Below are 144,179 nucleotides of genomic sequence, written 5' to 3'. Positions count from 1 at the left end.
AAACATGCGTCTCACTCAATGAACAAACGCAGACATAGTGCAAACGATTTTCATGTTAATTTTGAAGGCACATTACTAACAGCTTTGTCACATAGTACACTCTAATAAATATATTTTTTAGACACAAAACAAGAACATTCTTCATGGTAAATTTTACGTTTATCCTAGGACTAATTCCTGACGAAGGGTTTAAAAAAAAACGAAATGCATTGGATGGATTAATAGTCCGTACACTATGAAGTATAAAGCGATTTGAAAACGAAAATACAATTTATGAAGAATTAAATACCTGAATTGATATTTCACAAAAATGTAACTTGTTCTCTTTCATTCACAAACTGAAGAACCTATATATATAGGACCTTTGGAGTGCCCAAGGGGGACACATCCCAGAATGGAATTGAAATATTAACACTTGTTAAACCGACGTCACGAATGAAGACGCCACCCTGGGTGCACACACAAGTATTACAACCTCAACAACCCCAAGGACCCAGTAACAACCCCACTATTATACCGCGTTTCATCTGAATAATACGCAGCACACACCCCGAAGACATGGCTTATGATGAAATATCTAATATGATGTACCTACGAGCCGAAACCTTTGCCTTTAAGGAAGATGAAGTAACCAGGATTTACGCATTAATCCACGAGGAAACATCACAAGCAACAATGAACCGTAGCAAACAACAAAACATACGACAACTCTTGTACTTATCGAGATAAACCAGCGATTGCACGCCAGTACCCTTATCAAGTACCACCGGGCGCAACGTATACCACGAGGATTAAGAATACCACTAAAACCATCTCTCTGCAAAAACACACAAAATTTAAGGACCGCTGGTACGCGATCCTCAACACATGCTCTTTAGACTTAATCTTACTAATTATAGAAGCACTAGCCACTATTTTAGAAGAGCTATCCAAGGAAATAGTCACCGTCACCAACGAACTTACAAACTCAATGTCAACTGAAGAATGGTCTAAAATCCTAGAAGAAATCAATGAACAACTTACCAAGCACTCCCAGGAAATCAACTAGAGAAAAATACGCAAGTTCCGTCGTGATACGGTAGATTACAAACTAGGAGAAGTTTACAGTTGGGCTGAGATATATGCAAGACGAAGAAAAAATAAACCATATTCACAAAATACCGATACATCTTCTTCGGACAGTGACATTACACACAGACTACCTAGAACCAATACCTCACCAACCAATGAAACTACAGAAACTCCAATATCTACAACCACACAAGCTTCCACATCAGGACAACCTTTTTTTGAGGAAAGCCACCTACAAAAAGGCGACCCAGGAGGAGCCAAAGAAAAAGAAACACCAAACACAAGAAGTGTCACAACTGGCAAGAAAGACAAGGGCAAGAAACAGATCACGACATGAGCCTTGTCATCAATATATATGACCAACAGTTCAGTAAAGTTGAACTACAAACACTACAGAAAGGCACATCATACGTCCATACCACCAACACTAAACATTTAGAACTCGAAGTCTGTTTTTTTAAACTCATGAGAAAACTGAGATTACGTCACTATTTTGAAAACGTTCTTACACCACAAACTAATACTGGACCGGACCAACTAAAAGGATTATCACCTTCAAGTACTTACATGGCACCCATTAACCACAAGACATTGGATACCTTTGAAAACCTAGTCAAACAAGATCTATCAAAACTCAATCCAGCTTACGACAGAACTAAAGCTAACTTCACACAAAAAGAACTTGGTATTATCAAAAGCATTGCAAACAATCCTAACATCATATGCCAAAAAGCAGATAAGGGAGGAGCTCTAGTCATACTTAACAAAGACAAATACGAAACAGAAGTTATCAAACATCTTTCAGACGAAGCCACTTACATTAAATTGAACACTAATCCTACAGACAGCTTTCAGATCACGTTGAAAACACTTATGAATCATGCCTTTGACAACGGAGTAATTAACGACAGAACTAAGAGATTTCTCATCAAAGAACACCCCAGAAGCCCAACCATTTACATAGGCCCTAAGATACATAAGAATTTGACACATCCACCATTCAGACCAATAGTATCTACAAAAGGGAGTCTACACGATACTGTTGGACAATTCATTGATCTATACTTACAACCCTTGGTGTTCAAAATGCAAACATTTGTGAAGGACACTACGGACTTCCTAAACAAACTGTATGACACTAAGAGGGACAAAGGAGAAACAATACTCATGTGTACCATAGACGTCAAGTCATTGTACACCTCAATACCGCATGAACTAGGAATAGAGGCCGTCGAACAAGCCCTTTTGAATTCTGACATAAACCTAGAAATGCAAGTTTTCCTAATGGAACTATTACACTTCACCTTGTTTCAAAGTTATTTCACTTGGAATAATAAATGGTTCCTACAGACAACGGGTACATCCATGGGCAATTGCGCCGCACCGGCGTATGCGAATCAGCTATGTTATGTTGTGTCGGGTATTTGTAGAGCGCGCGGTTACTCCCAGGAGTGTCCCGGCGCTGAAAAAGAACATGAACCCGAGCAACAGAAGAAAAACACAGATACCAAGCGACACATGCTAGTTGAGCCAATTTAAAGTTGGAATAGCCATGTCTTGAGCATTTTTCTAAAGGAAAGCAGATCCTGGGCCTGACAGAGAGGCAGGGGGAGGTTGTTCCATAGGCCGGAGGCGACTGCCTGAAAAGAGCGGCCTCCGACGCGCGCAAGTGCAATTTTCGGCACAAAAGTCAGGAGTTGGGAGGAGGATCTCAAAGTACGTTGAGGGGCATAGCGGGGGAACCTATGTCTTAAGTAAGGAGCTCCAATCTGATTAAAAGCTTTAAACACAAGAATCAGGGCTTTAAAATAAATTCTCTTTTGGACCGGCAGCCAATGCAAGGAGGACAAGAGAGGGGAGTCCGAGTACTGGGGGCGACCAGGAATATGGCCCTAGCGGCCGCATTTTGAATCACCTGCAAACAGGAGATCAAATAACTGGGAAGACCCAAATACAAAGAATTTGCATAGTCCAAACGCGAGGTAACCAAAGCTTGGACTATGATTCTTCAGTGAGAGACAGAAAGCAGAGGTAAGATGTTCTTCATCATTCTTAAAATCCCGAAGCAGGTCCCTGCTACAGACTGGATCTGGGATTTCATAGAAAACGAGGAGTCCATCCTGACTCCGAGATTCTTAACCACGGTCACTGACGACTCGGGGGGGACAGATCCCGTGGCCACCAGTTATGCCAGGTCTCGCAGGGATGCTGGCCGAAGAAGATAATCTAGGATTTGTCAGGATTACATTTCATTTGATTATCCTTCAGCCACGAAAAGACTTCTGAAAGACAAGTATTTATTACATGGCCATCAAACTCGGCACCCTTCGCACAGGTGAACAGCAGCTGAGTATCGTCTGCATACGATACAATCTTTGGCCGAGTTGTTCAGCGAGGCGAGCAATGGGGGTCATGTAAATATTGAACACAGTAGGGCTCAGAATAGAGCCCTGCGGGTCCCCGACATTCAAGGGTGAAATAGCCGCGGCAAACGGAGGGGACCATAAGGTTTGAAGACGATTACTGAGAAAGGACCTAATCCAGCTCAGTGCCACGCTGCCTACGCCCCCCTCGGCAAATCTTTGCACCAGTCTGTTACGGGGCACAGTGTCAAAAGCCGCGGAGAGGTCCAAAAGGACCAACACCGCGTTGCCTTTCCTGTCAAGCGTGGCTTTAATGGTCTCGAATATTTCTAAAAGGGCTGTTTCAGTACTGAAAGTAGCCCTAAAACCAGACTGACTAGGGTGCAAGAGATGATTAGTCTCAATATATTCCGTGAGAATAGAGATAACAAATTTCTCCAAGACCTTTGCAAAAAAAGGAAGCAATGATATGGGACAGTAGTTACCGGCTTCCTCAGGATCCGACGTGTTTTTTTTTAGCAAGGGGAGAATTCTGGCATGTTTCTAGCAAAGAGGCATGTATCCTTCCAGCAAGGCGTTATTTAAAATCCGATTCACTATAGGATTAATAGCCTCGGCAATTACCGACAGAACCCTGGCAGGACAGGGGTCGGCCGGTGAGCCCGATTTCAAGGACTTCATAATAGTTAGTGATTGGACCATGGAGATAGCAGGAAACTGCAAAAGGGAGAATTCAGAGCTTACAGCAGCACTGGAAAAATCTAGGTCTGAAGTTAAGTCCGGCGTCTGTATTTCAAATGAATTCTGAATCTTTTTAATTTTATCATAAAAGAAAGAAGCCATCATGTTAGTCCATTTACTAGATGGCACAAACAGGCGTCTAATAACTGCGGGAGAGGAGAAATTTTTAACAATGTTATAAAGTTCTCTACTTTTATTGACGGCCTGGTCGATTTTTGTTGAAAAGAAAAGTCTCTTTCCCTCATGAACTTTCCGGTAGTGATCTCTTAAAGCTGTTTTATAAGTCAATTTGTCCAGGGCAGTGTAATTTGCTCGCCATATCCTTTCTAGGTGTTTACAGGCGGTTTTACTTTTCCTAAGCGCTTCAGTATACCAGGGAGCGGAATCATGAATCGTTTTTGTCGCTCTCGGGGTAGGGGGGGCGAATTCTAAGGCTCTAAGGGATAGACATTGTTCCAAGGAATGCACATCATTTTTGAGAGTCCCACAGAATGGAATGGGGTGGGATTGCAAAGCGCTTTGTATGGCCTCCGGAGTGATTTGGTTAAAAGGCCTGAAACTACTGGCGCGGACATTTACCTGTGGACGGGACCGATTGAGACTCTTAGGGAGTCTAAAATATACCAAACAGTGGTCCGACCAGGTAAGGGGAAGAGGGACTTCAACATCTATTGGAGTCGAAGAAAAAAATCTGATCTAGAATATGGCCCTTGTCATGAGTGGGTAGGTGTACAAAAGGGGTCAGATGTAATATATCGAGGGATTCTTACAGTTTGAGCACCTCCAGTGCTAACAAATTGTCCATGTGTAGGTTGAAATCACCAAGGACCAAGCAGTGACTATATTTAGCAGCTAAAGGGGAGATAAAGTGGCTAATCGCCTCCAGAAACTTCCCAGCCGGCCCAGGTGGACGATAAATAACCACCCCGGCGATAGACTGATGGGCCGAGATGGTTAGAAGAAAACCCATGGACTCAGCCCCCTCAATCTCGGAGAGAGCTAGCGGGACGCAACTGAAGGTGCTTTTGTAAATAAGGGCCAGCCCCCCACCCCTCCCTTTACCCAGATCTTTCCTCAGGATCTGATAGCCTGAGGGGATCGCCCTGGCAATGGTAGGGTTAGAAGCCTTGGTAAGCCATGTTTCAGTTAGAAACATCATGTCAGGACTAGAGTCCTCTAATAGTTCCTGAAGTTGGAGCACATGTTTTTTGACTGAGCGAATATTAAGCAGTGACGCTGAAAGATGCAGGCCACCCCCTTCCATGTGCATTTTGTTCATCGCTGGAGTCGGAGTTTCACCCTGTGACCCATAGGCATGAGATGCCAACCAATTGCAGTCTTTGCAAGGGACAGCCTCCACACTCAAAGCCGAGGAAGAGTGGGGCTTGCAGTTCATACGTCTGCCGATACTGAATAAAAATTCCCTTTCATATGTAATAAATGGTAATCGCCCCTTAGACGAACCGACGATATGTCCAAAGCCGGCCGCCTCTGGGACGCTGACGGGCGCAGACGGGCTTGCCTTAGGCGCACTCGCGCAACGTCCCGTTTTGAAGCAAGCGTGAAAAAACAGCTAGACCGCGTCTGTCCCAAAAGATGGCGGCGTCGGTCAGAATGGATAAATTTGAACAAGACCATATCCTAACCAAGAACCCATGGAATAGATACAGCAAACTCTTTTTAAGATACATTGACGACATATTCGTCATATGGAATGGTCCAGAATCCACACTAACTGAAGCATTAAACAACTTGAACCACATCAATGAAAGAATACAATTTACATATGATGTACAACACACACAAATCACATTTTTGGATGTTCAAATAACTTTAGTTAACAACACATTTACAACCGATATCTACAGGAAACCCACCGATCGAAACAACACATTACACTATGCCAGCTTCCATCAGGAGTTACAAAACAAAATCTACCCTACTCACAAATGTTACGTGCCAAACGAATCGTCTCAAACCCACAAATAACAACCATCAGACTAAAAGAAATTATGGAACGTTTTGAACAGAGGGGCTACCCCAAAAAAATACTAAAGGATGCTGAATCAAGATGTAAAAACAGACAAGACCTATTACAAAGATCAATGACAGTAAAACAGGATCGGATAGTAATGGTGTCTAAATATTCCACGGCTAGCCCAAAATTAAGACGGATCATCAAGCGCCATTGGCCAATACTAACTTTAGAACCAGACTTCAAGGACTTATTAAAAAATGTACCGACTTTCGCTTATACCAGAAACAAGAACCAGGGAGAAATGTTAAAGCAAAAAAGGACAGATGACACCCAAAGATTCAAAGGAACCTCCGCTTGCCACAACTGCAATAATTGTAATAGCATTATTCCTGGAGCGGACATAACACACCCAAGAAAAGGTCAAAGCATCAAACTTAGAGTCACAGCCACATGTGACACAATGAACGTAATCTACTTGTTAAAATGCCCATGTGGCATTGTTTACGTAGGTAAAACCTAGAGAAAGATTTAAATAAGAATCAATGAACACAAATCAAACATACACACCAAGAACCTCAAGTCAACCGTTTCAAACCATTTTCTCTCAAACAACCACAACATCAGCCAACTGAAATTCTTAATCCTGGAAGTAGTACAGAAACAAGAAGGTCGCGATAACAAAAAATACTTACTCCAACGTGAAAACTACTGGATAAAAAGACTGAATAGCACACATCCATTTGGGATGAACAAACAAATCGAGCTATCATGTTATTTATGAAATGTCCTGTGATTGCTATGTATTCACGATTTAATTTTATCTAAGAATGCTTAGTGTTTTTTCTAGCATACTTTCAGATTGGTATGTATCCATGATTTAACTATGTTTAAGAATGCCTAGTGCTTTTTTCCAGTACACTTTAAGATGGCCGCCCCAACACCTCCCTTATTCTTAGTCCTTTTTTGATTTACCCTACACTCCAAGAATGGTCCACAAACCCAGTCCTTTTTCTGTTACCACCATAGATTTAAATCACATTGAGCCCGCCACATAACCAGCACCGACTAAACAACACGAATGATGACCGCCACATAGTGAGGGTTGAAAGTTACGTTGTTATTAACAGCTCGCTGGCTTTTAGGAAAAAGTTAATCGCAAACATTACCCTACTGCTCTTTTATTTAGTCCCGTTGAATATTTACGAAGAATCGCTCACGGACCTTTTTCACTCGCCTTTATTTCTGCGTTCACAAACTGCTCACTAAACTTTTGGAACGAATGGTTCGAAGCTATTGCACTCGGCATATCAGTCTTTGTACTTATGGAAAACCTAACCGCGAACGTCTTTTTTCTTTCGCTTAAAAAACACTGGGGTTACAATTAGCTAACAACCACGTTACGTTTTCTTTTCTCACCCCAGAAATGCTTTCAAAACATACTAATCCACTGGTTAACTAGCACGCCTTATCATTCCCATTTTTTCGTGAGCATACCACTAACATTCAAAAACTTTATTAACAAAAACTATAAGTTAACCAACATGCGTCTCACTCAATGAATAAACGCAGACATAGTGCAAACGATTTTCACGTTAATTTTGAAGGCACATTACTAACAGCTTGGTCACACAGTACACTCTAATAAATATATTTTTTAGACACAAAACAAGAACATTCCTCATGGTAATTTTTACGTTTATCCTAGGACTAATCCCTGACGAAGGGTTTAAAAAAAAACTAAATGCATTGGATGGATTAATAGTCCATACACTATCAAGTATAAAGCGATTTGAAAACGAAAATACAATGTACGAAGAATTAAATACATGAATTCATTTTTCAAAAAAATTTAACTTGTTCTCTTTCATTCACAAGCTGAAGAACCAATATATATAGGACCTTTGGAGTGCCCAAGGCGGACACATCCCAGAACGGAAGTGCAATATTAACATTTACTCCTCTTCTTCTCACAGGATTACAAGAGTCCACAGACTGCGATGTCTAAGTTTGTTAAGTTGTTTTAATTCTAAATTCATACATGTCATTCTCCAATTCGAGACTACTTACCCTTGTATAAACTACATTTCTAACGGTCCTCGATTTCAAGGTTGTACTTTGCTAAAAATGGTCTATGTAGAAGTTGAAACATCTGTATTAACAAAAAAGAAATTATTTAGCATACAATCATGAATTTTCTTTAGAAATGCTGCATTTCAATATGTACGTTAATCCTTACCTTACTAACCCACAAAACCTTAATCGTGAGTGAACCGTGGTCTTTGTGCAAGCAGACACATTTTGCAGAATTCAGTGAAAACATTTATGCAACTATTTATTTTTTATGAAAACTATGTGCATGGAAAGTTCAGGAAATAAACAATTTATGCGAATTAAGCATTTCTAGCCAGTTCAGCTTGACAAGCAATGTTGCTTCAGCCATTTAAGGTCTAGTACGAGTAAATATGATTACCTACTACAATTTATGCTTTTAAATCCATTTTTCTTTTCATCAAATCGTGCACGTTAATTCTGCACTTTTATATTATAACTATAGTCTTTTTTAAATAAAAAAAATGCACCCACACTTCTTTAATTGTAATACAATTTATGATATTTCAACATTATTTTCCCAACTGTTCGCCTTAACATAGGCTCGTGATACAGGCTGCAACACTTCCATTTACACCAGCGCCAAGACACCTCGGCATCCGAGCGATTTACAAACATATATCCTATCCTATCCTATCCAACAACACAACTCTTGTGAGAGACATATTTAGACTGTTAGAAATGGAAAGGGCATCTGGTGGTACAACCACATCCTTTGAGTGTCTGAGTGCGAGATAATGATTTAAATTTGCACTTCCAACACGTGCTTCCTGCATACACCAAGTGGTATTATGGAGCAACAAGCACTAGCCCCAGTTCTGCAACAGTATCATGTTTTGAGTGCACCAATGCGGTCTACCATGGTTAATTATGTTAACAAACAGTTCCATTTTTTGAGTTTTTAAGAATAGGCTCACACTTAAACAGTTTTGTAAATGCAAAACATAGGTGATAAATAAAAGCATGAATATAAAGGTGATCGATTTTTTAATGGCATTAATGACCTCATTGTGAGTACGTCGTTTGTGAAAAAAGAGCCGAAAATAACACTGATAGCACACGCTGTTGGGTTGTTTTTGGCACTGGTCTCCAATGTGGTGCATTGGGGATTAACTTGGGAAAACAGTTATGATCAGTTTTGCTGCACAGGGTCTGCATTGTTTTTGCCTGTGCATTTTTCCTGCATGCACTAATCAGAGGAAAAAAGCACATACAAAGACCACAGCACTTAGCACAGTAATGTATTTTAAAGCAGAACACAAATATCATTCAATTCACATTCTACCATTATAACTAAGCCTCCCTGTTTTCCGTTTTATTGATTTTTACAGATAAATACAGAACCATTTATTTTGTCGTTATTTATTTTCAAATATGGATAAAAAATGGAAATTGGGTCCTTTTTGAATGATTCTATTACACTTTTCCATTTCTGCCAGGCCAATAATTGTGTGGATTGATAGGTATGGTGGTTAAAAAAGAAAGGAATAGATATGCACAATGCTGATACTGAAATGTGCATATTTTCATGTAAGTGCATTGATTTATATTCTGCGGGTGTTCATATCACTGAAACCAGGCAGGCATTCAATCATGACTGAATATATATTGGTTAAATAAATGTGGAAATATACCAGTTTCATCTTTATTTGTCCCACAAAACCCATAATAAATATGAATAAATACAGATAAAGTTTACAAAAAAAATATGGATAAATACAGACGGAAATGTCAAAAAAATAAATAACATAAAACCAGGAGCCCTAATTATAACCCACCCAGAAAGATCATCATTGTGTATTTTTTTTTCTTTTTCATGTTTTGTACTCCTTGGGGTCAAGTCACAAACTTTTCTGGGTATAGATCTCCACCTCAACTGCTGAGTCTCTCTCATAAAAGCCTATTAATCACTGGAATGGTCATATATATTTATGGGAATACTGTCACCATTTATCGAAAATATCAAGCTTTTATTTACAAAGCCAAGAGTGAGACACATAGTCCAAAGCCTCCTATCCCCACCCATAGATATTTACAGAGGCAACAGGCAGGTATGCTTATTATCCCCATTATCCCCTTATTTGAACTGCCACTGGAACCATTTGCTGCTTAATTGAAACAACACCATGCAAATTCCGCTCTTAGATTTGCATCATGTATGATTCTAGTTTCATTGTCTGCTGATGAGATGATATTGGGCCTGATTACAAGTTTGGCAGTCTGACCGCCTGAACACTGCATCCACAGCTGGCAGTAGCCCACAGCGCTGGCGACTACCATATTACGAGTTGACTGCGGCACCCGTGGTGTGGTTGTGGTGGTCTTGCGGAGGTCTTGCTGCAGTGGCCATTAGCTTTCCATATATATTTATGCCTGTGTGAGCATTTTGACTGCATATGTATCGAATGCACACTTACGCATGATATATGTGGAAAAATACCACCTACACATTGCCAGACTCTGGCTCTATATGTGTCGTCCAGGCAATAAGTATATGGTACATAAAAGACTTACCTTTAGGTCGTGGCAAACAGAGTTGCATTCCTCGGGATAAAGATGCTGCTGAAAATGGGGTACCTAGAGAAAAGGATCCATGTCGAACTCTGCCTGGAAGAACAAGGAAGGGGTGAGTATGCACCCCAAATCCTTTGATTCCACCAACCTGAAGACAGAAAGCCAACTAGTAATACGGACGGCGGTGAGACTCATTAATACCTCCCTATGACAGCTGCTTTTCCCTGACTGTGACCCTGATGCTGTGATGTCGGTGTTGGCAGTTCAGCCACGGTCTTGGCAAAGGCAATCTGACCATCTCATATAACAGCGCTTGGACCGCCGAGCTCACGCTGGTCAGACTGTGACTACAATGGTCCACGGACCGCTGAACTCGTAATGTCACCCATTATATGTTAGAGACCTACGAACCAGTTTAAACCATGTTCAGCACGTTCCACATCATTGCAGCTGCTATACAAAAAGATATCCCCTAGAACCGAGCCAGCTTCAATATCAGGACCACCAATTGGGAGGCATCAGTGGATCTTAAATTACAACCACAAACAAAGAAGCTACATTTCTTTTTTAAGATACTCAGGTCCAGACCCATCTAGTAGTCTGTGACCAAGACACAAAAATTGGAAACTACTCACAGGTAACTAATGAATGGTGTCTAAAGCAACAGAAGTGGAAGAAATCCAGGGCAGACCCTGAGCGAGTCTCGCCACAGCATTCGGAATTGTCTAAAGTCTATTCAGCAACCTACAGGCACACCCTGTAAAGAGCATTGCAACGATTCAGGCAACTAAGAATAGTCTCCTGAACCACTACTGGGTGCACCGCACAATGGAGAAGAGGGAGAAATGTTATCAGCACCCGCAGCAAAAGGAAACAGGTATAATAATGATAGTTAACCTTTATTCCAAGAGTCAGCTTTTCATCCAACAAAAAGGCAAGATTCTTAACTGCATCAGCAGGGAAGAGAGGATTAGCCCAAGTCAAAGGACAGAAATCTGGTGGAAAAGGACAGATGATAAAGTTGTCCCTGATCCACAGCACCTCTGTTTTATCAGCATTGCCTTTCAATGTGCTTTCTCAACAGCCAAGCGGTGACTGCAGGCATACACTGATGAAATATCTCAAAAGGTACAGTGATCAATTGACCTACAGTGATGAGCAGCTGAGTATCATCATCATAAAGCATGAATTTCACCCTAAGAGGTACAACAACTTTGGCAAGGAGATGGATGTAAAGATTTTAAAAGGTAGGGCTAAGTGCTGACCCCTGGGTATCACCCTGGTTAAATGTCTTGAACTCTGACTGGTAAGGTGGTAGATATACTGTGTGACACCTGTCTTTTAAGTAGGAGTTACACCATTGCAGCACAGACCCTCCTTTCCAGCTTCTGCCAGTCTGGTCAGCGATATCAGATGTGAGACCATATCAAATGTGGCAGATAGATCCAATAAAGCCAGGGCAACTAGGTGCCCTTTTTCTGCTGACATTTGAAGGTCATCAAGCACCAACACCAGAGATGTTTCAGTACTAAACCCCAGTCAAAACCTGGACTACAAGAGTTCATGGATCTGGTGTTGCTCCAAAAAGTCACTATTTAGATTATTTACATGTTTTTCCAGAAAAGTTATGAGAAATGGTCGAAGCAAACCTGCTCTAAAATTTTAAAGGTCCAAATGATCAGCATCAGGTTTCTTTTAGCAAAGAAATAATCAACGTTTCTTTCAGGAACACATGAATTAATTAAAGAGCTGTTGCCAACCGCCAAAAGCAGCGCAGCTACTTTTGAGAAAATCTCTGTCTAAATCCTGGGAAGAATTGGATCTAAGGGAGAGCCAGACTTAATAGCAATGGTAAATCTTTTGAATTATTCTATCAAGAACTGGTCCAATTGTCCCATGCTTGGGTATATGCCTATGAGGTGTTCAACTGTCTGAGGCAACCGGCAATCAGCTGGCGCCTTTTTGTTCTCAAAGATATTTTATAGTTTGTATACCAGTTTTTGTGAATGCTCACATGATTATGAAGAATTTTGTTTTTTAGATAGACTTGAAAATCAAAAATATTTCTTTGGAGGAGTTCTGAGCATCCACAATCTTATTTCCAAAAACGTCTCCTTTTTCAAATTTGCCAGTTTTCTACAGGATCTAAGAGTGGCTTTCAATTCTACTGTAGCTTCAAAGGAGTAGTCTAAGAACCACACCTTTTCAAACCTCTTACAGGCACACTTACCTTAATTTAAGGAAGTGAGGTACCAGGGGACAGAAGATATGATAAGCCTAGTAAAAAAAATGTTTCTATTGCAGAAGCACCTAATGGGCGAAGTTGACCCACTGCACATAGCCCTCACACTCCTCTATTATGAAACCAGTGTTATTGTCTTCTTTAATTGATCTAAAGAAGTTGACCAGTTTTAGGATAGAGAGATTTGCTCAAGGATGCATCAAGAGGGCTACTTTAGATCTATAGTGACGCCGTCCATCATTCCTACCGTGCAAAATGTTGAAATCGATGAAGAATTGATCAGACAGACCTGCAGTAAAATGTCCTGACACTCCACTCTACCTCCTGGTCTAAATATCAGGTCCAGCATGTGTCTGCTTCCATGAGTTGCCTATGTCCCTGATTGACACAACTCTAAAGCCTGCATAGATGTGAGACATTTTAAAGCCTGAGCATTGGAAAGCCATTCTGCCCAAATACTGACATTTCCCAATACTATAGACATTGTATTGGAAATTAGTGCAGCAAAAGGACAGTCAGAGCATCAGCAAAGTTTCTCAAAGGCCTAAGTGGATAACAGCGAATTATCCAATTTAGCAAAACAGACACTTGGGGAAGAGATGGAAAATCTCTGAATCTCTGCAGCAGAAAACTGTAATCTTAAGTTCATTAACCTAGAACTTGGTTCTGAGCATGACTGGAACACTTACCCCGCACTTCTGAAAGCGAGGGCCATACAAGATGTTATAACCTGCCAGACATATATGTGGATTATCAGGTGGGAATTCAGTTAGAAACAGGGCATCATATGTAAGAGCTCAGCAGGTCGAACATTTCCATTGCATGTTTCTCTTTCGAGCGGCAGTTATGAAGGAAAACTTCAACAGACTGAAAGTCTAAGTCAACCACCATCAGGTCTGAGAAATCTGAAGGCTTCAAAGGAGCTATATCACACTTAATATTTACTGGTCCCTTTCTCTGTTCAGTTTCTCTGGTCCCTGCTGACACTCCCAGGGATTCAGCGCATAGCAGTACACCATTGGTGGTAAAATGCATGTGTAAATGAATTAACACATGCAAGCGCCACTTTCTTTGACTTATTTTCCCTGATAAAACAAGCCATTTGTGCATACATGTTCAGCTTTTATGTGCGGTGAAAATTCATTTGTGATTCAGCCCAGAATTAATTTGTTTGTGCATAACATTTATAATGTTATCTTGGCAAGACAGAATCCTACATTCATACACATCTTACAATAAAAGGTGGAACGTTTTATATCGCCCATGCCAACTATGTTTTAAATTACGCCCTGGAGGTTTGTGTTGTGTTCTTACTGTGTTCACAATATGAGCTGCTGAAAATACCACTTTTTACCAAGCAGAATCAGAAAGAGATATTTAGAACCATACGCCAGTTAAATTTTCATTAAAAAGATTAGTCATTTGCAATGAGGAAGTACATTATGATTAAAGGTATCAGACATTAAGATATTTGTAAATATTTAAGTACTTGAAATGCTTGGGTTGTTTCTTTTTCCACCATCTTTAACATCCTCTGGTGTTAAAAGGTCCCTGTCCTCCAGTGGGTTTTAGTTTACCTTTGGGTCAGATTAGGGAACAATAACCCTTAGAAATCAAATACCAGGGAAAAGGGATAGACTGTTTTTAGTTGGGGATTGGATAATGTTGATTCCTGTGCTTAGACAAGTGGTGGCGAAAAATGTGAAGGGTTTGTGGTTGGGTTTCTTGGTCCTGCTCTGGTTTTCAAGTAAGAATCCTTTTGATAGGGCCACTGCTATCTTCCATCTAGTGGCTTCCCCTGCTTACATGTTCTTAAGGGTTGCTACGTGCCCCACCTTTCTGCCGCTGTGCCAGAGTTATTGCAATTTAGGTTCTCTTGTTTAGCTCAGAAAGACGGAAACAGCGCCCTACTGCATAGTGGACTCTACAGACCAAAGGGGTGAGATTGGAGGACATACTCCGTTTTGCCTTCTCAGGCACCGTGGAAAAACAGTTTATCACTCAGAGGCCATAGCACAATTGGGTCTTGTGCTCAGTGGTAGCTTTTGCCCTTCTCTGGTCTAGTGTGAAGTGTCTGTGCCTTGTTTGTGGTCCTGCAGTTATCCTTGAACATGAATATTTTCCACTGGGATCAGGGAACTTTAATGAGTTGATAGACCAAGTGACATAGGCCTTGGATTTCTCCAGAACAAAATAGTGTTTCCATGACCCATTAGTCATCCACAATGGTTGAGGGAAGCCAACTAGATAGAAGGGTATCTTTTTACCTTTCTGCACAAATGGGCCAACATTGAGACACCATGGTCACTGAGACAGATACAAAATACACCTTTTGAAAGGGGAGGTAGCCTTTTATGGGCACTGCTATATGACAGCAATCCTTGAACAAGAATACTGCTCAGTGGCAGTGGAGGAATGGCCCCTCTTTTAAAGGGCCTGACTCCTCTTAGCCCCTATCTTTCCCATACCCACACGGGACAGGTTAGGGCTCTTTCTTGACTTGCTCAACAAAAAAAAGGGAAAGCCACAAAAATAAATTGTTGCCATTCATTCCCAAGGAAAGGGGTGAAGAAGCACCCAGGCAGCAATGGTAATTGTAGTGATGCAACAGGAAAGGACAGACTCTCCCATTTACAATTCTGCCTCTCTCAAAAGCACTCCTAGAAACAGTGGAAGGCCTCTGATATGTGTGCTGTAGTGGGACTAGTGCCTGTCGAGACGATTTCTGAATGGTAGAAGAATGGAAAAGTATCATGAAAATGTTAGCTGCTACTGAGGAACTTCTTTATTACTGAAATATGGCTAGTGGAATGTCTGCCTATTTTAGCCCTGGATTTGACCTGAGCCCAGGGAAATAACCCAACTCCACTCATAACTTTAAAACTAAAGAAATTAAAGACGCTTCAAATGCAAAGAAAATGCACTATTTCCTCCATGAAAGTAATCCTGCAAATTTGAATTATTCGGAAAAACAATATTCCTCGCATTATGTAGCTGTCCAAACAGAATTAACGGCCACATTCAAATGTTCATCATTAGCGTGTGAACACTGATGAACATGTGTATTCCACATGTGTATGCAGGCATACTGAGCAGCAGAGTTATGTAGCAAATGCATTTGTATGTTACCCACGTACGGATGCTCTTTTTACAGACATTCTTCTAGTTGGATTTCTATAGAGTTTGGCCAATGGCTCTCCTATGGCCCAGAGAAAATCATTGAACGCACATTTTCTTGAAAATTAGAGACCAGGGGCGATCAAGCGTGAAGTGGCATCAGTGGTGCAGGGAAGAAAGAAATTTGGCTAAATATAACCTCCTCATAGATAACTGCTCATCCCGAGGTGAAAAAGTATTAGTTGGAGCAGTGTACAAACCGAGGGGCAGACTTACAAGCCCCTTGCGTCACTTTTAACATGGGGAAAGTGACGCAAATGTGGCGCAAGGGGCTTGTAAATCTGCCCCCAAGTTTCATTAGTCTGGAGAATGTTATGGTGTCACTTTGAATGTAAATGTGGGACCCATGGTTTCCCTCTTGCTGTGTGAACTGATGGCATGCTTTTGGAAAACCGTGCAGTATGGCTTCACACTATGGTTTTCACCCCTACTCGTTTCTTCAAATTCAGCTTCATACAGGGAAGGGGGGGGGGGTTGAAACTTCCAAATGTCTTTAGAAGGACCTTCCCACAACTTCCCGTTTAATTGCCTGGTTTGAGCCTGATTTAAAATCCCCAGCAGCAGTAATGTGTTGCACAGAGGATGCTTTTGTCTTGGTGTGACCTGTGGTAAAGATAATGGGCCCGATTCACAGAACTAACTTAACCCCTTGAGTGCCCCGCCCGTTCCCCGCCCTGTGCCGGCCCTTTCATTAGCGGGCAGGGTTCATGACGAGATAGTCTCGTCATGGGCACAGCGCAACCGCGGCCCATGACGAGACCATCTCGTCATGGGCACTCAAGAGGTTAAGATAAAATCCTAAACTTACTACCATTTTTGTATTCACAGAAGGCACTTACTCATTTTGGTATTCACAGAAGACACTTACTCACTTCGGCATTCACAGAAGTTAGGAGTCCTAACTTTGGGACTCCTAAATGCCTTCTGTGAATACCGAAAGTGTTAAAATTAGGATTTTTCTCAGTTTAGGAGTCCTAAAGTTAGGACTCCTAACTTTACTACTACTAAATTGAGAAAAATCCTAATTTTAAGACTTTCGGTATTCACAGGAGGCATTTAGGAGTCCTAAAGTTAGGAGTCCTAACTTCTGTGAATACCGAAATGAGTAAGTGCCTTCTGTGAATACCAAAATGAGTAAGTGCCTTCTGTGAATACCAAAATGGTAGTAAGTTTAGGATTTTGTCTTAAGTTAGTTCTGTGAATCGGGCCCACAGTTCTGTTGGACAGAATGGCTAATATATTTTTAATAAAGTGTATGTTAATGTAGAGCTTTAATATAAGTCTCTTCAAATATAATAGTTGTGTATGTTCGCATCAGTAAAAAGTTGTACAATATATACTCAATATTGTAAAACTGCTACGTTAATTGTATAGAAATACGGAAAAAACTGTCATTGTTTTGTTCTGGTTTCTTGGGCGTCATTTCACAACCTTTGAGGCACTTGTGCTTCTACTCAATATTTGCATATGCTTTTGCAAAGAACACATGGAAGGAACAATTCTCAAAGGCATTTCTGAGTATGTGAATTAGTACTAAAAATATACTGCCCCGCACACTCATAAATGCCAATCGCTCCAACAGTAAAGGTACAAAGAAAGCACATTAATTCCAGTCTGTACTAATTGTATCTGAATATTCCGTGAATATTGCAATTTTCTATGTGCTGGTGCCAATTCACAAAAGCGCGTAAGATTATGTGAAGTAGTAATATAGTAACTCATACATGGCTTTGTGACCTTGCACGGAAGAGAATATTGGTGCAATGCAAAACAAAACTAAGATACAGACTCCATGGTAATCAGGTAAGGCAAGAGCTGTTGGAAGTTTACAAGGTGCCCAGTGCAACATACACACAAGTACACACAAAACTGCTCAACATAAGAAAAAATGTGGGAAGCGGAATAATTACACCTTTTAGAGAAGGTGCACAATTAAGAGTTAAGGGCATCCCTTAACTCTGATGCAAGGCTCGTCACTGGATCGAAAAGGTACAACCACATCACTCCAGATCTAAAGGCACTAAACTGGATCCCTTATGAGGCAAGTATTCAGATGAAAATTGCTTTCATGACCCACAAAGCCCTACACTTCAACACACTAAAGTACCAAGCTGACAAACTGGAACTGTCCTGCAGTGGCAGATCATCCAGAAACACCATCACCTTACTGTTGAAACCTCAAAAATTTCGGAGAATAAAAACCTATAACCAAGCCTTCTCCGGATTGGCCCCTAGAATCTGGAACTCCCTGCCCCCTGCAATCAGACTGATCTCTTCAATCACTTCATTCAAAAAAGAAGTAAAACTGCTTTTAATGAACAAATCTCTGAACTAAACCCACTGACTCTTTCTCTGGATACTGATATGATGCAGTTCTCCAACCAGGGTTGCACATGCTGTCTGAGTCCTGGTGTATAACTCACTGTCTCACTCTTGGTTTGCAACGGATAATGTCAGCGTATATGTTTCTTGGTTATCTATTTTCTACTTATTGAACCATTTGTAAAGCGCTCTGATACCCTTCTAGAGTCAAGTTTGCGCTATATAAAACTTTATGAATAAAATAAATAAAATATATAAATAATTTCAATGCAGAGGCCACACCAATGATTTCGAAGAGCCGAGTGCCTGCTTTCTAGCACTATGCGACTCTTGTCTGGTAATGTGACAGGTCCTTTGATCACAGTTCAGGGACATTGTGTCTTCTTCCTGGAAGGCCTTGTACTGGCAGTTTTTTGGAAAGGGATTTACATTGAAACTTTTAATAACATGTGAGACTAATTATGACACTTCTGAGAGAAAATAATGAACATGTATCAACTACATGTTCAAGAAAACATGACAAGAGTTTTTAATTACTGCATCAGAAAGGCATGCCAAAAAGGATTTAGGCTACATGATATAATTTGTGTACATAATATAGACTGTGATTTACTAATTGACAAAGTACTGTATTTCATTAACGCGTGCTAGAAGTGTGTAAATGGTAAACTCCCACATTATGGAGTTTGCCTCTAAACAGTCTTTATTATCATTTATATGTGTGTATAACTAATGAGAAGTAATCAGATATTATGATTAAACCTGTTTATGATGGTGAATTTTACTAAAATGTGTCTTTTGTGTGAGTAAATGTGTGTACCCAAATGACAAAATGAAAAGTAGATGTACCACATTCCTAATTAACGATGCATCAGTGAAACTTTCAAAGATTGCATTCCATATCTGTATTATTATTATACACCTAAATAAATATTCAGAATTTATGTTTTAAAATATATTTACATGTTGGTACATTCGAAAAGTAGTAGTGTACCATACTGACACATGCTATTTGTACCATACTGAATGATTTCAAGTGCATCAGAGTTATAACAGAATCATGACGTCTTTATATTCCCTATGAATGTATGCTTATTATTTAAATATATTTTAGGTTATTAGCTCAAATTAATGTGGGCCTGATTGTATATGTGAAGCTTCTTAACTTGCTGAATTCACAGCTCATGAGAAAATGTCTTAATATGACCAATAACTTTAAACAGTGTTTTTTTTCCTGAGTTCTCATGTACTGTACAAGATACTTTGCAAAATGTTGCATTACAGTCAGGAAGATCTGCCTGGGAAACTGTCCACTTGAACTCATTTATGTGCTTTTGCTAAAGGCGCATTGTGCAGACTTTTCACATATTGGATTGCTTAAGGACTCTGCAATTGTCCCACCTATTTCTCTACATTGTGGGTCTTGTCTATGTCGCCTGCTACTCATCCGATAGGGACTGACAATGAACTGAGTGGTCTGATCAGATGAGGTGATTCCAGGAGGTGTCACACCCTTAAGAATATAATATAGCCTGATTTAACTGACAGTTGCCCCGGATGGTGGCAGATGGGCTGCTGGCTACCTCTTTACTTTCGAAGTTCTGCTGACACAAACTAATCATGGGACTTTGTGGAACTTCCCTGGCTTCCTTTCCGAACTGACACATACACTACATGTGCTTAGTGGTCTCTTCCTTCTTGTCTAATATCCTAATGCAAATGTACTGATGTATTTGTCTTTCTTCAAGTCTTTATAAACTAGACTAAAAAACCATCTTGACTCAGCTATCACAATTTATTTCCATCCAAATGGATATGCATTCTTAAATTGAGTTTACTAATGATCAGGAGAGATAATATTAGAGAGAACTCAGAGCATCAAATACTAATGCTATTATTCTGTATAGCTTTATCTGAGCTCTTGGTGTGTATGAATTTGGCTTGCCTTTGCTTCTTCAGGAGATGTGGGCTTGTAGTGATAATACTATGCCTTTATAGCATTGTTCTGACAGTAATTTACACGAATCAGATTTTTAGTTTGTAGTCCAGCTATCCAATTCCTGGTCCTCACTGGATGACTATTTGGATATTTTATATCCGACCCCTCTCGGCACAAAACAAGGTCCATCGGAGGACCATGAGAGTGGTACAAATAAAAGAATCATGGAATCCTCTGGGTTCACAGTCCTAGGTTTCTCTTGGGATGCCTGGTCATGTCATTGGGAAATCAGAGGAAAGTTCACAACATGCCTGAGAGAAGAGTTTGGAGTTTAGTTTATCAGCTTTGGTGAAGAAGTGTGATGTGACTGTCTCTCAAGGTTTACAACTGGTTAATGTTCACGGGGTTGGCCTTTGAGTTCTACAGAAATCTCATAAAGCTCAGTGGAAAGTTATGATATTTCAGTGAGATTTTAAATAGTAATTTCTCTTCCATTATCTTATGGTTACCCTGCACACAATGGAATGATGAAGGAGGTGCAGCCTATCAGGTTTGTTCTACACTTTATTTCAGGAAATGTCGAATGATGCATCCTTAAATTTGATTGACTTTGCATTCTTGCCCTAATCAAGTCAGTTCTGTCTTTTATTTTTTACCAGTTTTATGCTTGGGGTTAACATCAGGGTAGGGGGATACCTGGGGAGAGACATTTCTGCACATGTATTTTTGTCCCAATTCAAGAGAGACATTGACATTAACTTATTTACCTTCTTACATTAACAAAGTTGGCAGTAGCCTAAATCATCCTATTGAGTCATTTTTGCAAAAGAGTTATTAGTTAGCCATCATCATCCCCTCGCTTGGCATCATCCAAACAAGGTATATTACAGATGCATGAACTACATAGAGCCTGAGACCTCACCATGGCAGTGCCCCTACTCTGCTTTTTGTTTTGAATTATGTCATAAACTGGCACCATGTCATGTCAAATGTATACATTTGATTGTGAATTATAGTTGAATGTTTCTCTATTGCATATTTAGTCCATACCTTCCCCCACCATATGTTGATTGTAGGGTGGCTCTGTGATTTTCACATTTGTACCGCTTAGGCTAGTGGCCAACAGGTGGGTAATCAGTTTTCCGATTGAGGTGGTCATAAGGTAAGGGCCCTGATCCCCAAGATATCCCAGTATCATCACCAATGGCTCGTGTAGAAAAGTGGTATTTGTTATAGCACATATGAGTGCTAGTATGTCCTGCCAGAATGTTTGGATGTCGGGTTGTAGCCAGCATGTGTGTAGGACAGTACCACTCTCCCCACACCACTTTTAACAAAAGCCTGAGCTGCTGATCATCTTGTGTAGTCATGTAGGGTTGAGGTACCATTGTGTAAGTAGTGTGTAAGTGTTCTCTTTGTGGTGCACACACATGAAGGGCTTAACAACCCTCTGCCAAATGATGTTCCACGATTTCAGAGATGTCAGTCTCTAGATGGCACTCCATTTTGGTCTTATAGGTGTATGTCTTGCGAGGATGAAGTTCTAGAATGTATTTGTAGAACCATGAGATGCCTTTGCATGTCACACTGTTGCAATAAAGAGATCCTATCTAGGTCTCCTCTCTGCACAGCTTATCTTGGAGGTGTCTCCCTCCCACCCAGATAAGAGCTTGTGTTAGTCTACAGTGATCTCTTCTATCCAACTCAAACCTTCGGACAAATACATTCTGTGGTTGTAAGTCGCCATAGTCAAAAAATATTTTTTAAGTGTGGGGATTCCCTTGGTTCCACTTGCAAAATCCTGAATCTGACCTTCAGGGGAGGTAGTCAAGGTTGTTGAGCAATGATGTAAGAGGTAGGCAGTAAAGACCTTTTTGTGGCGGATCCAATTTCAGTGATTTAATAGATTCTTCATCGCATGAAGAAGGGTTTGGGATTCTGTTTGATTTGAGTATCGGTGCCTTAGCAAATTGTTGAGCGGGATGTAAGAGGATACCGGTTTGACTTGCATCCATGGCTTATGGTCAGGGTTGTAATTCCAGTCCAAGCTCTGTGCTGCACTGACATAAGTGACAACATCAATGAAACCCAGACCTCCTTCTTCTGTGGGTCATGAAAGAGTCGTGAACACGACTCTTGGTGATTTGCCCTGCCATACAAAATCTAACATCTTTTGTCTGGTTTGTTTCTGTGCCAATCTGGTATAAGTGACAGGGATTGTTTGTAAGGTATAGAGCAGTTGAGGCATATAGTTCACTTTAGCCTTCCCATCTAGAAAATCTCAAGTTTGCCCCATCTGTAAAGTCTTTAAAGAGTGCAGTGAGTAAAGGTGGGATGTTGCTGTCATATGGTACCTCTGTGTGGGTTGGCAGGTCAATTCCCAAGTATCTGATGGATATCCGGGTCTATTTGAAACTGTCTCGTTAGAGAAAGGCACGCATTAATTTAAATAGGTCTGCCACCCCATGCCTTGTGATTTGGAATAATTAATTTTGAAGCCCAATACCTGTGTAAAGCGCTCCAGCTCTGTCAGGAGGGCCGCACTTGTTTGATCAGGTTTGGTCACAAAACAGAGGATGTCATCCACAAATAGGGCCACCTTATGCTCCTTATCTCCCACCCTCAGGCTGTGGATGATGGGATTACTGGTAACATTAGCTACAAATGTGTCCATGGTTAGGGGGAATATCAGTGGGGAGAAACGTATCTTTGTTTCGTTCCCCTAGATAGGGGATCCCTTCTGTATATTCCACATTAATCTTAACTCTAGTGGGTGGTAACTGATAGTTTGCCAATATCCATGTTTTCCCTTTTGGGCCTATATGGCTCCTGTCGAATAGGTTGGACAGGTATGACCGGTCTACCGTGTTGAAAGCTTTCTTTGTGGCAAGAAAGAAAAGAGCCATTGGGTGTTTTTGCCTTTGACACTTCCATTAAGGTGACTGCGAGCGGGTATTATCGCTGGCCTGGCAATTTTGAATGAAGCCTGATTGGTATGGGGAAATAAGGGGGACCATAGGTGGTGAAGGCGCTCCACCAGTATAGATGTGAAACATTTGATGTCACAATTAAGGAGGTGTTAGAAATTAGGTTTCTGGTTGGCATAGGTATGTACCCTGTCCAAGCATAAACCACAATCCTAGTCAGGATAAGTCACAGCACACCCTAAATTATCCTGCGCTAATCATCTGGTAGCTTAGCACTGAGCAGGTAGGCTTAACTTAAGAGGCAATGTGTAAAGTATTTGTGCAACACTTCAAACAGTTAAAATATCTGCTGGACCAGGCCCTTTTTGCAGGGTTATCCCCAAACCTTTTGCCTTCTTCCTCTTATTTTTTCTGTCCTGTTTTTGTTGGCTCTAGGACTCTGGGCACTATACCACTACTAATCAGTGCTAAAGTGCATATGCTCTCTGTGTAAATTGTGATTATGATTTATTATCCATGATTGGCATATTTGATTTACTGGTAAGTCCCTAGTAAACTGCACTGTGGGTGTCCAGGGCCTGTGAATCACATGCTGCTAGTGGGCCTGCAGCACTGGTTGCGTCACCCAAATCTAAATCTAAATCCGGTATTTGTAAAGCATGAACTACTCAACCCTAAGGGTCTCAAGGTGCTTGGGACCTTCGGGGAGATTAAGTGAGCTATTGCCCAGATTCACATGGTGCTGAGCCGAATTGCTGCCGGGAATCGTACCGTGAGCACTGTGCTCCGGAGTCAGCCACCCTGGCCGCTGGGTCACACCTCTCCCTACATGAGTAGCTCTGTAAACATGTCTCAGGCTTGCCACTGCCGAGTCTGCAAATGCAGTTTCAATGTACATGCTGGGCACCCCTAAGGTAGGCTCTAGGTAGCCCCATGGGGAGTGTGCACTGTATGTGAAAGGCAGGACATTTGCTGGTGGGTTGTATACCACCTGATAGTGAAATACAGCTAATTTCATATTTCTCTATTGCAAGGACTATCTCTCCCATTAGATATCATTGGAGTTGCCTTGAAACTCTTTACAAGAGTAACTTTCATTTGGGAAGAGGATGAGGTTTGGAGCTTGGGTTCCCTGATCTCAGCATTTAAAAATTCACCTGTATGTGAAGGTGGTTTTCAAATTGTGTGTTTGAAAATGCCACTTTTAGAAAGTGGGCATTTTCTTGTTTTACCATCCTGTGCATCTGTCTGCCTGTGGAACTGACTTCTGGTTCAGACTGACAGTTAAGCTTTTTGTGCATTCACTCTTGATAGTGATACAAAGGTAGCTGAGGTGTGCCCTGCATATCCTCATTTCCCATCACCAGACTGATGGACCTTCCTGAGCTAGAGTGGTGGGAGGAGTTGTCCCTGACACCTGACTAGGAATGTGTCTTTCCTCTCACAATGCTGTCTCCACTCCCCCTGTAGTGTATCTGGAGCCAGGACAGGGCAAGGCAGGACCTGTGCACTAAAAACACAATCCCTTGAAGTATACCTCCTTCAAAGTCCAAAGGGGGTGTAAGTATTGGACCTATATCCTTACATTTTTAGAACACTTCAGTAATGACAAGATTCTGCCAAGAATAAGAACTGGAGAAGCTGTAGGAGGGGCACTGACACTCTGTTTGTTGCTGTGTTGTGCTGACCTACTGCTTTCTACTTTTGACTTGGAGAAGTACAATGTCTGGACTTTGCTTTTGTATCCTGCTTATCAAGATTCTCCAAGGGCTTGCGTGTGCTCGCCTCTTGTTGGAAATCTCAGGGCCATCAAAGACTTCACCTGCCTCTCCTGGACTCCTCTGCTGGGTGATCTGACCTGCTAAGAGGTGTCAATTGCAGTTCTGGGCCCTTGGAGGTGGCTTAGCTGCAGAAAGAAGAGAAAAATCCATGCAGCAAACTTCTGCAACTGTTTTTACCTCTGCAAGCTGGCTGTGTGGTCGCAAAACCAACCCATTGCAACGCCGAGGCGGAAGGATCAAATCAGTACCTGTTCGCAGCTGGGAGAATCACTGCAGCATCAGATTCACTGACGCTGCATTGACCCCAGCGCGACCTAATTTTCAACACATTGCACCTGTGTGCCAAGTCAACTTCGATGCTGAGCTCCAGTAAGGAACCGAGGCCACATGTCTGGAGAAACAACGCATCAACTCCCTGTGCTGTAAGAAACCAACACATCACTTCCCCGTGCAGTAAGAAACCAACAAGTTACCGCCTCTCCCAGTAAGGTACCGGCCCATCATCTCCCCTGGGAGTAAGGAACCATTGCATCATGTTCCCTGCATTTAAGGAACTGACACATCACCTTCACTGCATTTAGAGAACCGACACATCGCTTTGCTTTCTGGTGCCTCATCTCTCTTGGGTCTGTTTTCATCTTTGATTTTGATGCATCCCAAGTATTTTGTGCTAAAAGTGATGCATCTATAGTTTTATATGAGCTGATCTATTTTAAAAGTTTTAAATGGGATATCTTGAGTTCTGTATGTTGGATTTTTGTTGTTTTGGTCTTGTTTTACTTAGATGAAGATGTGTAATTTTTCCAAGCTGGTGTGGTGTCCATTTGCAGTGTTTTGACTGTGTTATTTTGTGTTTATGTATAAATACTTTACACATTGCCTCTGAGATAAGCCTGACTGGTCGTGACAAGCTGCCAAGGGGCTATTTTGGGTGTGAAAATCCCTTAACCTGACCAGAAGGGAAGGTCCATACTTGGACAGGGTGCAAGCCACTGCCAACTAGAGAGGCCCATTTCTAACAACACCACACAAAAATTATCCACACCGGTTTGGAAAAAATATAACCTAATTTAATAATAAAGCAAGATCAAAATGATAGAAATCAAGTGGAGGTAAAATCTTAAATAGAAATATACGGTGGCATGCATCATGCTAGGATTGTGCGAGTCCTTAATTGTGAATATTAAGGATTCGCAATTAAGGACTTGCAAAATCCTATGCATGTAGCAATCGCTTTAATAATAGCGATTCCTACACATTCCTTATTTGCGACTCGCAAATAGCAAGTTGCAAATAAGGAATAGTTTCCTATTCATTCCTATGGGCCTGTAGGCCCCTCGGAATGAATGGGAAATTGCTCATGCAATTTCAAGGGTGCAAGGGTGTCAAAAGGACACCCTGTTGCACCCCTGAAATTGATCTGTGCACAAATGTTGCGCACACACATGTCCCAATGACATGTGTGTGTGTAACCTGCAACTTTGAAAAATGCACTTTAGTGCATTTTTCAAAGTTTTTGCAAATTACAACTAGTAGCGAAATCGCTACTTCAAAGTGGTTCTTGCATTGCATTTAAGGAATCGCAAAATGTGATTCCTTAAATGCAATCGCAATTTGAGAACTCGCAATTGACCCTTGATGCATCGCAAAACCTAATTTTGCGATCGCAAACGGACGATTTTTGCGATTCGCACCGTTTGCGATCGCCAAAAGCTTTGATGCATGTGCCAGATAGTGCTTAGAAGCAGTACAATTGGGCCACTGGACCAGGACAAAGTCAGGAGTTCAGACTGACTGCAACAGAGCATGGGCCAGATACAGGAACCCACTTAGGCCTGCTTAACAAAAGCTGAGGGGTGTGTCGGTGTTGCCCACGCAGCTGGGGTGATGCGTCGGCTTCTTCTAGGCAGTGCAGCGATGCAAAGGCTCTGTATTCGATGCATCAGTTCTGAGATGCAGTGGTTCCAAAGGCGATGCAACAGGTTTTTTCCATGATGAGGAGGGGATGTGTCAATATTCTCCATGCAATAAATCTAAAGCGGCAGTTCTGGAGGCGATGCGCTGACTCGAGTGCGATGCACAGATCCTGTGCCAGCAACAGCTGCGATAAATCACTTATGCTTCTTGCAGCAGAGGATGCGTTTGTTCTGCTGGAGCAAACACCTAGGCCCACTTCCAAGGGTCAAGGACTGGGGTGGCACCACTTGGCAGGACAGACTCATCAGCAGTATAGTCCAAGAGTTGGAGTAGGTGGGCTGGATGTCTTTGGTATCCCTGAGACTTCAGATCAAGAAGCAAGCCAGCAAGCCTTTGGAGTCACTTTATGTTCAAGTGATGCAGGTCCAGTCCTTCCCAACTAGATAAGAGAGAGCAGCAGGGCAACACAGTAAGGCAAGAGTCCAGCAAACAGCAGTCCAGCATAGTGGCAGACCTTTAGCAGCCAAGAAGTTCTTCTTCCTGGCAGAGTGGTCACAGGTCCAGAAGTGTACTGAAGTCATGGCGCCATAGGTTCACTACTTATACCCAGCTGTGCCTTTGAAGTGAGGGAGATTTCAAAGAAGGGTCTTTGGAGTGCATAGTGGTCCTCACTTCCTGCCCTGGCTCCATACTCACCACAGGTGGGTATGCAGTCCTTTTTGTGGACAGGACACAGCCAATTCATGTGTAAATATGAGGCTATGCCCATCTCCTCCCTCCCATCCACCCAGTAAAAAACATCTATTCAATTCTAAGTTCTCTTTGTGTGTGGCTGTCCAGAAGTAATACACAAAGCCCAGCTGTCACCTAACCAAGACTGAACATAGACAGGCAGCAGGCACTAAATGGCTAAAGTAGAAAATGGCAACTTTCTAAAAGTAACATTTTCACAATTGCAATTTAAAATCTGACTTCATCATAAGTTGTGCCTTTAAATTGTGTTTCCATAAACACCAGACTTGGAGATCTTAGCTCTTCCTAATTGGAAATTACACTTATAAAATGTAATTAGTTAATCCCAATGTTATCCAATGGGAGAGATATGCATTGCAGTAGTGAAAAATGAATGTAAGCATTTTTCACTACCAGGACTGTTGTGTGTAGCTTTAGATTCCGTGTATAGGTTTCCTGATTTATGCCCTTATATAGGTACAATTCATATTGCCCTTATTTAAGCATAGAAAATCCAGCCCTTATTTAGGCATTGTCCATGCTAACCAGATACAGGCATGGTCTCCTACATCCGTCCATCCACGTCACAACGAGTTCTTGGAAAACCAGACTCTTAAGCCTTTAGGAATTTCCCTTGCTTGAATATTGATTTCTCCAAGAACTCATTTATTATGAATGAACATCTGTTCCTTAGGGGCTCATTCATGACGTTCCGATGCCCGAATTTTACGTCAATGCAGGCATTCCTAAACACCTTCAAGGTATAAATATACCTGCACTTGCCCTGGCAAACCACAGTTCCGGCACGGTCCAGCTCGACTGCCTACTTGCGGTTCGCCACGGCAAGTTCGGAAGGAGATCGAGTTCCAGCCTGATGCACTGACCAGACGCTGTAATCCTCCTTGCAGAGAATCCAGCTCCAGTGTTTCTGACTCCCCTTGCGGGGTGTTAGATATCGAGTTTTGGAAAGAGATTCCAACCTCGCACATTCCAAGGTATGGAGCAGACTAGAACTTAGAGAAACTTTTGGCAACTCTTGGCAAAACTAAAACTATAGCTATAGCTAGCTATACTTTAGAAAAACGCACCTACTTCTTACCTCGTACTACACTTAGGTTAGGTACACTGGGGTAGAACTATTTAGAAGCATCAGATGAGTATTCACATTTTAGCCTGTGTTATTTATGTATGTATTTTAATTAATATATGTCATAGCTACAAACCATGGTATTGCAGTATTATTTTATCTTACCGCTAACTCTGTACCTATTGTACTTCACAGCCTGTCTCACGATTGTAGCAGTTCATATCTCTTGCATGAGAAATAAGACTGTTCAATAAACCCTTTTTGTTGAAACGCCCGTCTCTCTATTTCTCTGCAACTCTGTAGAAATGAAGCATGCACGATTGACTGGGGGGAAACTGTTATCTATTGTTTCCACAATTCTGAGATTGTTCTGATTCTAAGGGAAACAAAGTTGTCATGTTTATGCGGTTGTCAGAAACTAATTCCTTCTTGTATATTTGAGAAGTTTCTAGTGACCTCTGAGTTAGCTGGCACACACAAGTAATTAAGTTTAATGTACTTGATAGAGACATACTGACCTCAGTCCTATGTCAAATCTATAGTGTATATTATTCCAATGCGCAGAGCCTATCAGGGATATAGGAACTAATATGTAAAAGTACATGTCATACTTTTTTAATACATTGCACCCTGCCCTTGGGATGCCCAAGGCCTACCTTAGGGCTAATGTATATGCATTAAAAAGGTTTAGGCCTGGCAAGAGGATTAACCTGCCAGGTTAACATGGCAGTTCAAAACTGCACACACAAGTAATTAAGTTTAATGTACTTGATAGAGACATACTGACCTCAGTCCTATGTCAAATCTATAGTGTATATTATTCCAATGCGCAGAGCCTATCAGGGATATAGGAACTAAAATGCAAAAGTACATGTCATACTTTTTTAATACATTGCACCCTGCCCTTGGGATGCCCAAGTCCTACCTTAGGGGTAATGTTTATGTATTAAAAAGAAGGTTTAGGCCTGGCAAGAGGATTAACCTGCCAGGTTGACATGGCAGTTCAAAACTGCACACACTGGCTCTGCAGTGGCAGACCTGAGACATGGTTAAGGGACTACTTAAGTGGGCGACACAATCAGTGCTGCAGGCCCACTAGTCGCATTTAATTTACAGGCCCTGGGCACATGAAGTGCACTTTACTAAAGATTTATAAGTAAATTAAATATGCCAATTGGGTATGAGTCAATGCTACCATGTTTAGAGGACAGAGCACATGCACTTTAGCACTTGTTAGCAGAGCTCAAGTCCTAAAGCCAACAAAATGAGCTCAGAAAAAGAGGAGGAGGAAGGAAAAAGGTTTGAGGGGTAAACCTGCATAGAGGGCCATTTTTCAACAGGAGAGCTATTGGTCTGTATTATGCGCAAGTTAATGGATCTTTGTCTGGCTTGAGGAGGAGAACAAGGTGAGCATCCCTTATTGTATCTGTCGCTTGCCCTGTTGCCAAGAAGGGGTTGAACACCTTTGCCAGGGTGTGTGACAATTTGAGAGGAGTATGCTTTTTAGAAAGAAGCCATAATCCGTCAGGCCCTGGGGATTACCTTGAGGGAAAACGTTTTATCATCCTGTGTACCTCATCAGTGGAGATTTTGTCTTCTGAGGAATGGAAATATTTTTTTTGTTCTGGGGTATGATGTTTCTAGGATACTCATCTTGGGATAGTGCATCGAGCTTCTATAGTTAAAATAGGGTGGAATAGTAGTGGTGAAAGACAGCCTGGATCTCTGCAGTCTCCGTAACTGGCTAGCTATCTTCAGAGTTTAGAGTTTTTATGTGGTTTCTCGTTACTACCTGTCAGAGTTTATAGGTTAAGAGCCTGTCTGCTTTGACACCATTTTCGCAATAGGTTTGGTTAATATACACGTTTTGTTCTTGCATCCTTTATTTGTAAGTGTTCTAATTCACCCCTAATTCTACGGTCTTTCATGGTTCTCCTGGATCCCCCTTGTTTGTGTCTGAGCTCAGCCCGGGAGAGCTATTGCTCCATGTCTGCTTTTGTTTGTTTGGTCGGACATTTAAATGTGGCTGTGTGAGAGATTAGGTCTCCTGTGACTACTGCTTCAGCCACATTACACAAAACAGAGGGGTTAACCTCACCAGTGTAGTTTCCCATGAAGTAGTTTTCAATCGTGTCTCTTTTGGGATCCCTGAAGGTGAGAGTGGACTTAGGGGGTTACTCTGAGCCAGATAGATGCATGGTTGGAGAATGAATTGGTGTCAATAGACAAGTAAATCATGCTGGGCAAGTAACTTCGAGAGGTTAGGAAGTAGTAAATGCGGTAATAGGTCTTATGTACCTATGAGTACAATCTGTAATCCCGCTTACCAGGGTGGTGGTAGTGTAGTGTCACACATCCACCAGGTTGAGGTCTATGATGCCTTGGTGCAGGGAAAGTGGTGGTTGATTGTCGGCATAACCTGAATGAAAGCAGACTGATGAAGGATCGCACACCATATTATAATCTCCTCGGATTATTATTTTGCAGGAGGCGAAATGGACAATCCTTGGAAAAATATTGGAAAAAAAGTTTTCTCTGTTCTTGTTGCTGTCGTACAGAGATATTATAATAAGTGGGGTTGAAGCTAAGTTGCCTCGGATACCCACTTGCCAGCCTTCATGATCCTAATATGGATTTTTGCCTTGGAAGGTAAGATCTCTATCAAGCAGTATGGCTACTCCTCTGGTTTTACATGTGTAATTAATGTGGAATTGTGTGGGGTACCAATAGGATTAGAATCATCTGACTTCAGCCTTTAATAGGTGCGTATCCTGTGGTAGTGTCACATCAACCTTTTTGTTTTTGAACAACCGAAGCAACGCTCATCCCTTAATCGGTGAGGTGAGGCCCTGTATGTTAATCGAGACAATGTTCAGCTGTGTCATGGTGGTGTTGTGTGGACACTCATTGTGAAAAAGCTGTTTGTAATTAGTGACATATGTGAGAGTGGGACTCAGAGGACTGCTATCAGAGGTGGATTATCTGAACATGCAATGTGATAGCTGTGTCAGTTGGCCGTTGTATGTCTCTTGTGGATAAGGATAGTGTGTGTCCCATGTGAAAAAAAGGACAGGTTTGTTTGGTTGTACAGGCCAGGGGATCCTGGGAAGATAAAAGGGAGCAGTGTAAAGCCTGAATGAGGGGTAGGATTGGTGGGTGAAACTGTGAAATCATTGAGAGAATATGCAATTAGACATTGGAACGAAAGGAATAAGGGTCGGGCTCCTCATTGGACACCAAAAAGTCCTCCCCATCCGTGAAGTGGTTAAAAGGCCATTACCAGCGCATAGTGGGACCAGCCATGTGCAAGCTGTATTCATGTATTCATGTGCCTCTGGTTGTCTCGCTTCAGGGTTCTTCAGGGCTCTTCCCCAGAGGAAGATAGGCAGTATTTTTTGTCTTTTTTCCAGCAAAGAGTTTGAGCTGCTTTATGTGACGAGCGTTGTGCATGGAAGTGCCAGCCTCCTCCTTTATCTGTCAAGTGTGTTCAATATGGGTTCGATCCTGTTGCAAATGGGGAGGAAGGGGCAAGAATCTCTTGCATCTCCTGCAGGTATGTCACCACCTGGCTCTTGTCTTCGTATGTGAATAGGTAGCTCAAGCGATAGGGTACCTTTTCTTTCTGAAAACGTTCTGTGATTTCTCACAAGTCTTTTAGTTTTCACAGTGTTTGGGCTGAGACATCCTGAAAGTGTGAGATAGAGTCTCATCGGAACGTTAAAGATTCTTGTTGGCGAGCTGCTGTTAGGATATTCTCGATCGTTTGAAGGTAGTGACCTCAGGGGAGCTGCTGGCGGCCAGATTATATTGTTGTTGGTAAGCTGAATAAACCCTGCTTGTAGGATCTAGGTGGACAGGAGCATCATTTGGGAGCTGGAGTAGATGCAAAAAGAGGGCTTGGACACACACCTCAAGATCTATGGTTAAGACTGTTGCTGCAATGCATCAGATACAAATATTGTTGTGGCAATATCGGTTCTCTAGGTCATCAAGTGTGTGCAACAGTGAGCTTTGTTTACATGTCAGTATTTATGTCAATGAAGTGCGATCATTATTGTTCTGGGTTTGATCTGTCACAGTGGGTTCTATTTGGTCCAAATGTGACTAAATATGGCATAAAGATGGGTGAGGACAGACAGAGCTCTACTGAAATCTTGTCTGAGAGAAGTGATGTCTTCGCAGAACTCCGTGAGTAGTGTGTGGGATATCTTCTTTAGTGGCTGGTGCCTAGGAGCCTGGACCCATGGTGGCTTTGGATATTGAGGTCTGTTGCAGGCCTGGTTTCTGGAGCTGGTCCTTTATTCAAGAGGTTCTGAGAGGGCTTCATTTCTGAGGATGTAATGAGGGTCAGCTCTGGGGCTGTCTCTCTGATGCGAGCCATTCGAAGGGGGCCTCGCCATGGGTAGGGGCAAGTTGTTGCTGACCTTCAGATTGTGTGAGGGCTGGTTCAGATATCCCCTTTCAGCCCACTTTTTTCTTGTTCAGTGTGTGCTCTGGGGCTAACACCAGGTATCTCTCTATTGCCAGTTATAGGGTTGTTCGCAAAAGAGCACCCCTGCCCTCATAATTTTTCTCCTGGGGGGCACCAGTCTCTTTTCTCTACTGTGGGCAGTTCATTTATTTGTATGTCTACTGCTTGTGGCTTTGTTATATTGGAAGTTGTTGCTCTTCAACTCCAGGCAACGATCACCTTTGTGGATTGTGATTGCCACTCGGGCCACCGCCAGCAGGATTCTTGGTTCTCCTCAGGTACCTGGCTTGGCATGGCCCCATGGCCCAGATTAAAACCATTTTTTTGGGGCTGGTGGTGCATTCCACCCAAGGTCCCCTTCAGGCACTGGGCGTGCTCTGTGATCTGCTCTGGGTTTGTGGGGGAGGTGACTTGCTCACATCAGCCTATGTGAATTCAGGCACTTTGAGCTGATGTTTGGCAGATCTATCGGGTGCACTCTCTCACCTCAATGAAGCTGGCCTCAGGGAAGGCATGGATGAGGTCTGCGCAAGTTCGCCCCTCAATGATCACCTAGCTACCCTTGAGATGCTAGGCCTCACACGGCTTTGCAGCCCAGCAAGAATTTGTTTTCAGGGTTGCGCCCCACCTGGAGTTCCCCCAGTCACTGTGCATGTCCTTTGATCTATTTCAGTCTCAGGCAGGCAGTTTTCTCAAGACAACCCATTTGGTCTCAGGCCTTTTGTGCTCAGTGGTCGGCGGTTCCTCTGGATCTCTGCCAGGGGCCCCCTCTAACCTCAATGGTGCTGGTCGTATGGTAGGATTGGATGGGGGTCGCATAAGATTGATGTATGTGCTGGATCCCTTGTGGGGCTCTACAGGCCCTGCAGCTGCTTTGCTGTGGCTTCGGTGACCATTTTGTTGGTTCCACTGCGGGATTGCCGGCTTTCAAGTTGCAGCTCACTTGGCTCTGATTTTCAGGCTTCCCAGCCTCTTGACCAGTTGGTGCTGCTGACCAGGGGTTGTCATTCGCTTTCTGGCTGTTTCACTCCATGATAGCAAATATATTATTTTGGGTTGGTTATCAGGTTTATTGTGCGGCACTCAGGGTGGTTGCATCTTGCCTGGCCGCCTCCCTGGCCATTCCCCAGTCTTATCTTTTAAAGGATTTTACTGATTTGATACTTATCATGTCATGTTAAGTAATCTTTATTCGATTTCTCCTTAAAAAATCATATAAGCATAAAATACAATACATAAAACCATCATCTAAAATTGAAATAGTTAAAAACATATGTACAAAAGTCAAATTACGATCGTCAGATGCCAATAGTAAGAGCAGATAAGAAGTAAACTACTTCTCAAGACCAGAGTTACAAACGTTTAGAGTATTTCTGCAATTAATCACAGCAGATACAAAACTTGACATAGTGCCACAAATGTAAAGTGGGGGTAAGGTTTGTAAAAACAAATATGCAGGCTGACATTGTACAAAATGGTGATACCTCAGCAGCATAAATATTAAATGCTTCCTTTGGGCGTTATAAAATTTGCAGAAGAAAACAATGTGCAAAGTACTTTGGGTTGACACCTAGTCAGAGGGACAATTGACTAAGGTCAAACACTAGTCACTGAAATTAGGAAAGCTTGTCAGATGATCAAATTTATCCTTATATCCATTCTAAAATGAGTTAGAATAAACCTATTTTGGGCATTATGTACACGTTTGAGATAAGGTTGCATGTCATACGTAGCCAGCGTCATTAGATTTTTCAGTACAATAGGCTTCAACAGTTCTGTGGGCAGTCTTAAGACCTCAAGCAATGACAGACATTCCACTTTAGTTCCTTTCTACTAATACATTCCAAGGACTCAGGATGACCAAAATAGTCTGGAATATTCTGGATGACCTATATCTCCAGAAAATATTTTAATGTATTTCATCCAAGGGTTTTGGAGGGTAAAAGGGAATTTAAGACAGTCCCTAATAATTTCACGATTTAGTCTGGTATGCTAAGATGACTGTATCTTGTGCAAGAGTAAAATTGTCCAGATCTTAGCTGTGTCTGCTTCAAAGGAGACCCCTAATTCAGAGTGACATATGAATAAGGAGATGCTGTTGGGTACAGAGATAAGGAGCCTAAATAAGTAAGTTTTGGCAGTTGGTATGCCCCCACACTCTTGTCCCATAATAAGTGAGTGGACACTTACCTTTATAAGTCAATAGCAACACTGTAGGGGGCTTCTTGACAAGTTTCCTCAGACAACTGGTCAAAGCTACATATTTTTCAGAAAATTCAGCTTCTCAGCATTGATAATGCGCTTCCATGAGCTCTCCTTATCAAATAAGATGCCCAGATAAGAAAAGGTTGAGGTAAAACAGATCTTTGTGCCACCAATCATTATATCACAGCACTTCGGGGACTTCTCCCACAATTCAGTATAAAACTTTTACTTAAATTAACTAATAAGCCTAAATCCTGGATGCAAGTAACAAAATTAGTGAATAGATGCTGCAGTCAAAGTTGGGTACAGGCCATGAGCACGGCATCATCTGCATAGAGAAGGGCCAGGATCGGGAGATGATCAAATTGTGTGAGATAGTTATCAATAGCCCAAGAGTTAAGACAAGTGCACTCCCGTGTGTTTTAAATTTTTAACGGATTCATCCATAATTCAAAAGTAGTTGCGTGCAGCCCGACCGTGGCCCGCCCTGGAGCCACGTGCTTACGAAACGTGAAGAAGTTGAAGTGTGAACGCACTCCAAACTCAGAAGCACTGCACCAGCAGCGTATCACAAATACACCAAATTACTCCAATTTTAATCCAATTTATTCCAGGTAATCCAAGTTTTCATCTCAATTCATCATTTTACATGGTAGACGATAGTATGATTAGCTTCTATAACGGCAGATGTGCCACAGGCTTCTTTCTGTCGCATGCCCCATACATTAATCATATCATTAGTAGTCCTTTTCCAAATGCATTTCGGGCTTATCTCATAGCCCTTCTTCAGGGTTTAACTAAAAGTTTAAAAAACATGACCATTGGATTATATGTCCTGACTAAATTATGCCTTTCAACAATACTTCATATCAAATTACCCCAACTTTCTAATTGACATTTTCCCGCTATGCACGTTGCAATGCGCTCCGACCTCTCGTTTACACAAGACTTGCCTCAAGTTAAGCTCGAATTGTTTAACCCCTTTTCAATAGTTACACATTTTAATTGCAACACCCCGTTTTTACACCCCCATGATCTAAACTTTCAAATGCGAGCAGCCTTCTAGAACCATCCTCCCTTCATACCTTCTGATCTTTGTAATTGCGATCTCTCGTTTTCACAATCCAACGTTACTTTAACTTCTAACGTCCTCATTTATAAACTGGTTCTCTACGTGCTCCTTCCCTCTTTGTTAACCAATGACGTTGAACTAGCCGTTACACCTCGCTACTCACACAATTACAACTCTCATAGTGCAATATATCAACCAACGTTAATTTCATGGATTTGAAATGTGCTGGACGTTCTTAATTTGCATTAAACTCTTATTTAAACTTTTCACTTGTATACCCCGCCCTCCCTTAGTTGTGTACATCCAACATCAATTAAAAAATCGAAATCAAACTCCAATGCTTGTCAAATATGGAATTACACAAGATGTTACTGATATTACTAAGACATTATTAAACACAGCAAAGTCCAACTTACTGTCATCATATTTCTTAAACTGCCGTTGCGGAAGGATAGATAGTGGTTATATTGTCCACTTCATGTAACATTGTAACATAATATCATCTCCGGTAATCATGGGTGCCACTTGTTTCAGGACAGAGTTATATCATACACCAAGAGTTAAGACAAGTGCACTCCCGTGTGTTTTACATTTTCAACAGATACTATCGTCTACCATGTAACATGATGAATTGAGATGAAAACTTGAATTAACTGGAATAAATTGGATTAAAATTGGAGTAATTTGGTGTATTTGTGATACGCTGCTGGCGCAGTGCGTCCGAGTTTGGAGTGCGTTCACGCTTCAACTTCTTCACATAGTTATCAATAGGACATATAGTGAGCCCAGACATTTTCAAAATAGTCACACCAATAATGGATTCTGTGAAAACTAGACTCAACTTAAGGTCTACCCATGTGGATAGGGACAGTGTAAGGGACAAGAGATGTTTTATGAAGGCCACACCTGCACCTAGTACCCATAATTGGTACGGGGTCATCAGTATGTAGTTAAAATGCAGGGGATAGGGCACAAGCTGTGGCAAAAAAACTGGTGATACATGACAGGTAGTGGTGGCAAACAAAGTGAATTATAATTTTGGGGATGTTTTCTGCAGATTCATCAAATAGAATCAAAATTTCTTGTCAAATAAAAACATTCTACACCTATTGAAAATGTAAGCTATGTAGAGGAGCTATTTCTGCAATTGTAATGATTACTTCAAAATAACAGGAAATCCAAAGATTCAACACAAACCGGATGTCTTTAAACAACAGCAGCCTGTCCATCAAATGCTGAGGTGTAAAATATCCTACGTGAGAACTGTCCTATTTTGCATATTCACTAACTCATCTGTCAATACATTTCTCCGAGTGAGTTCAGCAGAGATCCCTCGGAGACATGGGCGTAGGAAGTGTGGGGGACGCGGGGGATATATCCCCCCCAGATTTTGGAGTGGGGGGGACACGGGGGACAAGGGTCGGGGGGACGAGGGGACAAAGGAATTTCCCCTCTCCCTTCTGTTATCGCAGGGCCATTAGCACGCGAAAGCGCTACCTAATGGCCCTGCACTTGACCTGCCTGGAGTCAGAGGCCACCCGCCCTCTGCCTTTTGTTATGCTGCAGGAAGGCTCAGCCGTTCTGGGAAGGGCAGAGAACGGAGAAAAAATAAACGCTGTCTCTTTTACTTCATGGCAAGGACCGTGTCCACTACTCCTGATCTGCCTCTGGCGGCTCCCTCCTCTCTTTATTCCTCCATCTCTTTCTGTCTCTGTCTCGCTCCTGCTTACGTGCTGATTTCAAGAGGCAGCTCTTAAGGTACTCTCTCTTGCCTCTCTTTTTCTTTATTTGTTCCCCTGTGAAATTGATCCAAAAAAGGCTGAACACTTTGGCTGAAAATGTCCTCATTTTCTGACCGTTTTCTATTGAAAAGAAAAACCTCGGAATGGAGAGAAAAAATAGTTAAATACCTAAATAAAGCAATACAGAGTGGACAGCAGACAGGCCAGACTGTTATTTACACCCACACACATTAGCGCCACTTTACAGAGTTTGCCAGTGAAAGCGCTACTTTCTTTTTATCTTCTTTCTTTGAACAACATTGTTTTCCCAGGGTGGGTAAGGGCGCCATTCCTAAAGGGACTGCAATACCTGATTGATGGGTAGTGTGGAAACGTTTAATATGATCGTTTTCAACTTTTTAATTATTTTTGCTTATAAAATGCGGCTCTGTGTTTGGGGATGTGGTCTTTTTTAAACCAAACTGCATACATTTTGAAAGGATATAAGCAATGGACATTGAAAGGGGTCCCTTCCTGGTCCTGTAGCCATGTCTTGAACTTTTCAGGCAAAATCACTTACTGTTTTCTGAATAATGAGTTTAAAACCGTTAAGGTAACCATGTTTTTTCTGATTACAGTTCCCATGCTTTGCTTATTCTTCTTGCATTCCCTATGAGTGTTTGCTTTTTCCAGGGTGTTATTCATTTTTTTCAGGCAGCATTTTACTGTTGTCTAGTGCATAATTTGAATTTAGTCGCAGCACAATTGAGTTGTGCTGAAGGCAGTGCGAGTTTCTCTCAGTGGAGCAGTATGGTGTTCAGTGTGGGAGAGAATGTGGCACTCTGGCCAAAGCTGCTGAATTTGGAACTGGAGAACCATGTTCAGACCTTCATGACCAGTTCACCATACCACACTCCTGACAGAGCTTATTCCGATGCTACACCTTAGAAGGCCCGATAGACCTTAGAAGCCCAGATGTCTTAGCACCCGCAGGTGGACCTGTCCACCACAATCCATACTGCAGTTCACTTCCAGTCTTACGGGCAGGCATATGAAGAAGCACATCCTAGATCGACAGTGAATCTGTCACTGAGGTCATAAGACCCTTGAGGCCAGTCCACCTCACCCATTGGTACCTCCATTGGCCTTTTTCCAGCACTAGCAGTGCAACTTGCCAGGGGTTGGCAATGTAGGATTTGCATGCACACCAAACTTAGGGGGTGATTATAATGGCAGTGGGACCGCACGTCACCCCGTCGGTGGCGGTCCCACCGCCATTGGTGACTGCATCACAGCCCGCCATATTACAATGGCGGGTGGTTACCTGGCGGTCGGAAAGACCAACCACCACGCACCCGACAGGCTTCTTGAGCCCGCCGGTGTGGTGGAGGGGCTTGTGGTTCCTACAATGCTGGTGGTACCTACCATGCACCGCAGCAGGGATTACGATGTCCCTTACCCGCCAGCTTATCAATGGCGGTTCACCTGCCATGGAAATGCTGGCGAAAGGGACATTGGGGGCCCGTAGCAGGCCCCTTTACCCCTGGCCCCCAGACATGGGTCCTGGGGGGCATCTATGATGCCCCACAACATATCACTGCACCATGTGGCAGGCACCGATATATTTAACATGTTCCTTTTTTTTTTACTTTGCGGCGGATGATGCAGCCAGCAGCACCTGCTGCAATGTAAAAGATAGGCACTGCGAACACCGTAGTGGCAGTCGCATTGTAATGCCTATCGTGGGGCCTCCACCTTGAAGGCCAGCGGTCCCATTCCCTGATTCGATGGCGGTGGTACTGAAGTCCGCCTGCCATCGTAGTCAGCCCCTAAGTTTGCATTTTATGAATATGATTCAGCGGGAAATAAATTGATGTTTGCAATTTAATTGACTTTGGTTGGCCTCTAATCTATGAGATTTCCCTGTTGAATGTGCCTTTACATTATACATTTTCGGTTGTATGAATTGATTGCATACTACACTCTCCTACAGGTATTAATTTGAGTGTCATTAGGAGTGTCTGGGACCAATTGTTTTCTTAGGAATTGTTTTCTTTACTAACTTTTGCAAAGGGCCCTAAACTTCGCACCAACACAAGTCACACTTCTTTTAGTAATTTGGGATCCGTTTGAGCTACAAAATTGTTTTGGAGGAAATCGTTAGATTATGCAGCAGATGATGTATTATGTGGCAAATATGATACAGCCATAGTTAAGTGGAAAACATTTTTCCACTTAATTTTGCCCCAACATTGTAATTGATCAATTTGTAAGTTCCCCAAACCCAAAAGTCGAGTTTGGGCACAATTTGCATTTTAAAAGCAGCCCTATAACATAGGGCTACTTTTAAACTGACATCAGGATTCAGCAGTGCACACATGCAAGCGCAGAAAGGGCTGCTGGCCTCTAAACTGCCATGCCTTATTATATTCTAGGGACTTAAAAGTAGTTCTAATCCCCCTGCCCTATTATGTACTAGGGCCTTATAGGAGAGGTCATGCCCATCATAGGGGTACCCTAACCCATAGTGCACCCTAGTGTATGTAGGTGTTTTCACTGTATTTTTAAGTGCCTCTTTCAGAATAGCACTGGCTGTTTAGGCAGAGGCCAGGGTCAGTCAGTCAGGTACCACCAGTACCAGTCAGCAAAAAGTTGGGGAGTGCCTAGGGCGGCTTTGCAACACTAGAGAAACACAAACTCAGAATGTAAAACATAACACCATGGTTGGGGGGTTCTCTTCAATAATCAGAATTGATTTCTGTCCTAATGAACCCATTTTCCAACATTAGGATAGGGAAAGACTGGGGAAAAATCATAACATTCTAATCTATACATTGAAGTTTTTATGCAGCTCTTTGATGACGGTTAATAGCTCACTGTTCAATGTTAGGATTTTAACTTATAAACTTCAAATACCAAAAGAATATCTCAGACAAAAGCAGTAACTCACTGACCTTTTGAATTAAAGCTTTCACTAGACAAGCCTTCGATCTCTCTCAAAAAAAGAACATTAATCACCAAAGTTATCTTCACATTTTTATTGTTGCCTGAAAATTGCTGGAGACCAGGAATGCAGCAGCAGGTACTTTTCAAACCATAATCCACTTGCAAACACGACGCCCCCACCCTAAGTCAGCGAGCGGCCTTTGTTTGCTTTGTGCATTAAGATGCAAGATTCATATATATGTTTTTAGGTCTCGCAAAGGGCAGCGCATGCGCTGCCTCTACGAGGCATTAAGTAATTCTGAATATTGGGTGAAACTCCGCCTATTGCCGGTAGTTTCTCCTGCCCATTGCCATTCGTTAACTCGGGCATTTATTTTGTTAGCGGGCTTGTCATTGGCTTACGATCCCATGCGGCACTTCCGTTTTGCTTCCCTTTAGCAGGAAGCAGCACCGACTAACTACAGTTTCGTTCCACTGCTAGGCATTATCTATTCGTGTAGGGACTACTTCCTTGTTTATTTTCCACCGCCATTCTCAAGTGCCGGTGTGCGCGATGGGCGGGCACCGCATGCTGCTTGTTTATAACCAGTGGTCACGTCTTATATTTCACCGCTTCCAAAGCTGAGAAGAAGCGGCATGCGATGCGAGGGGCCATCGTGTAGGTAAAGCATTTTTTTTCCAGAATTGCACACTTTTTCTCACTTCATATATGCACCCGCGTCTCCGACATCGCTCTTCATGGTACTTTATTTTTCTCTAGTTTGTTGAAGCAATGTGCCTCCCTCACAGCGCACACCGCCTCTGCAGCAGTAGTCCACGTCGCTCCTTCGGCACCCGATTCTCTGACACTGCGCTTCATGTTTTGGACAGCAGGGTGCTAGTAAGCTTGTTTATTTTAGAAAGACTGTACTAAAATAAACAAACATTGTTAGCACCGGGCTGTCCAAAGCATGAAGCGCGGTAAACTCCAACACAGCGCATCATGATTTGAACAAGGTTTGTTTGTTTTCGTTTTTCTTTACTTTCCAGATTGGGCCAACTTTCACCCTCCATTACTCCGCCCGCTGTGCCTCTGCAGCACATACGGCGCTGCCCCTGGTCTTAACTACTTTCAGGCTCGGAGACCAGCCATGAACGAGGGGAGGAGAAAGAGCAAGGAGCCGTAAACCTCCCCAAGGCGCAGGTCGGAACCAGATTAAACAAAAAAAAAAACACACATGGAAGAGTTTTGCGGTCATATATGCGGTTTTATTTATATTGAATACATTTACATTTTTGAACAAAAATATTTGACTATTTAAGGCCATTATATGTAGTAAATATGCCCCCCCCCCCTGCACGGACGCCGACCGAAGCGGGTGCTGGGTTAATTAAACAAACTGCAAACGCTTCCTCCATTGTTCCCACTCCCTCCCCCATCCATACCCTTCGTCTGGCTTTTTAGGTCTCGCCTGAGACAGCGCATGAAGGCCCAGATACACTCCTCCATTCAGGAAAGCCTGACTCATGGCTGCTTGCCCCAGCCCTGATGGCTTGTCGGACGTGATAGGCTGGCAAGAAATCTCTCTACCGCATGCCAACCGAGCTCAAACATTTTAAAAGCGCTTGGGGAAGGCGTGCACCAAGAGAGGTGGTGCGTGCTTACTTCCCACTCCTACGTTATACCAATGTGACTCCTCAAATCTCTGTTACCAGCTCTGATGACTCTGACTTTTATCCTTCTGAGGTCAAGCAGTGAAAACCATTAAATTAATCAATTGCATCACTTATTGAAGGCTCGAAAGAACTCACAAAGCGTACCCCTGGCTCCACCTCTTAACAAACTTCGACCCTGGGCAGGCAGCTCGCTATCTCCCGGCATGGATTAAAAAAGTTTAGGTCTGCTGCAGAAGCTGGGCGTTGAGTTCCCGTCGGCTTCACCTCCTCTCTCTTTGAATTCTTCCTGGCCAGTTGTGGCAGACTGCCAAAGATGTGACTTAAATGTTCCACTCTGCCTTAACTTACTGACAGTACACAATAGATTGAATATTAGCCTTGGCCCAGTTACAGGTGTATTCTTCAGTTCATTTTCTACCAGGTCTCACACAACACACAGTGAATCTTCAGTAAGCATAAGTGTGTCGATATGAAGTATCTTTCAGACCTTTATAACTGATGCATGATGTCTGATGCTTGTGGATGTCTGATGCTTGTGGATGTTTGATTCCTGATGTCTGATGCTTGTGGATGTCTGATGCTTGTGGCTGTCTGATGCCTGATGTCTGATGCCTGTGGAAGTCTGACACCTGATGTCTGACACCTGATGTCTGACGCCTGATGTCTGACGCCTGATGTCTGATGCTTGTGGATGCCTGATGCTTGTGGATGCCTGATGCTTGTGGATGTCTGATGCCTGATGTCTGATGTCTAATGTCTGATGCTTGTAGATGTCTGATACTTGTGGATGTCTGATGCATGATGCCTGATGCTTGTGGATGTCTGATGCTTGTGGATGTCTGATGCCTGATGTCTAATGTCTGATGCTTGTAGATGTCTGATACTTATGGATGTCTGATGCCTGATGTCTCATGCCTGATGTCTGATGTGTGATACCTGATGTCTGATTCCTGATGTCTGATGCTTGTGGATGTGTGATGCCTGATGTTTGATGCTTGTGGATGTCTGATGCCTGATGTCTGATGCTTGTGGATGTCTGATGCCTGATGTCTCATGACTGATGTCTGATGCTTCTGGATGTCTTATGCCTGATGCTTGTGGATGTCTGATGCCTGATGTTTGATGCTTGTGGATGTCTGATGACTGATGCCTGATGCTTGTGGATGTCTGATTCCTGATGGCTGATGCTTGTGGATGTCTGATGCCTGATGACTGATGTCTGATGCTTGTGGATTTCTGATGCCTGATGTCTCATGACTAATGTCTGATGCTTGTGGATGTCTTATGCCTGTGGATGTCTTATGCCTGATGTCTGATGCTTGTGGATGTCTGATGCCTGATGCTTGTGAATAAATTAAAGGCATTGTCATTTACAATACCAATAGCTCCAAATCTCGCAGTTGCGAGACCTATTGCATTGCAAATGCTTGTTTTTAAACAGTTGGTCTCATTACTATATGAATGTAAATAACAATAAAGCATACATGCAAACTGTGACTACGTGCCTGCTTTTCTCAATATTTCACTTCGAAAGTATGCGACTGTATTTGTTTAACGGGCGGTGATTTGTATAGGGTCACTGGAAAGTGCACAATGTTGTCCCTGTCCCCCCCAGAATTTTAGTGTCTCCTACGCCCCTGCTCGGAGACCTTCATATCACGTACGCCTTACCTGTACTTGTTCTGTGAGCATTGAAAGCTTTTACGAGCCTGCCCTGCTGGGGCTGTTCTGCAGGGAATGTAAAAATTGCACTTAACTGCCTTCTGTGAACGAGGTAACATTACTTTGCTGCTGCCGTACTGTATCAGTTCAGACCGCCAGACCTCTCGGAAGCCGAGCTGTTATTTCTGATGTGACCACGTCTTGTCATGGGTTTGATACATAACATTTATTGATGACTTGACTTCTCCAGGTGAAAACCAGGAACTAGCTGCGCCATTCTCCTTGACAGCCGCGTAATCGGCGCGCGACTGCGTAATGGCTATTGAGTACCCGATCAATGAGAAACACGCGGCAGCACTGTAAGCTCAGTTACGAATCCAAAGCGAGGAGATATCTTAAAAAGAGTGACTGCGTAATGAGTATTGACGGCTTAGGCAGGGAACAAGCAGAGACGCGCCACAGGGCTTCCCGTCCATGCCGGAGAAAAGCGCAGTCAGAGAAGCAGTACGTCTTCAACCATGACAACTGTTAACTGTTATGGGCGCGATGAAGCCAGCAGGTCTAACATGACAGGCATATGCTGGTAGCAATGCTTGTTTTACAAATGGCAACATATTGACAACTGCTGAATTAAGCAGACGGGTTCTGAACCATTGCGTCTTTAGATTGATTGAGCTGCGATCCAGAAGGGAACGTTAAAATGATGGACAAAAATATACGTATTTATAATTCAGCGGCACAGTTGTTCCTTGAGGCTGGGGTGTCTGTTCAGCAGATTTCCTTTGATCACATCTAGGCTTTATATTTATGCATTACATTTTCAGCAATAATCCTGTACAACTATTAAATATGCATTTGGGTTTTTTAGATGCACTAGTAGAATACAAATCTACCAACACACCTATAAATAGCAAAGCGAGCAGGCATGGTCTTTTTGTGGAAAGCTGGTGTCTTTGCAACATGTATGAATTTTATTTTTAAATGTGTTGGATTTAACAGTGTGGATTAAAGTGTACAAAGCGAACACACACTGCTTTACTTTTGATAGAAATGTAATGGCTTACATTGTGGCTTTTTAATGTTTTTGAGGTGTGAAAAGTCTTTCTTATTAGTGTCTTTACAAACTTACATTTTTAAAAACGCTTCCATTAGTCTTTTAAAGGCCTTTAGGGTAGATAATGGAGTCTAGGGTCTTGGGTCTTATTACATGCATAATTCACATATTTGCATATCCCCATAGCATCCTTCCCAAAATAATGGAAATGTATGTGAAATTGTTTAAAGTTTCTTAAACGATTCGACTCAGCATCTTACGTGGTTTATAAGCATAAGAAGTGCTTCGCATATTACAGTTACTTGAGGGACCTTAGGAGACTGTTTCGAGCAGAAAGACCTGTAAGTGAAACAGGATCTGCTCAAACATCACGCAGAGTTCTACAAAGTGCAAAATAGAAGTTTTTTTGCACATTACAAAGAATGAAAAATTAGCACATTTTTCAGAATAAAGCCCAAACAGTAAAAACTATATATGGGCTCACTTGTGACATAAAGCTTTCTTTGCTTTAAATTGTGAAAGTTTAGTATGCTCTGGGGCTACTAAAGCAATGTCACTCAAAAATTAAGCATGGAGAGACAGGATGCTTGTTTCTGGTCCAGGGAGGACCTGGCTTGGCAGTTCGGGCTGGACTGTTCCCATGCGGCACAGGGTCAAGAGTGATTTGCATATGGCCAGGTCTAAACTGGAGAGGCATGGTGAGCAAAAGAATGATGGATTTAACCCAGATTTCTTGACTGGGGGTGAATGTTTGATTTGCTCTTCATTCTGTCCATCATCTGCGTGTCTATTGCTTCCTCGCCCTAAGAGCGCCAGGTATCTGCAAACAAGGGTCCTGTACTCACTGTGCCACTAGATTCAAGCTAGCCTGGCTGATGAGGGGTGATACCCGAAAATAGTCCCAGGATGCTTGTTTCTGTTCCAGGGAGGACCTGGCTTTGCAGTTCGGAATGGACTGTTACCATGAGGTGCAGGGTCAAGACTGATTTGCAGATGGCTGGGTCTAAACTGGGGTGGTGTGTTGAGCAAAAGAAAGATGAATTTAAGCCAGATCTATTGACTAGGGGTGAATGTTTGATTTGCTCTGCATTCTGTCCATCATCTGTGTGTCTTTGCGTTCTTGTCATAAAGCTTAATTTGCTTTAAATTGTGAAAGTTTAGTATGCTGTGGAGCCACTTAAGCAATGCTGTTAAAAGATTAAGCATTGCGAGACAGGAGCAAATTGTACACAATGCCTACCTTGCATTTTGTAAATGATTTTCACAGCTAGCCTCTCCCAAACAGTAATGCGCCTTCATATGTTCAGAAGAATAACTGTAGTAAGGATCTCTAGGATATGATTTGTCTGTAGTTTCCTACGTTCAGTGAATGCAAAATGAATGTCTACACTGGGGGCAGTCGGGTCAGTCTTTAGAAGGTGATCAATCATCTGAAAATGTTAGGAATTTTTAGCATACCCGTAGACAAGCCAGACTCATCCATAGTAAAATATATCGCCTTCTCTTCAAAAATAAAAATGTAAACTTGCACAATGGCCAAACACATATAGTGAATCATTCATTCTATGGATCTTTTCATTCACTCATATTTTATGGAACTTGCCTAGTTGTAGAGAGAATGGTTCAGTAGTCACACGCTCCATTTCTACCTACTGCCCCCAAAAAGTAGTTCTATGTACGTTGACCCCATCAACTGCAGCCGGTTGACACGTATGATATGTTAACCACTAAAACTGGGCTGCATCCTAAAATTAGCCTACAATCTGGCCAGAAGAAGTTTCTAATCATGCAGATGCTGAGGAGAACTTTAATGAATGAATTCAGAAAGATTATGATACAATCACTCTTAACAAATACATGATATTAAAAAACAGACTGTTGCGCTTTCAGCAGAGGAAATCATGCCCTAAGCTTCCTAAAACATCGGAACTGCCATACTTGACCCATTTAAGACACAACCTTGCTTTAATTCGAACTAAAAAGAGGATTCAACAAAACAAACAAAAGTTTCATAAAAATGTTACTCAGAATAATGGAGGAGCTTTGGGAACCCCATAGATCTTATAGAAAAAGATAACCCTCCAATGCTCTTCAAAAGGTAAAAAACAAATCTACTCCCAGATTAAAATCTCTGCAAATTTGCTGATTGATCAGAGTTACAGAAAAGTAAGAGATCGTTTAAAGAGGTTATATTGCTAATATAAAAAAGAGAAACATCACAATATCGCCATATGGATACACTGCAGAAGCGAAGGTTCAGCAATAACGACTATATAAACCTTTATCCTAGCTCACAACGCTATTTCTCCAAGTCATGTTTCAATTACCTCTCACTACTACTCACACCTCATTCTCTGTTCTGCCAATTATTTTTTTGCTGCAATTAATTTTAAATATCCCTGTTTTTATTCATTTGAATTTCCTCTTTAACGTATTCATGGTTTCAAATCTAATACCCTATGCTTCTATAAACAGATAGATGGGAAGAAGGCCTATTTACATAGCCTGATTTATGGATTAAGCACAGCAATTTAAATTAATGAGGTCTGACACAGATGATCATTTCCATACTCATGTTAGGGAATAAAACTTCCTGAGATGTGTGTAAAGGGCTTTCATATTCTACAACATTTTGGAATCAGTTTAATTCCACATTTTTCGAATTTTTGAAAAGAAGTGAGCTGATCTGTACTTTGTTATTTACCTAGATCCTTATGGATCGTGTTACGGTTTCTTTAACAAAAATATAACAGTTGTTTGGTTCAGTAGGGCATGAACAAAGCCATTACCATTCCCCATATATTCTGCCCTAAATCAGTTTTAAAAGTTTAGCTTGAATCAAGTCCAAAGAAGATCCAAAAGGGTGGATTTTCTATACTACTTGATTAAACTGCTGGGCCAGACGATCTTCGGGACAGCGTAGGAGCAATGGTGAATGATTATGTGACCATTTAAACAAATGACTTGGTCAGAGCCCTGAGTAATTTAGCATTTGGCAAAACAGTTGGGCAAGTTTCAGGTTACAGATGTAATTCCTCTAACTTACGTTTTTTTCTGCATTGGAACTTCAATGGGAATCTTCAAGCATAGAATATATGGGTTAAATGTAGCCCGGATTTGAAAGAATGCATTATCTTAGCTTTAATTCTTTATTCCATTTATCTGTTAAGCTTTTGAAGCTGTGGTTGTCTTTGTTTGGGCTATGGTATACTATATATATTAGTTTTTAAAAATGATTATGTCTTTGCAGATCAATTCCTCTGTATGTTCCACCTAAGTAATTCAGACCCACACTCTTGTGTACATCAGTCTTTGTATGGGGCTAGCAGAGGCCTCACAGAGCTTTGAGATTTCAGAAACCAATCCCAAAGGAGAGAGGTTGGGCTCTCTAACAACACCAAATTTGAGAAGACCACTGTTAAGTAAAGAATCTATTGTGATATTATGTTGATTTATGTTTGGATGATCATATCTTTACATCTTCCTGGACACTGGCAGATATATTTAGACATTAGGTCTTGTTCCCAAAATTAAATCAACAATTATAAGGGGAAAATCTCTTTTTGCAAATTTCTAAATCTTGGAAGGACATCATGCAAGGAAGTGTGGTTCCACTCATCTGTGTCCACACTATCTTATGGATCAACCTGGTGTTCCTAACATTTCTTTCAGACTCTTGCAGTACCGTCTGGAGACAACCCACCCACCATCAGGTTAAACAGTTATTTAAAGGGATGGAATAAATTCTCTCACCAAATTGGCAGAAGGGTTTAATATTTCAAAAAAGGATTCTTAAAGAATGTTCAATTTAGTATGGACATGTTGTCACAAAAGCGACCTTTCCATTGTGGAAATGTTTTGAAAGTGGAAATTGCTTTAAAAGCTTACATTTATGCTGCATATTAAACAACTGTGAGAATAATTTGAAAGCAAAAGCAGACTAGAAATAACATTTCTGCGGCTTGCTTTGGAAAAATGTTATCTATCAGAAAATCTTTAGGCTTCCTGCCTGAAGAGAGCTGCAGGATCACGGTTCACGGTTTAGTTACATCCCAACTTGACTATGCCAACTGCATCTACCTGGGACTGCCTGGTTTCCTGATCCACAGGCGTCAGACAGTGCAGAATGCTGCTGGTAGGCTCATCCACAAGGTCAATATGTGCAAGCACATCTCCTCCCACCTTAAACAGCTCCATTGGCTCCCCATAGCCAGGAAGATTGAATTCAAGGCCCTTACCCTTGCCTTTCGAGCCATCCAGGGCAAGGGCCCTCAAGCTGAGGCTCAGCCTTTACCGCCAGGAGCGTACATTAAGATCTAATCATCAGCGTCTCCTTAAAGCCCCTCGCTTTGCTAAAATGAGGCAGGGAAGCAGGTCCTCACTGTTAGGACCGCCAAACTTTAGAATGCCTTGCCTTATCACTTACACATTCAGAATTCAGAGCTCAAGTTCAGAAAAGCGTTAGAAACCTGGCTCTTCAAGTCAGGGGAATAGAAGCTCAAGCCTCAATCTTTCTAGTCTGCTTCACTAGGGCGAGAACATAAATGGCCTTTGATTGATTGATTGATTGATGATCTTCATTTTGCATTATGAAGTCCTGAAATGTCAGGTAAAAACACAAGAAGTTACATCTCTAATCTAGCATAATTTAGCAAGATTAACTACTATTTAGTAAAAAAAAAACAAAAAAGGTCCAAAATACACACTTTGGTCCAGTAGGATTTCAAGGTCTTTAGCCCATAATTGCTTCAGGTGGGTGGCTTGTTTAATTAACATAATGAATGTATAGCTTCACTGATTTCGTTCATTTGCTATTCTGTATAAAAGAAAAAATAACAATTTAGTTTTTTAAGTCAAATGTGTTAAGTCATCATATGTACCCTAAAAGCATAAATCCTTTGGCATCAGTGATCTGTGTAGAGCTTCCATTTCAGCAGATAAGGAACAAAGGTTCTCCTAGTAGGGTGCGACTTTCAAATTCTGGTCCTTGCCAGCTCAATGGTATTTGATTTTGCAATTCTACTTCTCTAAAGAGCTCAGCCAGCCAGTTACTCCAGAAAGATGAGTTGTGTTTAAAAGTTTAAAAGTTGCTTGCTGCATGCCATTTGGCCCTGTGGCTCCGTCGCCTCTGGATTTGCTTATTATGTTTGTTATATCCTCAATTGAATAGGATGAGCTAATTCCACTGGTCGTCGATCGTTCTTGATGGATAGAATCAACCAAGAACTTTGCAGTCAGCTGTGTTCTCTTTAAATCTCTTTGTTATATAGTTGGCCCAATCATGTTCTTGTACATTGAGGTTATGGCATTCGCTGGCCTTTCAAGTGGTTTATTGTTTCCCAAAAGCTGCTCGAGTTGGATTGCCTCTCACTAAATAGTAATTTGGCACTAAATATCTCATAACTATTTCCTTTATCTTCCCATTGTTTCTTTTTGTATTTTTTTCTCAGTTGCAAAAAAGCCTCCTAAGCCGATTGATTCCGGTCCGTAGAGTGCATTTTTCTGATTGCATTATTTAATTCACGTTTCAGCATTTGGGCTTTGCTTGTTGTTGCCTTGCGAGTTTTGTTTCTTGGAACCTGATTTCTTGTTCTGGTCATTACTAGAGTCAAGTTGCACAGGAAATTGGACCAGGCTTGTATCATATTAGAGTTCTCTTTTGCGGATGCCATTGGAAGTTCTTTGATTGTTGATTGCAGGTCTGGAATGGTTTCATTTGACTATTTGAGACATTTTAGGTTAATCAAGTTAATATTTCCCTCAATTGATGTTATTGGATGAAATGTGGGTACTTTAAAGGTAAAAAATATATATTGATACGAGTGATCACTCAAAGTAGTGTATTCAATAAAAAAATTGTGTACGGAATGCCATTAAGGGTAGGGAGACTACTGTAAAGTCAGGTATTGATCGTGCCATTGGTCCATGATAGGTGTTTTTAGGTGGGTTCTCTTCCACTGATCTGCCATTTACCACCAGCAAACCCTGGTACTCCAATGCCTTAACCAGTTGTTGGCCTGTATAGTCTGGACTATATCTTAATTTGATATGGGGGATTAATGTTCCAGAATCTGTTGTCCACTACCAACATTTCATCTTCATCTCGAGTATAAATTAGAGTGGAGTTAAAGTCTCCTTTCAACATGATGTTCCTGAAGGGATGGGAGCATCGTATGTCAGAGATAGTGGTGATAAGAAGTGCATTATGGGTTTTTTTTTACTTGCCTTTGGGTGAGCATAGTAATTAATCAGTAACACTGTCCTCAATTTGTCTGTGAGCTGGTCAGAAAATGTAATTACTTGAATACTAGGATCTGGGGAGATGAGCAGTTCTGATTTGATGTTAAGAGTGATGGATACATAGACTGCAAGTCCACCTTTGGTGCAACCATAATGCTCAGATTTTTCTGTGGCTAATTTATAGTGTGAAAAGCCGGCTATGGGTAGGTCATGGGTAGGTCATCCAGTGTTCATGTCTCTTGGAGGGCTATTATATCATATGCGTCCCAATCCTGTAGAGACATGCCTTCTTCCAGCTGTTTTTTTAGCTCCGGCTATTTTCCATGAAAGTATGTGGAGGTTGCCATTCTGAAATTTGCCCGCTTTGCTTCCATTGTGTCAGTCACACTTTTTGCTTTGAGAGTAGCTGGGAGCCAACTCCATTGATTTTGGTGTGCTCCTAAGTTTGCTTTCAGGCATTGGTGACTCCTCATTGAGCCGATTTGACATCTTCCTTTTGCATTCTGCAAGACCGAATAGACCTGTGGCGACTCTAAGGTTAGTATTGGTCCTTGCTTGATTTTATGAAGCCGTTATTCGGTGAGGGGACGACGGTAGATGGAGCTGCCAGTTTGGATAGCTTTATACCCCAGGCTTTGAATTTTAGATGAAGTAATTCTTCTGACTCCCAAGTTGTCAGTGATAGTTCATTGTTTTTTGTTTTCCAGCTGGTAGCAATAGCACCGCCAGGAGGTTTGAAGATTTTATGTGTTTTAGCACTGGAATTTCACTCATCAGTTTAAGGATATTACCGCTATTCAAGGTGTCCTGATGTCCTTTTGATTCATACTGTGGTATTAGTAAGATTTGTTGTGTTAATGGATCTTACCTTTTTATCCTGGGGTTATCCGAAAGATTGCCTTCCACTGAACTCATATTATTCTGGATTTGAATGTGAAAACTGAAGTTTCCTTGTGGGGACTGCCTACCCTTTCTTACGTTTAGTGTGGTGAGGTGTCAGTAGTGTGTGGCTGCCTGTTGCAGCCTGTTCTGGTCGTCTGTTTCATTCAGGTCAGGGCCAAGTGATTCGGGTTTTTTTCGCACAGTTTTTGTGTTTTTGCTGTACCCTATGGCTGGTGAACCCCAATTGAACTGCTTGGGATTCTGTCAACATTATGATTTGAGGTTTCAAGTCTGCACTTTCCTTGGGGTCTTTTTCTTTCATGTGCGAGTCCAGAAACATAATAATTGTGGGGGAGGTTGTCGGTGTTTGTACCTTCCTTCCAAAAAATGCCTGAGTTTTTTGGTTTGTTGTTATTGACCTCTTCTCTTTGTTGTTTACTGCCCCTAACATTGTCGCCCTTGCTTCTTTTTCAAATGGTCTCACTGGTCTTTATGCATGTTAGCTTTCTCCTGGAGGACTGTGTCATCCATAACTGGGGGGGGGGGGGCAGTGTTCTCTAACTTGCATTGAGTATACACATTTAGGCTATCGGTCACGTATGTCAAATTCTCTAGACTTCTATTTGGAGTAAGATCTGCTGTTATTAGGGGTTTGATTAGGCCCTCCCTAGCTTTACCCTCCCTAGAATAAGGTGAAGATGGGAAACACGTTAAGTGCCTAGTGTTTTCCTAGTTGTAGAATTTTGTTTCTAGCTTTCCTCTCACGCATTTTTTGTCTTCTAGATTGGTTTGAGGACTTAAGGTTTCCTGCCTTAGCCCTCAGAGATTCTATATGCTTGGCCTCTGCATGTCCTGCATATCTAACCTGGGCTTCTATTGGAATTCTATAACACATATTAGCAAGTCCATTATCGCTGTTTTAGCGGTAGTTTCCTACCGCTTAAACAGCGATCATTTTATCGCCGGTCTTGCTAATATGCCCCTTTGTTCTTTTATCTTGTATTTCTTTTATTCACTTTCTTCCAAAGTAGCACAGACAGTTCCACACAGCCAAAGCATTTCGCCCACAATGTGGGCTTCTTCATGGCTGTAAGCATGACAAACATGACTGTCAACACATTTGAAAATACGCATAAAGTACAAAAACACATGTACATACAGACACAGTAAAATACATAGTCTCAAATCTACATATTATAATCCTTTCAGTTATACACCATCGGAAGAAGAAACGTGTTGTATTTGAGAATCTACAATAAAGTCTCTATATTTACTATGTTTTATACGGCTCAAAGAGAAAAAAGCACACATAATTTCTCCAAAGGTTAAAATCACCACTAGTGCTTTCCCACCTACTCAAAAATTCAGAGAGTTGACAAAGAACAAAATACATCACAAAATATTCTGAAAATATTTTGTTCACCAAAGCTTTCTTAAACTCCCCTATTCATATGCCACTGGAAATGATCCATTAAAATTCGATGCAACGTGGATTTTAATCTATCATAGCAAAGAGCATCTGCAATCTATCCCATATATAGAATAGAAAAAGCAAGAGAGATAGAGTAGTATCCATTTGACAAACTCAACCATTGTCTATGTTGAGTTGTTCACCCACCGTAATAAAACATATTCGTTCATTAATGCAACAGATGTGGTTCCGTCTCTCCTGTTTAATGCTCAGCTTAACCGTGTAATCCTTGTCTGGATCTAAAAATTTTACGTAATCATAAGTCTAAACATGCTGAGTGTCCGTAGTGTATCAGATTTCAAATTTAGAAACCTGTTACGTCTAAAGCGAAAAGCATTCATTTGCAGCAATGTAATCCATGAACCAGCATGCTTTATCCCCTAACACACCCTTTATGATTTTAAGGTGTCCTCAACATATCTTGGTATAAGTCTCACACGCACACACTGTAGGTGGAGGCGTAACTCAAATAGAATCACACTACACAAGTTCAAAAGCCCACATAAACGCGTACAGCGAACACTGTGTCCAATTCATGCATCCTATAGTGTAGATTTTAAGTAATTATATATACGTAAGAATGTGTTCGTACCTTCTCCTTCGTTTTCTGAAGGCCCAATTTGCGGGCCGAGGAGGGCTTTAGACTTGCTCTTGGTTGTGTTCTTGCTTATATAACTTTGATCTGATGCTATTCCTGCTGCAAGGATGAGTGTTTTTGTGGTAAGAGTTATTAGCTTTGAATTCCCGTTAACTGTTGTGTCAATTTCTTCATTTGGCGTCTGGTGGTTTGATGTCCCTGAACCTTGGTCATAGGTTTGCAGTTGTTCGTTTACCTCTAACTTATGTATGGGATCCATCACATTTGCTTGTAGGGTGGTGGTATGACTGATCTTCTGGGGTGCCAGTGGCGTTTGAAGACCTGATGTCTCTCCTATCATTGCATAGATTGTAGCACCAGGATCTTTTAGAAAATGGAATCTTGAGCTTTTTTTTTTTTTCTACTTCCTGATCTCCCAAACATTGCTATTATTGGTGAGATTAGTGAAATCCTTGACATTTGGCTGTATTCTTTTCTGTTTGATGGTTTTTCTGTTCTTAACTTTTTCTTAGGTGCTCGTTTCGGGTCATTGGTTTTCTGGCCCGGCGTATGCACGATTCTTCCTGATCGCATCTTTCTCTTCTAGTTTTTCGATGTAGTTTTTCTTTGTAAGCTCACCTGATACTTGCTTTTGTGCCTTGGCAGTCCCTATGGGAATGTGGGACAATAGGTCTGTGATTTTTAAGACCTAAGTCGGGCAATTGGGCCTAATTGCAGGGTTGTTGGCCTAGCGGCCCGCATTCAGGTCTTCTTGGTGCTAGCCCAGATTAGCCTGGCTGAGTTTGCTGCAGGTGCTGATAGAGCACCACTCAGCCAGCCTATCCCGTACCTGCAACACCTTTTTCTGTGCACCCTATGTAGGGCTAGCTCCCAAATATCTATGGGGCACTGCTTGCTCAGGAACAGGTAAAGAAGGAGTTTCTGGATACTGCACAGGTGCGAGATGAATACCGAGCAGGGTGCTACGAGGCAACCCGCAAGCAGCACCCAGACCTGGCTGGGCCGCATACCGTGAGAATCCGGGGCTCTCACTCAACGAGGGCTCTCTATGGCCCTTGCGCTCAGTCTATACTCCGTCTGTGGTCTATAAGCAGCTCCGCGGCACTGCTCCACTCATGCTTACCTCTGAACGGATCCAGCCGCCGCTGTCTCTTCTCTCCCTGCGCCCTTTGACACTTTCAAGGCAGAAGCTGCCAGGCACTGCCTCTCACCACCGAACATGGCTGCACAGCCTGCCTCGCTTGACTGCTCGAACGCACGCTCACGACCGGAAGTGCTCTCACTGGATGGTACAATACATTATTACATTCAATACACGAGTCCCCAATGTACCTCTTGGGGACAGATTACACTTCAGGTGGGCACATTTAGCCTTTTAGCTTTCTGAGGTTGATAAAAGGAGAACCACTTAGTAAAGAACAAAATAAACACCTTTTATTCAGTACCAAAGTTTCCTATGGGTGATTACAAATATACATGTTATGTTATGATAAGCTATTTCTACAATTGTAGAAAAAGTTTCTTTTGCAAAGCATGGTAACAATCCATCCAACAAGCAGCGTTTTTATTCCTAAAGCAAACTGCAAGAGCCAATGAGATAAGTGTTTCAGTGACAGGCCGCACAATCGAACAGCCTACAGGAACACAAACACAGCTCCACGAACCTTCTTGCAATCAGAAAAAATAATTTAAAAATCTACCTATTTCAAATTGCATTTCATTGCTACCCTTTTTCCTAATTATTCTGGAATAAATGGGTTTAAATGGAAACCCCAGAGTGGAATCATCAAGGCCAAGCAATCTCTTTCTTTCTTTTTTGCTCCATTTGTGTGATTCAGAATACTGTCTCAGGCACAGCGATCACAGGAATTGGGATAATGCAAAGTGCAGTAACTAATGCATGCTTCAATTTAGCAAAGGTACATTTTGGCAAACCGGCTAAAATATATTGGGAGATAAACGCATGGTACGTTCCAAGACCTGAGGAATATTGTACAGAAAACACAATTTATGCATGTAATTAGAGATTTTAATGGGGAAAAGTCTGATTCGAATGTCTTTTCTGCACCTGCTATGTACCACACTTTTGGGCATTGGGATTTATAGGCTGTGGTATGTAATATACGACATTCTGGGCCATTTGAATTGTAGCCCTAAATGCCTCAGTCTCAGTGGCAGCTGGCACAGATCGGGTTGGGAGTGCAGAAGGCAGGGGGATCGGGGGATCGGGAGGGGCTAAAGAAAAAGAAAATGTATCTTTTTAACGCGTCTCGCTGCATCTCGCTGCTTTCTCCACCGTCATCAGGAACAGAGCACTCAGGAAGCACCCTGAAACCCCTGAGCCAATCACAATGATGCAATGCTGTGTTTTGATTGGTCTGAGCACTATGGTTTGGCAGTCAGATGGGGACTAGGGGCCTGGGCATGTCTCCACCCAAGCTGTAATGCAGCCTGTGTGGAGAAATGGCAAAGTGCGCACGAATGTTTGGCTCGCGCCGGCCAAGCATTCATGTGCACCTTAAGGAGTGTAAACCGCTCCTCCCCTCCCCAGCTCTGTCAGCAGAGCAGCACCCCCACCCGCAAAGTTTCTGCAGCAAGGGAAAGATAAAATGATAATAACTTAGAGTTATCATTTTATTTTTCCTTTCCTTACACTGCTCAAAAGCAAAGAGGAGACACTCTTCTGCCTTAGATGAGGAGCCACCACTGCTGAGGCTAAGTTCCACAGAATTACCTGTCGTCAAAATCTCCATGAGTAAATCTGTTACCATTCCTTGTGGTTTTAAGTCTGAGTAGTTTCATCATGGTCACAATGGGGAATAACATGCAGATCCATTTAACATGAACAGATTCGACCAATTACCAACATCTTTTCCTGGTCGGAAAGGTGTTTGGGGGGAAAACCCAGTAGTATTCTCATTTCACACCACTCAGAACCATAAGGGAAGTGCAGAAGTCAAATTCTTCACCGACACGCGAACTAGGAAATCTAAGATTTGTACACCTTTTTCATCATTTCCTTTGAAATGAATTCACATTTTATTCCATTTTCTTTCAATAGAGAGAGATGCTTCCCTCTGTAAAATTTTGCTTCATTTGCTTATTTTTTCCACCATGCAATGTGATGCAAGAGCGACGCAAACCTTAAGACAGATTTTTGAAGCCATGCAAAGCCACATCGGGTATCTCGGATTGGCTCTAAAAATCTGAGGTAACGCAATGCAGCACAAATGGCTGCATTGTGCTACTCTGCCCTGGGAATGCATTCCCTGAGCGTTGCATGGGTGTTACCATGCAACTCCATAGATTTGGATGCATACCCAGATTTACAAAAACTTGTAAACCTGGGGATGTGCCAAAATCGTACACCTTCCCTGAGGAGGTTTAACAAGGAGAAATATCTGTATTTCTGTTAATTTCTTCCTCTCTCTATGTGTGCTGCATTTTGCAGCACAGACAGGAAGAGGAATATGCTTCCCAGGAAGGTGGCCTTTCTGCTCAAAAACAATCCTGCATGCAAAAGGGTGCCAGTGCAAGGCAAAGAACAAGAATGTGCCATATTGCCTTAAGTAGGACATATTCCTGCCCTTTCCCTGCCATGCAGTGCAGTGCATCAAGGTGACTTTCTGTGCTGCTCTGCGTGACCTTCCCATAAATGAGCCCTGCAATAATAAAGCAAGAAGGGCCAAACATCACATCTATCAAGAGTGCCAAAGATACTAAATCAGCCTGCAGAGATGTGGAACTGAGGTGTTTGATGTAGGTACAGGGCCATATACCTGGGGAGCTGTAAATGAGACCAGGTATGATGTCAGTTAAAACCTTTTAATTCATGATATATGTACGTCACCTAGACAGCAGCAATGGCAGTGATTATCCTATGGTACCTTCTTGCTAATAGTTTAGTGCATGCCTGCTGGTCACACTCAGAATAGCTCGATGAGCATCTTTCCCAGCATCACGCTTGACATTTCCCCGTTTAGAAATACTAACCGCAATAATTGACCTTTACAGTTGTCTTCTTCGCCTCGGGGGATAAGCAGTTTGTACACACACATTAATTGGATATTTAGTTGCTTCATTGACTATCTCTTTTCATTTTCCGCCACACTTGGATACACTCATTTGTGCTTGGTGCATGGTTTGGAAGCGAGGCAGCGACCTGTCGTTTATGTCAGTTGTTGTACCGTTGCACAGTTGCTATGTTTCAAGTGTTTCAACACTACGTGACTTTTTTTTTTTTTTTGCTCATTGTGAGTTTGGGTGATTGGCACTTGTGTGTTCACTTTTTGCTCTTTGGAATTGTTGCATAGAAAACAAGCAGGGCATATTGGAAACAAGATGCAGTTGACCTATCCTTACATTCAGAAAATATTGCTCTAAATATTGCTTACAGGTTTTGTTGCATGTACAACTTTAGAACGACTCACCGGTCCTGTCAGGATCTGTGGAAATCATTTGCAACATTTTTGCTGCATCACTGTGCAAACTGCATCTATCCACCTCCGCAGTTAGCCTCGTCAGCTGAGCAAAAGGTGCTTGCATGGCGCAGAAGGATTAAAAGAGTAATAGCTCATTCGGTCACCCCCATATTGTACCCAATTAACTACAATGTCGCGGAATAATTACATTTGCCCTAAGTACACAACGAAATATGGGGCATATCAACAAGGGCTTTATCTCTGCTTTTTTGGCTTTAAAAGCCAAAAAAGGAGAGATAAAACTAGCGCCCTATCAACAACAGGGTGCTAACATGCAAATTTGCATGTTAGCACCCTTTTACTCTACGCTTCCCCTTGCATCTCTAATGAGATGCAAAGGGGGCGTTCCAGATAAAATAATAGGAGAAATGTCGCTAAGCGACATTTCTCCTATTATCAAGAATGTCGCTAACCCTGTTAGAGACAAAAAAAGCAGCGCTAACCGCGGTTAACGCTGCTTTTTTACGTCTGGTATTTTTCAGACTTAGCCATGATATCCTATGGAAGAAGGATATCATGGCTAAGTTTGCCTGTCCCTATCAACAAGGTAACGTGAGATTATCCCTGGGTTTCCAGCGATAATCTCACGTTAGCCTGTTAGCGTGAGGATTTTTATCGCTATTGAGATAAGCGTTGCTAATAGCACGCTATCTCAGCGATAAAAATTCACGCTAGCCGGCGATAATTATCCTAGCGCTAAGTGCGCTTAGAGATAATTATCGCCGGTTGTTGTTGATATGCCCCAGAGTTATTTTCTTGTGCCACGAAGGAGGACAGAGGCCAGTGTTTCTGTTTCTCCCTTTCAAAGGCAAATGCATTCACACCAGGACCTTATCCTGAAATGATTCGCTGGCTGAGCGCAAAGCCAATCACCTGTTTACTTACGTTTTATTTTGTTTTTGAGGTGTCTAAAATTAATGCATTTGATTCACAAGTTCTCCATGTTAATGTATGCACCTTAGACAGCACACGCCTGGAACAGACAGACGCAATATCTGCTCCCTGTTTTTGACTTGTGCTGACTGCTTTTTGTGATGAACTCAGATACATTCTAAGTTATACACAGTGGCGACTGGTGAACTTTGAAAGTGACAGGGCGAAAATGGCTTTCTCGAACTGAATGAAGCAAGCGACCCCAGAGTCATTTGTAGATGAATGAGAATGCCCCCACCAGGAAATATTGAAAAAAAGGGTCGAAGGGTGTATTTATTTTGTTTACAAATTGTGACATAAATTGAAATGCACCTTTTCAGAAGGGGCACTAATGAAATATTTTAGCTCTTGTGTATTGTACTCAGCAAGCATTGCCTCTTCCGGTTTTGGGCCTCATGGTGGAAACCGGATTTTTAAAAAATAATTTCCATCACAATCTTCTAGAATATTATTATGTCTTAAAGGTAGTGGAGAAAATCGAGACCAATCACGTAGATTCTCTGTCATGTCTTACCACCGAGACTCTACATGGATTAAGCAGGGTGAAGAATCCAAAATATACAGACTTCACAATCACAGGTCAGAGACATGAAAGCTAGACAAGTTTTACAGGCTCATATAGCAATGCTGTTAATGAATTTCATAGAGATCATGGGATCAGAAAGCTTACACCAGTCTTAAGATGCTCTCTTAAGTAAGATAGGATATGCGAAAATGTTAAAAAAGCTTTATCAATAGTTATGATGAAATGCCTTCAGTTGTATGACAGAGGAACGCATGGATAAACCATGCATGCCTCTATCACACAGCCCGAAACACAAATGCGTCTTAACCAAGCATTATTTTACCACGCATGCCTTTACTGCGCAATTGTGTGGTAAAGGCATGAATGGTAAAGGGGTATGCATGGCTAAGGTCACAACCACTCTGATCCCCATGCCCCTGCCCTTAGTTTCAAAACCTATCTACCCCCCTGACCTGAGGCCCAAAAACCTTGCCTGAAAACTACCTATTCACCTCTCACTGCCCAGCCACCCCTGCACTGTCCCAAACACTAAACATACACCACACCGACCCCCTCCTAGCTATCCCTAAACTACCCCAACCCCCTCCACTGCCCTTAAGCCTAGAACCCTAACCCCTAATTTAAATCACTACCCCAACCCCTAAAAACTACCCTGCCCTCCCCTAAGCCCTAAAAAATGCCCCAACTACCCATTCCCCCTGCCATGAGGCCTAAAACCCCTGCCCCTTATAATACACTATCTCGACCCCCCCGCCTCCCATGCTGTCACTAACTCTTAACATAATCTACCCCAACCCCCTCCTGCCCCGTGGTGTCCCAAAAACAACACCAACCCCTTCCACTGCCCTTAAGCCTAAAACCCTAACCCCTAATTTAAAAACCTACCCGACTTCCAAACCCTAAAAACTACCCCGCCCTCCCCTAAATCCTAAAAACTACCCCAACTACCCATTCCCCTCCCCTGAGACCTAAAACCCTAACCCCTAATTAAAAAAACTGACGACCCCTCCTGAGCCCTAAAAACTATTCATCCTTCCCCTAAGCCTTGAAAACCACTCTGACCCCCCAACCCTGAAAGCTACCCCTCCTCCTCCAGCCCCACTTACCTCAAACCGTCCTCCGGCTCTCTTCCTGGCGAGGTCTTCCTGCTTCTACCCAGCAGCAGCCAACAGCTAGACAGTGCACTGCCTTAACCACACATATGCGTGGTTAAGGCATAAGTGAGGTTATGGCAAGCATGGTTATGCTTGTGATGTCGGAACACACGTGGCTGAGGTCGGGTTGTTCCGACTGTTTTTCAATGCCTTCATGTAAATCTTGGAAGAACACATTACAGGAAGTGTCACATCTATGGGAATATCTACTAATATTTCACGCAACATAGCAAGGCAACTTGCTGAGTTGTGTTATGTGAAAGGGAGAGAGCAGTAATGCAACTTATCTACTAAGATATGGCACACTTCGGCTCTCTCCTAGCACTGTCACACTGTATGCTGCCTGACTCCAACGCAGACACCTTTGTGCCATGCAGCAAGGGTTCCTGCGTTGGAGGAGAATTGTCTTTGTGCCGGAAGAAATACCTTTGTGCACAAAAACAATTCTAAGAGGCAAGGTCCTATTTCTATGGGTAGAGGAAGTAGTGCGGATAAGTGAATAAAGTTCTCCTTGTTACGCCTCTCTGTGATAAGTACACCATTTTGGTGCAATCCCAGGTTTACTGTCTTTAGTAAATCTGGGATTGGTCAAATTCCAGGGGTGGATGCACGAGAACGCCCATGATCCACTCATGGAATGCCTACCACAACAAAATATAACACAACGTAGAGCAAGTCGCTGCGATTGGTGTTGCATTTATTTTACAAAGTAATGCAAGGCGCTGCAAATATCCACTTGCTTTGTAAATCCCATATACAGACTTGTATTGCCTTTTCAGGAACACAACCTATGAGAGAATTTGCCAGAAGTTCCAAAGGAGTTTTCCCTTCCACAACATGCATAACCCATGCTTGAAAACAGAGAATAGGTTTACAAAATAACAGCAGCACCATCACCTCACACAATGTCAGTCACAGAATTATCAATAGAAGATTCCTGATCTTTCATTCAACCTGTTGTATTGTTGTTTTCAGGAGGAAATGTAAAATGCATACCTTTTTACCTTTTAGGAGTACCCAGAATATTTGAATGAAGCATTTTGCACTGCAGAGGATTTTCTCCTATGTTAAGTCTGTTTTTCAGCGTAGATAGAAGAACATTTTCTGAGTGGGAATAAACTGGAAACTTGTAATTTCTTATTTACAGCAATTAGAAGTGACAGAAGTGGCTTTTGAAGCACGACATCAAAGCAAAGTGTTATTATTACTAGAAGTATACCACCCATCATCCACTTTATTAAGCCACATACTTACCTCCTACTCCACAGCTGAAGGAGTCATGAGCACAAACTAGGTCATTACTGAAACTTTTTAAACAATATTATTGATTGTCATTTTCAGGTCCCACATCAAGGGCCTGCAATTTATCAAAGGTGCTGAAGAATGTGTAGGATTGTTTTCTACTTACCTCTGTGTTCTACCTTCCTGTTGCAACCTGTCGGTAGACAATGTGTGCAAACCTGTGGCAACTCTGGTCCATCTAGTATGTGTTTAAATGGGAAAGTATCATCGGGCATTGATACTATTGCGCTTCTGAGGCCAGTGCTACAGAGTTAGAACTGATTTTGCCTGTTCCACTTCATGTATTGGCTACATGTCATGATGGCTTAGGCACTATGCTGATGACTCCTGCCTTGCAACAGGCTGATTATGAAACATGCCTGCCATGCCCACACATGTGTGCTCCTCCCTGTACAAGTATACATTATAAATAAGGTGAGCAGGTGTACACAAAATATGCATGGATGAAAAAACTGGGTTTAAAGGCTATGGCTTAAATAGAGTCACATGTGTACTACCATGTTTCACAAACTTCACTTGTGCTGTCTCGCCCCTCCGACCTGGAGGGACGAGACACCACATATTCCCACAGCTTTGGTTCCTGCACAGAGAGGCACAATCAGCTTTTCAGACAAGGAGGGCTTTCCAAGGACCTCCATGTGTGAAAAGATGCCTTTGTCTCTTCATGCTGGAGCTGTTGCCCCATGTAGGTACTCTAGCACACTCACCCAAGAACTACTATAATAGTCTCAGTCTAACTACCCCCATTTACGACTAGTTAGCTCCCGGTGATGGCTCCAGTGGTGACCATTGTAGAAGTGTATTTTCATATTAAAAATAACAATGCTTAATTTAGGTTTGCTTTAGTTATTTAGTTAGCATCATTAGGCTGCACTTCATGCAGCGTGAATATGTAGTTGCCTTGGCATGAGCCACGCAGATTCATGTTTTCAATCTGTTTAAAAAAATCATTGACATTCAAATGTAAGTTATGGTCTTTGTTTGGTTATAATTAAATAACAATTTTCTAGCTCCCTAGCTAACTGAAAGATCTTTAAACAGTGCAAGTCTATGTCCCTTGCTATGTATGTGTAGAAGATGTTTATTGTGCAAATATTTTTCATTTTATTTTCTCTCTGTAGTTAAATTGTGTAGACGTTTAACCAATCATTATCAATTGGAAGAAGGAAATGGCTAGTGTTATGCAAACTAATGATTGGTCGCTACAAAAAGTAACATTTTAGTACATTCCATCCACATAATATCATGCTGATTCACCTGGCCCTGTTTGCAGGGTTATTCCCAAACGGTTTGCTTTCCTCCTGTATTTTTTCTGATCTCTTTTTCTTGGTTGTTGGACTCTAGGCACCTTACCACTGTTGATCAGTGCTAAAGTGCATGTGCTCTCTCCTTTAAACTTGGTATGATTGGCTTACATCAGTTTGGCATATTTAATTGAACAGTAAGTCCCTAGTACAGTGGTATCCCACATACACCCAGGGCCTATAAATTATATGCTACTAGTGGGCCTGCTGCTCTGCTTGCGCAACCCACAGAAGTAGCCTTTCAAACCTGTCTCAGGCCTGCCACTGCAGGGCCTACATGCACAATATACTGCCACATTGATTTGCCATTTGAAGTTACTTGCCAAGCCTGAAACTACCCTTTTACTACATAGAGGTCACCCCTAAGGTAGGCCTTATCTAGCCCTATGGGCAGGGTATATAGTAGGTAAGAGGTAGGACAAGTGCCTTTATTGCGTGGCGTGTCCTGGTGGCGACAAACACCCTATTTCGTTTTCCACTACTGTGAGTGCTGCTCCTCTCATTAGTTAACATTGGGTATTCCCTTAAGTCTTTACGTGGTAATTTCTGGTTTGAAAGGAGTAGCTTTGCCATGTTTGGTATGTTTGAAACAGTGGTGATAAATCATCCTTATTGGTGTATTACTGAAGAAATTCCACTTTTAGACAGTGGGTATTTCTGTGTGCTTATGACTCTTTATGCTTTGCAACCTGACTCCAATCCCTGTCTACGTTAGTGGGACAGCTAGGGGCTGTGCTTACTTTCCATCTCACTGGGAGGTTGGGGATTTAACAGGGTTACATCTGCATACCAAATTCTCTTCCTGGGCTGGGCTGGGAGAGAGGGAAGGGGGGCACGCTTACATTTGCATAGGCTGTGTCCTGCCTTCACAAAAAGGTCTCTTTTACCCCCAACTGTATGTCAGGAGCCAGAGCTGGGTTAAAAGTGGGTTTTGTGCACTTTTAAGGTTTCTTTTGAAGTTACCGCCACATCAAAGACATTTTGAGTATTAGTTCAGGGGCTCTGACCCCATGTTTTTAGACACTGCATGGACTTGCAACCAGACACTTCTGGCTCTGTAAAGTGTACATTGCCAAGGGACTGCTGTGTTGCCAGAAGGAACTGCGATATGGACTACTTGCTTAGTTGTGCTTGTCTGTTTATTTTTTTATTTATTTATTTGTTTGTATAGCGCTAGAATCGACCCCCGAAGGGTTATCTCTGCGCTTAGAGCGGACTGTGAGGGCGTGAAGCAACTCCAGCAGAGTTTAACAGGTGCAGAAAAGGGTGGTCTTAAGCAACTTCCTGAATTGCAAGTGAACTAGACACTGTCTCAAGGACAAGGGGAGATCGTTCCAGTAACGAGGGCCAAGATGGGAAAGAGCTCTTCCTCCTAGTCTTGCCATACTTACTCGAGGCACCACTAGAAGGTGTTTAGCACTCGAGCGGAGGGATCTTGATGGTATATAGGGCATGAATTTCTCGGAAAGATAGGATGGGCCCAAGTTAAGTAGTGCATTATGAGTGGTGCAGCAGATTTTAAATTTGACCCGTTGGCGGATAGGGAGCCAATGCAGCTTCATGAGAAGAGGGCGAGAGAGGGTCTTAGAGGGGGCATTAAGGACCAACCGTGCCGCAGTGTTCTGAACTACCTGCAGTCTGCTGAGTGAGGCATCATTTGCAGAGACCAGCAGGCCGTTACAGTAGTCCAGACGACTTAATACCAGTGCCTGGACTAGGGTTTTCCTGGTGGAGTCAGGAAGCAGGGGGAAAGCTCGGTGGAGCAGGCCTATTACATGAAAGCAGGAAGCAGCTGTCTGAGCAGCGTGCTCCTTCAGACTGAGGGCTTGATCTAGACGAATACCCAGATTTGTGACTGTAAACTTGGGAGCGGGATGGGGACCTAGGTCGGTCGGCCATAGGAGGGGGGACTCTCCAAAGAGCATTATCTCTGTTTTTCCCACATTACACTGGAGGAAATTATTCTTCATCCAGTGTGATATGGCTCTCATCCCATTAGAGAAGGCTAGCCATACCGCCGAGGTGAATTTATCGAATGGAAAGAGTAACTGGGTATCGTCGGCATATGATATGGGAATGAACCCATGTGTCCTCAGAAGATTGGCCAAGGGAGCAATATAGATGTTGAATAATGTAGGGCTCAGACATGAGTCCTGGGGTACTCCCTTGGTCAATTCTATAGGGGCCGAGTGATACGGGCCTAGGTTGACAATCTGGGAGCGATCAGACAGAAAGCTCCTCATCCATTGTAACCACTGGTTGCTGAGTTGCAGAAGGGGCGGCCACCTTATATTTGCCATGATTGGGCTGGCCTGCCTGCCAGCTTTCCTGGTCCTCTGTGAACACCTAACTGCACTCCCAGGAGCTCAGTGTATGGTGAGTGCTGTAACCTGTTCCTGGCTTTTATCTTGTTCATGCTCTTTTGCCCCAGTGGATAGCACGTGGTGAGCGCTCCTCAGTTTTTTTCAGTGTGGTGGGCATTGTGACATGCTCCTGGTTTCTCAAAGTAGCGCATGTTGAGCGCTTTATTCCACCCACCAGAACCTGAGGCATGGGCTCTTGCCTTTAGGTTCCCTAGCGAATTTGCATAGTGAGAGCTTACCTAAGCTTCCCCAAAGGACTTTTGGGCCTTCAAGTGTCGCAGTGGCTCCCAGCGCAGCTCTCATACCCCTGGATGCGTTGCCAAGGCTAGAAGGAGGCACCTACTATGTCAGCTGGGTGCAGCCCCACCCCCTTCTGGAGCAGTGCCAGGAGTGCAGGAAAGGCTAGAATCCCTTTGCGGGCGTCCTGACCCATGTTGACAAGGAACACTGCGTTAGTGGCAGCGACTGCACTGCATGCTCGGTGGCAGCCGATGTTCACTACCTGCATGCAGGGGGGCCAAGAAAGGTCTTCCTGCGGAGTCAGCATTGTGGAGCTGCCCCCTTGATGTGCCATACAGTTCTGCTAGAATGGGCATTACGGAGTGAGTCCTTAATGGAGGCCACCGTCTCATTGCTTCAGGAATCTGCCACCATATTATTTATGGTGGGCGTGCAGGTGCTCCTACGTCCTGCGTTTCATACCTACTTTGTAATCATTGCACCAGGGCTAATACTGTAACCTAGCTAATAGGATTGTAATGGTTTCTGTGTCCACATGGGCTTATGGTTGCGGATGCTACATGTAGTGTTTCATTATATCTGCATTACTGGTGTTCATGATGTCATTTAGTGGTACATGTACCTCTGGTTGCCATAGTAATTCATGTGCCTGATTGGTGTTCCTGCACTCATGTGGTGATGCATGTACCGTTTCTATAACCTGTTGCATTTTATGGCCTGATGTTTCAATGTATTGCATCCTTATGTTTGCATAGTCTGGATAGCGATTACTGGCTAATGATCTGCATATATGCACAGTTTTAATGATTCATGTTGTTTAGGTCTATGATTTATGTAAAATAAATGTTATATTTTTATAAAATCCTGTGTGGAGTATCTTTTGTGGTGTGTTTGTCGTGTTACTGGTGTATTGTGCAATCACTTTACACATTGCCTCTGATGATAATCCTGACTGCTCTGTGCCAAGCTATCAGAGGGTGAGCACATCTTATCTTTGGTGTGTACTTTACTTGCCCTGACCAGAGTGGTGGGTTCTGCCTGGTTTAGGTGCATACCCTAGCCAACCAGAAAAGCCATCTCTAACACATGCTATGGATCTATGTGTTTCTATTGTTTAAAAACTTTATAAAAAGATGTTATTTGGGAGAGAGCTTGATTTTAGTTAATTTTTCCGTAGAGCCAGACTTTATGCTGGTTACTTAGTGATGTCAATGGTTATATTCCTTCCTTATAATCTGAATATGCTAATACATTAAATTAACTAATTTGCGCTTTCTGTAATCATTACTGTTAGACCTGGCATCCTTGGCATGGTTTCCCCTGACATTTTGCCTTCTGAGATCCTGTTTTGCTGCCATTCTTTTTGTTGGCTGTAGGATTCTGGGCACATTGCCACTGCTAACCAGTGCTAATGTGCATATGCTCTGTACTCACAACATGATAAAATTGGCTTATCCACAATTGGCATATTTAATGTGCTCATAAGTCTCTAGTAAAGTGCACTATATGTGCCCAAGGCCTGTAATTAAATGCTACTAGTGGGCTTGCGGCACTCATTGCGACACCCACTCAGTAGCCCTTCAAACATGGCTTAGGCCTGCCACTCCAGAGCCTGTGTGTGCAGTTTTAAACTGCCATTTCAACCTGGCAAGTTAACCTAACTGCCAGGCAGAAATCTTCCCTTATGTTACATATACATCACCCCTAAGGAAGGCACTAGGCAGCCCTATGGGCAGGGTGCAGTATATTTAAAAGGTAGGACATGTACTTTTGCGCGTTATGTTTCCTGGTTGTGAAAACCTGCAACATTTTATTTCATTACTGCAAGGCCTATCTCTCCCATAAGTTTACATTGAGATTGCCCTAAAACATCTTTTAAGTGTAATTTCCAATTCGGAAAAGTTAGAGATTTGGAATTTGGTGTCTCCGAAGTCACAATTTAAAATCACAACTTATGGTGAAGCCAGTTTTCAAATTGTATGTCTGAAAATGCTACTTTTAGAAAGCTGGCATTTTCTTACTTTCACCATTCAGCGCCTCTGCCTATCTCTGAATACACGTCTGGGTTGGGTTGCAGCTGGGCGTTGTGCATTCCCTCTAGACAGTCACAGAAAGGGAGAAGGACTGTGACATTTGCATTCCGATGGCCCATCACCAGGCTGATGGGCCTTACAGAGGTTGATTGGAAGGGAGGAGCTGACACTTGCACCTGAATAGGGTTGTGCCTATACCCACACAAAGAGCTGCATACCCCCCTGTAGTGAGTCTGGAGAAAGGGCAGGAAAGGCAGGGACCTTGTGATCTTCAAAGGCCTCCATGAAGTTTGCCTCACTTCAAAGGCACATTTCGGTATAAGTACAGGAACTCTGACATAACCAAATCAGTACTTTGCTGGAACCAAGGAATTTCTACCTGGTAAACGAGCTGCTGTGCTGCAAGAGGGACTGCCACTTTGCTAACTGCCTGGCTACTGCCAACTGCTTATTGCCTGGGAGTAAGAGGAACTGGACCTGCTCTCTACATCCGTGAGCCCAAGTTTCTACAAGGGTTTGCTGGCCTACCTCCTGTTTTCTGAAGTCTCACTGTCATAAAAGGCTTCTTGCAATTTAGCTGGTGTTGTGGGTCATCTGTGAGTCCTACCCTTGCCAGAGGTGCCCCCTCCAGTCCTGGACCTCAGAGGTTGGTTCTGTAAACATCGACACATCTGGAGAGAGGAGTTGGCCTAACTGCTACGGCGGTCGACCTCGAATCTGGGGAACTGGGTTTGAGTCTCGACAATGACGCTGAACATCCTGTGATTCTGGGCAAATCACTTAATCTCCCGGTGCCTAACAAAAATGAATTTGTCCTCATGTAATGCAACTGGTGCTATGTAAAGCGCTCTGATACCCGATTAGGGTCAAGTTCGCGCTATATAAAACTCAGTAATATTTTATTTTAAATCACAGCTGCGCCGATGGGAACACATGCCGTGCCCACTGACGAAGAGCCAATCTGAGGACAACCCTGCGTGGCTCGATGAGGACACATTAACCTGACTGCAAGGTTTGACGACAATGCATCATCGATCCAAAGACATCACTGCAAGGCTCAACTTTGACGCATCCACCGGAATGCGTGAATTGGAATTGATGCATGAATCTTCGACCCAATGCTTCCTCCACCCGAGGCTTCTTTTTCAGCGGACGCTGCATAGGTCTTCCTGTAGCCGGCCTGCACTCCGATTTACCCTGGTCTAGAGCAAGCTAAAGTAACATTTTAGTGCTATTGACTTTGGTGCCCTGTTGCCCCTGCTGCTGGGTGAGCTGTTTCCTTCCTCCTTCCGCCCACGTTCGGGACGGCGCTCGGGGTCCTGCAGTGCATCCAGTAAGCCTCTCCGGCCCGTGGGCCAGGATTGAGCCCCTCCGGCCCGGTGGCGCCGATAAACTCCGGAGCCTGCCCGCAGTACAAACAGTAAGCCTCTCCGGCCCGTGGGCCAGGATCGAGCCACTCCGGCCGGGTGGCGCCAATAAACTCCGGAGCCTGCCCGCAGAACAAACAGTAAACCTCTCCGGTCCGTGGGCCAGGATCGAGCCCCTCCGACTGGGTGGCGCCATGGTGCACCGGAGCCTGCCCGCAGTGCTAACGTTAAGCCTTGCCGGCCCGTGGGCTAAGATTAAACCCCTCCGGCCGGGTGGTGCTGAGAATCAAGCCCCCCAGAGCGGTACTGCAGCTCTGCTCCATCAACTGACTCCAGTGAGTCTGAGCCTTCTTGAATCTGTCTTTTCTTTCCCCGCTGTGCAATTCAGTTAACTTCTCAGGACTGCAGGCCTGGATCTAGCCCCTCTAGCCTGGTGGCGCCGTGAGCGAACCCCCTGGAGTTGTCCTGCAGCCCCCCTAAGTACTCGCCATATACACCAAAGACTCTCCTGCCCGTGGGAAAGGAGCGAGCCCCTTTGTTGGTGCCAAGAACTGGCCCCTACGGAGTGGTCCCGCAACTCAGCCCCTCTTCTTTCGCCGGGTGACTCTGGCAAAATCCCAAAGCCTCTCTGGCCTGCGGGCTCGGATTGAGCCATACGGACCTCACACATGGTGTCACTTTTTGAGTTGCTTGTCTCAAGGCAGCCCACCTACTGCTACTTAAAATGCCACTTAATCCTCCACTTGCTTCCTCATGAACCCCTCCCTCTCCCTTCGGCATACCCAATGGATTTTCCCCCGCCTGCCTGCCGCTGCTGACTGGAGCCTTCCCGCCCCTACCGACTACTGCCATTGCGCACATCCTCGGAACCTTCCTGCCCCCCGCTCCCATCACGATCTATTCACTGACCGGATCACCCCGGTGAAGCTCTTCGCCTGCAGTGAGACAGCATGTGTGAGAGTGCCCTTCATGGTGTGACAACTGCTTGAACCAGAGTCTGTTGGTCATGGTATGCACTTCTAACTGGCTTCCACCGCAGACAAGACTTTTAAATTGAAGGGGAGATGGGCAAAGATATTGGCACAGAGTCTGGGCTATGTGGATCGCAATAGCCCCTTTTAGTGGCTGTCTGACGGCCTTGATTTGTTTACAGCGACAAAGAACTGGAAAGTGATCAGGAAACTTGGGTGCCATTTTGACTGGTTGGCTAAGAATTAGTTGCCATTTTGTCCTTCTTCCACCCTGATCCTGATGCTCAAACAAATGTGTAAAAAAAAAGGACTCTCTTCACTTCACTTCTACGGTGGCCATCTTGAAAGGGAGTCAGTCTCGAAAGGGAGTGAACCTGGAGATTTAACTATCTGAATATGCCCACCATTTTGTTTATTTTTTAGTCTAAGTCTTTTCATCCATACCCCCCAATAGATACTCACTCCGCCCTCCTCCATGTTAATTACCTGTTCCATACCTCCATGAGTCTGTATTATTTAATCATATCGCTAACTATACTTGAGAAGCTTCCATAATCCAGCCCACCTCCCCAATTGTCCACTATTAATCCAATATGCTATCTACCCCTAAACATACCTAATGCAATTTGTAACAGTATGCTCATTCTCATCGACTTACCTCATTCTGCCATTTTATTCTGTTTTTAATTTTTTTTGATTGTCTATGCTATTTGTAACTTACCGTGAATGGTGCTAATTGTTATTCATCACTGCTATATCTGCATCCATAATTGTCTACCTCATTTTTATCTTTTTATTTGGTATTAATTCTTATTATTTATCTTTTTTTCTTTTTTAACTCATAATGGTCTACCTCACTTTATCTTTTTTGGTTGTTATGTGAAATTTTATATTTTTATTTTTATGAATTTTATATAGAATATAATTGAAAAAGACGTACAGCTGCACTTATACTCCCACCTTCTTGCTCTTCACTGCTTCGTCTATTCCTATTGTTTCTCGGATTTCTTTATCATTATTATCCCCCTCATTCTCAGTCTGCCCCCTTTTTTCCTTATCTCCACTTCACTCTACTATTTTTCCTCCCTACTGATCCTACCTTCCATTCTCCCCTTTCTCTTAATATTGACCCTGTCTACTGCCACTTCCTCTGGAATCTCCCCCTCTCCCATCTCCCCCCCCCACACCCCCCTAACGCCTCTCACTCTAACTACCACATTGCACGGCCCCCACTATCACTTGGAGATATTACCTTTCACTGGCATTCCACCACCCCCGCTCTCCTATTCTCCTTCCCCACTGTGCCCCACCCCAATCTACCTCACGCTCATCTTCCCCTCTCCCCCTGACCACTATAGTAGATCCATCATGTCTCCCCTCAACCATACTCTCATGACGCTAGACTCACCCATCACTAGGCATGGCCCTAACTCTTGGTCCATCCTTTACCCCTCAAACCTTTCCAAAAACGGCAACAAAAACTTTAAACACAAACTTCTAATATGCCACCAAGAAAACATATAACATGACAACTACCTTAGCCTAACCTCCATTATAAAAACTAACTACATTTTCTTCACCAAACGTCCTTCTAAATGGAAAAGCATTTTTCTCCAATACCTTCCTATCACGATTTCCTGCAAAATTCCTTATGGTCTGAAACTTTCCACCACTCTTTCCTCCACATTTCCTGGCAAAATCGACATCTCTATATTCAAATCAGGAAATATCCTTATTCAAGCCTCCGAAAAACACCTCACCATTTTTGAATACCACTTCAGCTCCTTATCCCAAAACCTACTACCTACACCTACCACTAACCTCCCAAACGCAACATGCCTTTCTGTCCCCTCACACCCTGACCCCTACTCAGCCATTCCCTGACTCACCAATCATAAATGAAAACCCGATTCTCAGATGTACTTCCCCACGACTTCATCAGCATCCCCCTCCCCCTGATTTTCTCACTACTCCCTCTGCCTCCCAAACCCACCCTCCTCTGCTACCCCCGCCCGATCCTCCAACGGCTCCTCAATTAACTCCAATCTCCTTCCCTCTTAGTAACCCTACTACAACGCCCTCAGCCACACAAAGCCTCCCCCCTACTCATGTAACACCTCCCCTTGATCCCCCAATGGCTCCACTAATAACTCCAATCCCTTCTCCTGTTAACCACCCCCTCATTATCTAACTAGCAGCCCCCAACAACTCTCCCATGTCCCCTTTTCCTCTCATGACACCCACTCAACTCCTGGGAATGCCCTCTTACACCCTTCAACCCCACCTCTACCCTACAACATTAACACCCCTCTCTTTCCTCCACCTGGTTTCCCACCTTGTCCACACCCTAGACCTCCACCCCGACCAGCATGGACCATTCCCCCCTCCCACCCGATCTCCTAGCCCCCTTTCCTATCTCATTTCTTTCCCAATCACTCCTCAATATAGAACTCCACCTCTCAACCCTTGTATTATAACTCTCTTCTCTCAGAAATGACATCAACTCCCTCTCAACAAAGAACCCTTCCTATCACACCTATCCCTTAGACCCCACACAAACGTACCCTGCACTCTATAACCAAGGGAATGTTTCCCTTAACGACAATTCTCCATCCAGACTGCCAGTCAGTAATAGTTCATTCAGCCCACCCCTCCTCCTGAGCCATCTTCCCTCCCACGACCTCCCTGACCTCAATAAAGTCTACCACCTCGAAAACAAACTCTCCTCCACCTCATTCATCTATCCCAGTGATCCTGGGAACAAGTAGGATCCCGTCCTCCCCAGTCTCACCCAGATCCCCTCAGCAACTCACTACTATCCACTCCTGTTCCTCCACAAAACCAAACAACCCTAAACCCCTCAACTGCATGCTTGTCAACTGCCGATCGGCATCATGTCATGCAACAGAAATCGCTGAAACCATCCTCAGTGAAAGCATTGACATCGCCTTTTTGACAGAAACCTGGCTCAATTCCCACTCCTCATCAATCCTTGACTTGCTCTCTCCCCCTGGTTACTCCATCCTCAGAAAAGACAGACTTGATAAAATTGGAGGGGGCCTCGCTATAATTTATAAAGAAGAACCTCAACTCTCACCTGTCCACCACCCTAAGCTCACCACTTTTGAATACCTTGGTGCTGAACTTACAGTCCAGGGTTCCCGCCCTATCTGCCTTCATAATATCTACCACCCCACTGGCGACCCTCTTTCCTTTGCCAAAGAGTTGTCCGATCTTCTTATACAATCATCGATTTCCAAATCTAGAAACCTCTTCCTCTGGGACTTTAACCTCCACTGGAACAAAAATGACGACCCCTCGGTTAATCTCATCAATGATTTACTTGACATCAGTGACTTAAAACAACTCTGTCATTCTCCAACACACTCCAAAGGTGCTACCCTTGACGCTATTATCACTAGCAATGATCTGGCTTCTCTTTCCCACATTATCCCCATTGACTGGTCCAACCACCATCTCATCCTCTTCACGATCAATAGCTCTGTGCCCCCCTCCCACTAACACCATTAAACAAAAGAAGGTGACCATAAATCCTCACCTTATTCCTCCAGGCGAGCTGGAGACTAAAATAAAAGCTCGTCTAGGGCTTACCCCTCTCTCCCAAAGTGCCACTGCCTTACAGAACATTACAACAATTCTATCATTGAAGTCCTTGACCAAATTGCCTCAGCCAAATTAAAATTACAAAAACATAACCCTCCAAATCCTGGTTCAATACCGACCTTATCAATGAGAGACGAGCTCTCAGGCAGACGGAACGCACTTGGAGGCAACAGCCTTCCCCCTCGAATCTTGTCCTCCTCAGAGCCGCAAGGGCTAACTACAAAAAACACATCTTTAATGAAAAAGCTTCCTTCCTCCGTTCACAACTTGACCGGGCAAGAAATCGACCCAGGGAACTATTTAACATTGTCAAAAACCAAACTACCTCAGCCCCCCCTCAAACTACTGGCTACGGTTGAGAGATGTGAAGAAATTGCTAGCTTCTTTTCTGATAAAATCCCTAAGATTGATCAATCCTTCATCTTAACTTCCCCACCACATAGCTAACCTCCCCTACATAACATTCCCTACGTGTCTCCTTCCTCTCCTATCCCTCCCCCTGATTCCATCCAACTCCCCCTCACTGTCACCCCCTCTGAACCTTACTTCACCGTCGCCCAGCTAAAAAACAATGCATCCAGGAATAATTTTTACCCAGTTTCAGAACGGGATGTCCTCAACATCATCAAGCTTAAACCATCCTCACATACCAGAGATGCCCTCCCGGCCTATCTTGTACAAGACCTAAAACACATCATCGCACCATATTGGACCAATATCAACAACTCCTCCCTTGCCACTGGTAGTGTCCCTGCGTCCCTCCAGCTAGGCAAATTACCCCCAGCATCAAAAATGCTACGGCCGACCCAAATGACTTAAATTACCTACACCCTATTTTGAACCTTCCTTTCTTATCTAAGGCCCTGGAAAAATTCACCCTGCTCCAGTTGGACAAACACATCGACTCATTCAACCTCTTGGACTCTTTACAATCAGGTTTTAGAAAGGGCTGTAGCACCGAAACAGCAATGCTCAACATTATTGATGACATCCAACGCTCCCTAGACAAGGATAAATCCTCCCTTCTCATTCTTCTAGACCTCTCTGCTGCCTTTCATACCGTTAACCATGTCGCTTTACTCAATATTCTCAAAGACCGTTTTGGTTTTGAACGTGCTGTTCTCAAGTGGTTCACCGCCTATTTCCAACATAGAACCCAACAAATTAAAGTCAGCGATTGCCTTTCTAAACCTTCACCAGTCACCTTGGGCGTCCCACAGGACTCTATTCTCTCTCCCACTCTATTCAAGCTCTTCATGGAACCCCTCACCCTTATTCTTAAACAAGCGAAAATCAGTTACCACCTCTATGCCGATGACACCCAACTTTACTACAGGATCAAATCCCATGATGACGTCTTACATCTTAATGATGCCTTGACTAAGATTCAATTGTGGTTCCATCACAACCACCTCAAACTAAACCCTAAAAAAACAGAAATCATTCTATTCTCTCCTAAGAACAACTCGCTCCCTATTCAACACTGGATCCCTGACATCAAAGCTCTCAACTGCTCTCTCGACATCTCTAACTCGGTCAAATCCCTCAGCATCAGCGTTGACCAGAGCCTCAGACTTACTCCCCACATAAAAAATTCGGCCAAAGGTGCTCTCTTCACACTACACCATCTTAAAAAAATTAAACTCTTTATTCCTGCTGATGACTTTAAATCAGTTGTACAATCATTGGTCCTGTCCAGAATTGATTACGGTAACGCCACTCTTGCTAGAACTCCTAAATTCCACCTAGCCCCTATCAAATCTGTTCTTAACCTTGCTGCCAGGCTTATTACTGGCTGTAAGCGTTTTGATCACATCTTCCCCGTTCTTAAAAACCTTTAATGGCTTCCGATCGAAGGCAGATCCACCTACAAGATCGCCTGCATAACGCACAAAGCCCTCCATCAGACTACCCCATCTTACCTCTCTGACAAACTCCACAAAGCGGGCTGTACTAGAACAATGAGGAACACTAACGCTCTTGTCCTTGTCCCTCCTTTGTTAAAAAAGAAATCAACACAGTCTCGCTCTTTCTCTGGAAATGCGCCCTCCGTTTAGAATGCCCTTCCTGAAGATCTACGTTGCAACCCCTCCTACCCATGCTTCAAAAAAGACCTCAAGCTGCTCATTCTCAATAAATACTGGGGTACTTAATATATTGTCACTGCCTACTAATTTAATCCCCCTTACATTGTCAATATTGGCCCCCTTTACTTAGAGTATCACCCCCGTCCCCCACCCCTTTCCTTTCATTCATCTCTCGACCACCTCCCCAGCCCCCCTTCTTTATCTTTCGAATAATACCCACCTTCTGCCACCTGCTTTACCCTTACCCCTCACCCTCCACAATTGTCCTTCACTCTCTCGCCTGCCCCCCTTCTCACACACTATCTAATCTTTACTTTCTTCCAGTTCTACTATCTCCGATCTGTCATTTGACTTAGGCCTTCCTATTTTATTTACCCAATAAAAAATAAAATAATAAAGTTCTCAAATGTTCTAATTGCCCTGCTTCATTACCTCAATGTACTAAAGTTATATTGTTATTCTGTATTACCAAATCCTGTAAAGCGCTCTGATACTCTTTGGTTCAGCCAGCACTATATAACACCTTTTAAATAAATAAAATAAAAAAATAAACTAAGCACTGTTATTGGATTGTTGTCGTTTTGGTCTTATTTTACACAGATAAATATTCCCCATTGTTCAAAAAAAGGTGTGGAGTAATTTTGTGGTGTTTTTACTGTGTTACTCTAATTTAAGTGTTGCACAAATAATTTACATATTGCCCTTAAGTTAAGTCTGACTGCTCTGTCCCAAGCTACCAAAGGGTGAGAACAGGTTAATTTAGCTTGTGTATCTAACGTACCCTGAATAAGATTGTGATTTCTTCTTGGACAGGGGGTATTCTCTACAACCAGAAACCTTAATTTCCAACAATAACTTATTGCTGAAATCTTCAAACTAGATCAGTGTCTCAAGCCTTTCTTTAATGTTAACGATTAATGGGCTAATGATGTCTATGCAAGAACTCTCCCTTTATCGCAATTTGCCCCACCTAGGATTAATTAATCTAGGCATATCAGCACTCCATCCCATGGTGTCGCTTCCTTCTTGAGGCACAACCTCAGGCAATAGCAGCTGAAGTGGGAGGAGGGAGCAGTAGGCCTGCAAAGGCTTGACTATTAATAAACAATGCATGCAGCACCAATTGGTGTGCTAGGCCTCCCCATGCTTAATGAAACAGACAGAAAAAAAAGGCTGAGTGGAGACACCTTGGCCTAATAGGCTTAGGTTATTTTGCCGGATGTTTTTATCAGACCTTCGAGGGGCAGTTATCTAGCTGGATCCTCCTCCTTTAACTTCAGCTTTGTCCAAATTGTCAAAGGTTGCGTGGGGTCAGTAAACCTAATCACCCCATCCTAGCCCATGATATGATTGGCAAAGATGGAGTCAGACTTAGGTGCGGGGACCATGGCTTTACCTCCAGTTTCAAGCTGGGCTGTGAAGCACTACACCGGAAGTAGGACTGACATTTTCAGGCTTGTCCTTGCAATGCTATGTGCTCTTTTCCGGAAATCTAGGGCTTCAGTCATACCCAGAGATCCTCTATGCACCGGTCAGGGGAAAGGGTAAGGTGAAGGGCACTACCGGCTGCAATTACAATCTTTTGATCTTTTCATGTTAAACAATCATTACAATAAGGGGGTTCACTCTTTTAGAAACATGAACCGGCAGTTTAAAAGGTGCTGGGTGGAGCTCAGTCTCCCACATGAAGGAACTGCATGCACATAAAAGAGGCACTTCGCTCTGCACTCCGCCAGATCAGCTATTCATTGTGTTGCCCCCAGTACAGCCATATTAGTTACAATGTTGGGGATTAACTGTGATAAGGCATGTACATGAGGATATGCAGCCTGGGTAGTGTTTATGGCGTTATAATAAGCAATCACTAAAAAGCACTCTGCTGCTTATAAAAGCAGCTTGGAAATAAACTTCCATTATTGTGTAACCCCTTTATAACTGACCCACATCTTGCCCATGAAAATTGTTCACTTCCTAACTAGGGATGGGTGGTAAACTCTGCTCTGCTGGCAATGTTCACAGACTTCAACAAAAACTCTGCCAACCGCCGGTGAAGCGGAGTTTACCAGCACACACTCACCCCTAGGTGAACAAGGTACCGGCCATAGGAGTCAAAGAAATGCCCATAAAATAAATGAAGGACTAATCCCAGTGCTGGTGATTAAGTTCCCGACAGGAGAAATTGAGGACGGACTTCATCTCCTGTGGAAGACAGATATGGAGAGAGATCTGCCAAACGCGCACCAGCAGAAGGATGAGGTGACAGTAGGGAGGTGGAGCAAGGGCCTTGAGGTAGGCGGTTGATGCAGCAACAAGAGAAACCCTGCTGAGAGACCGAAGCAACCCAATGACAAGGCAGGGTGAAAGCGAGAGAGCCAAGCTCCCACCCTGCTATGTTCCAGGGGGAGCGTTGCTGAGCCTGGTATGGGATTAATTGTAGTTTAGGCAAAGGAAGTGTGGGGCGGTCTCAGGAGGGGAAATAGGGGAGTAACCTATGATTTTAGCTACTTTTAACAACACAATACACCAGCCGTTTACAATGCTTTTGAGCACTATGAGCACCAAGCACTAACTACATTATTCAGAAAACTATATTGTTGCTGCTTTGTTTTAAGGAGCCCCAATATATAATAACTCATCCCTCTTATGGGACAAGGAGTCCCTACTTCCAGGAACAACAGGAGCACTCACAGGTTCTGCAATCCTTTTATTTCACCCAACATGACGCGTTTCGTTGTTATATGACTTTCTCAAATGCCGTTTAAGTGATTAAAAGGGGTTTGTGGAAGTCATTAATTATAAACTGCAGAAACCGTCGTAGCCAGTCTGATAAACCTGCCAAAATATTGGATCATGACTACATGAAGAGCGTAGATTACAATACGGCGCTCTCAGGAATAGAAGACACGCAATGGCAACTATACGGCTGACGAAAAGGCTGTAAATCAAGCACCGAGGCTCAGTCTTTAAATGCACAGCACAACAGTTTACCAACGAGTCATGGACCCATTTCCCATTATTTAATGGAAGTTCACTAGAAACAATATCCAAAAGAGAGAAAAACATACTACTATAGAACGCTACGATATGGGATACCTACTCCAAGATGGCAACGAAATACACCTGTAGGGACCGGCTTGCATTCTTGGTCCTTTCTTGCTGAAACGCTGTGCAGGAGGAGCCTATGTGGCTTTTTAAACATCGGACTTCCACAAACCCCTTTTAATCACTTAAACGGCATTTGAGAAAGTCAAAAAACGACGAAACGCGTCATGCTGGGTGAAATAAAAGGATTGCAGAACCTGTGAGTGCTCCTGTTGTTCCTGGAAGTAGGGACTCCTTGTTGGTATATATTGTCACGTGCATGCCACTTGCACGAAGGAAGCACCCGTCATGAAAAGAGTTCAGCAGTTAAGTGGCAATTGTGGGGACATTAATTGTGAACTGCAGAAACCGTCGTAGCCAGTCTGATAAACCTGCCAAAATATTGGATCATGACTACATGAAGAGCGTAGATTACAAAATCGGCGCTCTCAGGAATAGAAGACACGCAATGGCAACTATACGGCTGACGAAAAGGCTGTAAATCAAGCACCGAGGCTCAGTCTTTAAATGCACAGCACAACAGTTTACCAATGAGTCATGGACCCATTTCCCATTATTTAATGGAAGTTCACTAGAAACAATATCCAAAAGAGAGAAAAACATACTACTATAGAAAGCTACGATATGGGATACCTACTCCAAGATGGCAACGAAATACACCTGTAGGGACCGGCTTGCATTCTTGGTCCTTTCTTGCTGAAACGCTGTGCAGGAGAAGCCTACGTGGCTTTTTAAACATCGGACTTCCACAAACCCCTTTTAATCACTTAAACGGCATTTGAGAAAGTCATATAACGACGAAACGCGTCATGCTGGGTGAAATAAAAGGATTGCAGAACCTGTGAGTGCTCCTGTTGTTCCTGGAAGTAGGGACTCCTTGTTGGTATATATTGTCACGTGCATGCCACTTGCACGAAGGAAGCACCGGTCATGAAAAGAGTTCAGCAGTTAAGTGGCAATTGTGGGGACATTAATTGTGAACTGCAGAAACCGTCATAGCCAGTCTGATAAACCTGCCAAAATATTGGATCATGACTACATGAAGAGCGTAGATTACAAAATCGGCGCTCTCAGGAATAGAAGACACGCAATGGCAACTATACGGCTGACGAAAAGGCTGCAAATCAAGCACCGAGGATCAGTCTTTAAATGCACAGCGCAACAGTTTACCAACGAGTCATGGACCCATTTCCCATTATTTAATGGGACCCATTTCCCATTATTTAATGGAAGTTCACTAGAAACAATATCCAAAAGAGAGAAAAACATACTACTATAGAACGCTACGATATGGGATACCTACTCCAAGATGGCAACGAAATACACCTGTAGGGACCGGCTTGCATTCTTGGTCCTTTCTTGCTGAAACGCTGTGCAGGAGGAGCCTACTTGGCTTTTTAAACATCGGACTTCCACAAACCCCTTTTAATCACTTAAACGGCATTTGAGGAAGTCATATAACGACGAAACGCGTCATGCTGGGTGAAATAAAAGGATTGCAGAACCTGTGAGTGCTCCTGTTGTTCCTGGAAGTAGGGACTCCTTGTTGGTATATATCTATCTATCTATATCTATCTATATATATATCTATATATATATCTATATATATATTCACAGAAAAAAACATAGGTTTCAGGGGTATTATAGTTAGCTGCCCATTTCACTCGTACAAAACCATAAAAATTCCTCCGTTATAGTTAGTTCTGCTAACTATAACTCACGCGCCCGCAATGCACTGCTGATGATGTCACATATTGCATCATTCATGACATGGTCAGTGACATCACTGATGACATCACTGATGACATCTCAAATGACATCACTGATGACATCACTGATGACATCATCCACTGAATGTGGTTTAGTTTGAAATTTAAATATGTATTATATATACACCAATCTGTATTGAAGATTGAGTGGATATATAACTGTCTGGATGGAGGATTTAGTAGCTGTCTGACTGTCTTTTTAAGTGAGTAATTAAAAGTGTCTCACTTAATACATGGATTAGTAACGAAACTATGTGAATGTGTGCAGCACTGTCTCTGTTGTTGTATAACATGCTGCCTCAGTTGGTCACTAACTACATGATTGTGTATATTAGTTATTGATTAGTTGGGTGAGTATTTGTATGGGACACTGAGTTTGTGTGTGGTTGGATGGGGTGTGTGTAACTCTATGCATAGATGTGTGAATGGTTGATTGACTAGGTGTATGGGTTTAAGAGTGCATGTGGAAACAGTTGTTTGGGTGACTGAGTGTATTTATTTGTGTGTTGGTGAGCGAATATATGTTTAGTTGTACATCTTCAACAAAGTAAAAAAATAAAAGGCATTGTATGTGAGAGTTGGTGTATATAAATAAGTTTGTGTAAGAGTCAGTGATTGTGAGAGTAAATATATGAATGAGTGTATAATTGTAATGGTGCTTTTTTAACATATTAACGATGAGTTACTATGTGTTTGAATAAATGAGGTGTCGTTGGATAATTGTGTAAGTGAGTAAATTTAAGTGCGATACATTTTTTTCATGAGTGAGTAGGATGACTGCATAACCGACTAAGATGACTGCTGATGTGTCAATGTCTATATATGTGTATAAGTGCATTTGATAGTGTTCTATTAATTAATGACTGCATGTATAGATGATTCTGTTGTTGAATGGGAAGTTGTGTGTGTAGACTTAGGAATCAGTGAGTGGGTATGTAGTAACTGGTATTGGTGTGTCAATGGTTTCAAATATGGTACTCTGTATTTTACAGTGAGTGATGAAAGGTTATAATAGTGTATGATGTGGTGTATCGGATTGTCAAGTGGATGATGTCATCAGTGATGTCATTTGAGATGTCATCAGTGATGTCATCAGTGATGTCACTGACCATGTCATGAATGACGCAATATGTGACATCATCATCAGTGCATTGCAGGCGCGTGAGTTATAGTTAGCAGAACTAACTATAACGGAGGAATTTCTATGGTTTTGTACGAGTGAAATGGGCAGCTAACTATAATACCCCTGAAACCTATGGTTTTTTCTGTGAATTTCTAAGGTTTTTTAAATGCTAATTTCTAACTATAACGTCTCTGAAACCTATGTTTTTTTTCAGTGAATTTCAAAGGTTTTTTAAATGCTAACTTTTAAGTGTGATAGTAGTTATATCTATTTTTTTGTACTGATTTTCTACAGTTTTTTAACTGTTTATTTATAAATATTTTATTCATTAAATAACATATATTTTTCTGAAAATTGTAAAAAAACATTTTTTAATTAAAACTGAAATATTGATTAATTTTCTTGTTTTCATTTTTTATTTTAATATATTTATATCATTTTCTTTTAAAAAAATCAATTTTTTTCGCAGTCACGCACTCAAAGTGTACACATCACGGTGGGTGTGCGCATTCTAGCCGCCATTTTAGAAAAGTCATGAAGGATCCGCGTATGGTGTGCGACGGCTGCGTGTTTTTCAGTTACATCATATACATTTAATATCACGTGATATGCGCGATTGGTTTGCGACCAGTCCGCGACTCCTGCTCCCGCGCATTCGCGACACATGCGCATTACGGTACAAGATGTTTGCGTGCTTGCGGGTCCCGCGTGACATCATATACGTGCTGGGGCGCGCTGGGTGCGCGACTCCCGCAAAAAAAAATTATGTTCCAAAATGATATGTATGTGTCTTTAATATACATATTAAGGCAAGAGATTATGTAAGATATTCATCAAAATAATATATTTGTACTTATAAGAAACTTATATTATTTTTAAATATATTTTCGCGAAGTCGGGTGCGTGCGTCGTGAGTGCAGAAAACCAGGTCAGCAGAGCTGCTGTAGAGCCAGAGGACCAGGTCAGCAGAGCTGCTCTAGAGCCTAAGAACTAGGTCAGCAGAGCTGCTCTAGAGTCAGAGAACCAGGTCAGCAGTGCTGCTGTAGAGCCAGAGAAACCAGGTCAGCAGAGCTGCTTTAGAGGGAGAGAACCAGGTCAGCAGAGCTGCTATAGAGCCAGAGAACCATGTCAGCAGAACTGTTTCAGAGCCATAGAACTGGGTCAACGGAGCTGCTTTAGAGCCAGAGAACCAGGTCTGCAGACCTGCTGTAGAGCCTGAGAAACCAGGTCAGCAGAGCTGCTTTAGAGAGAGAGAACCAGGTCAGCAGAGCTGCTTTAGAGCCAGAGAACCAGGTCAGCAGAGCTGCTCTAGCTGACACTGACTGACTGACACTGACTGACTGACACTGACCGACACTGATTGACACTGACTGACACTGATTGACTGACACTGACTGACTGACACTGATTGACTGACACTGACTGACTGACACTGATTGACTGACACTGACTGACACTGATTGACTGACACTGACAGACTGACTGACACTGAATGACTGACATTGACTGACATTGACTGATACTGACTGACTACTCTCTACTATTCTACTACTGACTCTCTTCTACTCTCTACTACTCTCTCTCTACTACTCACTCTCTACTACTCACTCTCAACTACTCACTCTCTACTACTCTACTACTCACTCTCTACTACTCACTCGCTACTACTCTCTACTACTCACTCTCTACTACTCATTCTCTACTACTCACGCTCTACTACTCTCTACTACTCACTCTCTACTACTCTCTACTATTCACTCTCTACTACTCACTCTCTACTACTCACTCTACTACTTTCTACAACTCTCTACCACTCACTCTCTACTACTCTACTACTCACTCTCTACCACTCTCTACTACTCACTCGCTACTACTCTCTACTACTCACTCTCTACTACACTCTCTACTACTCTCTCTCTCTACTACTCTCTACTACTACTCTCTACAATTCACTCCCTACTACTCACTCTCTACTACTCTCTACTACTCACTCTACTATTCTCTGCTGCTCTCTAGCACTCACTCTCTACTACTCTACTACTCTCTCTCTACTACTCACTCTCTACTACTCTCTCTCTACTACTCTCTACTACTCACTCTCTACTACTCACTCTACTACTCTCTACTACTCACTCTCTACTACTCTCTTTCTACTACTCACTCTCTACTATTCACTCTCTACTACTCACTCTCTATTACTCGCTCTCTACTACTCACTTTCCACTACTCACTCTCTACTACTCGCTCTCTACTACTCGCTCTCTACTACTCACTCTCTACTACTCACTCTCCACTACTCTCTACTACTCTCTCTGCTACTCACTCTCTACTACTCACTCTCTACTACTCTACTACTCTCTACTACTCGCTCTACTACTCACTCTCTACTATTCTCTACTACTCACTCTACTACTCTCTCCTACTCTCTACCACTCACTCTCTACTACTCTACTACCCACTCTCTACTACTCTCTCTCTACTACTCACTCTCACCTACTCACTCTCTACTACTCTATACTACTCACTCTGTACTACTCTCTACTACTCACTCTGTACTACTCACTCTCTACTACTCACTCTCTACTACTCTCTACTGCTCACTCTCCACTACTGATTCTCTACTACTCACTCTCAACTACTCGCTACTACTCACTCTACTACTCACTCTCTACTACTCTACTACTCACTCTACTTCTCACTCTCTACTACTCTCTCTACTACTCTCTCTACTTCTCACTCTCTACTACTCTCTCTACTACTCACTCTCTACTACTCACTCTCTACTACACACTCTCTACTACTTGCTCTCTGCTACTCGCTCTCTACTACTCTCTACTACTCACTCTCTACTACTCCACTACTCTCTACTACTCACTCTCTACTACTCACTCTCTACTACTCTCTACTACTCACTCTCTACTACTCTCTCTACCACTCTCTACTACTCACTCTCTACTACTCTCTACTACTCACTCTCTACTACTCTCTTTTCACTACTCTCTACTACCCACTCTGATACTCACTCTCTACTACTCTCTACTACTCACTCTCTACTACTCACTCTCAACTACTCTCTACTACTCACTCTCTACTACTCTCTACTACTTTCTACTACTCACTCTACTACTCACTCTCTACTACTCTCTACTACTCACTCTCTAATACTCAATCTCTACTACTCACTCTACTACTCTCTACTACTCACTCTCTGATACTTTCTCTACTACTCTCTACTACTCACTCTCTACTACTCGCTCTCTACTCTCTACCTCTCTACCTCTCTCTCTACTACTCTCTACCTCTCTACCTCTACCTCTCTACCTCTTCACCTCTACCTATACACCTCTACCTCTCTACCTCTCTGTACATGCACACATATGCACATATCTATATGCATATATAAGCATATGCATTTATATATGTATGTGTATATATATATATATATATATACATATATAAACATATAATCTGCATATCTATATATATATAAATTCATGCAAACATATACATATACATATATGCATACATATGCATGGTATGTATATGAAATTTTGAAAAACACTAATAAAAGCAAAGCTAAAAAGCCACCTAATTATAAACAGAATTGCTTTAACTTAAACGAGGGCGTGACCTATTGCATTTTCAATGCTTGTTTACTTTGGTTCCATCAAGAAGGCATTCAGATGTGACACATTTGCCATAAATTCTGAATGGTAGCACTCTAGTTCCTCATTAGATCACTGTAGCAAAGCTACTGCTCACCATGGAAGTCTGCTGCTGGTATTCAAAGTGCATGTTTCAGTCTGCATGTCAGAACTTTTTAATGAAATAGAAGAGGATTTGAGAAGTCAAAATGTGCCCTAAGTTTTCTTTCTGCAGCACTAATCATAATTTCTATGGCAAAATGAACCCCCTCATTTTGTTCCTTTGCAAATTAAATGTTTTAAATGTTACCACTTTATTCCAATCAAGATGGCTTCCGGTGTGCCATACCTTTGTGATAAGTAAGACTGTTAGTGCTCTAGTTGTTCTTTAAAACACTCTGGGATTTCTGTCATTGGGCTATAATTGGGCTACATCTCGGTGATATTTGTGCTACATTTGGGCTCTTTTGTCTCTGGTGGCCATCTTGGGAACCTTGGTATGAAGATTCCTAATTTCCTCATTTACTGCAGTCTCCTCAGTAGGCATACTGTCAGTTTTTTACTTTGACTCAATGAAGAAGGCATTCAGATGTGTCACACATTTGCCATAAATTCAGAATGTTAGCACTCTAGTCGCTCATTAGATCACTGTAGTAAAGCTACTGCTCACCAGGGAAGTCTGCTGCTGGTATTGAAAGTGCATGTTTCAGTTTGCATGTCAGAATTCTTTAATGAAATAGAAGAGGATTTGAGAAGTCACTCAAAATGTGCCCTAATTTTTCTTTCTGCAGCACTAATCATACATTCTATGGCAAAATTAACCCTCTCATTTCGTTCCTTTTTAAATTAAATGTTTTAAATGTTACCACTTTATTCCAATCAAGATGGCTTCAGGTGTGCCATACCTTTGTCATAAGTAAGACTGTTAGCGCTCTAGTTGTTCTTTGGAACACTCTGGGAAGCTGCAGTAGAACACAAAGGAATCAACTGACAGTCTCTGCCCTTGTTGGATGTACATGTTTTACTGAGAATGTCAGACTTCATTCTCACATGACTGAGAAAGATAAAGTGAATTTACAGAAAATATGCTCTCAGTTTAGCTTATAGATCACCTTCCAAACCTCTGTGGGAAAAGCATGTGAAAATAGTTTTCTCTCAAACATGATTCATGATATCCCAGCAGAAGGCTTTTTCACATGGTAAAATCACCTTAGAACATACCACAATTCCTAAAATGAGTATGGTACCATCAACAAATGATTTATAATGTAACCAAAGTCTTAAAACCTTCTATTAACTGCAATGCTTTTTAATGAGGTGTTATCATGTATATTGGTCCCAAGATGGCTGCCAACACTTCTTGGATGAAGTGCTGACAGCCAATCAGATCTCACAATGAGATGTGTGGTTAGGCTCCGCCCAGATATGTATATGATTTTACTTTTGATTTTCACAGGAACTACTGAACGGATTTACACCATATATGCAAAAGGCACATGCCTGACCTGAGGACTACCTCTTTGCCAAATTTCACGTAATTCTGTTCAGTCGTTCGGGCTGTACCTTCGACTAAAGGTCCTATGGAAAAATGCATGGGGAAAACGCGTTTTGGGACCCCCCTTTTTCTCGGCCCCCGCTTGACGAATCACCCCGAGACTTTCAGGGTAGGAGCTGAACGGAGCGCCCCATTTGCTTTGAAAATTTCGTGAGGATTCGTCAACCGGCGCCAAAGTTATTCGAAATAGAATTTGGAGATTTCCTATGGAAACTAGGTTGTAACTATAACTATCTACTGGCGACCGCCAGTAGATAATATATATATATATATATATATGTATATATATATATATATATATATATATATTATTACATTATTTCTAATAATCAATTTTAAGGCTGCAGTAAACATTCATTTTTTGACAGTACTCCCTATTTACCTCATTTATGTTAGATGCTATTTATTTTTGGAATTATTTAAAAGGTTTTGAGTCATGTATTTTTTCAGTGTTATGTCTAATATAATGTTATAGGGGTTGTTAATGTTGATATCCAAAGGTTTAGCACTTTCCTAAATGCTGTTAGGTTTAGAGTTGCAATAGTGAATCTGAACTCCCCCAAAGTCCTACACTTCCCTCAATATGGTTATGTCTGAAGTGGAAGTAGTAAATATAAAATCCCCAAAGGCTAATACTTCCCTAATTTTGGTACATTTGCAGTAAGTATTGCATTTTTTTAGGCCCCTTCTCCCAAATCCAACACTTTTCCCAATGTGGTTATGATTGAGGTGGGAATAGTAAACTACAGCTCCTTTAAGTCCAACACTTTCCCCTATGCGGTTAAGTATGGACTGGGAATAGTAAATCTGAACCCCAAAGTCCAAACGTTTCACAATTGGGTTATGTTTGGAGTGGGAATAGTAACAGTGAAATCTACAAAGTACAATACTTTGCTGATGTGGTTGTGGTTGGAGTGGGAATAGTAAATCTTAGCTCCCTGAAGTCCAACACTTTCCCAAATGTAGTTAAGTGTAGACTGAGAATAAATACATCTGAACCTCTCAAAGCCCAACACTTTCCCCACAGTGATTAAGTCTGAAATGAGTATAGTAAATTTGAACCACCAAACACATTTACCAGTGTGGTTAAGTTCGAAGTGGAAATAGTAAATGTGAACTCCTAAAGTCCAACAATTTCCCCAATGTAGTAATGTTACATTTTACCACTCCAAAGTCATATATGTTTCCCAATCTGGTTAAATTTGGAGAGGGAATATTAAATCTGAAATCTCCACTGTTCAACACCTTACCCCCAATGTGGTTAGTCGTGGAGTAGAATAGGAAATCTGAATCCCCAACAAAAGTCCAACTTTTCCTGAATATGGTAAGTTTGGAGTGAGAATAGGTAATATGAAATCCTCAACGCTAACACTTCATTGATGTAGTTGGGTTTGTAATGGGAATAGTAAGTCAGAAATGTACAAACTCTCAGATTTTCCTCAGTATTGTTAAGTTTGGAATGGGTTTGGGTATACTAAATTTTAACACACTCCAACACTTTCCCCAGTGTGAATATATTTGGAGAGGGAATTGTATATCGGCACCCTACAAAGTTTAACACTTTTCCGAAGATAGTTATGTTTAGAGTTGTAATAGTAAATACAAAAACCCCAATGTCTAACAGATCCTACTGTGGTTAACTTAGGAGTGGGTATAGCAAATTGTATCTCCCAGAATAGCAATACTTTCTGAAATATGGTTAAGCTTTGAATGTGATTAGAAAACCCAAGCCCGCCCCAAAGTCCATCCGTTCCCCAATTTGGTTAAGATTGGATTTGAAATAGTAAATATGAATTTCACATGGTCTAACACTTCCTTACTGCGGTTACATTCAATAGGAACCTCTCTTGGTTTATCACAACCCACACTAAGTAATATGACGACCCTGAGGGGGACTCCCTTTCAAGGTAACTAGCACTTTTTTTTTGTTTCCTACGTTTACCCATCAGCTGAACATCCTCAAAGTAACTCATCTACATGTTTTTAATGGTCCTCATATAAATCAAATCTTCCTATCCATTCACATAACATATTTACATGCTTCAACCATGAATGCTACAGACATTATCAAGTGCACAGCTCTCTGAAATTTTAGCTCTGTTGAAGATTGCCTGATCCTGATTTTTTACCTTATGCCACAGCAACTACAGACTCAGATGAATCGCGTCTTCAATGAAGCTCAAACCACCTTCACGATGGGATAGTTATGAGAAGCCAATTTGGGGACAGCTTGAAGTCTTCTCACAAACTTGTTTTTAGTCAACTGAATAGAGGAGAGCTTAATGTAGCTCCACACACCCACCCAAGAGGTGACCATTCAAAGGCATTTAGCTTCTAAGATTTGTAAGATAACTTCAGTGGTCCTTTCTCCAAGTTTTTTTACAAAGCTAAAAACTCCAGCCAAAAATGTATTTAGCTGTAGGTGTCTAGCCAGATCCAACATTTTCCACAAGCCTTTGGCATTAAATTGGACCCCTATATCAGGAAACAAAGAACTGCACTTAATACATGCCTATTTAAATAAAAGGCAAAAAGAACAATTGATGGACAGACTGCAGAACAATGTCATACATTCACCCCAGTACAGAGATCTGGGCCTAAATCCATTGTTTTTTTGTTCACCATGCCATGCCAGTTTGGACCCAGCCATATGCAAATCAGTCTTGACCCTGCTCCCAATGGGAACAGTCCAGCCCAAACTGCCAGGCCAGGTCCTCCCTGGACTGAAAACAAGCATTCTAGGACCGGTTTCGAGCTTTCAGCCCTCATCAGCTATTATAGCTTAATTCCAGTGGCATGAGAGCACGGGACCCACATCTGGGCATACCCGTCCCCCTCGGGGTGAAAAATGCAAAAAGAACAATTGATGGAGACAATGCAGACCAATTTTATACACTCACCCCAGTACCGAGATCTGGGCCTAAATCTATTGTTTTTTTGCTCACCATGCCATTCCAGTTTGGACCCAGCCATATGTAAATCAGCCTTGACCCTGCGCCCAATGGGAACAGTCCAGCCCGAACTGCCAGGCCAGGTCCGCCCTCTTCCAGTTCACTCGTTCTGTATAAAATGGGTAGCCCGTGGTGTTAAAAGAAACTGATGCCCCATCTGTCTACAATTGTAGACAATGGCATGACCCAAACTTTACCCGGATGCCGGCTGAGAAAAGAGAAGCTGCTGTTTGGATGTAAGGTCCTTCGATAATTGAATTATCAAGCTTAACTATTTGGAGCCGGTGTGCCCGTTTTTTCACATTAAGGTGGAGATATATTCCCCGAGTCTGGTAGCTGTCACTTTGACCTTATGTGGAACATCTTCGGATTGGCTTCTCTATGAGTTACCTTGGATGACTCTGACATCCAGGTGGATCTCAATCACCTAAGAAGACAGAACCCTCTGATGTGTTTTACATACTTTCGGTATTTGTTGTCATGCTTGGTTGACACCCTCATCCAGGTCACTTTCCCCCCTAGTTCTAATGAAGACACGCGTTTGAGGCATTCAGTGGCCCTTCCATTGTGTCAGGTCAAAACGTTTACTCTCCATTAAAACAAGACTAGACAAAGTTTTTTGGAGTACACGTGTGGGCAATTGTAATCAAACAGCTGTGTCATAGATGGGATGGAGCTAATGCCATATTATGTATTTGACAGGCTTTTGGATGAAGAAATCTTATCAAGAAAAGTATTTCCTCCTTTCCTTTTTACACCACGAGCACCTTTCTTGAGCATTTGTCCCATCCCCTAACTCTATGGGAGCTTAAGCACTTATTGATCTGTTTTAAGTATTTACGTCAGATGTGCATAAATTACAGTGTTGTATTAATTTCAACTAAAATCAAAACATTTTGTAGGAGTGACTGTATGTGTTTGTGTCTCATCATTTTCTTCTGAAGTATTTGTTGCAAATAATCATTTATTTGTCCCTCACCTGTGCTTTCTCATATTTTGTTAACAAAAAGTGATTCAATCATTTCTTGTTGTTGTGGTTGCTCCCCCGATCAGACCGCTGTTTATTTGTACAATTTCTCTACAGGCAGAAGAAACTACAGCACATTTTTTATTCTTCTGCCCGGGATATGAGCACTCGAGGAAGAGCTGGATCCCGCCTATCTGTAGACAGCTTGTATGTAGACAGTGTTTTTTGGCAAGAAGGTTGCAGCAAGCTGAAACTAAAGAATCTATTGTCTGTGGTGTTGCTAAATATTTTCACTGTAGCTGCATTATAAGAGCTAAGGTGCTGGGCAGTTATAATCTGACTGGCTGTGCCTTCGCCATTGTGGTAACTAGAAGAGATGACATTTTTAACGTGTACAGATTGTCAAATTTATTTATGCACTTTAATGGTTTAGAACTGCCACTTTATCTTTAATCTGCCCTCTTATGATACAAATGCTCCCATTTTTAAGTCGCAAATAATGCTTCTGTATTTTGTTACATTTGCTATTTTTGCACACTGCTTTTTTAATACAATCGTGAACCTATTTTTTTAGCTATTAATATGTTCTGATAGACTCTGTCAAATCTTGATTTGGAATCTTCCTGATATCGGATGTACTATTTCACAATTTTATCTTGTTTTATCGTGCAAATGTAAGCCTTCTGTGTATGTGTTGTGTGAACTTTTATGGTTATTTTAACAGAATAAAGTATTCAAACCAGAAAAAGACTTAATTAATTTTAACCAACATTATTTGAAGACCTTTAGTGTGCGATGGGGTAGGGACTGTTGTGTTCTTAGCTGTTGACAGCTTTGATCATTTTCAGGTATGTGTAAGATTTTGTGTAGTGTAGGGTGGCTTCATTTCATTATTGTTTTGAAGGAATTGTTCCACCTTTCTACTATGTTGTATTTGCTTCTTGGCACATGGTGCTACCATATGTGTTCCACCACAGAATATGATATTTTGATTGCTCTCTGTGGTCTGATTGGTGCAGGTGACCAGCCCAAGTATTCTCAAAATAACCTATTAGTTTAGCTAATTTGGATGCATGTTGTTGGTAATGTAGGGGTTTCAATTAGCATATCATAATGTTTAGTGACGTCTATTATAGGGACGTATGCTAAAGCTATTAGGTTCGTTATTTTATGTGCACATTCTAGCTTAGTTGCATGTTTTATGTTCAGAGTGTATTTCTGGAGCTGCTTCCACATGCTCTGGTTAAAGTGTTATTATCACCCATAAATTTCAGTTTGTGGTTAGATTTAATGTATGGCCAAAAACATTGCCTGCCCAAAACCCATGATGATTTTTTATGGGTTCTAAATGCTTGTTTGTTGTTTTATGTGTCATTGTAAGTTGCACTTTGCTTGTTAGATAACAGTGCACAAACCTAATGAGATATTTGTATTTTGAAATTGACCCTTAAATTGTTTATATTTGACTGAATAGTGGAGGGCACAGCTTAAAAGTGTTGTCAATCATCTGTGTGTTACAATGTGTTAGAGTTAGTAAATTGTTATTGGTAGCATAATTGACAATTCTTATACCTTTATTGATCTTGACATATAATAAGATGCTGCCTTTCTTATATGTGAATATCAATTGTTGGGGTATGTCTATATCTTCATATTTTTCGGTGCTTCCCTATCTGTTCTATGTGTTCTGGTAATTCATGTTTTTAGGATAGGAAATGCCAGGGGTTTGGCTTGCTGCTTGTTCAAAAGTGTTTGGAACAATATTTTTAAGTACCATTCCTATTGGTTCTTGTTAGCTCATACTGGCCTCTCTCAGGCCATGTAAAATATATTATAAAGTTAATTTCAGTAATATTAGGGGATCGTTATGTTTTCTTATGATTTCAACAATTACATTATGAGTGGTTCCCACAGCATATATTTGAATATTTGGTGCATTTCAAGTGTATTTTTTTCACAGTACAGCTAACCTTGTTATAGGCATACCCAATATGATTTAATGAAAGCTTCCCTTTTTGGGATTTGATGTATTTTATTGTTTTCAACAGTTTATCTGTCAGTTCTAGAATATTTTAGAGTATCATTAAAAAATAGATAATTTATTTTAACATTTTTACGTTGCAGGTACACATTTTAACTTACATTGTGGATGTCTTTTGTGATGTTTGGTGTTTTTTATGTCCCAGTTTCTTCCTTTGTAATGTGTAGAGTGGAAGATATTTGTTAGTAGTGTTGTTTTTAAATTTAAAATTAAGTTATGATGTTATTTTCTTTCAGACTATTTTTTAATACATTAAAACATAATTTTAGTACATTTTGTACTAATTTCAGTTTCACGATCTGGTTACAATATTTACTTTTTCTATTTCAAGTTTTCATTGTCAGTGTCTTTATTTTCTTTTCCATTTAGCATCATGTTCTTGGTGTAGAGGATGTGCCTCTATTTTGGAGAAATGATTATGCATGTAACGTCCTGGCTTTCTCGGGGTTGGGACAAACAGACGACGGACCAGAGAAATGGGGGTTTAAGGATGATTTAATAAACAGATAAACAACTACAGACAACAAAGAATACCGGTACTGGAATCACCAGTTAAAGTACGATACCCATTCACAGCTCGTCTAACCGTCCTCCGCATGCACACCGGACCCGGTATGCTCCAACGGAGGGCACAGTGCTAAGCAGTGGCCGACAATGCCACTCGACTGCTGTGAAGGGTAGTTCCAAGGTTGTGGAATCTACGGGGGGGCACGTGGGAGTCACCCGGCCGGGCTCTCTACCACCTGGGAACAGCCGTTCTACCAGTATCCCCCAGAGTACTGCCACAACACAAAGACGCTGGGAACACCTCCTAGTGTGCGTCTCTTGTATCCGGGTTTAAGTGATGATACCCAAGGTGGCGCAGAGAATGGATGGGAGCAGCCGCTCTACCTATCCCAGTTCCCCTACGAGTGTCGATAGCTAAGACGCGGAAACACCTCCTGGATAGCGTCTTAGCTCTAAGCGTGTGTTTACCCAAGGAACGAGGGTTGGGAGCTTCGGCTCGCACCAACCTCGTTTTCTCCAAATTGTCAGGCCGTTGGGAGCTTCGGCTCTACCAACGGGACTTGTGCCCAATGACGTTGAATACGGCTCTCAGAACGGGACAGGACACGGGCAGGAAGCACACGCCAGCACCTCTCCTCCGCTCCTTAGAATGTTCCTTCCGCCGCTCAACTCACCAACGGGTCCGTGTACCTCAACCAGGTACTCCGGCAAAGATCAGAATATCCGACGCCGAGTCGCAGTGATCTTCTCCTTAAGTAGTACTCTCGGCGTTGTATAACCATGACTTTTGAGTTGCATAACATGAAAACTAGGCGTTATCCTTGGTGTTATGTAACCAGAACTCTTGAGTTGCATAACATGAAAACTAGGCGTTCCCCTTGGTGTTATGCAACCAGAACTCTTGAGTTGCATAACATGAAAACTAGGCGTTTCCCTTGGTGTTATGTAACCAGAACTCTTGAGTGGCATAAGGCAATTGTTGCCGGAGGGCATTCTGGGAGTTGTAGTCCCCTCTCCTCCAAGCGCTCCAGGTTCACGGAAGTGGCATCGTGGGAGGGAATCCATGTGCGGGAGGGGATTCCTGACAGTACATCCCCCTCCCATCAGCGCCCCCCATCAGGACCAGCACAGGAAGCGTGAACCCCCGCCGCAGGTTCCCATGACTGCTCCTTGGGTCCGTACCCCTTCCAAGCCACCAGATACCATAGTTTGCCCCTGCGCCACTTGGAATCCAAGATACCAGCCACCTCGTACTCCACCTCCGAATCCACAGTCACCGACACCGGCGTACGAGGCCTCACCGCGTTCGCGGTTTCAAGAGGGAAACGTGGAACACGGGATGGATCCGCAGGGACTGGGGTAGGCACACTTTCACGTTCACCGGGCTGATGCATCGAAGGATCCTATATGGGCCCATGAAGCGGGGATGGAACACGCTACTTTTCTTGAATCTCATGAGCCGTGTAGAGACCCAGACGTAATCTCCAGGTTTGTAGACCGGTCCAGGCCTTCTCCTCCTATCAGAAAAGGCTTTATACGTGGCCTTAGCCCCCTCCAGGGCAACTCGAGAACTCATCAAGGCCTCCTTGATGCGGGCCACCCTCTTGGCTGTTGTCGGCAATCTGTCTTCCCTGACCGGGTGCAGAAACGGCAAGAGCCGGGGATGATGGCCGTAGTTACTATAAAAAGGGGAGGCCTTGGTGGAACAATGTGTGGCGTTGTTGTACGCGATTTCCGCGATCCAAAGTAGGTCCACCCACTCATCCTTCCCTTGCTCTACAAAACAACGTAGATATTGTTTGAGCGACTGGTTCAGGCGCTCCGTCTGGCCGTCCGTCTGCGGGTGAGAACTCGTGGACATGGCAGACTTGACGTGTAACGCCGAACACCAAGTTTTCCAGAAGTGCGACGTGAACTGAGACCCCCTGTCCGACACGATCACGTTGGGTAGGCCATGTAGTCTCACTACATTCTTCAATAACAACTACGCCAGCTCTCCTGCCGAAGGTACCTGTTTGCAAGCGAGGAAGTGCCCCATCTTCGTGAGATAGTCCACCACCACCAGTATGGCCGTCTTTCCTTGATCCTTTGGTAGCCCAACAATGAAGTCTAAGGATATGTTTTCCCAGGGTTTGGTCGGTGTAGGAAGGGGTTGGAGGAGTCCTTGCGATCTTCTGTGGTCCGATTTCATGGATGCGCAAACGGTACATGATGAACACCAATTCTGGACGTCTGTTCTCATGGCAGGCCACCAGAACTGCCGTCCTAGGCTCGCTACCGTCTTTTCGACACCCAGATGGCCGGCACAGGGAGACACGTGGCACCAGGTGAAGGCCTGTTTTCGAAGCCTAGGCGTGGGTAACAACATACATCGTCCTTTCACCGGAATCCCGTCCTTCATCTGCCACTCCTTGTGACTGCGAAGCCACCTCCGCCACATGAAGGTATGGGTCCCCTTCTGGACCCCCCTGAGGAACGTCTGTGGTTGAATCACCCCTATCACAACTCCTGGAGGGATGATGGAATGTTCGGCAACCGGCTGCGGATCCCTGCCATTCGATTGCCTCGAAAGCGCGTCCGCTTTCCTGTTCTCCGTACCGGGTCGGTATGTGATGTGGAAATTGAAACCGGAGAAAAAGATCATCCACCTCATTTGACGGGGAGACAAATGCCGCGCCGCCGTCAGAAACTGGAGGTTTCTGTGGTCCGTATACACTGTAACCACGTGTCTGGCCCCCATTAACAAATGCCTCCACTCAGCAAATGCGTCCTTTATTGCGAGTAGTTCCTTCTCCGCAATATGGTAATTGCGTTCCGCGTCGTTCAATTTACGAGACATGTACGCCACAGGATGGAGCAAACCCGACACCTCATTCCTCTGAGATAGAAGGCACCCAGCGCCACATCAGAGGCGTCCGCTTCTACCACATAGGGTAATTCCGGATTCGAGTGAGCTAGCACCGGGGCGGTGCTGAAGGCCTTCTTGAGGGCCACAAATGCTTTTTGTGCTTCCGGTCCCCACACGAACTCCTGAGACTTCCTTAGTAGTTGCGTGATCGGGGCAACCAAGCCAGAAAACCCCTCAATAAAACGCCTATAAAAGTTGTCGAAGCCTATGAAGCTCTGGACTTCCTTTACTCCTCGGGGCACCGGCCACTCCTCCACCGCTCTGATCTTGCGTTCCGCCATCTCCTGTCCGTTGGGGCTCAGCATCACCCCAAGGAATTCCACTGTTGTGACGTGGAAGTCACATTTGCTGAGTTTGCAGTATAGCATGTTTTCCCTCAGTTTTTTGAGAACTGCGGATACGTGCTGTACGTGTTCTTCCTCTGAGTTGGAGTAGATGAGTATGTCGTCTATGTAAACGACCACGTAGATATCCAATACCTCCCGGAACACCTCATTGAGGAAGTATTGGAAGGCGGCAGGGGCATTGCATAGTTCGAACGGCATGACGAGGTACTCAAAGAGCCCGAACCTGGTCTTAAAGGCGGTTTTCCATTTGTCGCCGTCCCTCATGCGCACAAGATGGTATGCCCCCTTGAGATCAAGCTTTGTGTATATTTGGTCCTTTTTTACCTGTTCCAGGAGAACGCTTATGAGAGGCAGGGGGTACCGGTTTTTTATGGTTATCGCGTTTAAGGCCCTAAAGTCCACGCAGGCCCTCAATTCGCCATTCGCTTTCGGAATGAAAAAGAGAGGCGATGCAGCAGGGGATTTCGACGGCCTGATGAACCCCAGCCCTAGTAACTTATCCAAATATCCCCGTAGATGTACGTTTTCGGGTTCTGTGAGCGCATACAGTCTGCCGCTGGGGACGCTAGCCCCCGGAACCAGGTCGATTTGGCAGTCGAACGGTCTATGGGAGGGAGCACCTCCGCTCGGATTTCATCGAAGACGTCCCCGAAACTGTGATACACTCTGGGCAGCTTTACGTCCTTTTCTGCTGCCGTGGCGACCGTGTGACCTTCGCCTACCTCACCTTCGTGGGGGTCCTGCCGCATGCCGCACCATTGTTCACAAAACGGGGAAGTCATCTCAATGTGATGCGTAGGCCAATCCACCGTTGGGTTATGTTTTTGGAGCCATGGTAGACCCAATATGACCCCGTACTGCGGGGCTCTGATTATGCTAAAATCGATACGTTCGTTATGCAGTTTTCCGAACCTCACCGGTATTTCTCCTGTGTGCTGTCCGATAGGTCCGGTCACCAGACTTCTCCCATCCACTGCATACACCTCCTCTGGTATCTGTTTGGGAAGGAGAGTGAGACCCAGTCTCCGTGCTTCATTGTAGTCCATGAACATGCCCGTGGCTCCTGAATCAATCATGGCTACCACAGGTATCCACTGGTCCTGCAATCCTACGTGTAAGGTAATAAACAAATGTCTTCGCCCTTTTTGATTCGGGCTCAACATGGAAGGGATGTGGGTGTGACTCCAAGATGCCCCTTCCCTAGACCCGGAGTCCCTCAGTTTTCCGCCGGTGCGTCCACCACTGCTGTCACCGTTTTGTTCGCTCGGTATCGTGAGGTTTTTGGCTTGGCTGGACACTTGCGTACATAGTGCCCCTTTTTCCTGCAGTAAAGGCAAAGGCCTTGCTTGCGGCGTGATTCTTTTTCCGTGGCTGTAAGGCTCGCCCTTATAGCTCCTATGTCCATGGGTTCCGTCCTGGTGGAGGAGTTGGTCTCAGGGCCACCCATCGAAACATACGATGGCAGCGCTTTCCCTTTCCTCTTGTGATCGCCCTTTCTTTTGTTCAATCTATGGTCCAGCCGTAGCACCAGGTTGATCAAGCCTTCACATGTCTTGGGTTGAGGGTCGATTTGTGCTACCACATCTTTGAGCTCTTCGCTCAAGCCCTGGTGAAACAGCGCGGTTTGTTTGGATATGGGCCACTTGGTTTCGGCCACTAACCTTCGAAAAGCATTAAGGTACTGCACCAGATCATTGTTGCCTTGCCTCAGCTCCAACATCTCTCGATCGGCAGTATACGAGTCCGCCCTTCGATCAAACACCTTCAAGAATTCCTCGCGGAAGGCTCCCCAATCACATAGGATAGGGTCGTCCCTGCTCACCAGTGGGACTGCCCATTGCGCCGCGTTCCCAGCAAGATACGAGATCAGAAAGGCCACTCTGGCTTGGCTGGTAGGAAAGGCCTTTGGTTTGCAGGACAGATGCAGTGCTACTTGAGTGAGGAATACCTGCACTGTGTTGGGGTCTCCGCTGTACCTCTCTGGTGTCGCCAAAGGAATGGCTACGGGCATCTCTACCACAACCGCAGGAGCCGTGGCCGTGTGAGAGGCACCCGCCTGTAGCGGATCGTTCTGCAGAGCGTCCATTCTAGCCTTAACGTCTGCTGTTTCCTGTCTGGAAGCGGTGAGCTCGATTTGCATCGCTCCTAAGACGGCCAACACATCCACAATCGTGGCCATGTCGTTCGCCCAACCAGGAGATAGTTATGGAAGAGGTCGGATATTATGTAACGTCCTGGCTTTCTCGGGGTTGGGACAAACAGACGACGGACCAGAGAAATGGGGGTTTAAGGATGATTTAATAAACAGATAAACAACTACAGACAACAAAGAATACCGGTACTGGAATCACCAGTTAAAGTACGATACCCATTCACAGCTCGTCTAACCGTCCTCCGCATGCACACCGGACCCGGTATGCTCCAACGGAGGGCACAGTGCTAAGCAGTGGCCGACAATGCCACTCGACCGCTGTGAAGGGTAGTTCCAAGGTTGTGGAATCTACGGGGGGGCATGTGGGAGTCACCCGGCCGGGCTCTCTACCACCTGGGAACAGCCGTTCTACCAGTATCCCCCAGAGTACTGCCACAACACAAAGACGCTGGGAACACCTCCTAGTGTGCGTCTCTTGTATCCGGGTTTAAGTGATGATACCCAAGGTGGCGCAGAGAATGGATGGGAGCAGCCGCTCTACCTATCCCAGTTCCCCTACGAGTGTCGATGGCTAAGACGCGGAAACACCTCCTGGATAGCGTCTTAGCTCTAAGCGTGTGTTTACTCAAGGAACGAGGGTTGGGAGCTTCGGCTCGCACCAACCTCGTTTTCTCCAAATTGTCAGGCCGTTGGGAGCTTCGGCTCTACCAACGGGACTTGTGCCCAATGACGTTGAATACGGCTCTCAGAACGGGACAGGACACGGGCAGGAAGCACACGCCAGCACCTCTCCTCCGCTCCTTAGAATGTTCCTTCCGCCGCTCAACTCACCAACGGGTCCGTGTACCTCAACCAGGTACTCCGGCAAAGATCAGAATATCCGACGCCGAGTCCCAGTGATCTTCTCCTTAAGTAGTACTCTCGGCGTTGTATAACCATGACTCTTGAGTTGCATAACATGAAAACTAGGCGTTATCCTTGGTGTTATGTAACCAGAACTCTTGAGTTGCATAACATGAAAACTAGGCGTTCCCCTTGGTGTTATGCAACCAGAACTCTTGAGTTGCATAACATGAAAACTAGGCGTTTCCCTTGGTGTTATGTAACCAGAACTCTTGAGTGGCATAAGGCAATTGTTGCCGGAGGGCATTCTGGGAGTTGTAGTCCGCTCTCCTCCAAGCGCACCAGGTTCACGGAAGTGGCATCGTGGGAGGGAATCCATGTGCGGGAGGGGATTCCTGACAATGCAGCATACCTTTAACTATTGGCTATCTTAACATAGTTTTAGTTATTTATTTATACTCTTAGCTTTCATTTTTATCAAACATACTTTATTTGTAGTGTTTAGTGGTTCATTAAAGCTTTGCAGTCTACTTTTGTTGATTTTCAACACGCAGAGAGATGCTGTTCTTCTAAACTTGTTCTCGACGATGTATGTTTATGCTGTGCATTTTTTTGTCTTTTTATGCTCTTTGTCAATTGCATTTCTGTTTGTAAAAATTAATTTGATAGGTTGGTTGTTTTTGCTCTTTTTATGGTAAACTCTGATTAGTGTTTTTGTTTTATATTTGATATGTATATATAAATTGTATTTTCATTTATTTCATAAATATTATTTTTTACATATATTTATATATATTTAATGTTTATATATATATTTATGTTTAGATATAGTTGATGCAATAGAATTAGGTTTATTTAGAATTATGTCAATTCTCTGGTGCTCGATATTTTGATTTTCATGGATTTTGTTATGTTTCCTTAGTTTTAGTGTATAGAGGATATATATTTGCTCTATTTTGTTTACAGTTTTGTTGTTTTTTTGATATTTTTTCATGACATTTCTGTCAGAAATATTTGTATTTTTACTGTTTTAGTATAGGGTTACAATATTTATGTTATCAATAATGTTTGGTGCTATATGTGTATGTCGATGTTATTTTTCTCTTTATAGTGTTATACAGCCATTCTGACCCGTCCACCCACGGCAAAAAACTTCTATATCAGAATTGTAAAAACAACATTTCCTAAATATTTAGCTAGTATGCAATGCAGAGTGCTTATAACAGACATTGTTGCACATTTCCTTGGGAGTACCTATAATCTCTGTATGTTTAATTATTATGGTCTCTACAATAATTTGGTTAGGAGTGTTGTTGGAGATTTTGTGGGTAAGAAAGTTAGAATTTGGAATGGTACAATATATACTTCTTAATTGTATCAAAACATTAGCATTCTTTCTTTGCCTTTCCCTTATTCTATTCATCCATGGCAACTTAAACCTTATCTGAGTGTTATTATTCAAAGTGAAATTAGATACCATGGATCACATAGATGCATAATGGGTGTAGTTCAAAACATTTTGGACTTTTAAAAAGCAGTTTCAGGAGCCTGCATAAGAGTGGTGATGCTTTCAATATTCTCCAGAAATGTCATGCAAAATTATTGTGTGTTGTTCTGTGATACATAAGATAGCTACCAGACGAGATTACTTATTGACCCTGAAGACTTGGATGATGAGGAACCCCCTTTCCCCCTGAGCAGGATACAATAAAGGCACTCAAAGGAACCCTATACAGGACAAACAAAAGAAATATTTTTTTTCAAGGTAAAATCATGTATTATTGTAATTCATTAAAAACAAATTTGATGGTTGAGCAAATTGCATTTTTCTCTGTATATTTGCAGAAAACTTTAGATTTAAATAAAGTTTTTCTTTAATCGTTGTCATGTAAGTTACCTGTGCATGTAATTTAGCCACAAAAATGATTGCAGAAACTACGGGGCAGATTTACAAGGTCTGACGCATCTCTGCAAATCAGCAGGGATGCGCCAGAACACTTGCGACCTGCAAAACCACCTGTGCGCCACCACTGATGCGCCACATTTATAATGCAGTTCTCCGTGGCGCATGGATGGGCAGATGCATGTCGCATCCCCTGGCGGAAATGCGGCGCATTGCTGGAGTCGCATCGCAAGCGCGAAGCGGCTCCAGCAAGGCTCAGGGGTGCCCTATGCCTAATATGCTGCATCAATCCTTACACCTGCTTCAAGCAGGCGCAGGGTTTTGACGCAGCATGGCCGTAGAAGTGACTCAGTGAAATCTTGTAGATTTCACTGCGTCACTTTTACGAGGCGTACCTGCGAGGGAACGCCCACCCTCCGCTGGAACGCCCACATGAAGCCTGACGCAGGTTTCATGTGGCGCAGGGGTTTACAATGTGACGCATCTCCCTAGATACCTCACCTTGTAAATACGGCGCAATATGGTGCAGTGATGCAACGGCGGCGTAAATGTGTCGCAAGGGGCTAAATCTGCCCCTAAGTTGCATAATGTAATTGTATTTTGGTGTTTTTTTTCTTGCCACTTGAAACTGCGATGCTGTCAGAGGAAGATCCTGCCTTGCACACTTGATGGCTATCAGGCATATAAAAATTACTTAATCTTGGGCCCCGATTTATTAAGGACTTTCGTTGTCCTAGTGTGACGCAAGTTGTCGCAAGGCATCGAGTCCTTAAATGGGATATACATGCAGATCAGTCTTGTGCATCAGGACACAGGTTGCAGGCACCAAATTAGAACTACAAAATGGCAAGTTTCTAAAAGTGAAAGGAAGACTGGATCAAACTGTTCCAGACAGGAATTGCACTACCATTGATACTCAGTGGTGAGTATAACACATAATGTACATTGCTAGTGAAAAAGTTTAAGAAAGTTGTGCACAATAAGAGACTGCATTTATCAATGTTTGTTGAATTACTCCTGGGTTAACCAAATAATCAGGTAAGAAACAGTACTTTCTTGCGGAAGTGATGTTTTAATCACAAAATTTCCAAAGTTCAGGAAATTCAAAACAATACAATCCAAAACATGTATCAAAAGAATGTGTTGAAGCTTGAACTTGAGATGCGTTCCCAATGCATTTCGGGTGAATCTATCACCCTTCTTCAGGGGATATCTGCGAGCAAAACATTACATATATTTATTCATTATACATATCATTCTAATGTGAGCATAGAGATATTAAGATGAAAATGAGTTGAAGAGAGGAGGAGCTTCGTGCCACGAAGGGATTAGAAATACTGCGATGTGGATGAGTTAGTGTAAGACACAGGCTGATGACCAATAAGAAGAGAATCTAAGGGAGCAAGGATAGCCTCATAGCTAGATGCACAGGAAGTTAAACAACTCTGAATCACCATAGTATTTAAATTATCCCAACACCGTGCAAATTAGGTAACAAAACCTATTCTACCTCAAAACAGCAGGGAGACAACGATCTGAAGAGTCAGGCCGTTTAAAATATTCGAAACTGCTTGAGAAATAAACGAGAAAAAAGATTAAGTTTCCAGTGTTTTACAAAGTGTGCCAAACAAACTACCTGCCTCATCTAGCTATGATCACTCACCAGGCGTTGTGTGACGCTGTAAAATTCAACTAGTAGAAAAATCACGCACACTGGAAAATTCTGATTGGGGATCCCGTGAAGTACGGGAAAGTGAAGGACTCAAACCATGAGTGTCGGGATATTCGGCAGAACAGAATGATGGCTGTTAACTGTGAAGTTGCCTGCAAACCAAAACAAAAGCAATATCTAAGCGGTTGCCTGCAAACCAAAGCAAAAACAATATCTAAGCGGTGCTAAAAAAGGGGACGACAAGCATTAAGTGAAATGCTGGCTATCTGATAGTCCAGGTGTCTAAAAATGTACCTCTGTTCACTGGTGGGTGATGGATACGCTGATTCCAAGTGCTTGTAAAGGCCCTGAAAACTTATCGCGGTTTAAATAGTAAACGCCGGAACGGGCGAATTCAAACTAGTGACATAAACAAAATGGAAGGACCAATGTTTAAGGCTCAAAATAAAAGGAACGCCATCTTATAGTGGTGAATTATGTTATTGAGTCTATAGAAATCGGAAAACGTCAGAAAGTATTAGTAAAACGTGAAAGATAAGAAAAGAGAAAGAAACAGATTTGCAAGCTGGAAATAATGTTATATCCAGTGACAACAAGCAAAAAATATCGCCGAAATTACATCATTTGTACATACAGATACAAGCATGATGAGCTCGACATCGTACAGTTCAATAAAGTTGTAATGACTATTCAAATGCACAACATCCAGACATAGTTGCATGTACTGATATGAACTTAGCAGACTTCATGCTGAACATGGTAAAGTATTCTTAATAATGCTAACGAATAAATTCAATAAGCAGCGCCAGTTAAACACATTGTATGTACTCAATAAACGCTCTGCAGAATTGTTATCATAGTGCCCTTATTACAAACATTGATTAAATGAATATACACATGTTATTAATCCGCGGAGTATGATCAATGGTCAACATGAAGTTCTCAACTGTGAACATAACACAAGAATATATATATGTATGTCTTCTTGATGTTGCAGTAGTGACAATGTGTAAACTGTAAAAAGTATGGGAACAGAATGTCATCCGATTGTGATGTTTAATAGTTATGACACACAGTTGAACAATCTAATTAGGTGATAAAGTACAAAAACTGACGCTAACATCTATAACAAACTAAAAACCATTGCATGTGTGAATGTAAGTGAAAGTAAAGAGATAGCTACCATAATGTACCTGTAGAAAATAAGACTTAACCTGGGCATTGCTGTCGGTCCTAACTCCCTGTGTTACGGAAATACTATAAAAAGCATGCAAACTCAATTTTATCGTTCAGACCTTTAGGGCTCAAAGTGTTCAAATAACGAATCCAAAAGGATTCCCTTTGAGTGATGAACTTTGTCATGTCACGATCGTTGTGTGTTTGTACTACTTCCAGCACACTAAACCTCAATTGTGCTATGGTGTGATGTGTATCGCACCTGTGACTTGCTAATGGTGAGCTCAGTGTCCTAGTTCGGATTCTACTCTTGTGCTCTGTAATCCTAGTGCGTAGAATTCTTTCAGTCTTGCCTACATAATACAGGCCACAAGGGCATCGTATTACACATATCACATTTTGTGAATTGCAGTTTGCCGTGAAATGGAATTTGATTTGTTTACCCGACCAGGGGTGCGACATAGATGTGCCAGTAATCACATTATTACAGTGAGATCAATTGTAGCATTTATACATACCCTTTGGTGCCTGGGTTGCTTGAGATTCGCGCCTCTTCAAGAGTTCCTTAAGATTGTTGGAACGTTTATAGGCGAAAATCTTCGCCTATAAACGTTCCAACAATCTTAAGGAACTCTTGAAGAGGCGCGAATCTCAAGCAACCCAGGCACCAAAGGGTATGTATAAATGCTACAATTGATCTCACTGTAATAATGTGATTACTGGCACATCTATGTCGCACCCCTGGTCGGGTAAACAAATCAAATTCCATTTCACGGCAAACTGCAATTCACAAAATGTGATATATGTAATACGATGCCCTTGTGGCCTGTATTATGTAGGCAAGACTGAAAGAATTCTACGCACTAGGATTACAGAGCACAAGAGTAGAATCCGAACTAGGACACTGAGCTCACCATTAGCAAGTCACAGGTGCGATACACATCACACCATAGCACAATTGAGGTTTAGTGTGCTGGAAGTAGTACAAACACACAACGATCGTGACATGACAAAGTTCATCAATCAAAGGGAATCCTTTTGGATTCGTTATTTGAACACTTTGAGCCCTAAAGATCTGAACGATAAAATTGAGTTTGCATGCTTTTTATAGAATTTCCGTAACACAGGGAGTTAGGGCCGACAGCAATGCCCAGGTTAAGTCTTATTTTCTACAGGTACATTATGGTAGCTATCTCTTTACTTTCACTTACATTCACAAATGCAATGGTTTTTAGTTTGTTATAGATGTAAGCGTCAGTGTTTGTACTTTATCACCTAATTAGATTGTTCAACTGTGTGTCATAACTATTAAACATCACAATCGGAGGACATTCTGTTCCCATACTTTTTACAGTTTACACATTGTCACTACTGCAACATCAAGAAGACATACATATATATATTCTTGTGTTATGTTCACAGTTGAGAACTTCATGTTGACCATTGATCATACTCCGCGGATTAATAACATGTGTATATTCATTTAATCAATTTTTGTAATAAGGGCACTATGATAACAATTCTGCAGAGCGTTTATTGAGTACATGCAATGTGTTTAACTGGCGCTGCTTATTGAATTTATTCGTTAGCATTATTAAGAATACTTTACCATGTTCAGCATGATGTCTGCTAAGTTCATATCAGTACATGCAACTATGTCTGGATGTTGTGCATTTGAATAGTCATTACAACTTTATTGAACTGTACGATGTCGAGCTCATCATGCTTGTATCTGTATGTACAAATGATGTAATTTCGGCGATATTTTTTGCTTGTTGTCACTGGATATAACATTATTTCCAGCTTGCAAATCTGTTTCTTTCTCTTTTCTTATCTTTCACATTTTACTAATACTTTCTGACGTTTTCCGATTTCTATAGACTCAATAACATAATTCACCACTATAAGATGGCCGTTCCTTTTATTTTGAGCATTAAACATTGGTCCTTCCTTTTTGTTTATGTCACTAGTTTGAATTCGCCCGTTCCGGCGTTTACTATTTAAACCGCGATAAGTTTTCAGGGCCTTTACGAGCACTTGGAATCAGCGTATCCATCACCCACCAGTGAACAGAGGTAAATTTTTAGACACCTGGACTATCAGATAGCCAGCATTTCACTTAATGCTTGTCGTCCCCTTTTTTAGTACCGCTTAGATATTGTTTTTGCTTTGGTTTGCAGGCAACCGCTTAGATATTGCTTTTGTTTTGGTTTGCAGGCAACGTCACAGTTAACAGCCATCATTCTGTTCTGCCGAATATCCCGACACTCATGGTTTGAGTCCTTCACTTTCCCGTACTTCACGGGATCCCCAATCAAAATTTTCCAGTGTGCGTGATTTTTCTACTAGTTGAATTTTACAGCGTCACACGACGCCTGGTGAGTGATCTCAGCTAGATGAGGCAGGTAGTTTGTTTGGCACACCTTGTCAAACACTGGAAATTTAATCTTTTTTCTCGTTTATTTCTCAAGCAGTTTCGAATATTTTAAATGGCTTGACTCTTCAGATCGTTGTCTCCCTGCTGTTTTGAGGTAGAATAGGTTTTGTTACCTAATTTGCACGGTGTTGGGATAATTTAAACACTATGGTGATTCAGAGTTGTTTAACTTCCTGTGCATCTAGCTATGAGGCTATCCTTCCTCCCTTAGATTCTCTTCTTATTGGTCATCAGCCTGTGTCTTACACTAACTCATCCACATCGCAGTATTTCTAATCCCTTCGTGGCACTAAGCTCCTCCTCTCTTCAACTCATTTTTATCTTAATATCTCTATGCTCACATTAGAATGATATGTATAATGAATAAATATATGTAATGTTTTGCTCGCAGATATCCCCTGAATAAGGGCGATAGATTCACCCGAAATGCATTGGGAACGCATCTCAAGTTCAAGCTTCAACACATTCTTTTGATACATGTTTTGGATTGTATTGTTTTGAATTTCCTGAACTTTGGAAGTTTTGTGATTAAAACATCACTTCCGCAAGAAAGTACTGTTTCTTACCTGATTATTTGGTTAACCCAAGAGTAATTGAACAAACGTTGATAAATACAGTCTCTTATTGTGCACAACTTTCTTAAACTTTTTCACTAGCAATGTACATTATGTGTTATACTCACCACTGAGTATCAATGGTAGTGCAATTCCTGTCTGGAACAGTTTGATCCAGTCTTCCTTTCAGTTTGAATTTGGTGGAAGGGTGGAACCACCTCAGGAACAGCACACCAAGCTTTAATCTATTTATGATCACAATGTTTATTGGATCATTTGGCTTAATTTGAGTGCACGCCAGCAGTTTTTTCACTAAGTTTCTAAAAGTAGCATTTTTGTGATTTTGTGACTAGAAATCATATTTTACCATTACAGGGGAGTTTAAATTACAATTCTTTAGACTTCAGACATGACAATTTTACCTGTACCATGCAAAAATTATTATATATTAAATGTTCTAAGGTAACCCAATGTTATCCTATGGGAAAGGTAGGCCTCACAGTTGTGAAAATTGAATTTAGGAGTTCTTTACTACCAGGAAATTTAAAACTTAAAACTGTATGTCCAACTTTTTAAATACAATGCACACTCACTTATGGGCTGTTTAGGGTGTATCTTAGGGCTGACTTATATGTGTTTAAAAGGATGTTCTAGGCCTGGCAAGGGGTTTATTTTGCGAGGTTGAAATGGCAATTTAAAACTGCACATAGGTTGCAATCGCAAGCATGAGATATGTTTTAAAATGCTACTGTGATGGGTGGGATAATGAGTGCAGCAAGCCCACTAGTAGCATTTAATTAACAGACCTTAGGGACATGTTCTGCCACTTTACTAGGGACTTATAAGGAAATTAAATGTGGCAATCAGATGTAGGCCTATTTTACAATGTTTAAAGAAAATAGCACAGGAATTTTAGCAGTGGTTAGCAGTGGTAAAGTATACAGAGTCCTAATGTTAAAAATAAAATTCAGAAAACAGGAGGGATGAAGGCAAAAAGACAGGGAATGATCCTGAAGAGAGAGCAAAGTCCAGCAGTAACTATACGCCTGACATTACTATGGAAATACACAGATTTCTGATACATTTAGCTTTTTCACAAACGTCTTTCCCACACATTAATTTTTACCACATACATTTTTGTTAATGATGTAGAATATTTATGGAGATAAAAGTACACAATTATTAAATATTTTATTTATAACCAAATATTTTTCAAACTACTACTTTGGCGTAATTTGAACTGTCTACTACCAAGATGGTGGCAGCCAACTGCACCAAAAAAGAAGGTCAAATAATGTTAAAAATTACTATTTCTATTACTAATACTATAAACACACTTTAGTCACCTAAAACAGTAAAACATGTGAGAATAACCATTAATTGTTTATTTTAAAATGTAGATAAACAAATATCATCCCTCTTAGTGCAATTGAAGATAAGCCTTCCCCTTTTATGGGCCCTCAGCGCCGCCCTTGCCTACTGATGATTTTCGGCAAGCAGGGCTTGCGTGAGTGGCTGCGGACGGGGCTGCTAGCAAGGTAGCAGGTGGGGCTGCCTGACACCCCCCCGTCCACACCAAGAACCTCGGGATAGTCATCGACAGCAAATTCGACATGACTGCCTAGTCAATGCTGCCACCGTCTTAAGCTTCCATAGCCTGAAGATGCAGAGGAAGATTTTCAAATTGTTCCAAATTAGCACCTGGAAAATCATCATTCACTTCCTCTTCACAAGCAAGCTGGACTATAGGAACTCCCTCAATGCAGGAAATAACCAAAATACTAACCAGAAGCAGCAGAATATTCAGAACTTGAGAGCAAGAATCACTCTCAACCTCCCATGAGAAACTCACATCACATCACACCACTAGTTTCCCATACACAAACAAGCACAATTCAAAGTCCTACTCACACTTTCAAGGCCCTACATAACACAGGCCCAGCATACCTCAACAATCGCATCATGCTTTCACACACTTCCCAGACACATCCGCTAATCCAAAGACCTACTTGCACACATCTGATGCATACAGAAAACCAGATCCAATGACAAAGTCTTCTCCAATATCACTCCTAGAGCATGGAAGGACCTGCCGCCACACAAAAGACCAGCCTCATCATTTCTTCCAAGAAGCTGAAGACCTGGCTTGTTGAGTAGACCCACTAGGACCTAGGCTTGGCTAGACTCGCACCTGCCTGAATACCCTCCCAGGTGATAGTGCGCTCTACAATACTGTATAACATAACATAACTCATATGTAATCATAATAAACAGTCTTTTAAAACAAATAATTTATATAGTTTTTCCTATTTTATTTGAGATACAGAAAATGCTAAACAAGGATGAAGCCAGTAAATTTCTCACAAAATATGGTAATATGTTACTTAAACACAGGGATATATTTACTGCTAGTAGAGACATACTGAGTCCAGCAGTCATTGGTGCTATGTGGACTACTTCCCAACTTGTTGTAGAGGCATAGCTTTTACTCCTGTTGAGAAATTAACCGAGCGAAACATGTCTGATACAGAAAATGCCCAACACATCAAAATACTCGATGCATCCACCAATGAACCCTGTGGCTCAGTATTATGGGAAGTTGCACATAAAATACCCATGCATGTGGCTAGCACAATACTTAATCTCAGAAGAATGGTTCGGAAAAAAACAGAAGAGCTAACACAATCTAAATCATGTAAACATATTAACACCCCCCAAAACTAAATCAATCCATCAGCCATAACCCCTTTCTCAGCTCGCATATAAGAAATGCCACTCTTTGCTACTCTACATAACATTGTAACTTTAGAAAAGAGTGAATTCTGGATATTAATGGGATGTTCAAATCAACAACCCATCCATCTTTACAGATTAACACTGTTTACACTAATGCCGATAGTACAACAGTATCATTAGTCTATACTTTGCTACCAGACAAACATTATTCTGCTTATTGTGAATTTAAACAGTAATAATATCGAAAGCCATTGATGGGGCCGAGTTCCTTCCTACCAATTTAATGTGGAACTCTTCGCCGATGGACCTTTGTTACCTGCTGAGAAGTGTAGAGGGGAGAAATTACTCATTTAAACAGACTATAATTTATAAGACCATAACTCTGAAGAATCATTGACTCTGAATTCCTAGTTAGTGGGTCTATTACAACGCCAAAAACAGCTGGATATACAAGCACCTCCTTACGAGGTTGTAGAAGTACATGGGTACTAATCCAAATCCAAACCTACGAGCCAATTTTATGCGATGGATCATAAATAGAATCAGAATAACTATTTCCAGAAGCAGAACGTAGGCAATGACTGCCCCAAGTCAATATCCTTCTTCATCTGCGGTGATTGAACAAAGAGCATTAGTCTCTGCCTACACTAACTCTTTTGTGACATCCCTACTTAACATTACCCAGTACATTCACGTTGTATATGTCAAGTAGCCAAAGCTACAGAGCTCATTCCAAGATGATCCTTCTCTCTCATTCGATCTCCTCACCTCATCTCCTAACTCCACCCCGGGGCGCTGTCCCTAATACAAAACACAAAATGTAGAACACACCCACAGATCACCTCATTCCGCTGGACACTTCTCATAGGAGATTTTCAATGTGGTGTCGGACTCCCAGCTCCTGGCTCAATGACCTTGATTCCCAGGCCTCCATCAATGAGAACGAACACTGTGTCCCAATTATCAGTGTTCCTTCCACATTTGTATCACATCCTCCTAAGCCTAACTCTCCTAAACAAAAGACGTTATTCAAACTAGCAAAGACGACTTTCTCCACCTGCAACTGAAACATATGAACAGAACAAATTCAACATACACATGAAGTTCACTACCAAGGCTTACCAAAGAGCCTCCAGGGAAAATACATTTCAGGCCTACAAAAATCGGCTTACAAAAGTGAGACGCATAGGCCTTTCAAATACCCACATAAGTGAACATTTCATTGGACCTTTCTACATCATAACATTACAAGAACACATCAAATTCATATTTCATTGTAAAAAACTTATGAAAACCTACACGTTAAGACAATTGATCACATCTATGTGCAACTTTAATATGGTGCACATTTAAATCAAATGTGTTATATCACATGTGAGCAATTTCATTAGGCAAATGACATCAAATACTATAAATTATGATATTAGAACACAAATGCCATGCTGTTTCACTACATGGCACAATACTTTTCCTACCATTACACTTTCACATGTTTTTGCTTAACTCAACCTAAATGGCAATTGTTATCACGACAAATGAATATATATGTGGATGTGGGCTATCCGTTATTATAATGCACCCCAACAATAAAAGAGCACCATCGCGCTCCATCATCATAAAAAAAGGTTCTAGGAATATAATAATTTATTTTAAATGACAAATGATTAATACTAATAAACAAATTTAGGGTACAATTTATAGCTTGGCAGATGCGTCCAGAACGTCAAAAATCAACTTTCCATTTATATATGGTCAGAAACGCTTGCCCACCTGATTTAGATGTTGACTGTTTGACAGATAAAACTCTGTGATTTCTCCATCGAAAGCAGACTCCTCTGTCATTGGAGTAATAGCTGAAAAGCAGCTGACAATGGCAATACAGCCACAACTCTACTCACTCAATCATAATATTGGCTACCATTGGCATAACCATGACAGTTAAACCTCCACGCCTGACCAGGCAGATCTCCTAGGCACCCTAGGTACATCGCCATTCGGGCAATTTTGCGGCTTCTGCAGCTATATTCTTCTCTGCAGCAGCAATTCCTGTACTGCTGCTCTTCACCAAAGGGGTATTCGGCCTCCTGGAATTGTCTGCAGCTACAGCCCTCTGATTCGTCCAGCTGGAGATTTTTGGCTTTCATTTCATAAACTAAGTCAAAACTCAGAAATCTGCACCACAGCTTCGACACAATGCTACCCAATAACGATATTTCCTCCTTGGACACATCCTGCAGTCTTGCCCCACTGAGCTTTACCTTCTCAGAACATTTTTCTCCAAATTTCTTCCAAGACTGAAGGTAAGCTCTGACCAGACCCAACCCACTTCTTGTATCCAAACCATGCGTCATTGTGGTCAGCCGTTTTTTTTACTTTGACTCCATCTTGTGCGATTAGAAGTCCACAGTTGGCACTTTGATCTTTTTAGGTGCTCGTTTTTACTAGAAAGGTTTAAAATTCATAACTCCGGTTCCACTGATTGAATTTTTGACATTTTGGTGTATCATAATGTATAAAAATGTACTCTAATTTTCTAAATTTGTGGGGGATTTTTGTTGTTTTGTGTTTTCACCTTTTTACTGTTTGTGTGCTGCATAATTATTTTACACATTGCTTCTAATTTAAGCTTGACTTGTTTTTGTTCCATGCTACCCAGGGTTAATCACAGGTTAGTTTAGTGACTCTTTGCAGTTCACCCTGCCAGGAATTGCGGCTGTTGCTTGACAAGGGCTCACACCCCAGTCAACCAACAACCCAATTTCTCACAGTCATACTTTCTGAAATACTAAAAGCATCAATTGTTCTATGTGTTCCACATTAAAAAAACAATAACATTGAAATAAAAATAAAGGTTAAAGCTTAGTTATATTTAGGTAAACATTCAATCAAACTTATAATAAAAACCAAAAAGCTAAACTACACAAACATTTAAAATTTCTCTGTTATAGGTCTATTACAGAACTGCAATTGACAACATTCACTACCAATATTATAAATTCTGCACAACAACACTCCCTGTCTTTTTCTTATGAACCACACAACAATAACTATAAATAGCCAGAGTAACATAAAGTGACATAAAGTGTGTTATTGGTTATACTGGTTTGTATGAGTTACTAGATATGTTAAGTTTTCAATAACTATGACTGAAGTAACAGCTTTGAGGTTTGCAATGGATTCTGGGTAAAAAATAATCTGGTGAGAGCCACGCAAGTCACTCCCACTGCATTCCCCCAGGTGTCTAGTTTTCAAAAATGTGCAAGATTGCTAGGTTTTCCTAGGTGACAGCTGATCAAGGGCCCTTTATCCCCCACTACCCACTATGCAAAAAAAGGAGTTAGATTTGAGTGGAAAAATGTAATGTATCCATGTTGCGCTTTGGACCTGCAGTGGCGTAGGAAGGGGGTGTGGGGGTGCGGGCCGACCCAGGTGTCATCACTGAGGGGGGTGACAAAATGGCAAAAATATGGGTTTTTAAAATAAGAAAATTATTTGGGGGCTCACTACACTTTAAAAAAAATATTATTTAAAACAAGTTCAGTAACTTCTGACAAATATTTAACCTCAACAAGTCAACATAATATGTATTGAAACTTTTTAGTTCAGTCAACAAACGCAACGAAATGTGGCTGAACTTGATGCTGTGTAGTGCAGAGCGTATGGATAAGGAAGGGGAGGGGGTGTTTCTTTCCACTGAAGTCTGTCTTTGCAGTTTGTACTTGAGCGAGACGTAAACAACCAGTGACTCATCATCACTCAACCCGCAACCAATCCTATCCGCTGCCATGCCGGTCAGTCACCCTGTGTCATTCTGTTGAGTTAGTTATGCATTATTACTAAGGCATAAGTGCTGTGCTGAATTTATTTTTGTTACATTATTTAGTTCATTGATTCATTGTAATCATCCTCTTCTCTATGATATTGAGTTTGGTAAGTAATGTAAACGTTATTATGCATGCTATTTGTTTGTATTTGTACGTTAAGCCGGGGGTGACAAGAAATTTTACGCATCGGGTACCACCTGGCCCTGCTACGCCACTGAATTCCTGTTCCGTGCACCAGGCCTACCCTCACAAAGAAGGTGTTATTTTTATCGGGAAACATGGTGAAATGCTTAGTGTAAGGAAGTGTGTGGCTCTCCACAGATTCCAGAACTTTCCATCACAGAAATGTGAGGAAAATATGTTTTTTTAGTCAAAGTGTGAGGTTAGCAAGAGATTCTGGGTAAAGAAACCTGGTGGTAGCCACGCAAGTTACCCCACCATGGATTTCCCCAGGTGTCTAGTTCACAAAAATTTTCAAGTTTGCTATGTTTTCCTAGGTGTTAGCTAGGTCCCAAAATCCACAGATACCCAGTGTGCAAATACCCAGTGTGCAAAAAAAGATCAGGTTTGAGTGGAAAAATGTGCCAACTAACACTCCAGACAAGAAATTGCGTGAGTGCATAGCTATAGCAAACAACTCTGTAATATATGAGTAGGCCAATATTATGTAAAATGTCAAGAGTCGGTTTACATAATAAAAACTTTTATCTGCACTAGTTATGACAGGTCCTCTTGAAGGCTAGAATAGATCCTGGGTTAGTCAATATCCTGCTGTCCTGTGCATAGAAAATTATACCAAAGTTAAGGTAACTGCAAGTCAATTTGGGGGGAATTTGTCAGAGCTGTGTTCTAACTCATACAAATGTTTATCTTTTCACCCAATATTCAGATATCATTCAGAATCAGCTTTACATATTTTTTCCTTCTTCATGAAGGAAAATTAGTAATTCCTCTACTGCTGTTTGGAGAATATGTGGTACTCCTTATGGAACATAAATACTTTACATACATTAAAAGAGGTTTTTAATTCATATTACATGATCGTTGGGGTAAAGGGGTACACCTTAGATAAACTTCCCAGAGCAGGGATTACTTTAAATGTTTGTAAAAAGTGTAGTGGAGAACATAAGGGTTAGCTATTAGATACTTATCAATAATATGCATGTCTGCATACTTTAAAATCGTTAGCACTGCTTTTCACAACAAACATGCAAAAAAGAGAAGAAAGTAACCATCATTGCTTTGTCAAAAGTCGATAACATATGCTTTGATATGTTCTCTGACTCTTCCAAAACGTGGCCCGAAACTATGCTATCTAAACCCCAGGCACTAAGGACTAAGAAAGCCATGAAACTACCCCGCAACCCACTGAGTATTTGAGTGATATGCGTTTCAGTTAGGAAATCAATTTGGTGAGATATCACAGGGATGATTAGTGGACCCCTAACCCACCTTCATAATAGAAAGGAACATTCAAGAATTCAAGAACACTAGAAAGCATTGGATATATGTTCAAGATTTATCCTAGTGCACACAATGTATATAGTAACTATGTTAAAAACAAAATATTGACTGTAATGCTCATGAGAGGTATGAACAACAAAAAATATTGCAAAGTATTGGATGCGTAATTTTAAATGAATTTAATCACTCATAAATTTTGCTTACTAAGCAAAATCTGGCACAAAAATAAAAACCTATTTCGAATTTCAAAGAAGGTTCACACTTGCATACATATTTCAATGAAAGAGGCTAATGTTCAATTTATTAGCATCGCCTACTATTTTCATTTGAGTTGGCAGGCAGGATAATAAGCACAGCAAACAAAGGCTAGATGAGTCTCCAATAAGCCTTCAGAAAATCTAAGTAGGACTTTTGGGTAGGTAAAGCACCCAGCTCTGCCCCATGACAGTAGACGCCCTGCTATAATTAGAGACTCTCATCTGTCTGTTGTGGATCTCAGCCTTAGGTGCATCCAATGGTGCATCCAGGCAGCAAGATGTGAAATGTATCCTTCGATGATGCTGTACCTAAGCAGGTTTAACCACAGGCTGTGTGGCATTCACATGGCAAGCATTCATTGTTTTGTTCAGGCCTTGACCTGTGTAGTATCTGTAATAAATTCATATTCTAAAATATGTGTCTGTGACACAATAAAACGCATACAGAAATGCATGCCATACCATTAAAATATTTATAAGGAATGTAAAAATGATGAGTCCTTTCCCCATGTACATCAAATTTGCTCACATTACAGAAAGAAAACCCCCTCTTAATTGAGCTTACTAAACAGAAAATCGAAAGTCACAGGTAGTCAAATACTTGAATGACGTCACAGAAGAATGTTTATGGAAGAGCACACATAGCAAGCAAATGAATACTATAGCACAGGCTACAGAACCATGGGTATAAGCACTAGAATAGAGGATGCTAATTTATGCATTGTTATCAGGGAGCATCAGGACCCTAGCCATTCGAGGTTAGGGTGTATCAGTATATAGAAGGTGACATTTTTAATTCAGATCAAGAAAGATCGATCTATAGATGTGTATGACATTTTAAAATGAGCACATTCCTTCAAGGTTCTCAATTTCTCGCCCATTAATATTTATTTCATTTTTTCACAGCATTGCCGGATTATACATCATTGGCACCCAACAATGGAAACAGAAGATCCAGGTCCATGCCAGATTTTCTGGATTTCCATTTTAGGTAGACTCACACACAATGAATTATCAGTTGAACTTATTTAGATAGTTCAGGCATATCCTCAAAAACAGACATGGATCCAGTATGAAGAACAAACGCTTTATTTGCCTCTTTATGGACTTTGTTTGGGAAATATGTCTGATAAGATGTCTCTGTAGGGATGTTTGCTGATTTCGGTAAAAGATTTAGACTTCAAGGCACAGATATAAAATGTATTAAAATATTTATGTGCGCGAATATTCCCTGAGACCAGCACTGTGACCTACATGTTACCTCAATTTCCTTTGCCTTTAAGGCAGCTGTATGTAGCTGACTCTGGTGCACAGATATATTGATGCATGCCACTGGGAAGGATATATGGACATCAACAGCATACTAACAATATCACAACTTTTATTTTATTCCCACAAGATCCATCTAAAGTATACTCCATGGAAATTATATGCAAAAATGTGTGTTACATAGCAGTCAGATTTGAACTTTTAACTGCAATTTACATAGTTTTGAAATTGAGCTGGAACTACATATTTCAACCTAGTCACCGAAAGCTATTTTTCATCCATTTTCTTAAAACCACCTTTATTGTACATAAAGAAGTACACTTGCGCATTTGGCTCTAATTTGAACTGACAATTATCAGTTTTGTCTTACGATGCCAGCTCTTACACTCGGTGAAAAATCTGCAACTTTCAGGTTAACACTACTGCCTTCACGCGCCATTCCCAGAGCCAGACTTGCGTCTCCGACAGCTGAATTAACGCGTTGCTAAAAAACAAAACATCTTAATTGGGTGAAATTTCACGGCATATGGCGAGGCTACCGTGTCTTATTTTGCTCTGCTGACATTTATCCATCAACATTTATCCATCACCCTTGGGGAGGATCTCGACATGATCACAAGAGTCTAGAAATTGTAATGCCTAATGTGGCATACATTTTACTTTATTGATGGCACATCTGTTCTGTAGCTAATAAAACAACAGTGTTATATTTCCAGTTTTGACCATTGCTCCAGTACAGTCTTTCCTGTCATCCGTAGTCATGCATGCAACACAACTAATAATTATAGAACCAGTAGCAATGTGCAAAATAAAATAAAAAGTTACAATTACATTTTGCTGATCTCCTAAACTAAAGCAAAGTTCCCGAGTTTTGTGATATAAATTTGTAGTGGTATTATGAGGTGTAACTGGAAATGGCCATTTAAAGTACCTCTCCCTCCCGAGCCTGGTTATAGCATATAATCATTCATGTAATTGATGAAGGCATTTGTGATGACATCAGTGATTCCATGTGTGTGAGATTACGTGAATGCATGGCTTAACATACCATATCCTGTGAATTTCATACATCTTTATGCTTTTGATTTGGCCGGGAGTTAGGGGCGTACTCCTGGACCCTAAAGAATCTGCGCAGGTTAAGCAAAGTACTGCGGCCAGGACAAGTCAGTTCTGGTCCAGGTGTACCAGTGTTGGCACCTGTCGCACCAGTCGGTCAGCGCTTATCTTGGCTAAGATCTTGTAGTTGGTGTTTAAGAGAGCTAAAGGCTTGTAGGAGCCTAGCACTGCAGGGCCCCTGTCTGTCTTGGGGAGACATTTTAGTAATGCTTCTCGCAGCAATGCCAAGGACTAGAAGCCTTGAGTGCTTTGTTGTATAGTGTCAACAGAAGAGGACTAATAATAGAGCATATGTTTTTTGAATTCAGCTGGTAGACCATCAGGACCAGGCGATCTGCCATTCGATAAGGATTGAATGGCCTCCCGAATTTCAAAGAGAGCAAGGGGGCTGTCTAATTCTGTCTTCTGTTCTAATGTGGTTTGTGGTATAGTGACGCCAGTGAGGAAAGCGTCTATGTCAGAAGTGGTGGAATTGGAAACCGATCTGTACATGCAGAGTACTGGCCGGTCAATTCTGCATGCATTTCACATTAAGTGAGGAGAAAATCCCACTGGGTTGCATGAGATTCCATTATAGGATGCTAAGGTTTGCTCATTACAGATTTGCCAGGCTAGTAGAGCTATGGACTTAGCACCGGCATGTGTCCTGGCCGGGTGGGCAGCAAAATTGAGACAACAAAGTCTCTCCAATAAGTCTGTGCATTCTTGTCATGAATGAGCAATTTGATCCCGGTGAGCGGGGAGCAGTAAGGCTTGAGTTTCATGTGTCCAAATGTCACATTCGATTTTTGTTATGTCTTTGTCGAGTGGTGATGGGTATTCCAAGTGGTGCCAATACAGTGTCCCCATGTAGTTACCCTAAAGGCATTCCATTCAGTTTAAAGGCCAGTTGCGGTGTCTGCATTAACCCCCAAAAAATCAGTTATGGTAGTGTCTAGGAAAGTGTAGAAGGGTGGGTCCTCTAGTACTGTTGGTTGGAAACGCCAAGTAGATATAGGTGGGGGGTTCCTATCCCAGTTAAAATGCAGGAGTTGATGGTTATGGTCAGAGTCTGTGTGCCCCACATAATCGATGTGTGTGACATGTGGGAGAAGATCCGAAGAGTCGACAATCTGTTCAATGCGAACATGTAAACCATGTGGGCGAGAATAGAAGGAGTCTTCTCTGGTCATGGCATTACCCGGTCACCAAATGTCTACTAAGTGCCAGTTTCTTAACCATTCCATGAGATGTTGGGCGTTTGTCATGGTCATTCTGGAGAGGGGGGAAACAAGTGGTCAAGGTCAAATCTCTGGACACCATGGAAATCTCCTCCCAACAGCCAGGGCAGACCATTCCCGACCAACTGCACGTCAGATAACTCAGTTAAGAATGTTGCCTGCCTCGTGTTAGGAGCATATATGCTGCCAATTATAATTTATCGACCTTTTAGCCTGCCCTTCATTAAGATGTATAGTCCTTCCGAGTCTCCCCTGGTGTCGTCAGCCTGAAAAGGGACTTCAGCCTTGATCCACACCAAAGCGTATGTTTAGAGGTTAGTAGAGTATTCCTGCCCTCAACTGCACCTTTGCAGCTTGGTAGCCTCAGTGGCAATTTAGTGTGATTTCTGCAAGTAAGCAATATTGGTATTGTGGCGATGGAGATAGGAGGACAAAGCATACCTGCATGTTGGAATGTGCATACCACGGATGTTCCACGTTATCACATTTGTGCCAGTGTACTTCAAAGGAGTTGCCTCAACACACTTGACTTCATACTAAACTTTTGTAACTCCAGACATCCTGTGGAGGTAAGTCTAGAATGTTTCCCACTTCAAAGCTAGCACCAGTTATAAATATTGGTCCCTAAATTCAACTTTGTAGTACACTCAAGAAACTGTGCATACTACTAAAGATCTGCCCTGCTGCCAGAGGACTGCCCTGCTGCCTAAGGCCTGCCCTGCTTTCTGAGAAAGAAGACTGGACCTGCTCCCTTCAACCCAGGCATAGTGACTCTAAGGGTCAGCTCACTAACCTCCTGTTCAGAACTACTGGGAATAACAAACTCCAGAAGCTTCCTTGCAGACGCCCAGCTACCCTGCTGCCTGGACCAGCAGCCCAACCTGCCTGAGCCCTACTATCAACTGATGGAGTGCGTTTCTGATCCCGAAGTGGTCCCTCTCGGGTCCCGGACCCTTGGTTGGCATCAGCTGAGCTCCTTCTGTGAAGAAAATCAGAAATCCTAAAGTTATTGGGCTTTTTGCGACTGTGAATTGACCCATTTGTACCAAGATCTTGCAGCCTGCGATGACTGTCAGCATAAAGCTCAAGTAAGCCCAATTGTTTGCGCTATAGTGACTGCCAGAGACAACCGGTACTATCTGTACTTCGCGCTACAGCATCAACAGCCCAAGGTGACCGCCGACCTGAAGCTTTAGCAATGAATGTCTGCGATGCCTAATAGGATTTTTGTGCTACATTGACAATAGTCCGCAACCCGCAGCCTGCTCATCGCACTACAGTGACAACCATCTGGAACACTCTCATAGTTCTTAGTGTCCTCCTCAACTGGGAAATTGACTTTTCGCTCCGGATTTTAAGAAGGTATCTTTTCTGCACCACAACTGTGGTCCATGTATCCATCCCATACTCTGTTTTAGTCTAGCTCACCTTCTGACTTCCACCCAATCTTGCATGAACAGATAACTGCAAGTGGCACTTTGTGCTTTGCACTTTTAGGCTCTCCCATTACTCTAAATCTTTGAAATTGCATTTTTCTGGTTCTACTAATTGGATATTTGTTATTTTGGTGTCAAATAATTAATTGCATTTTGCTCTATTTTTCTTAATTAATGTGGGATTTTTCTTGTGTTGTGTTATCACTTTAATACTGTTTAAGTGCTACAAAAATGTTTTATTAATTGCCTCTTAGTCAAGCCTAACTGCATTAGTGTCAGGCTACCAGAGGGTGAAGTACAGTGTCATTTATTGATGTTTGTGGTGCAACCTGAAAAGGATTGTGACTTGCTTGAGAAGGGCTCACACTCTCCTCAACCAACAACCCAATTTCTCACAATTCAGATTTGATTATTCCCAGGGTAACAAATATCTCTAAATAGCCGGTTATCTGGTGCTCGTCTATATCATGCTCTTGATTATAGCTGTGCTCAGAATGGCTAGTTAATATTTCCCTAATTCCTTCAGGAATAGGAAGTGGACATGTAGGTAGAAGAATAAGACCATTACACTGTTTTATTTTGATTGTTTTTTTTCCTTTGCTGCCCAGGCTATCATTTGCCCTGTGTACCCCCTTTTTTCATAGCAGTGCTTGGAGAGTGAAGTGGCTTGAAGTTACTCAGCTTTATAATAGTGCTCCCCAATATAGACTTTGCAGCTACCCAATGATCTTTAGTCTATTGTGTTATCGTTTACAGTAAGGCATGCTGTGGTTGCGCAGGATTATCTTGTATTTGCACCCTCTCCCTTTTCCTTTTTATGAAATAATGATGACCCTGATGGCAGCCTTGAGAGCATCCCGGGAGAAGGTATATTCAGCAAAGCTGATACTACATTAGAAAAAGTTCCTGATGTAAGTGTGAGTCACTGCTATTCAGTTATCATCATTATGGAATAACTCATTCATTAGCCAATCTGTTTTATTGCTTCTGTGGTTGTTATAGAGAGAAAGCAGAATGATCTGAAAGGTCATTTGGAACTGGGCTTCAGGTTGTTGTGGTTAAAATTGGAGAAATCAGGCAGAAATCTATCCTGGCAGCTGAAATAAATGAATTGGAGAGACATGTGTATTCGGAAATTTCTGGATGTTATAGTTATCCAGAAATCAATCAAGTCAAATTTCTCTTTGTTAACTTTTAGCACCAATGCTGTGCGTGATTTTTTACATGTGCGGTTGCATTAGAGGAGTTGAGTGTTGTATTTGTGGGGAAATTTAAATTCCCTACTAACGTAAGTTCCTCTTTTACCTGCGATATAGAAATGAATTAATGATTGATGGTCATCTATAATGAGACCATAATTGGTGGTAATTAAAAAAAAAGTGTTCCCTGTATTTGCGAGATGATCCAAAACCACTTTCCTTTGGAATATGATCCAGTAGAAAATGCACTGGTGTGGCCTTGCTTTGAGATCACAATAGCTGCTCATTTATGATCGACTTCAATAGATGAGAAAAAAACAATCAACTTTGAAACAGCTTAACCTTGTTAAATTTTCACTTTCTCCAGAAGGTTTTCTGCAATAAATGATTGAAGGATAATCATTTAAAAGGCATTGTTCCATTTGACCTCATGCTGGTTATTAAGGCCATTGGTATTCAGAGATATTTTTGTAAGGCATGCCATATTCTATTTATGGGCTTTTTGATGCTGAGTTGTTTTACTTAGCTTCTAGTTTTTTAACAGATGATTTTACACAGCCTAGTCGTTTGCATTTATTTTTAACCTTAAATAACGGGTAATCAGAAGCTATTTAACTAGATCCTGTGACAGCCTTTGGTCTGAGGCCGGCCACTTAAGGTAGGATACAACTTCTAATAGACAAGAATACATATTATATTTTATATTGTAGTAGGGGTGTTCTTGGCAGATTCATGCCCAGATTTATCATTGGATTCTGTTGCCCTTATTGTAATGCAATCTTCAAGTCAGATTTCCCAAGCCATGTAAGGCCACCTTGTGTTGCGTTGAGTTACTCGGTAAATTGGGAGTAAAGCAAGGCAGCGCAGGTCACAGGCTTGGGTTACTGTGCAGAGAGAAGGCATTACATGTGTGGAGAGTCGAAGTTCCCATGCATGCGCCCATGTATTTTAGTGTTTTCCCTGATTTACCAAGACTGGCAAACCTCTGAATGTGTCATTGTACACCTTCTAAATAGAGGTGCAACCAGGAGAAATATATTTATTTCTCCTCTTTGTTTCTGTGTGAGCTACATTATACAGCACATTTAAACAGAGAAAATGGTTCTAATGATAGTTTTTGTGAAGGAAGGTGTCATTTCCTGAACAAAAAACAAACCTACCTGCAGCACAGGCACACAAGGGTGCCTGCGGCAAGGGTGCCTGCGTTGGTGCTAGGCAGTCACTAGTGCACCAGTGCAAAAAGAGAGCAGGAATGCACCTTATCCTGGTAGATACGGTGCATTCCTGCCCTCTCCATTTGACGCAGAACAGCAAGCTATTTTGCTTCGCTGTGCTGTGTCAAAGTTTGATAAATCTGGCCCTCAAAGTTTAGGAAACTACTGTCTCTATGCCAGCCTCGAGGACTGTCCTTGCCACTGTAGTGGGGAGACAACGTAGGGAGGATGCAGCCTTATTATAGATTCCTGCAGAGCTGTGACAGATGTCGAAGACACTGGTGCTAACATTTCAGAGAATTTTTGTTCAAGGAAATGTACATAAGATGGAGGATTGCTTAATTGAACCACTACCCACTCATGACGTCCTAATAACAGCTCATCACTTCCTGCCATGCCTTTATAAAGACCCTCTGGGACTCCATTGGTGGATACATTCAAATTAGCACCATTGCTAGAATGAGTTTCTGTCATAAGTGACTTACTAATTTAGGAAGTTAAGGGGGGCTGTGGACCTGAAATTACCCCAAAACTATTCTAATTAGAGACAGCCTCCATTTGTTTAAGATAGTTACAGACTTAATTGATTAGGACTAGGGATTTTGAGGAAGTATCTGTTAAGTTTGCATTGAGTCTAATACTGTTAAGAATGGGGAGGCTCTTGTATGTAGTCATAGGGCACCTTTCAGGTGCCTTCTGCTCACATAAATATTTAGGAGTCTGTGATCGCAGGTTATGTGTCTCCATCAATCAGTCAAAATAGAGGGTATATTAGCCTGGAAATGATTAATATATTGTGTAATTTCTACGTGAGTCACCAGACAGGAGTTGACAAGACATAGAAAAAGAGGGTCTCTCAGCACTTTGTCTGAAACAGCTCTCTGAGTCCTACACTTTATGTAGGCATGAGAGAAGCTTGTATCACCCTCAGCATGATCAATCTGAAATGTAAAGCTTTGCTTGGGGATTGACAGAGCTTTGTTACAGTTTACTGTTTTGCTTCATTCAGACATTGTAGAGATGATGCTATCGCTGGCATAATTTCTGTTTCTTTAGTGTGAAACAGAAAGCAACATTGTATACAGTACTCTCCATCAGTGCAGGATGCATTGCTTCCCATAGACGCTGTCAAACTTTGAATGTAGCAAGCAAATAAACAGGGGCGGCTCCTCCATTATGGCAGAGGAGCGTCGCCCCACTGATGGAACCAGCGGCTGCACGTGAAAAGCAATGATAATAAAGCAGTTAATAAAACTGCTTCATTATAATTTTATTTTACTACGCAGTCGCCACCATATTTTGAGGCTGGGGCTTCTAGCAGCAGGAGTAGTGATGAGCTCAGGCACTGCCAGTGTGCATGTGGGTTTGGGCAGCCATCCGCAGCCAGCCAAACCAAGTTGTGCACTTGAATATTTCCAAGCTGTTACTTAGAGTTATCTGCAAGGGTCAGGAGCACAGCCTCCCAGTCCCTGCTGGAGCGTGGAAACAGCCCTCTCCGCCAATCCACGCACTCCTCTCATGCTGGGTAATACCAGCACCCGAGTAGCATCTGGTTTGGCGCAGGGCACTCTGGGAGCCTCTGCGAGAATCGTCGCATCAGAACTGATGAGGCGGCAATGTCTGGCTTTCAGGTAAGTTGTTATTTTACAATATTGTTTTTTTTTAACCATTCTTTTTATTGAACAGTAACCGAAGATTGGTACATTACAGAGGAGCCAAGCAGTGTGAATTTTACAACGTGCATAATTGGAAAGATATACAAATCGTACATATGAGTGGAACATTACGGCAAACTAGGGTCATCATGGTCAACAGTTTGAGGTGGCATGCATATTTCCCCTCTACTGGTATTTCACGGGTGTTATTTATTTTTTATTCTCTCACCCCCATTTTCCCAGCTAGCGTCTGCCACTGCAGATAAATTTGTCAACTCCTGTGGATTGTCCTCTACTTAGTGTACTGTTGTCAGAAAGAGCATCCATGTCCGTGAGGAGAATGCACAGGGACCTAGCAAGGAATCGATTATTGAGAAATCCAGGAGAATTCCTCACCATCATATCCTCTTCCACATGCTGAAATTTAAAAACTGTCTGAGGTGAGGTCGGCGTCAGTTCATGCTATAGAAGATCTGGCTGCACAGCATCAGCGTTCGGACCAGCACTCAAACAGGGCATGGAAGGAGAGAGAATTGGGGATAGCAGTCCCTTCCAAAAGCATTCTTTGTTACTTGGTGGCAACAAATATGGCACTAAGGCAATAAGCAGCTATCATAGAAGCCAGATAAGATCCTCTCATGGTCATTTCACCTCTACAGCATTTCACAAATGCATTCGATCAATGCCTTGTCTCCTTCGTGGGCATGGATAATAAACAGAACTTCAGAACAACAGAAGGAATCAGAGATCTTGTCAGGCGTCTAAAACCAAGAACTCCTAACTTTTAGTAACTTTTAATACAAAAGAAATAAATATAAGCAGCTTATTTTAGGTAGGATTGTTTTTAATACATTTTAAAAAAAATGATTTTGTTTTAATGTGATATGTGTAAATTAATTCAATATTTTAATCAAAATTAGGTTAATGGTGCTATAGCATTTGTACCTTTTGTTCTGTATTTCAAATAAATATATTTTATTAATTCGCAATAAATTTTTATCAAGGAATATGTTTATTAATTGATTTTAAGTTTATTCAAATTTGTAGAATTGTTTTATGATTTACAATAGGGAGATTTCCGCCGCAACTGCAGAGATCTCTACCTAGATATGAAAAGTTGCTAGAGGTATCTTTACACTTGTAAATTAGTCACCACCCCTTGAATACAGGGGCGGCAGCCATGCAAGTCCACACTTTGTAGCAAATGTACAGTCTTAAATGGTCAGCTCCTAGAATTTGGAAGGCTCTCCCCCCTAACATTAGAAGAATCTCATCCATCTCTGCATTCAAAAAGGAAGTCAAATCCTATTATATGAGTAAATATCTCTCATAATTCAGCAGACTCGCTTTTATCATTGATCCTCCATGATCAAACACATGCTACCTCTCATCGAACATTAACCTCTTTGTGGTCTTGTATACATGTATATTATGCTTTAATGTTTTTCTCAAAATCAATGTACAACTACTGAGACTTGGTAACATAATTGTTCTTGATATGCAAATGTAAAGCCCTCTGATAACCTACTCAGGGGCATGTTCGCGCTATATAAAACACCAAGGGGCAGATTTACAAGCCCCTTGCGAGACATTTACGCCGCAGTTGCGTCACTTCTGTGACGCAGCGGCGGCGTAAACCATGCGCCATGTTGCGCCTTATTTACAACGTGACGCATCTAGGGAGATGCGTCACGTTGTAAAGCCCTGCGCTACATTAAACCTGCGTCAGGTTTAATGTATGCAGGGTGGGCGTTCCGTCGGAAAAAGCTTCGGAAAAGTGACGCAGTGAAATCTACAAGATTTCACTGAGTCACTTTTCCAACGCTGCTGCGTCAAAACCCTGCGCCTGCTTGAAGCAGGCGTAAGGCATGACGCAGCATGTTAGATATTGGCAGCCCCTGAGCATTGCTGGAGTTGCGTCGTGCCTGCGACATGACTCCAGCAATGCGCCGCCCTTTTGCCATCAGATGCGTCACGCATCTGTTTATCCTTGCGCCACGATGCGCTGCAATGTAAATGCGGCGCATCTGTGGTGGCGCAAGGGTAAACTTGCGTGACGCATCTTTCCTGGCGCATCCCTGCTGATTTGCAGGGATGCGCCAGGAAACATAAATCTGCCCCAATATAAATAAGTAAGTAAATAAATGGTAAATAGACAAAAGTATTACATTTATTACAAAATATGAGTACATTTACACAAGAAGATTTATTCCTGTGTAAATTAACACTTGTGAATGGGCCCCAAGGTTTTCACATTAGGCTATAGAAAATACATCAATAAAAATGTTTGTCTGCAGGCACGCTCGTGGGTGGGTTCGGGCAATCTCAGTCTGATAGCACAAAATACTTATGGTCCACGTCAACCTGGATGGTTACTTGGTAAGATCGAACCATCAATGCAAAAGGTTCCTTTTATATCTACAAACCAGACCTTCCATTTAGCTGTTTTTAAATACCATGATGCTTTGGTACTCAACATTTATCCCTGTAATCAGGTTTTGATTCTGCAAATAAAAACTAGATTACACGGTCACCACATCTTGGAAGAGGAGGCAGAGAATGCGCATTGTTTTCTGGGCATGCTGTACCTGCAGCTGGGGCTTGGCATATTCAAGGTCAGAAGACAAGTACAAGCAATACATTTCCTGCTCTTCAGATTACTCTGTGAAACATCATGCACGCATGAGAATGTGTCATACAGTGTGAAGCAAATCCCCAGAGTGACAGCTAACTTGTCACAGCATATTCGGTTTATGGCCCTCTTTACAGATGGGCAGTTTCTGCGCGCGATTCATTGTACAGGTGCGCATTTTTGGCAGACTTGTTCAGATAATAGCACAATCCACTCAAAATACCACTGATAAGTGTTGGAGGAACATTTGCTGCCTTGGAAACATTTGCACTCACCATATGGCCAGGGCAGTCTGGACTACAGCGATGCGATCATTTCAGCTGCTAGGCCACCCGAAAGCAGCGCGCGCTCCCGAGATTTATGGAGGCCAGAATACATTAACTAGAGCAGAGAAAAGCCTGTCTGCCCATCAAAAGCACCCGGGAAGACTTTTGCGACTCACCCTTTAAGAATAGTTGATTTCAGAGCTTCAATGGAAAAGGAAGGAATTAGCTACAAAATGTGTGCTACGCAGAAAACTACAAGTAGGAGCCTGGTTAACATACGGATTCCAGTATTGGTGTGTGGAAATAGACGAAAATATTATACATTTTAATTTACTTTAGAAATGCTAGACAGTGACCGTCTCAACTATTTACTACATTACAAGATGATCACTTATCAGGAGCCGTATTATTCGTTTTAATTGTTTGTGCCCGGTGCATATATTAAAAGGTGTGCCCTGTGCATACAATGAGAGTGCACCCTATTCTGGTGCATGCGCCACCCCGAGGGCAGCGGCAAACTTGAGCTGCCCTGGGGGTAGCGCATTCATGTGACACACAGAGCGGCTGCTTGTAGCTGCTCCATGTTTTCACGGTACAGGCGGCACCCATCTGCACTTTTGTAGGGTATTAGTTATCCCCTTGCAGGCAGGTGCAGTCAGTGACTGCCCCTGCCTGCAGGGGGATGTTTGGGGGGTTCATAGGACCTCCTTTCCACTCTCCAGAGGGCTACTCTTAGGGGCGCACTCACAGTGTGACACCTTTTAGGTAACGCACTGTGAGTGCTCCCCTGAGAGCTTCTTTGCCTCTGCACCTGCGTCAGTAATAAGGCGTGGGTGCAGAGGCAAAGGAATTCCCTCATTTGCGGAGGGTACGCCCCCATGCAAATGAGGGAACACCCCCTGAAAGTAGGGCCAGGGCTGTCAGTATTACTGAAGGGGACACACAAGCATCTGCTCCGCCTTCTGTAATACCAAAGTGCCCCAGGGGTGCGCAAAGCTGGTGCAAACAACCGCTGCACCCCCAGGGCACATACTGCAATACGGCCCCAGATATATTTAAAAAGATGGGCACAGGTAAGATATAAAGAACATTCCAAATGCACAAAACTGGGGGCCTGACTCACAAAAGTAGGCTTATAGTAATGGTTAAGTTTACATTTGTTTTTTGAATGCTCAATATTGCATTCTAATATTAGTTTTATAAGTGCAGAGAATACGTAGTCGGGGTGGAGAACTTTGCACGTAAAAAGATACAAGTTCTCCGCCCATGGAGTTTCCGCACTCGTAAACTTAGCATTAAAATACAGTATTGGGGATTCCAAAGCAAACGCAAACTTACACAAAAGTGTAAGTTTACCTTTGTGAATCAGGCCCTGTTGGTCAATTTGCAAACTTAAGGGTAAATTTACAATGCCCACGCAGCTCTTTTACACCTCCGAAGGGGCATTGTGCTGGCCCATAATTACAAGGCCACATAAACCTTCCTGCGTGGCTTTTCATGGCCTTGTAAATATGGCCCATTTTCACGTATTACTCTGCGTGAAAGGGGCATTCCATGGGTGTTTTTGTGGTTGTTCCCACGCAACACTAATGGAAACTGACGCATTCCCACATTTACAAGGTTTCGTTAACCTGGGAGTGCACCAGATTCTAACAAATGTATGACTGTATTCGCATGCATTTAGCAGGCATGCCTTCTAAACTCTGTCATTAGTACGAACGCGTCTTTAGCACGCATTCGTTCAGCACGCAAGTCTTTATGATGACCTACTTTAGGGGGGCGTTGGATTTTTTAATACTTTTATTTACTATTACAACTCCAGTCTGTGCAGCAGTAAGGAAGGTGTTGGACTTTAAATCCAGTACCATTCCCACAATGCGCCCCCCTAAAGGAAGTTGTTGTAACAACTTGAGTGCTGAATGATTTCGTGCTAAAGACGTGTTTGTTCTATTGCCGACGCTATGAAGGCACAGCAGGATTCCAGCTTCATCCTAAAGGATGTTTTCCTGTAATCCCCTGACCAAGTTGTGCAATGAGGAGTAATACCTTTACTTCCACTCGTTTTTTGCAGCAAACATAAAAGGAGGAAAACGTCATCAATTATTGTTTTTGTGCAGAAAGGTGCTCCTTCCTGCACAAAAACAATCATTACTGCAACGCAGGTACCTTTTGCACCATGGTGCAAGGCTGCCTGCATTAGCACTAGGCAGCCAATTGTGCGATACTGGAGAGGAAAGCACAGGGATGAGTCGTATTGCTGTAAAACCGAAGCATCCCTGCACTTTCCTAATGACGCAGCTCGGCACAGCAAGCTGGCTTGCAACGTCAAGCTGTGTCATTTTCGAGTAACACGCCAGGATTCGACTCGGAGCACTCTCCGGATTGAACACGAGGATTTTAAGATATGAGTGAATGACTCTTATAGACAATATCTGTTTTTATATATGGACCTTGTGCTTTTCCGGTCATTGAGAGGAGCTACCTGCCATTGCCACCATCAGCTAGTACCAGCGCTGCCGAACCGCTGTCCCCCGCCGCCGCCATCCATACCAGCGACCGCAGAGCGGGGACAGGGCAGGAACTACATCCCCCAGCAGCCTAAGCGCACCGGACCCACAGACGCCCTGTTCGCGCCACGAGGCGCTCAAAAGACCGTCGCTGCCTCCGCGTCGCGGGACACGCGCGGGCGACGCCGGGCTGAGCCCGGGCAGAGGGCGGGCCGTCTGTGGTTGTCAGGGGCCGGATGAGGCCGGGCTGGGCCCCCTCCCTAACACTCCCCCTCTCGTACGTGCTCGGATACAGGTACTTTGGCCGGTGAGATCCGTTATCACTGCAGTGCTTTGACTCTGAATCTTGGTGGGGCTTATTGGTTGTTTTGTAGATTACTTGTACCATTACATTAGGTCTGCAGTAGGTCCTAGCCCTTTGTTGCCATACGCGCATATCGTCTTGAGCGCCATTTATTTCATACCTCGCGAGGACTTGGTTTTATGCATTCAAATTTTTAGCAATTTTGGTTTTTATTATATATTTTATCTTTCTTGTGCATCATACTAGCTTGTAATACATTTGTGTGGGTCGATTATGGGGAAGAGGAAAGTCATGGAGGGAGGCGGTGTCGCTGGCATAAAAAAAGGGAAAAAAGCCAAAAAGAATTTGCATGCTGGTCTTAACTGTGTCCTGGAGAGAATCGAGGGAATCGTTAATGACTGTGAGGAGGCACTTGGGGATGACATTCAAAAAGATACAGGAAACGTGGACCAGAGGGATGGCAAAACGTGTAATAAATCACGCAGGAAAACCATCCCCACAATGTTTCTTAACCAGTTTAGTAGCGACAAGTCCACGCTAGCTCCCTCATCGGTTACACACGACCACCTTGTGGACGCCGTTTTGCCCAGTCCTCTATCCCCTCCATCAGACCCAGGGCAGGTACAGCAACAAGCCCAGGTATCCCCCACTTCCACTCCCATTCTATGCTCAAATAGATTTTCTCCACTTGCTCCACACACCAGCACTACCACTACAGCGGCCCCAGAGGAATCTATGGCATCAATTCCAAGTGAAAGGCCAGCTGTCGGCACACAGGCAGGGCATTCTGAGTCGGCTTTGTTGGTTAGGATTAAGAAGTTGGAGGATATGGTTGCACTATTGACCGCAAGACTAGATAGTTTAGCCCAGGGTCACGTTTCTTCAACTACTACTTCCCTCGCTTTTCCATCACGGGAGGCCTCTGCACCCACTGGGAGGGATACACAGGGGCTCACAAACCACACTCTAAATACTTGTTCAACCTCATCCCAAGATCAAAGAACGAGGGGGCTTGCTAAGATGAAGGCCACTAACGGCAAGGCTGGATCTTATGCAGATATCACGAGAGGTGAGCCTCGAACTGTGATACCTGAAATTAGATCTACGCCATTGGATCACCACACCCACACCACATCCTCGTTGCCCCGAGCACCCATTGTACCACCCCCCTATAGAACCACCTTTGGCCCTCGTCCGCTCCATCGACCTATTAGGACCAAGGTGTACATGACCAACGTTCCTAAACTAACCAGCCAAGGGGGTTATGAATGTAGGGATTCACTACTCAATAAAGCCATTCATTGGTTGCGTTATGTAAGGGGGTGCAGATCCATTATTCGAGACGATTTGTTTAGAGTAAATAGGATTTCCAGGGCAGATGCTCAGGCGGACTGCCTTGAGATTGAACTCAGCGATCCCTCCCTAGCAGAAAACCTCCTATTACTGGATCTCAGGACATCTCCGCCGGAGTCTTCCTCGATCCAGATCCGTTTCTCCCCTTCTTGGTCATTCCTGCATGAGTCCGGTGATTCAGGTCTCAGACAGGTCGATTGACTGACCTATAACCATCTAGATAACCCTTCTCCTGTCTCGGAATGCCTCTATCAAGTGGTCAACTCAGTTTTAGTTCACTCTCTGCCCATGGATCCGGGTGGGGCTAGCAGTGTTACTTTGGCTCCCCCCCAACCACCAAGTGAAGCCAATGTCTTATGTGAGGTGGTGGATGTAAATAAAGACATTCCCCTTAATTGTTTAAGATCACTGCACCTTTTATCCTGGAACATTGCGGGTCTGGATAAAAATCTCGCCGACCCCCTTTGGAATGATTTTATCAACAAATTTGATATCCTTTTATTCCAGGAGACATGGAGCCTAGTCCCCCTTTACAGGTCAGGTTACACTACCTTCCACGTCCCTGCCAGTAGTTCATCCAGAGGCAGGCCCTCGGGGGGACTCCTTGCTTGGGTCAACATCCACTTGAATTGGTCTGTTAGAAATCTTGCAACTCCTTCCCAGGATATTCTCCATATTTCTATTATTGGGCCAGACTGCAAAGCTGGCCTGGAGATTTTTAATGTATATGCTAGAGGAACCCCGGGCGGACAAGCAAGTCCCATTATATCAACCTTGGATACTGAGCTTACGGCCATTACCTCTGCAGCAGGCATAATCGTCGCAGGAGACCTAAACTGTACCTTTGAGCCACTCTGCAATGAGGACATCCAGGGCACAAGGGATCTGGATGCCAAGTGGGAAATTCCCTGCCTAGGCCTCCCTCCAATAAAGAAATGGTCTCCTAGAGCCATACAAATCAATGCCCTGACTCTAGAGCATAATCTGAGGGCGACCAATGGCAGATCTAAATCTGATTTAATGGGAGCCCCTACTTTCATCAGAACCAAGGTGCCCTCGCGTATTGATTATATATTGCTGGATGTCGGTTCTTGGGGCGACCTTATAGACATGGAAGTGGTCCAAAGATGCGAAAGTGACCACAATCCCCTGTCCATGCACTTTCTGTGTAACCCTGCATTTATTTCTACCGAGCTTGCCAGTACTAAGACCACTCGGATGAGGGAAATTGTTCCCTCCAACTGCAATCGGCGCCTCAGATGGCATAAGGTTGCCGAAAGCGAATTGTCACTGGAGGGCATTAGGAAGATCATTAATGTCAACATCTCATTACTTAATGACGTTCCCGATATTCCCCCCTCTCCTACGCACTCCTCAGAGTTTAAAGATATATACCTCTCAACTGTGGACAATGTAAGTGAGTTCTTCCAGGCCAAAATATCTCGGGGCTGTAAGCGCCTACCTCCTAAGGGTGAAAACCCATGGTGCTCCAACGAGTGCAGAACACGGAGGCAGGACCTCTCGAAAGCCCTAAAAACCAAGGTCCAGAGCAACCTCTTGACCGCAAGAAAAATATACTATAGGTCCATTGCTTCTGCCAAACGAGCATGGGAAGAAGCTCACTGGCAAGAACTTAAATCTGCTGCCCAGCTGAAGGACGCAACATTATTTTGGGATCTTATTAATGTTGGCATAAGGAGGGGGGCTGATCCATTACCGAACCATATCTCGGGGCGAGACTGGTTCGAGCATTTTCAGAAATTATACATGGGTGATACAGAGTGCACCCCGCACGAGCCAGGGTATGATTTAGAGCCCCCATTGGCCCCATCTGTGAATGAGCATTTTGGCCTCAATGAGGTTCTCACAGCTATTGCTTCAATTGCGCCCGGTAAAGCAGCCGGTCCTGACGGCCTCCCGGGTGATCTCATGATCCACGAGAGAAACCTTTGGGCACAATTTATCTGTAGATCCTTAAACCTCATAGCAATTGGCCACCCTGTACCCGAATCATGGAAAGGGGCTGAGGTGGTGACCATCTACAAGAAGGGGGATAGAGAGGATCCTGCCAATTACAGACCGATTAGTTTGATCGATGTCATTCAAAAAATAGTTGGCAGGGTCCTCTTAACACGGATGAAGGGATGGATGGATGAGGAGGGTGTTTTGTCCCACTTCCAGGCTGGATTTAGATGTGGTGTTGGCACAATGGATCAGGTTTTTAGACTCTGCCTGATCCATTGGAAAACAGTAACCATCGAGAAGGGTAGCCTGTATTTGGCCTTTATAGACTTAAAAACAGCCTTCGATCTGGTCCCCCGCTCCAAGCTCTAGCAAGTCTTGCTCGATCTCGGAATTCCTCCCTTGATCTTGTCTCTTGTTAAGCGTCTGCATGAAGACAACTTCGCCAGAGTAAGGTGGGGGGGGTAGGGCCAGCTCACCGAGAAAATAGTTGTCCAGAGAGGAGTACGCCAGGGTTGCGTTTTGGCGCCGACCCTGTTCTCTCTCTATATAAATGGGGTGGCGGACCATTTGAGTGAGGACGCGGCCGATGCCCCAACCCTGTGCGTGGAAAAAATACCAACTCTATTATTTGCGGACGACACCCTTCTGGTCTCCAAGAGCCCTATGGGCCTGCAAAAACTCCTTGATCGCTTCACCTCGTTCTGCGTAGCCAGAGGCTTGGTTATCAACATAGCTAAAACCAAGCTAATGGCTTTGGCACCATCTAAAAGGTTCAGAAACAAATTTAACTTGAATGACAGCCCGCTGGAGTTAGTTGAGGCCTTCGATTATCTTGGGGTAAGGATGAATAATAAACTAAAATGGTCACCCCATCTGACCAAAATGGTCCTGAACCACAAACGGATTTCTGGGGCCATAGCGAGGCACCAGAGACTCTCCTACAGTCGACCTGTAGCCCCAGCTATCAAAGTATATGAGGGTAAGGCTTTGCCTGGGTGCCTATACGGGGCGGAACTCTGGGGGTTCGATAATCTTTCTGAATTAGTAAAATCAGAAAACAAATTTTTTCGTGACTTAGCCTCGCTCCCTCCATCCACCCCTCTAACTCCTCTCCGTTACGACCTTGGGAGACACCCAATTAATGAAGTGGCGAGGCTGCGCCCTCTGTTATACTGGACCCGGCTTATGAGATCTTCTGACCTATGCCATTATGCATCCGGTCTAAAGGAACTGATAAGTTTGGGCGCAGGCCATAAGGTTGGTTGGGTGTCCAACTTGAAGAAATTAGTGGTCGAAATTGGTCTGGATCAGGCTTGGGAGAGCCAGATGCCCCCGCCCAAACCTCTAGTGAAAAGGCTTTACTGGGACTGGATTTCCGCCATGACCAATAAAAATCATAATGGCATTCTGTCGGAGAGATTCTTGGATGTTAAGCCCACCCTAAGATTGGAACCCTTCCTTGACCTCATTGAGTCCCCGGGGGACAGAGTGCTCTACCTGAAATTCAGGTATGGCACACTCCCCCTCCGAGATTTCCAGAATGGTTGGAGCGGCCAATCGGGAAATAATGAGGGCTGCCCGGGCTGTGCTTGCCCTACGGATTCTACAGCACATTTTTTCTTTGCTTGTAGGGCATACAGCCAAGTGAGGTCCAGGTGGCTAAAACCAGTTTGTTCTAATTTGGGCTGTTCATCCCATCGGGTGGCCTTACGCATTTTAACTTATGAGACGCTAATCCCAAGTGTTACCTGTGGTACAGCAAAGTTTTTAGGTCATGCTTGGAGGATAAGGCAAAGGCTCGTTAAGGGAAAATTAGCTTAATAAACTGTTGTGAGTTTTGTCTACCGAGCTCTCTTGTTCTGGATGGTTTTTTAATTATACTGCTATGTGGTTTTTTATGTATGTATTATCCATGGCTTGATCTATTTTTAGCTTTGTTTTTAGTTCTGCTTTCTTACTACATTCATCTAAGAGAACAAGAAATCTGACCATTTGCTGATATGAATTTTTCTGGTCTTTTGATTATTAACTGTGATGCATTTTTGTACTTTTATGATTGATTTTTTATTAATCGAATAAAGTGATTTGAATTGAATTGAATTGAGTAAATAAGCCCCTAATATTTGCACAACATCCATGATGCGACCTACATTTTATTTGCATTGCACTGGATGTGCTAAATCATAATAGCACAAAAGGCCAACTACAAAGGTTTGCAGAAATCATGTTTCATTATTATACATGAGGGAGGATAATTTCTGGTATGGAGGCCAGCAAGGTATAGCAGTCCTCCATCGTTGCATTTGTTCATCACCATTACCTCCTCAACCCATTTTCCTAAATACTACTTACTTTATGAGGTGTCTAAACTCTGCCTAGGCACCATGTGGCCTAATTTGAGACAATCAAAATTCGTATATCAAAGACACCCTGGAGCATATTCTCAAGGAGCTATCACCGAGTTAATGGCACTTCATCGCAGCCAAAGTCGCGATAAATTTATCACCCCATTCACAAGCTGGTGCTAACAGCCCATAGCACCAATTTACCTGCGATAGCAGCCGCAAAAAACATCGCCGCAGATGACCCCGGAAGCTTTCGCTAATGAGATGCAGAGTAGGCGTTCCCGTGCAAAATGCCGCGTCAACACCACTCCACAACATTCTCAACAACCAGCCACATCGGCGATAAGGTCACAAAACATGCAATAAGGTGCGTTAGCAGCAGGAAATTAACACCTGCTCTGACCTGGTGCAAAGACGGACAACAACCGGCAACAGACAAGGGAGCACAGCCCAGAGCCAAACATGAAGAACAACAGATGCACCCTGGCAACTGATCATGCAGCCCGGAGCCCCAATAGGGCAACTACACCCACCGCCACCACCCCCAGGACACCCCCCCCCGGACCCCTCCTGCCCGGACCAACACTAAGGCAGCACAGACAAAGACAGCGACCTGCTGAAAACGCAATAACCTCACAGACCCAACACCAGGGAACGTCATTGCCCACTACAGGCTCAAAAGGACAACCATCCCATGCATCCTGACCACCATTGCCCACAGGCCAACGGTACCTACACAGCGGAGAACCAACATCCCTCCGCAGACAAAGCCTCTGGGACCTGCCATCCAACAACCGCCAGAGTCCGAGGAGTCTTACAGCCAGCCACAGCCAAGTGCCCCCAACTGTTTCGGATGCTTAGTACCACACTACCTATCCTTCCCCCACACTGTGCAGGAACAGCTGGACACCAAGCACTGCACACAATATCCGCTAGACAACACTGGGAATGCACACGTCACAAACTCACATACAACATGCCAAACAACATGCCCACCCACCAGACACGACAGCACAACTCACTCTGGCAACCTGGGCCAGCCATGCACATAAGCCATCAACTGCATGGCACCTCAGCCACACAATACCAGATTGTGGGAAGAGGTGGGGACCAGGCATGCGCGAAGAAGGCAACTGACCGATGAATGACAATGTACACAATGCCAAGTGTGGCGTGGATGCGATGGCCAGACTGCAGTATGCAGACCACACACATATCCATGTCGACTTACATTGCTGGTGTATGGAATGCAGTGGACAGTGGACGCAATCATGTCATCCCAGCCAGTGGGGAAGATCCCGGAAATGTAGCTTGTTACGTCCCCCCCTGTAAGCGTGAGCAGAGTGGGCTGGCCCGGTGTACGCCGGGCACGCGTAGGGGTGTGAATAGAAAGCACGTAGCTCTGGGCATGGTCCTCTTCCGGAATGCCCAACGACTCTGCCAGGGTGGAGCCCCTTACCCCACCATGAGGTCGACTTCATCGCTGTGAGCGGTGTTTCCTGCATTCCTGTGCGCCTGCTGCACCCTGGGCCGCAGGGCCCTATACCAGTCCTGACAGGACCGGCGCACCCAGGCCTCAATGCACACCTGCCGACACCGGTGTGTGTCAATGAGGGCCCACCACGTGCCGGTGCAAGCTCCAAGCCAGAGTGACGCAAACATGTCAGCCTCCTCAGACCATCACGTCCTCCGCCACACCGGCCCGCTGTACTCCCTTCTCGTTGAGGTACTCCACCTGCATGCACAGCGGAAAAGTAGGTCACACATTTGGAACTGAGTCTTGATTACACTATGGCAGAGAACATCAATTATGGCAGATTGTATCTCACTATACTCCCATTGATGTGGTGCCACCAAGTCTGTGCATAGCATTCCATCCACAGGTGTCCGTGGGCCCAAGCAGACTACTGCCCTTGGGCCATGCTGTGTTCGAGTCGTTCGCACATGTGGGACAGAGTCTTGATTTGTCAATGGCAGAGTACATATCATTGCACGCAAGGAGAGGTGTAAGAGGATGACTCGCTTCAGTCTGGAGGGTAAAAGGATCATCGTTATGGAGGTGATCGAACACTACCGACAACTGCCCTGGTGTCACTAACTCTGTGCATTGCAAGGCAACGACACGTGGATGTGGGCCCTTGCTGACTGCTGCCTCCGGCCTACGCTGCGGGCGAGTAGGTCACAAATTTGGGACTGAGTCTTGATCATACATTGTCCGAGTACGCACATTAATGCAGAGTTTACATCACTGTACTGCCTTCAATGTGATGACACCAAGTATTTGCCCGGCATCCCAACCACACATGTCTGTGGGCCCTTGATGACTACGCCGTCGGCCTACACTGGGTCTAGCAGGCTTCACGCCAATCCAATCCAGTCCGGACCAGGCGGGACACGTCATCGTCGCGGACTGAACACCTGCCCGGCTCTGGTGCTTTTGACTCCGTCAACCACAAGTCACCCCCAAATGTCATGTCAACGTCGTGTGTTAGAGTTCCAGGAGGAGCTCGCTGAACCGCGTCTGGCCCGCGCTGACCACTGCCTCACACTATTCAAATTCAGTCTTGATTTATTTGTGGCTGACTTGATGTCATTGTACAGGCCTCAACGCAGACTGCATCACCTTTCAGACCCGGTGCCACTAAGTCTGTTCCTCGAGACCCATGGACAATTTCTGGTTGAACTTTGGTGGCGACTGAGTCCATGGACTTGGGATTGTCGTTACCATCATGTCGGTGATACTGACTTTGTGGCTAAAATTATGCTGTGGCATTCCACTCCTCTATTTGCTTCTTCAGGACAGCTTCCACCCTCTGCATCATGCCCTGGAGGACCGCTTCCACTGTCCCCTGCAACCCTCTGCCACATACACCTCGGACATTGATGAGGACCCGCTCAGCTTGCGTGGCCCATCTGACTGCACCGCAAGTCACCGTCCCGTGGCGGGGTGCCTGTGCCAGCCGCAGTGCATCCGGGGCCACTAACTCTGTGCTGGTCAAGTCAGGGACCCCTTCTTCTGAGATGTTGGATGACCTCTGAGGCGATGCCCTTGGGGTCATCAACGCCGTGTGTCTGTGGCCCTGCACTGTCCGCTTCCTCCGGCCTCAAATGCGGCCCAGCAGGGCTCACACATCAAATGGAGTCCTGACCGGGCCGGACATCGCATCACCACAGGAGGCGCATGCCACCACCGCCAGGACCAACTCCAACCACCAACTACCAGTGTCGAAACGGTCGTACTGGCAGACTGATGGAGTTGCCCGCACCTATCGTGGATGCCATCTTCTGCTTGATCCCCTGCTCAGCACTCCAGGTGCCACTAACTCTGTGCACCACGAATCATCGTCCATTACTGTTTTGGCTATGTGCTGTGGAGAGCTCATGCAGCAATATCACCTCAGGCAGTGTGGGAGACCTGGGAAGATGATGAGGAAGATGATGCAGGTGTGACACCCCTGCCCCACTGCAGCTGCATCAGGAATGTCCAAAAGGGACACAATCCTAGACATTTTCTTCACATGAGCATGCTCAGCTCTGGTGCCTCAACCACAGCACACTGGAACTCACGGACACTTCTGTTTGTATGTTGGGTGACCTCTGTCCATGCTCCTGCTCCCTCCAAGTTGCTCAGCAGTTGACTCTGTTATGCAGATGTTTTCTGTTTCCATTGCACTGGTGTCCACTGTTCAAGATGTTGCCAGCACCAAGCACTCTGTGCAGGCTGCCTTATATTCAACCCACACACATCCAGCATAGGCGTCACTGTACATGTGGCCCTGCCAATAAAGGGGCCGGGCGCACATGCCCATAGCCAGTTCAACATGATATATGCGTGTGTCCCTGTCGTCTTATTGTATGCATGAGGTCCCTGGGCCCTAGGACATTACATTGTGCTGTGTACAGCAGATGCAGACATGTCACCGTAGGCAGCGGGTTCAAGCTTGGACATGTAGCTTTGTTGTCACCCACTCAATTCTTAAGGGCAGTGGACTGTGCCATCGTACGCAGAGCCAATGTGGGTGAGTGACTGATATGTGCGTGCCCCTGGGTGTGGTTCTGTACTGGGAATGTGCTTCTGCATGTGTCTCTATGGCAGTGTGGGTCTCCTTTGTGGGGTGTAGGTGGTCCCTGAAGGGTAATAGACACCCAAGTATGTGATCTAGTTCACCTTCCATGGTGTCGGAACACACCCACACCTGTTCGGCCACCTCCTTTTGGCGTTCTGACACCTGGCAGTGAAATGTTGTGAGCCTGCCGTGCTTACGGGTGCTTCATGCTGTGTGGTCTGTTGCAGGGGCTGGGTTCTCCTCTAAGTAACTTGGCTGCCCTGGTTCTGGTGGTGAGTTGCGTGGGATGTCCATGGGCTGTTCTAGGGCGTCAGTGTTGAAGGTGTGGTGGTCCTCTCCGGCATCACTGATGTCTGGTATTCTGTGCTCTGCTGGAAGTTGTGTGTGTCCCTCTGCAATGTAGAGGGGAGATAAATGTTAACATTGTGTTGACGTGTGTGTTGGCGCATTGTTCTTGTTTACATGCAGACTGTATGATGATGTACATTGTGACTGTTTTGGTGGTGCAGGATTTAGATCCGGGATAGTGTACATTTGGACTACATGACGTGTGTGAAGTTTTAAGCGTACATTTCCATTTCACAGTTTCCCGCTCTGCCAGATGTAGTGTGCGTGTTTCTGCGCGTGTGCGGAGCCAGTTTTGTCCTCTGTTCTGCAGTGTCTGGGTTGCACATTGTACCACATTGTCGTCAATGTGGATGTGCTGTTATTGCTCGGTGTGTGTGCTGCAGTGTGCCACAGTGATGAGGGACATGGTCCAGGGTCATAGTGGGTGTACAGTGCGTTACACATAGCTGTGCATGTGTGCCATTGTGCCCATCTCCCCTGTCCCCCCAGTCCCTGGTCTATACTCACCCTGTTGATGTTGTGTCAGGTCCTCCCGAGCTGTGTCCGCACTCCTGACTCCTTGCACCGTCTCCCCACTGTTAACTGTGGCCTCCGTTTCCTCCAGTTCCTCCTGTGGCACATGACTCCCACCTTCTGTCGCCGTTGCTGCCTTCCTGTTTGCAGCGGCTTTGTGCCTGGTTTAGATTTTCACGTCATGCCAGCGCCTTTTGGCCTCCTCCATTGGCCTCCTCGACACTCTGGCTGCATTCAAGGTAGTCTGATTGTGGGTCAGTTGCAGGTTGTGTTCTGTCACCTCTGTGATGCCGGTCTTGTTTTCCTGCAGACTGCACCCCTTCTTCCTCTCCCTCTTCTCCTTGGCCTTCCACAAGCCCGTTGTTCCTTGCTGGTGGTCTGTGGGGCTTGTGGGGTTCGCGTTGGCCTCTGCGCTCAGTTAGGTTGCATCCATGTTGCTACGCACTTTGGATTCTTTCTGGTGTGTTGTTTTTGTTGCTTTTATAGTGCATTTTCCCACCAGACGCGTGGGATTTGCAGGCCTGCTGCTGGTTTTCGCTGCTTTTTGTATCGCGATTGGCCTCATCGCAGCTTTTTGGCCGTTCGTGTTTCGCATTTTGCCGGCGTGGCGTTTATTTTAACATCGGTCAGTTGACGCGTTAACTGGTGACTATCGCATGGTACTGCCGTGTTGTGAATACCTGGATAACACGGCGTAAATTTCAGGCGATGGACTGCGATGTTGAGGATTGCGTTAAGTAACTTTTGCGATGGTTAGCACACGTTCTTGAGAATATCCCCCCTGAGTTCTTCCTCCATGCCTCTCCTACCTATGCAGTCATGAAGAGGGTCAGAGCCCACCACACTTCCTGATATTTTGTCTACTCTACAGACATCAAAGATCTTGGAGTCTATTTTGAACTTCGAAGGAAAGCTCTGGGTTCGCTGAGCCTCTTAGAGTTATAGTTCAAGGTCTCCGTCTTTGGCTTTTGGTAGGTAGGACTTTTTGCAGGGCACCGTTTCAGGAGTCAATAGATTGAGTTTTATAGGGCCAGCTATTTTTTCAAATATATATTGTATTTTATGTATTGATACATATATCTATATCTTTGCTCCCATATGCTTATGTTTGGATCTTATAGAGGCATGGGACAGGGCCTCTGATAATTCAGATAAGATTTATTTGCAGCCTATAAAGTGCCTGGTTACTCCAATCCTGAGTGACCCTGCGCTAGAAACCAACTACACCAGAGTGAAAGAGACCAGGCAGCTGGGCTGAGTCTACCATTGCTTAGATTTCTTCTGAAATAGCCAGGTTTTTAGGTGTTTACGGAAGGTCAGTTCAGACTTCTCTAATCTGCGATCTAAAGGGAGTGAGTTCCAAAGCTTTACTGCCAAGAAACTGAAGGAAGCACCACCAAGGCGTTTTCTGTTATATGAGGGGACCTTAACCATTCCAGTTCGGTAGATCTTAGACAGTGCCCCGGATGGTAAGGTTGCATCATCGGGCGTAGATATGGTGGGCCTTTGCCCTGATGTATTTTTTGGGGTCTAATATAAAGCTTTAAAAGATATCCTTTCCTCCATGGGTAGCCA

The sequence above is a fragment of the Triturus cristatus genome, chromosome 5_2, assembly GCF_964204655.1.
Source record: "Triturus cristatus chromosome 5_2, aTriCri1.1, whole genome shotgun sequence".
Lineage (NCBI taxonomy): Eukaryota > Metazoa > Chordata > Amphibia > Caudata > Salamandridae > Triturus > Triturus cristatus.
Note: the sequence above shows the minus strand (reverse complement) of the source record.